We start from the raw sequence: 121,896 nt of genomic DNA, 5'->3' as shown, positions 1-121,896 counted from the left end.
GTCATGATACATTTCCATTAAAACCAAACATGTTGTGACGCTTGTCTCCAGACCTTTGCATTTATTTATTTTTTCTAAATAATGCTACACAGACAATTTTTTGACTTGCGTATTCCCAACAGAACCCATCATGACACAACACAAATTTACAGGTCTTGGCAAAAAGCACAACAGAATGAAATACAGCTACTTTAAGCTCACCACAAAAACCTGATGCAGAGCCCAGATAACCCTTATATAATCAACTTAAGATAATTAGAAGTGAACATAGGAAAGGAGACCCTAATCATAATCTGTTTCCTTTGACAAGTCTGTGGTTTTTGAAATTCTGGAAAGCCACTAAAGTGACATTCTGCTCTGGGATGAATGGCTCTCTGTGTTGCTGTCAGTGGGCTGTCACGGGAGAGCATTTGGAGTCAATTTACAAAGAGCATGGCCAACAGCAACTTCAAAAAGCATGTTAATGTTCATTTATTCTTTAACTCAATTGAACTTCATATTTTGGTGTGTATGGCCAGTTAATTTCCTGGAAAATGTTCTGCAATGAAATTTGCATCTTATTTGGGATGTGAAATCATTCCCAGTAGTATGTTATATGAAGGTGTACGATTTAGCTTCGATAGTATCATCATCTTCTTCGAAAACATTCCCATGTTTATGAATCACTCCTTGTGAAAGGTTGTAAATCAAAGGAATTGAAGGCATGTTTTCACTGTGAGAGTGGAGCTTACTTATCTTTCAACTTCCACAAATAGGCTCTGCTTTTCTTTATCAGTTTCATTTTAATCTTGCCGGTTGATCAGAAAACACCAGTTGGAATTCACCCCTGTTTTCTTGTGACAAGCCAAATGGCGGATTTTACAAACATCCTGCATGGTGATCATTTTCAACCCTCTCGAGGGTTCAGTTAGGAGGGTGTATCTTGAGCTTATCTTGATCCTCTGATTGTGGTTAAGAGTTCCAAGCCACCCTAATTTCTGTCTGAATTAACTGCTGTGAAAAAAATAAATAAAACACCCAATCATCCAAAAAAACTCGTATAAATTCAAACAATCTTTGAAATTGGATTTGATCTGACCCTACAGCCATGAAAATGTCAAATTTGAGAAGTAATTTACTGCAGCCTTGGTGGGCTATTGATACACAGTAAAGATAAAAATTAAAAATACAAAATATGTGCCTGAGGCTCAAACTGAATCCAGTGATGTTTCAATTCTGTACGGCTCATGTTTCCACTCATTGGGAATAACTGAAGAATGTATAAGTCAAAAAAAAAAAAAAACACATTTCACAAGCACAACAAAATCCTTTTTGTTTCACAGAGACATACAGCTGAGCCCGTTTGTAACTAAAGGGAAGGAGAAATTAACGCTTAGGAGCGCGAGTTGTTAATCTATCAGAGCACAGAGAAATAGATTTCAGACATGTTTCTGTCGGACAACGGGAGCCCAGCACACTCGAGAAATTTAAAGAACTTTCCTCGTATTTCCCTGACCTTTAAATCACACCCTCCGACGAACAGGCTGTTGTTGTTGATTTTACCACCTCTCTACATCCTCTCTGCAGACTGCTAGCTTGTCAGGATCCTAATTTCCAGTATCCTAGTTCGGCTGGACGAGTACTGATCTTCACAAATGTTTTTCTGATACAAAAATGACCTGCTGAAATAGAAGGTTATATTGAGCTCTGAGCTCAATATAACCTTCTATGTCAGATGTTGGTTTAAATTTGAAAGGAAAACAGCTTAATGTAATGAGACATCCATAAATGAGCACTGGCCTTGAAGAACCGAGTTGCCGTCTTTCCTGCATTAATTTACAGCAATAACAAGGTCCGCGTTCGGGGGGCAAATTAGAAAAAGAGGTGAGGCGACAGCTGACTGAGGATCTAGATATAAATTTGGGGTGGTTGAGTGATAATGCATAAGGGCAGTGGGTGTAGATTGAGAGAAACTGGGCGAGTAAATCTGTTCCACAGCTTCCCCCAGCGTCAGGTTTATGTGTGTGTGAAGTGTGCAGTGTGTTTCCAGGGGTTTCCATGCTGTCACAAAGACCTCTGTGAGACCAGCTTATTTATCCTGCAGTAAAACTCAAGAGGGAGTATACCCTGCAGTAAAAATGGAGAGGTGGTCAGTGGAATTAGATTTAGGGGTACCTTTGTGTCTCTGTTCTGTGTGTGTCGCCAGGGAAAACCCACTCCGCTGTTTTTGTTCAGCTGTTCGAGTTGAGTTATGCCGTGTCCAAAGTCTGGGGGTTAAACATGTTGCTGCACACAAACAACTGTCTGAACAATTTTAATTGGAGAGGTATTACATGGTTTCAGTTATTGGTTACATAGTGGCTGGTACAGTGACAAGATATTAAGTTAGCATAAGTATGCAGCTGTGCAATTGAGAATTATTACATTTCATATCGCTATTGCATAACCACTTGCTTAACTGTACAAGATGCATTTTCAGAAGTGAATGCAAGATGTGCTTTGCTAGTTTTTTTTTCCCCAAGAGTTGCAACTTTTCATCAGCAGCAAGTAAAAGGATGGTACATTCAGCATGCAGAGGCAAACAGCTCTGCACAGACAGTCATACGGCAACATTACAGTACTGACGTTCTGACATTTCCGCTCCTTATCGACAATATTGCTTTGTTAGGTTGCACAGTTTGATAATGTCCAAGTCATTTAGTCAAACTCCAAGCTCAGAAATCTCTCAATAGGTTGCATGCGGTGTGTTAGCTTGTGCATATGGGTGCTTGTGTGTGTGTGTGTGTGTGTGTGTTTGTATGTGTGTGTGCAGCTAAGAGCCTACAAGCAGTTTACAAAGGCTGAGGTACAAACCAGTAGCTAGAAATGACCTTTGATCTGTTGCTTTGAGATGTGCTTATGCTGCTTTGTACAATTTGTAAACCTTTGTATTTTTTGCATTGTGGCTGGATTTATATCAAAAACAGCCATGGAATACAGATAAATGATGTCCATTAACAAATTACACCTATAAGCCCAGCAAATTGTTTTTCAAATGGCATTAGTTTAGCACACTTTACTTAAAAAGTAAATACTTGGTGTTAATGCCTTGTCCTAATTTTAGCAAAAGAGTGAATTTTCAAATGTATAAATGTATTCAAAAATGTGTTGTTTTTTTTTTCATTACACTTGATATACATAAGGATGTGTAAGTCACAATGATGTGTAGTAAGACTTTCATTGTGATATTGTTTTATATAAAATGAGCCACACAAAGAACGAAAAAAACAACAACTAAAAAACCTGACAGGTGGTGTCTTTACATTCCATCCATGTTACAATCAAACTAATCTAAGAAAAAGGTGAATGCAGATTACCTCTGGCTCCCATCAACCAAAGGTTCATCTCCAACCAAACACACACACAGACTGAAAACTACACATTCAGTCACCGTCGGTTGCTTTTAAGCCAGTTTCTTGCTCCATGTCCCGATCTCTTGTGACAAGTTGCTTGGGGTCAGTGTGGAGCAAGTGGCGTGAGTCCTTCCAAGGCACTTGATTCCTTTTCACTTCCTTAGGTGATTGACAGAAAAACAGAGTGTGCTCTTTTGCTAATAATCTTTTGTTATTCCAGGGTACCAATGCACTTGATGAAATGTCGGTGTAATCAATCAAAAGCTAGGCATTGTCACATTTTAGAACAAATATTGACCTAATCTAATAGACAATTTTATACTAGTGCACTTTTTTGAAGACACCAACCAAATAAACAATGCCATCATAACCACATTTTCCATTCCAACCAATATGATGGATAAATAAAAATACATATTAAATCATATACATTTAAAAAAGATGCTACAGGCGAAAGGCGAATCACTAAATCGGAAATGGCAAACAGGTCATGATAAATTGATATTCAAGAAGTTTAAGTCGGGGTCCTGTGTATCTTTGGAACAGGACTCAAAGCATAGTATCAAAACAGAAAATAAAGAAAATGTTCTCATTAAGCACAGTAAAGAAAAAGTAATATCACTCTGTGCTGTGACATACTGCTCAGGGTCACAATCTGAAGCTCAACGGTTGGGTACGCAAGGTGAGCTGGAGGTGGAAACATTCAAACGGCTTTGTGGTCTCTGGGACTCTCCGGTTGCCATTGGGTGCTGTGGAGCTGTAAAATACCCTGTAAAACCTCCAACCAAACTTTGTAGCAGAAGAGGTACTGTTCCTAAAATGTAACAGAGACCAGAAGTCTCGAGTGAGAAAGCTGCCCTTTTTTTTTTTTTTTTCAATTCAAACTTGAAATTTGAACTTCCAAAACCTCCTGCGGGTACTGACCTTCGTCTGAATCATCCCGTGCCGCTGGAGCCTCATCTCTTTTACGATGCTGCTCACATTAATCTGAAGACAGAGACGCATAATTTGCGGTCACCACTGTAGACTGTGTATAGGTTTGTTAATGGGTAAAGACCGGTCAGCAGTTGTTTATAGGGAAACGATTAAAGACACCCAAACATTCACTCTCTCATTCACATTTACCAATAACTTAGAATCTTCAATTAACCCTCTGCATGTTTTTGAAATCTGGGAGGAGGCTGTAGAGCCCAGAGAGAACCAAGTCAGGCGTGGGGAGGACATGCAAAGCCCTACGGGAGCCGTCCTTTTTGCTGTAAGGCAACTGCGCACCAAAAAATCTGCCTTTCACTTTATATATTGAGGCCTCGCTCCCGATGATTTTACTGCTAAGTGTTTTAATCACTTTATTTAAGAGCATAAAAGAAACAGCTTGTGATTATCTTGGCCCATTAGGTTGAGGATTGCTGTTTTAGTGCCAATCGATCGATATAGGACAGGAAATGAAACAAGTAATGTATTAATTAACTTCTCCAGATACAAATTAAGTAAATAGGTACTTGGGGTCAACAGTTTAGTGTAATGGAGACGGTGGAAAAGAGAAGAAGAAACCTGTTCAAGAAGGGTTGAAACGGGTGGACGAAAACGACAGGGGTAATGTGTGAAAAGGCGTATCAGCCAGAATGACAGTAAAGGTGTACAACATTGCAATGAGGCCAAGGATGCGGTATGATTAAGAGACAATGGCATTAGACCGGAAGTGGAGCTGGAGGTCGCAGAGATGTAGATGTTCACGTTCTCTTTGGGAGTCATGAAGATGAATAGGATCAGGAATGAGTCCATCAGAGGGAAAGCACATGTTAGATTTTTTGGAGATAAAGTCAGACAAGCCAGACTGAGATGGTTTGGACATGTACAGAAGAGGGATAGTGAATATATGGGTAGAAAGATGCTGAGGTTGGAAATGCCAGGCAGGAGGTCTAGAGGAAGACCAAAGAGAAGATTTATGGTTGAAGTTAGCTGGTGTGAGAGAAGTTGATTCAGAGATGAGGGAGGAAGTTGACTGGCTATGATGATCTCTAAAGGGAGCTTCCCCAAATAAAAGAAGAGGAAGATATTGATTAAGTAATCGCACTTACCTCCCCAACCCCCCCCCCCCCCCAAAAAAAATAATTAAAAATTAATGTATGTATGTATATGTTTTTGAGATGGTTATTTGGCAGAGTGGTGACTTCTGAATAACGACTACTGGTACTTTGGATCTTCGGTTATTGCAATTTTTGTAAGTCGCTTTGGATAAAAGTGTCTGCTAAATGACTGTAATATAATGTAATGTAAAAGTAAGGTTAAACAATACTTTTAAAAAAGAAAGAAATTATTTTCAATTAAATTTCCTTTTTCAAGAACAACTTCAAACCTAGTCTCACTATCAGTAAATCAGAGGAGAGAAGACTGCACTCACAGGCAAATCCTTTTCGATGTGTCGGAGGATAATGTCAGTGCAGATGAGAACTCCCGCGCGTCCAATGCCCGCGCTACAGTGCACAGTGACCGGGCCCTCCACGTGCACGCTCCTCAGGAAGTGGATGAAGCGAACGAGCTGCTCAGAGTAGTGTGGGACACCGTGGTCTGGCCAGTGTGTGAACTTCAGGTGCCGGACCAAGTGGGTGTCTCCTGTCTGGAATAAGAGACGGTTCAAAGTTAAAGGAGAACGTTTGAGAACTTTACACAGGCGTTCCTCTGGCGCTTCTCACCTCTGTTTCAACCATACGGATGACCTTTATGTGGAAATATTCCAGGTACTGCTGGTTGTCCAGATGTAGATGATACTTGCCAGTGTCCAAAGGCTCGCCCAGCTTCTCTGGCCAGTACTTGTGACATTTGACCCTTCCCCGTTCTACTTCCTGGGTCATCATGGATATGACATCAGATTTGTTTTCCCAGATCATCTGCCAGAATGCTGGCACTGTTGTAGGCAACGGGCCTTGGCAGGAGATGTAGAAAAATTTTTCACCACCGACTTGCATGCAGATGTAGCTGGCATTGATATAGTCATGGTTCTCTCCGATGGCAACGCGCGTTTTATCATCTATAGGGAAAAGAAGGAAAAGAGGAAAAAAAAAATCAGAGCGTGTGTGGACTGCACATATATTTGGCTGTAAGTAGGCATTAGTTGGTTCATAATTAGGTAAAATTACACCTTTGAGCAGCAGCCTCCCTAAAATCTCTTTGCATCATCCATGTCTTGATCACAAACAACAAACAACAAACCTTGTTGTTTTGCCCAAGGTACACTGGCTAAGTGTACGCTAAATAAAACCAGGTAAACATGTCTGAGGTCTGGAGTATGTCTCAACAAACCAGCCCAGTGGAGAAGTTTGTTGGTGATGAGAGGGGTGATAGACTGAGGGAAACAGGGAGGGTTTTCTGGGTTAGCACGCGGCCTCCTGCTTATGAGTTATAAAAAAAAAAAAAATTCAGACTGGAAATATGGCTGTCTAAATAAAAAGTCTAGAAGCAGTGACTCATATCAGTAAATAACTTGACTTTCTGGACAAACTTCAAGAAACATGCGAGATGCGGTGATGCATGTGTTGAGGAGTTAGTGATATTCCACTCGGGGTCACTGTTCTTTTCATCTTCCCATTTATCTCACCTGACCCTTTAATCGTACGTTAACCCAAGTAGATGTTGGAATATGCTTTGAATTTTCCTTTTTTGGGGAAAAACCCAAAAGCTGTTTGTCATAATAGTCTATGTAGGGAATTCAACAGATGAGAAAGAAACACTGTTTATTTAGGATCATTCTTTGAAAAGCCCCTACATCTATTCTATGTTTTATGGCTGCGGCCACAAACTTGTGATATAAAACCCTGGTGAGAAAAGGTTGATTATGTATATGTTGTGGAAAACAACACTGCGAAAAACTTTTAATATTTAATAGAAGACAAGGATACTGGAAATGTCTAAAACTATGAGCTAAACACATGGAAAATAACAGTCTTCTCTTTGAGATGTGTTCCTTTTTGTTCGTTGGCCTGTTGTCATTACTAGCAATAATCTTTTACATGTTTTTCCACCCTTGCCTCATAGTCTTTCTCTTATCTTTAATGACATGGTTAACAGTCTGTTAATGTGATCTGCCTCAGAAATAACATAGATTCTAAGACACAGTGAATTACTGATACTAATATGGTATCACTTTCTTCAGTATACCAAAGCGCTGACAAAACCTCCCCTATAAATGCCATGTCTGTTATTATCCAGGGTTTATAAGCTACGGCCTACCAATAAACATCTTCTATAGGGGAAAATAAAATGAAATGCAGGGTTTCACCAAATGGTTTGTTGGTAAACAAGATTGTGTGAAGAAAGTTAAAAAATGCTTGTTACAGTCACGGAAACTTACAGGGAAGAATGTCTCTATAACGGTTCTTGTCTCTGTTCTCAGGGGCTTTCCCCACCAAACAGTTGTCAGAGGGCTTCAAATGCTCCAGAGCCTGAAATCAGAATCAGTCTGTGAATTAAATAAAACCTTTTGCAACCTGAAATTATTCCGGTGTAAATAGATTACTTGGGTTTGATAAAAGAAAAAAAAAAACAAAACATGTAGGCACCATAAATTCTTTGACCAGCTCTTGCTGGTCCAGCTGATGCTGTAGAATATGGATAAGTGCTTTGACCCTGGAGCCCGAATACTGGCTGATCTTAGAAGGACTCATGAGAGATAAACTGGCCAGTTCCTCTTCAGACACTATGGGTTGGCCTGGTTGACAAGGAAGAATAGCAAAGAGGAAGGTAAAGGTATACTTGTTGATAAAGTGCATAAACCCACGAGCGTATTTTAATCCTGGTAGCATATAGACCTGTTTGGGGTGAGGTCGATGGTTGACCACCGGCTTCAAATACATCCTCATCTTCGCTGCTCCAGCCATCTGACTTGGATTTCTGGACATCTTTGCAGGACTGGTCCAGAAGTTTAGCCACGGTTAGTTTCCTGGAGGATACAGGAGGTTGGGGTAAGACCAGACCAATGCTACTCTTCGGCAGGGGGGGCTTGAAATCATGCAAGGCTGAGCTTTCCTATCCCTGTGACTTCTCCATCTAAAATACTGTATAGAAATATAGCTTAAAAATATACACACTTCATCAGTCTTTTTGATGAAAGTAGTACTCTACTTCCTGCACAACCTGACTTTGAGTCGCAATAGGATATTTTATTTATTGCTCTCTGCTGCCTCCCTGTGTCAAACAGCGATACTCCAGCCACAAAAGGGGGTACACTGAATTTGAAGTGGAAAATGAAGGCGCACAGGTGAGGACTTTGGAGAGCTTCTACCTGTCAGAAGCTCCATGCAACATGTCTGTGACATTGAGCGATGGGCAGCAAGCTTGATGGGCAGGGGTGCTGTCACAGCTCTCCTGTTCCACAGGCAAGCAACCAAAGGATGTGACATACAGGAGGTTATTAGTGGATGTTAGTAAAGACAAATGGACGGTATTAATTACTAATTCCTTAAAAGTTATATGTACTGCCTACTGCACTTTTGTGTGTTCATACTTGTTTATTTACCTGCTTGATTGTAGCTTCATGGGTTAGGGTGCTCTTGTGTTGTGAAGGTGGAGGTGATGTGGTAATACATGCACCGGGTTCTTTATACGTAGCCTCCGGTATGTCTTCTGAACCATCATTAAAAGGACACAGAATTTCAATTATAAGGGTAATGTCAGCAATGCATGTGTCTAAGAGTCAAAAATTCAGCTTCTGAAGCTTTTTAAAAACACATTTTTTTTATTACTAATAATTAATAATTCTGAAAGTAATGGGAAAGACAGAATTAGAGACCATACCAGGGAGATGTTCAACAGGCTGATTCAAAATTGCATCAGATGAGGAACAGGTTTCCGGGCTGGAAACAGGAGCTGGCTGCTCTGCTAAAACCGCTTCCGTCAGAGTGGACATGTTGGGCGGTGCAGGGGTTTCTGAATAGGTCAGGGGCAGGATATCTCTGCATATGGTGAGCTGCACGGTTCCCTCGGCTTTACGCAGGATATCCACGACCTTACTGTGGCTCAGTCCAGACACAATTACACCGTTCACCTGGGAACATATTAGATCAGGACTTGAACCACAATTTTTTTTTTTTTGATTAAGAACAAATTTTAGATGTATGAAGTTGTTACCTCTAATAGAATGTCTCCAATTTTCAGGCGACCGTCCTGTTCAGCCACACCACCAGAGCAGATTTCCTTCACTCTTAGCATACTGCCATTAGTTCCCCCGACCAGAGCAAAGCCGAGACCTGCTCCTTCTTGTTTGAAAAAATCCACTTGCATGATGCAACTCTAAAAGGGTCACAAGTGAAAAACAAAGGATGCTCTGTAGAAAATTACATTTTCATTCAACTGTACTTCAAGGGCTTTTATTATGCCATGAAAAATTGCATTGGGTTCACAATGCATAAATTAGATGTAAAGAAAAGCCTAAATAAACAAGCAAAATGACATAATCGACTCATCTCACATTATGTTTTACAGAGGACACTTCCGAGGACACACAAGTGAAGAAAAACAATCAACAACGTTGGGCAGGAGCAACAAAACTGAAGGAGTGATTGATATTTGCAACTTACATCTTGTCCTTGAGCGATGGAGAGACATCTGAAGTTTCCAGCAGTTCTACTTTCAATTAGAGCTGAAACAAGGATTGTTTGTAGGAATCAGCATTTCATGTTGGATGCAAAAGCTCTTGAGAAAGTACACATATATCAATGATCTGAATTGAAAGCAGTTCAAGAGGAAACCTATGCAGTTCAGCCCTAGGGCCATAGTGTAAATGTTGTAAATTATCACCAATTTCTCTCCTTGCTATTTTGTATTGCTATGATTTCTGAAACAGAGATCGAGAGAAAAAAAAGAACAACACACACCAACCTCCCACCTCTTCAGCCATTTTAGAAAGTGCTGATTACTACGTCTCTGCTGTGACAGATGAGCAAGAAGAGTCTTTTCGAAACTGTCTCTTTTCACTGTCTGTCCCTGTTGCATTCACTGTCACCAGGCAACTGAGCCACCTGCCCTATAGACATCTGACGAGTCCGTATGGCACTGTATGTGTGTGTGTTTATGTGTGTGACGCCAACGGCAGTGAACTCCAGAACCCCAGTGGAGGCCAGGGGCTTGCAAATTATTAATCCCGCATTGAGAGCCCAGTATGTGTCTCTCATCACTTAGATCACACACAGACACACTCACGCATACACTCTAACACACGCATGGCACACAAAAGACGCATCGAAATGTGTCTTTTAGCACCGAGCTCTCGATTCACACAAACAAAGGGGCGGCAAGCAAGACGGTGTTGATAGGACATGCCATTAAAAGCATATCAACAAATGGAAATGTAAAACTAAATGACAGACTGAATGAAAAAAATATCCCACCATCTTCAGTGGGCAGGTCTCTCTCTGGGCAGATGGGCTCTGGGTCTTCAAAACGAGTAAAGAACTTCCTATCCTTTTTCCAGTCAAACAGGCCTGCGACAGAAGGCTTCGGTCAGAGATGTGCGGCCGTCTATCTCACGAGAACAGAACTGGTTTACATTGAAGAGGCTGACTAAAAACGGTCAAACCTCTAACTACCTCTATTTACAGAATTATTAGCCCAATGGTAAAGATGGAACTTAAATTATCACTGTCCAAGCACAGTACAGCTGGTTTCAAAGCAATCCATTAGTGTTTATAACAACCACGCGGTTCATTTGTCCTTGGTTTAACTCACATGGATGACATCATTCTCATAAATCCTTCAGAAACATAAAGTCCTTACCATTCCATTTAGCCTTGGGAGTCACTGGCTGGTCCTCTCTGTGACAAAGCAAACACCACAATCAATCAAAAACGAATAAAAAAAAAAGAAGCCATGATAATACTCTTCAGTTCTTTCACCTGTCCTTGAGGGAACATACCTGATGATTTTGAGTTTCACTTTACGCGGGGCGATCTCACAGGTTTTGACAGCGTCCTCCAAAGTCATTCCCAAGGTGCACCTACCACAGATGTACAGGATTTTGTCATTGGGTTGGACACTGCCTTCCAAACTGGCCGGGGAACCTGGCACCACATCCAGACAGTAAATACCCTGCCACTTGCTGCCAATGCCACCGGTCAGCTTTATACCTGCAGGGGGAAGACGTGGCAGAAACAAAATAATCAAATTGATTGACAAAACTGCTTCACACATCTGACAAAAGACATCTATACAAATAAATTGTCTCACCAAGCTGTCCTGAAGGTGTCTTGTAGAGAACGATATCAGGCAGGCTGTCACAGGAAGGTGGTGCAACCAAGTTGGTCACTGCCCTTCCCAGGGTCATACTTAGTCTCCTCGGAGATGACCTGAGAATTGTCATGGCGATGTCATCCGCCACACTTGTAACATCATGCCCATTTACCTGATGATTAATCACACACAAGAAACACTTGTGGTCAATTTGTTGGCATTCTCTGTGAGGGGAATGGATGGTGTTTGCGGTTGAGAGTGTATATGCGTGTGTGTGTGTGTGTGTGTGTCTGTGTGTGTGTGTGTGTGTGTGTGTGTGTACCGTAATAAGCCTGTCTCCTGCTCTCAGTCGTCCATCAGCTTTGGCAGGATTGTCAAGTATTTCCTGTATGTAGTAGCAGTTGTCCAGTTTGCTGCGAGTGATGGTGAACCCAAAGCTTCCACTCCTGGACTTACTAAGAACCACAGTTAACTCAAACTCTTTCACCAAACCCTGCAGTGCAGTGAGAAAAAAAATTAAGAATCACGTTTTTCATATATATGTATGTATGTATACATGTAATGCACATAATAAAAATCCATGTTGGTTATCTGCTTTGTCCAAGCAGATAAAAAAACAACTAAAACTGAAAAAACAAATAAAACATATAAAGATGACAATATTTTAAAGTGGATTTCACAACTCGCCACAGTTTTACTGTCAGTTTAGCCGCAAACATTTCTTTAACACGGTATCACATTCAATTTAGCCAGATGTGAGGTTACTTCTCTGGCTGACAGAATACATGTAATTACAGCATTGTAATTAGTGTGATTTTTCTGGTAGAAATAAAAATATGGGCAGTAATGCTCACAAACTTGCCTTTCTCCTACTTTCTTCCTCGTCATCGTCATCTTCTTCATAGTCCTCCTCCTTGTTTTCCCTCTCTTTCTTCTCTGGTTCTTCTATCAGCTGTATTTGGGTCTGTGAAGGCTGGGGTAATGTTGCTGGCGATATGCTGGGAGCGGTGGGACTGCTACAAGGAGGCAGCGAGGAGAGGATCTGCGCAGTTATGGGGGTCACCGGTGGAGCAGAGAGCTGAGGCGTAGGCGTGACTGTCCGGCTTTCCTTAGGGATGGATTTGTATTGAAACGGAATCAGCCCCTGTTGGGTCGGGTGGTGCTTGGCTTTGGAGGGCTGGGTCGTAAGAGGTTGAGACGGGTGCGCCAGGATGCAAGTGGTCAAAGTGTCAGTGGAAAAGCTGAGAGGCAGGGTGGCGGCAACTGAGATTGGAGGGCCGGGGTTTTGCTTGTTGGAGGTTTGAGAGGTGACGCCTGCGAGGTTGGATGCTGGAGTGGGAGAGGTGGAATTGGGAGGAGGTTCCAGGGTGGAGCTGATGGTCAAGTATTCTTCATCTGCCATGATGGTCAAACCATTTCCCGTGAGGCAGTAGGTAACACTTCCGTCTGCTTCTTCTCTGACGGTACTGCAAGCATTCAAATTTTATACTGTTATTGAATATATCGAAAGAAGAACACACAAAAAAAGACTTGAAAAATTATAATCTTGGAATTTGGTAATGACACTCTGTGTCTGTTTATGAAAAAAAAAATTAAATAAAAACAAAATTGAAACAATTGAATGGCTATTATTGTAGTGGCAAGGAATATGGTTAAAATTAGTTTAAATGTGTTTTCACTTGTGACTTCTGGCCCATTACCTGGCATATACCGAGTTTGAAGCCGTCTTTGGACACACATCCAAAAAAACTGCACTGGAACTCTTTGCAACTTTCCCCTCTTCATCCTTGATCTCTTTTACTTCTGCTTGGACTGTTTTCCCAGCACTCAGCTGGGTCTCCAGTTGAGGTGATTGAGAACCACATGGAGGTGAAACGGGGGAAGCCGGTGAGGTGGGTGATGCCGGCGATGCCGGTGATGCCGGTGAGGCAGGTGAGGCCGGCGAGACCAGTGACGGGGGTGAGGTAGGCGAGGTAGGCAAGGGGGGTGACTTTGTCCTCGGTGGAGACGGGGGAGTCTGGCTGACCTGCACTTCCAGGCTTTCAGGAAGCTCTGGAGCTGCAGGAGTATCCGGCCTCTTCCCTACTGTATCAGCAAGATCTTCCTCCACGGTAGATGTCGGCCTTAGGACGGGTAAGTTGATGTCATACTGAAACTTGAGGAGCTGGCTGTAGTCCTCTCCTAGTCGGATGTCCAGAGACCGTGATCGAACTTCACGTATTGGAGCAGGACTCTACGGAGTAAGGAAAGCAGTATGAACATTTTCTGCGTTACTGAACTATTTTCAATCACTTGCATCCGACAACGAAACAGAAACTTTTATGTGCACATTTTGCTCACCAGTGTGTTGTCGTCACTGTCCGACAATACTCCTGGACTGGGCCGGCAGATCAACAAATGAACTTCAGATGGAGCTCCACGCAACAGAAACAAAACCCTCTGATATTGCAAATAAAAATATCGTGAGTTCATTAAATCTCATTGCATTTTCAGCACCGTTATACAAATAGAATTGTGACTTTTTGCTGGCAGATGTGTTAACTGGAGTAACAAAAGACACATCTTCCTTGCTATTTTCATTCACATGAGATGAAGGACAAGACTTTATACAAACTCACTCTATCGGTCGCATTAGGACAACTTTTAGGTTATCTCTGTGCTACATTACTGTTTTTGAGATTAACTTTTTTTTTTTTACGTATTCATATTTGAGGATCCAGAATTTCACTGGTTTAGGGCTTATCCATCATTTGGAAGTCACCTAAACATACCTGGTATGAGAGGTTCTTGACACGTTCTTTATTCACAGCTAAAATTACATCTCCCTCTCGCAGCTGACCACTCTCAAGTGCTGGCTGACCTGGGAAGAGACGCTTGATGCGGACCAAGCTGCCTCGGTCTGGCCCTGAATGCAGCTGGGAAATATAAAAACTGAAGCCAAGCCCAGATAAACTCTTCTTCAGCACCACCTCATGTGTATTTTCTAGAAAAAGAAAAAGAAAGTGATGGACCAGGTGATGGAGGCTTTGAGCATTAAGAGTGTATAGCATAATCTTACATGTTGCATGTGCAACATGAGATGATAATATTGAGGATTTTAATATTATTTTTCACAGACATATCACAAATTACAAGTCTGATAGCAGAGAATCCTTTTGAGCCACATTTTGCTCCAGGTTTTTTGGTTCTTGAAGAAAGAGAGGCTTTACAGAGACAGCCACATGTCCCATTAAAGAAGCTCTGCCAGCGAATAGACAGCTCCAAGGTTTCAGTGCATGTTGTCTCCAGGGAACAAGGCTGCGTCAGGCTGGATGACTCTGACAGCAACCACAATGTAACTGTCAGATGACTCCCAATTACCTCTGGGCCATTCGTGCGTGTATGTGTGTGTGTGTGTATGTATGCGCTTGTGTCCGTCTGATAGTCTCTGTCTTCTTTATTTTTCTTTTGTGAATGCCCGTGCCTGCTCTCTCATCCTGCTTACCATCAGTCACAAAGCTGTAGTCCTTGGCTCGTCCACTCAAGGTTGTTTCCACAGAGATTTCAGTCCTGGGGGGCTGTGTGTGTGATGCACTGTGGACCAAGGGGGGGAAGGGTGAGTCGCTCCTGGTCTCCAAGATTACTGTGGGTTCCCTATCTAACAGCAGGGTCACCACCTATTGAAAGCACAACAAACCCTGTTTAATATTTTAGACCTCAATAACAATAAACATCTCACTTTATATACTGTAAATATCAATTTGTTTCGAGTTCAAAACAATCACTGGCTGATAGAAGGGTCCAAAAGATCCTATAATCTAAGAATTTCAATTGGTAGATTTTAGTTGGGTGTCTGTGGAGGCTCTCAGTCATCCAGATCATGGTGAATTCTTATCAAAATCTTCCTGTTTTGGCAACTGGACTGGAGTTCTGAAAAAGCCTCTCGGCTTTTTCTCCAGAAGTGAAGAAATCCAATTCCAGATGCCAAGACAAGATGATTTCAACAAAAATATCGGTAGGGTATTTCATAATCCAAATGAACAACCAACACTGTATTAATGGGGCGGTGCACCCCTGAAATAAAATAGTGATGGATAAAACATAAAAAAACATGTCTCAATCACTATATCACTTATTTATGTCATTTATTAATGTCATCAAGCTACTGGTGTAAGGCAGTGAAATTTGGTCATCAGCCGTGGGCGCGTGTGTGTATGTGTTTGTATGTGTGTGTCTGTGTGTGTGTGTCAGTGTGCATGTGTGTGTGTGTGGTTTTTCTGTATGTCTACCTCCCCGGTCCGCTTCAGGCACTCAACAGCTTGTTGGTGAGTCACACCCCTCAGGTTGGATCCGTCAACCTCCAACAGTCTGTCACCTGTCATATGCACAAGCGCAAACCTCATCATCATTAGCGATGCCGATAAACAGATGTGTGTGTCTTTGTGCGAGTGTGTGTGTTATCGGTGGCCATGTCAGCAGATCTAAGTTGTTGCTGCTCAATGAAGCATGAATAGCCTTCGCTGTCAAAAAAAAAACAACAAAAAAAAAACAAGCTAATATACACTCCTCCACATCATCTTCTCTATGTTTAGGCACTGTTTTTGTTATCAAGATGAAATTATTAAATATAATTTGTAGCCTTATTGAGCAAATGATGGAGACAAGAGATGCTCGAATACGGTATCTTCTTCGTGCTGTTTGATGATGATAGTGCCACCCCTTTAATTCTTAGAAGAGAATTCTTTGGATTGAACTGAGTGATAAAGTGTGTTTTGTTAACGTATCTGCATCCGGGTCTAAATAAAGAAAGAAATAAAGGGCAGTTTACCAATCTGGATTTGGCCGTTTTGCTCAGCAGCACCGCCAGAGACCAGACTCTTGATGTAGATTCCTCCATAACGCACATTTGTGTTTGTACCTCCCTTTGTAGAATATAAAGATAGTAGAATAAAAAGAAAGAATTAGGAACTGTCTGAGGCCTCCAACAATTTATCCACAAACTAAGAGCTTCTAAGTACAAAAGTAAGTATATGCCTAAAAAACATGAGTTTGGCTTCACTAATTCGATCCATGAAGTTGTAACAATTTGAGTGTGAATATTTCAGCTTTTGTCACAACAAAGAGAGATAAAATAGAATAAATAACAACAAAGCCAAGGGCAACAGACATAAAAGGCTGTGTAAACAATGAGAAAGGAATTCACACACAGCGACACTAAATCCGAGGCAGCCGTTGCTTTTTCTCAGTTCCAAGGCAAACCGCTCCCCGCTTTTCAGACTCAAGATCGAGGGAGACCTCGAACAGGCATCCTGTGTGACAGCAAAGAGGAAAGAAAAAAAAGGAAGGACAAAAACATGATTGTATTATCCAATCAACAATATGCGGCGGTTGAATTCTTCAGTCACGTGTGCTCTCACGCTGACAGCTTTACTTCCACAGAAACAAAGATAGGCTCTCTAACCTGTGCATCATGTATACGCACAACCGGGATATGAAGTCTCTTGCTCTGCTTCGGGGTTGCCATGCTGGAAAGGGTGATGGCCTCTTCCAGTTCCTCCACTGCGGGTCGGAACTCCGTGCCGCTCAAGGTAGTCTGCGACCCGAAGCTCCTCTCCAAAGCCGAGCCAAGGGTGCTTTGACTCAGCGAGCTCTTGCTGTCTTTCAGGGACTCTGAAAATAACAAAAACAATGTGTTTGATAGAAGTAGCGGAGGCACAGTTACATACATGCCTTCATGTATGCATTAGACCGAAAACAAAGACCACGTCTCACGTTTTGGCTGGGACACGATAAGCTCCACTTCATCGGGGCTGCTCTGTAAGATGGCAGCAGCATCTGTGAATGTTACCCCCTCCAGGCTAGTCTTATTTAGAGAGATGAGACGTCCACCTGCAAAAAAAAAAAAAAAGTCAGGCCATTATAAAAATACTTGAGATGACTTTCCCTCTAAAGTTTTATTTATTTGCTCTCAACCGGAAAGTCAACGCGTTAATTATTCATATTCCTCTTCATACCAGGCTTAATTCGTCCATCTTTGTCGGCAGGCCCGTCGGGGACAACCGAAGCAATGAAGATCCCAAGGTCAAGTTTACCTGTATTGTCTTCGCCCACTATCACAAAGCCTGAAAGAGGAGGCGGAGAGAAGCGGACAGACAAAAGCGCCTTTTCAAAGAATCAGATACTCTGCACTCAGCTCATTCATTTTACATCACGTTCATGTCAAAGCGTTCCTTTTGAAGACTCACCAAAGCCAAGTTTGGGATCTTTCTTGAGGACAACACAGATTATCTCTCTCTCCGGGGGAGTCCTTGTTGGGGTGTCAACTGCGAAAAAGATTTTACTCGAGGTTAGGAAGCAGCTAAGGAAATATTAGCTGATTGTATTTTACCCAATTTTGTGATGAAAGATAAACCTAAATTAAACCAAAAATAGGTTGCAGATAATTCATAACGGAAGGACTAAAGGATCAGAGACATAGTATGCATCGTTGCTTTAAGAAGACTCTCTTGAGGTAATGTAACAGGGTTAACGTTTGATATTTGCTCTTTAATTCTCAACCAATATGACATTTACGTGTAGGCCGAGTCTTAATAAAAATATCTAAATAACAAAATGCAAAAGTTGGACATACCTCGTATAGAGGATGAAGCATCAGAATCTTGCTTCTGTAGTGAGACACTGGACATCATTCGAGGCATCGACCCCGGTGTGCTTAAACAGACGCGCACACTTCCATTTCACCATCTCAGTCCAAATGTTTTTTTTTTAATATTAAAGATATTGTCTAGATGAAATACCTCCAGTAAGGCCGCTCTTTCAAATCCATGAGTTCTCCTGATTCGGGAGGCTCCTTGTTCAGCTCTCTGCTCATCTCCCTTCTCATTTCTCTTTGTTGACGGAGCCGCGCCTCCAGCTTAGCCGTCAAGTCCTCGCAGGACTTGGACAGCGAGTCTGGTTGACCGGGCGTTAAACCCACATGGTTCAGCATGCCCTCTGAGCATGACATCCGTTTCAGGTTCAGGTTACGGGCCTGATAGACAGACATGTTCTCATCTGGGGACACACAGAAAAAAAAATTGCACCTAGTCTGTATTATAAGTTCTCTGTTGAATTTAATCGTGCATTTGAATTTGATATAACATGCGTTGTTCCTACCAGGTATCATACTATGATTGAGTTGTCTTGAAGTCATCTCACTGTGGAACTTGTGCTGGGCAGAGCAGAGGTTCAGAAGATATTGTGCTATTTTTGAGCTCTCTGTTATAAAACTGTGCTTTTTTCCGCTTGGCCCACCGCATTCTATGATCATTTTACGTCGCTATAAAATGGAAAGAATTCATCATCTGATCTGGAATTTTAAAAAAGGTATGTGTAGTGTATATATGTTGCAAAATTCTGTACATATTGTTTACCCCTGTAGATATAGAGTCAGTTTCCCTCCAGAGGAAGCGTCTGGTGACGATTCGGAGGTAGTTCTTCATCTCATACACGATGATTCCTTTGGCACAGACTCCTAAAACCAACTCACCCACCACGGGCCTTTTCTCCCTTCCCACACGGTGGAACAAAACCCCGTACTCCGGTAATTGCTGGACAATCTGGACAAAAACAAGTGGGTGTCGATGTTTGTGAAATATATTTTCATGTCAATAAGCAGGTAGATTGTTTATATAGGGATGTACGAAATATTTATACTGTTAACATCAAGACACAGTTTACCGCCCAGTGAAAATTTTGCGATGCAAAAATTATCCATGCAAAATCAATTTTATCTTGCTCAAAAATGTACATATTACTCAGACCAAAGCATGGCCACTTGATTGTTTGTCGTGTAATTCGGAAATACCCTGGATGACGTCATAACTGCAGTTGTCTTTCCTACCTGAGGCTATCAGACTTTTTAATTCCTCTTCCCTCAGCCGCAGGGAATCTTCAATCTTTGTAGTTACAGTTAACAGTTAAGACAATTCATATTTCATTGTATTTCTTATTCTTCCTCCTTTCTACTATTATCTATTACTGTTATGTTTTTTACTTGAAACTCTGGCACAACAATGTCCTTCGGGATAAATAAAGTTGTTCTCATCTCTCATCTCATCTCATAAAACGAGGAAAATGAAGCACACAACAAATTGCTGATATAACAAAAAAAAAACAACATGAACATTAATAAAAAAAGGCGTGATCATTTACCTGCACCTACAAGCCTATTCAGAGGAATGTGTCTAAAATTAAGAACACTTTCTTCTTGAAAATTTCCGATGCCGAATAATGAAATGCCCGTTGAGAAGGGATATTCAGACTTCCGGTACTGTGTCTGATGTTTTTTTTTCTTCAGATGCCAATGACAGAGGTTTATTAAAACTGGCTTTAATAACGTACAATTAAACAATTTGTTTAAGAGGAGAGACATTTCATTTCATAACATAGACAATACATATGAGAAGTTAAAAGCAATGAGAGAACGTATATTTGTAATTGCAGTGAGTGGATGTATCGCTACATCGGTACCTTCAGGTACTCTGTCTCTGCCTCCTCAGGCAGTAACTGAGCGTGACTTGCATGGAGTCTTGGTAACTCTTCTTTCACGTTTGGTAAAGCCAACTTCTCTAGCATCCTTTTTGATACGTAGTGCTCTGGCTGGTAATAATTTTTGCCGTACAACTGCAACACACACAAACAGACAAACGTACCCATTGTCATGCACTGAAAGATGAGCCTAACATACAAATATGTTAAAAGAACATTTTTCTTTTCTTCCCCACAGTACCTCAGGCATGTAATCCCCAAACTCAGCTTGTAGAGCAAGAGCAGCCAGAAATAAGCCTGTCTCCTCATTACAGTAAAGCTTGTCCTCCAAGATATCCTTACGCAATTGTAAGTAGTACTGGTGACGTGTTAGTCTGTGCCTTGAAAGGAAAACAATAAGAGAGGAGGATCAACTTTTCTAGAAAGTAGGCAAAGATGCACTGTTTAATCATTTCATATGCAATACTTACAATATAAAGGACATGTCATCAACAAAAAATTTCACTCGAAGAAACACCAAAAAGGAGGATATCTGCCCTTTTTTCCAACTATCAGGAGCCACTTTAGAGATTTTTGTTTCGTTGTCCAAGAAGAAATATTCATCATCTGCAGAGTAATAAAGAAAAGCTTCTTTTACACCAAATACGAGGCAAAAAACAACAATAAAATGAGAACAGTATGTATACAAAGTTATGTAGTCAAGTATTATATGTACATGCAATCCCTCCGTTCATATGTGATATTCCTATAACATGGATATTTTAGAATTTGATTCCATTTTGAATATACCTAATGTACAAGATAAATTAGTGATAACATAATATGCCCTCATACCATCTAGAAAGGCCAGGCCAAAGTAGAAGTGCTCCACTAAGTTTGCGTGAGCGACCACCATGTCAAAAACATCCCTTGCCCTTGACTTAATGTCACAGCGGACCACGACAAACTGTCCGTTTGGCAGAACCACAGTCACTTCTCTCAGAGAGGAACACGAGCGTCCCTTTTTAGACTGCAGGGGGACACGTGGACAAAGAAAAAATACAGAAAAGCATTAAATACAGCATTAATGAATGCACAAACATTCATACACAGGTGCATGCTCGCACACAATGCAATATACACACAACTATGTAAATGCTTATGGTTCAGTATGCAAGAAACTGTGAGAATGCACCGTCTGATAGGGAGTGATAGAAAGGGGAACAGACATTACCACAATAGATCCTGGAAGTTCAAGAACAATGTGCTGCTCATCTGGCATCCTGATGAACTCAGGTCCCAAAGCCTGGCAAGGAAACATTTCCTTTTTTTACAGCAAGAAATCCCATTGTCTTTTGTGAATTCATTTCTATCTGATGTCATAATGTATTTTAAAGCTTATCTGCACTTGGGGCTAAAAAAAGTATCTATGTTCAAGAAATCAATACCACGCAGCTGCCTAGAATAAAAGTGATTCGCTTCAGATTTTACATTCAAATGCTATTTCAGACTCATGAAAAACATTCAGGAACCTCACATGTGTGTCTGTTTGCACTCCAATGTATTGTTCTTTTCTCACCTTGGCTTTCTTCTGGCTCAGGCTGAGTGAGGACTCACTGAAGGTGATGGAGGGACTTTGAGACCTGCCTGATGTCTTGGGAGAAATTTCATGATGGGGACTCCTACCAAGCCAACTGCAGTTGCTGTCCCTGCGGTGCCCCCTCCTTGGTATTCTGAGCAGCAAGAGTTAAACGAATCGTGTACGCAAACCAAAAGTTAAAACTCTGATGCAATGTGGTGTCCCCTCAAAATAGGTCAGGAAAGTAAGACGGGAAGAAATTAGGCACAGATGAAGTCAGTAATATTAACATGCAAAGAAAACACATTGGCTCAAACTCCCAAAACTCCAAATAAAAATGGTCTGTTTGATGAGCGTGTGTGTATGTGCTAAAATGATACATGCCTATCCAAGGAGGATTGGTACAAAGTTGTAGGGGAACTCCTTGGTCTGTGTTTCCAAGATCTCTGAGGTAAACTCCCTTGAAATCAGATGTAAAAACAAGCAAATGAGTTTTAGAGCTCCAATTAAAATGAATAAATGAATGAATAAACTCAGACAAGACATTAACATAGCAGGGAACATTGCATTTCAATACGCAACATATAATTCAATATTTTTACGGTAGAAACTGAGAGGATTCAGCTACGTACAGAACATACCTGACTTGGAGTCAGAGTCAGTTGAGTATCGTCTTCCTTCGGCTGAAGTCACTTCGCTGAAGTCCGAAAATGGCCCTCTCTTTCCTGTCAACAAGGTACGAGATGAAAGATGACAGTCTGATCCTTGTTAGTCTACGTGCTCCCTTCTGTGATGTTTGGAAAGAAGCGAGGCAAGAGGTTTTAGCCTAGACCATCCACATTCGATATCCGATTATTGGCTCTCACAACGGCCTAATCCTGAACTTGCTTTAGGTTAAGAATTTAATCCTGTTGACCTGGATGCTGCCAGTAACTAAATATGTAGATTGTGACAAATAAATGTACAGTATGTTGCTTACTTTTGCCTGGGAACAGAGCAGAGAAAAAACTTGGCAGAGGGACCGGAGTAATGTGGATGCAGGATTTATTATGGAAATAATACCAATAGTGACAGCTATTTTTGACTTAAGGTGCTGCCTTGTTCTCCCGCATCACTTTGCTACAAGGAAGGATATGAGATAAAATCACCACAAGGATCAAAATCTGCTCTGTTGCACGACAAAAGAATCGAGGATGCCATTTTGATCGCTGTTTGTTTGGTGCTGTGGGTACTACTTGAATTACTACTACTTAAAACTACTTACAGAACACACACTTTTTAAAAATCAAAGCGGCTCGCTCACCATGAAGTCGCTCTCTGATCATCTGACTCCTGCCACTCAGAGGGATGGTGCTCTCTGGCAGACAGCCATGATCCATCTTACAAACAAATAACATTTTTTTAGGACATATCTGATAAACATTTAAGGGTTACATTTGATGCTGACAGAAAGACTGCAGACTGAAAAGAAGACAGTGACGTATCTAGACTCACTGACTCATGGAAGACCTCCTCCACCAGCTGTTTGATGATGTTGGCGGGAGGAGGCAGGATGGAGGCCCGGTGCTGAGATTCACACGCTTCAAGAATGGAGCTGAGGTTTACCCTGCGATGGGAGACGTCCTCACACATGCTGAGGAGAAGGCTGTTAAGATGATCGCTTAACTGGACAGGCTGCCGTGGACAGAGACCATGAAATACAAGTAGGAATATGGTGACTGAATATTTTTCCATATAAAAAGGTAAAATTTTAATCGAATGAACCCACCTGATTTTGAGGTAGGTGAAAATCAACTGACCAGTAGAGAGTCATACCAAGTGAATACACCAGCATCTGCGACAACAGAATCGATTCCAGATAAATGCAAAGACATAGATACAGTAATAAAAGGAAATCATTGAGAAATTGTGGACTATTATGACAGACGTGAGGCATTCGGATGTTAAGTTTAACTTCTTTAAAATGAACACAGCACAATTCATCTCAAAATGATGGCTTACTCATGGTGTACTTTGGTTCGGCTTTGGGATATAAGCTGTTGGGATCAATTCTTGTCACTTTAAAGTTGTATCTATCAGGCACTCAACACAAATTTGATATTTTTAAGTTGTGTATGGGTATTCATTTTTTTTTTTTTTTTTTTTTTTTACATCAATAAAGTATGTTTTGCACTTCTCCCCAGTGTTAAAACAGGGGAGCTGCTGAAGCGTAGCATCCTGGAGAAATGTCTCTGCACTCAGCCACTAGATGGCATGCTTAACTCTTCCAGAGCCTGACACATCCTGATACACGTGAGAAACAAGGGAAGCAGATGCATCCACACAGAGTCTGCAGAATCTTGCATCGGCATCTATGAGTTCTGCTTGAGGATGTTTGAACTGACCCTCTCTATGGCAGGTTTAGTTGAGCTGGCACGGCCCTGCAGCATCTCCGGAGCAGTGAAGGTGGATACCTCATCTGATAGGCCACAGTTCTTAAATGCTAAGGTGCCAGTGGCTGACAGCAGCAAGGAGGTGGGGCTTATGATATTACACATACTGTTGTGGCCTGAAAAAAGGGGGGAAACACATAGAACATCAATGATACTGCTTATTTAGAAATGGTGTAAGCGAGTGGTACAGATGTACAGCGAGATATATCCAGACATTTACATTTACATCACAACAGTAAGGTATCTGCTTTAGGACAGGTAACCAGGAGAGGATACTATTAAAGTGGCTCACCCTTAATGGACACATCCATTAAAGACTCCGCAGTGCCAAGCAACAAGGACCAGACCTCCTCCTCCAGCAGAGGTCCCCTTCGTGCCTCCAACACCTCAGCTAGTGTAACGAACGTGCTGCTCATCCTGCACACATTCCAAGCAGGTACCTAAACATGGAAACACCAACAGTAGTAGTGAAAGATAGCATATACGTTTGTACGCACAGTGCAGTGGTATGAGAACACGTGTTTACTCTGTTCATGGTTGTTCTGTCATTCACCCTTCACTTGATCCTAACAGCCCACTGTGAGGAGATGACTCCTGTCCAAACTTGTCAACGGTATCTTGTCAGCAAAGACAATTATGTTGAATAGTTCTGAGAAACTTTGCTGAGAAAGACCGTCCTTCGTATCAGTCTGACTAGATTATCTCAATCCATTAGTCGCGTTGCCAGTTGCTCTCTGCTCCGCCCAGGTCATAATAGGCTTTCTTCTGACCCAAGGACACTTCTGAGATAGCTGTGGTTCAAGAAGCCTTCTGACTGTGTCATGATCCCATGTATGTTTGTTGTCACAGATTACGAATGAAATCTAAGATGGCAGAAAGAAGATAATAACAATAACAGAGCTCACTTACTTTTAAAAAGGTTTACATCAATTGTAAGTGTAAGTACTAGCATTCAGACTTGCCAATGTTAAAAATCTTAAACCAAGATAAGTACAAGTATGGTGACTAATTTTATTTCTGTCAAAAAGAGGGGGTTTGTCTGCACTAAACTTGGCAAAGTCTTCTTATTGTAACAACTGGACTTTCTTCTCTTGAAGATGTTTCGTCCAAGAGGCTTCTTCTGTTTTGTACTGAACTCAGTCCAGTTGCTACGATAACAAGATTTTGACAAGAACTGACCATGACCTGGATGACTGAGAACCTCCACAGACATACGCACTAAACTAATTTAGCTAAATGCCCTTACTTGGTTGACCGGTGACATTGCACGCCATTGGCAGAGAGACATTAAATAATTATTGCATGAACCTTCGATGGTCCAACAGCTATGCACTATATTTTTGGAAGACCAACGTGTCTCATATGACCCCATGATGTATGGGGGGGGGGGGGGGGGTAGCTATGGGCTGTTATGTAAAACCTTACCCCAAGAAAAGTGCATGATCATGAAAATCGATGAAGCATCTGTTGGATCAAAATGAGTGTATTCCAAGAAAGCAAGAAAGCAGTTTTTTTTTTTTAAGAAAAGACTCATGAGGAAGAATCTTATACATGTGACATCACTGTGGAGGGTAACAGTAAGGACTTGCAATCGGCCATAAGAAAAAACAGAACGCTTGTATTTCTGTTTGTTCATCTACGGTATGAACAGGAGAAAGGGCACTTTGCCAGCTATTTACATCCATCTGGACATGTGCGAATTGCTTTCTGTCTACAGGTGCGAAGCCACAGCATCGTGAGCACGCTCCGGCATACCATTAAATACAGTATCAACATTCATTTGGAAGGAAAAGGAAAAAGAACGATGGCGTTCACGGTAAATAGCATCTCACATCGAAGGGGCAGAGGAAGTCTTAGTCCAGAGAAGCAAGCTTGTTACCTGCCCTCAACACTGCCTGTGAGGAAAGGCATTAACACCAACATCTCCGGACTATCTGTTTGGAGGCCAGCAGCTCAAACAGTGGTTGTACTTAGCGGTTTCAAAGTGTAAATGTAATTGTCTGTGTGTGTCTGTGTGTGTGTGTATGTGTGTAACTTTCCCTCTGGGAAAAAAATATTGATAAGGTGGTCTCTGCTCTTCCAAGCTGGCATGACACTTACTTTGACATTTTCAATAAAGTAGGTAGCATACATGAGATTGGTTTCACAGTGAGATGCCTTATCACTTCCTTGAGCCAGCTTGAGCCAATGTGAGGTTACCCTGACACACACACACACACACACACACACACACACACACACACACACACACACACACACACACACACACACACACACACACACACACACACACACACACACACTTGTCCTTCATGGGTCCATTGACATAACAGGTTCTTTATCCTCCACATCGTGACTTTACAAATAAAAGATACAGACCCATTAGTTTGGGAATGTAAGGACACCATCAACATACTTTTATCAAGGTCCCATATATGCCTAATAAAAGATAGCTATGTGTCCTCCAAAGATAAGATCAGTGGCAACAAATGCCACTGGGGCAGATTTCTCTTCCTTACAGGCCGGGATGATGACAGACAATGGATGCAAAATACCCACGTAAATTCAGCCAAACTATCCTGCGCTGAGGAGGAAGACGATGAAGAAGCGTCGAGAGGTGGACGCATTACCTGGTAACATATGTAACCTGTGTCAGCGGTCTGATTCTTTGTATTATCCTCGGGGCTCCAGAATAATCCCTCCGGTCATCGCATTGCTGCTCTGCTCTGCTTTGCCGTCCTCTCGGTACCAGATGCTCCGCTCTGCCAGGTTACCTTCATCCGATATCTGGACTAGAAATGGTGCCCCATCCTCCTCATCCTCTCTCCGCCAGCGCTGCGTTAAAGGATCTGAAACTTTTTTCTCCCACCCCCCGCCCCCCTTCTTCTTGCTGTAATTGTCGCTATTCTTAGCCTCTGGCTTTAAAAGTCTTAATAGGATCAGACACGCGGTTTGACAGCGACAAGTCAGAGCCTCCAGCAGCGGGCGGAGCGCTGAGATCACCTGCACCGATTTGACTAATCCGTCCGACGCCCGAAGGCGCGGCGGATCGTCTCGCTCCGGTGGGCCGACGCGCTGCGGAGAAGCCCCGGGGAGGACGGAGGAGCGTGGACCGTGGCCTGCTGCCGTCCTGCCGCTTTCTCTCTCTCTCTATCTCTCTATCTCCCCACCACCACCCACCCACGATGGTTTTAACACTGCGGGCGCTCCTGGAACACGGGGTAAGAAACCGTAGTCCCGCGCAGCCGCGGGGGTCGGTTACGGGACGCTCGTTCACGCGGGTCCGCTGCGCGCTGCGCGTCTCCGCGGGACAGGCAGGGGGGGGGGGGGGGGTCTGCGGAGGGACACGAGTGGGTCAAGACACGCAGCCATCCGGGGAAGGGGGGGGGGTCTTCAAGTGGGTTCGCAATCCGGCGCCGGACTAACGTGTTTTACTTCGATTCCGAGCTGCACCGCGTCGCTGCTGCGGGAAAGACATGATGGATGAACTGTGTGTGGTCGCCCCCCCCCTCAAAACTATCCCATAGTTTCCATCTCGGACTGGTTTTTATTTCATTTTATAAGATATATTTTCAACCTTACAATGACAAACATTACAGAAACGATGACTTATCACTGCAGCTGCACCCCCCCAGGAAATAGACACAACCTTCACGACTTTCACTCCGGAAATGATCCGCAATTTCCCAACCTGGTCTATAAAGAAATGATGTGTTCTTTTATTCAACCAAGCGATTTCAATTCCCTAATATAAATTACAACAATTGCCACACAATTCAAAACTATATACTTGCGAACGTGCTATGTTGCTGTTTTTACTCCTCTAAACAATCTGAGTTCTTAAGATAATTTAAGGATAATCTAGTTTTCTAGATAGTAACAGTCCTATATTCAAGTTCTGCTATTTCCTATCAATAGTCACAGGACGGCTTAGAAATATCTCATGCCAGTCAAGATTAATGGCAGAGGTATTAAATGTTGTTGTTTCTGCAACAGCATTAAAGTGCTTGGGAGATAATAAGGAGAGAGAGAGAAAATCATAATAGTCGTCATATGAGGGAAGCTGGACAAGGCCCTTTTCTATATCTACAAATAAAATACAACTCAAACCCTCAGTAGGAGCCACTGCATGGTAACGGGAATTATACATGGAAAATGTTCGTATCTATCTATCTATCTATCTATCTATCTATCTATCTATCTATCTATCTATCTATCTATCTATCTATCTATCTATCTATCTATCTATGTGTCTGCATACATACACACACCCTTTACTCTAGAAAATAGATAAATGAAAGAATAAATGAATAATAAAAATAACACTAGTAATAATAATAACAATAATAATACTAAAGACCTATAGATTGATGGAAGGACAAACAGGCAGATAGAGGGCGAGCGATGGCCTGAGGGTTGGTGGGTGTGTCTGTGGGTGAGTGACGCGCTCCTCGGACACGCATGCCCCGTGCGCACTGCGCGTCGTGGCCTGTCAGTAGCAGCCGGATGGAAACGTAGGCAAAGCGGCCCGGGTGAGGTCATGTATTTTTAAGACGCACAGCGGAATAACGCGCTCTCCACCACCGGCGACTCGAACCCACACGTCCGCCGCCAACGTTCGGCCGCAGATCGCAACCGCGTGGTGGGGGGGGGGATCGATAACCGGATTTGAGGACGGAGGTAAGTGGAGGATTCGCACCTCCGCTCCACGGACGTGCTTATTGTTTAGCCGTGGGGGGAGGGTCGCCGTGTGCACGCCCCCCACCCCCACCCCCCACTGCCCCAGGGGGGGGCGTGCTTGTTTTCGGTACCTTATATTATTGTAGTCCCCCCCCCCCCCCCCCCCCCCCCCACACACACACACACACACACACACACACACACACCTTTCTCTCCCAAAACGTTCCGGTGTCGGTTGGTAACATCGGAAACGACGATGGCGTTGAGACGGGAGGTTGGGGGTGGGGAGGCGGTTTAGCGGCGACAGACTGCGCCCTCACCGTGGTTTTGAACGCGGGCCGTGTCATATCGCGACACGGCTGTCACTATCGCGGCGGTCGTGCCTCGCCGTGCAGCCTCTCGTTCTTCCTTTTCACGCCCCGGTGCTCTCTCAGATCGTGGACCTGCCGTGAACACCCCCACACCCCCGGCACCGGCGTTCTTAACGACGGAGGGGAGGGGGAAGGGGGGGCAAGGTTATCGCTGCCATCCTGTGGAAATAATTCGTAGGTCGATACCGATCGGTCCAATCGGTGAGGGATTTCGCTCTTTTTCTCTCTTGTCGCGCATCTTTTTTTTCCGAGCGGCCCTTGAACGTAGCAGCCGTATTTACCAATCCCTCTTGCTCACTCTTCTGCAGAACAATAACACTGAATGGCATTTGAATACTATTCCAATCCTAATAAAACACATCGGATCATATATGCATTAGTTTTAATCGTCTCCTCGGCGTCTGTGTAATTGTCTGCACCATGTTTTTGGCCTACAAACCGGTGCCTGGTTTCCATGGTTACTCCTATTGCTTTTATTCTGGCAATGAAAATGATTTGTCCTGTGAGCTGGAAGTCATTCGTTGAATGATCAGGCTGAGGCAACTTGTTTGGAGACCCCCCTCCCTCCCCAAGCTAAGTGCTGAGAGGGCACAGCACTCTAGGAATGTGCCTGCTTTTGCAGAATGTAGCAGGCACACAGATTTATTAAAGCTCCTTCCCTTCAAATCCGTCTATAAGGTCCAGACCTCCTGGGTGCCGCCTGATGTGGCTGCTGCATCGCTTGTAAATACTGCAGCTGACACATAACTGCAATATAATATTGTACACTCAATCTAGAAGGAATTTGTTGATGCAGCATGTCGTTGCCGCGAGCATCGATACAAGTGGTTTCACAGCTGGGCTGTTCATATCGATGCATATTGGCAGCCAAAGATGCTGGGTTACTAAAGCTTTTATCCTGCATTTCTCTCTGCGATGTCCTGACCTTAATCATTTAGATGGATTTTCATTATTCCAAAAAATGAGCTGGCAGCAGAGCAATGAATTACTGTATGTTCAGTGAACACCGGCACATCATTCCAGCCATCACAACGATGACATGTTTAATTGTCCTCATGTCTGTACTATAAAAGAAGCGGCACGTCTATTTTAATGTTATGAGTGAAGTGGATGTTATGTACGTCTTTGTGACGGCAGAGGAACAGAAGGAGAGCTGACTCATTTTTTTTCTGGCAGTTCTCTACCCCATATGGACATTGTGTCGGTAGAGAGGAGAAAATGAGGATGGTGGTTTCACTTCTTATATAAGTATGGATAGACAACTGGTTCTGCTTTTTAGATTTTCACCGGTTTTATAATCACATCAAACCTGTTCTGTAACATTGTGCTCATGAATTAGCCTCGCTGTCACAACATGCCATTGGAGATTATAATCATGTTAATACAAAACAACATCAGAGGTATATCAAAATACTTAGATGGCTTTGTTTTCAGTGTTGATATGTATCATGATATCTGCTTGATTATGGAAAACAATCCGGGACACTAATCACATTATTGGAAGAGAATAAGGACCTTAAATTTCAAATAGATACATACATAACAACAGTAACAAATGTTTTGTCCCTAGATTTCTGATTAAGATAATTTATTTTCTTATTTTAGGTTTATTTCCCCCTGTCATTTCTCGATATTTTGGTAAGTAATTTCAGGCAGGATTTTTGTAAACTTTGGTTGTTTTTTTTCTTTTTGGCCAACCCTCAGGTATTTGTTTTTAAAGTCTCTTATCTTATCCATCTGTGGGAATCATGTTTTTTGTCAAAATGTTTACAATTGTAAAGTCTCTTCAATAGATGACCCTAGTTGATGACTCATAATGTTACAACTTAATTCAGCCGATGTTTTTATCCGAAGCAATGCTCATCAAATATCTGAAATATTTGATAGTAATACATACATATTTCATAGCTCTTGGACACTCAACTTCAAGATTAGTACTGGAGCTCCTGTTTTATGCCCAAATCCACAACCATTTACAGAGAAATTGTAGGTTTGCCTATGTAGGGTCACTCTTTCATACGATGCAGACCCTTTTCTGCTCTTCTAACTACGCCGCTGTTATTTCAGCTTCCAGCTGGGTGTATTTCCCGAGATAATTGTTTTGCTTCCTTTAAGAGCTCATTTTAACCATCACTTAATTTTTGAAGTCCAAATCCGCTTCCATTGGGGACGTGGGATTTTCATTTGACTTTCTACTTTTCTCCTGTTCTGCTCTGTAGCTTGTGTTTTCTGTGCCGTAGCATTGGCTCACAAAAAGCCTGAATGCATGTGTGTCATTATGCCCACAGCGATCATTTTTGGATGCACAGAAAGCAGTAATTGAAGATTTTGCGATGAATAAAAACAAGAGAGAACGAGAGTTCTACAGTTTAGATGTTGGAGACTCGACATTCACGGTACTGAAGCGATACCAGAACTTGAGACCCATCGGTTCAGGCGCACAGGGAATCGTCTGGTGAGCATTTCAACCTCATCTGGATTAAGTATTAAACCATTTTAGTATGATATGGATCACTGTTGCCTGAACATTCATGAGAATGACTGATAAATCTTTGCCAATCAACTGTGTGACACTTTATTTATGGATTCTGTTTCATTTAGGGAAGTAATACAGCATATTTGTTTCTCATGCCTTAATACCTTCTTCTGTCATGGTTGTTGACTGAAAATTCGAAACCTGTCAACATTTTATTCTTCAGCTCTGCTTATGACCAAGTACTTGAAAGAAATGTCGCCATCAAGAAGCTCAGCCGACCGTTTCAAAATCAGACCCACGCCAAGAGGGCATACAGAGAGCTGGTGCTTATGAAATACGTCAATCACAAAAATGTATGTATGGAGATCTTTTCAACTACATTGAAATTGATCAGTGGCAGAAACAGTATTTCTAATAAGTATGGTCTAGATGTTCAATTTAAGTGATTCTAATGTATCTTTTGGATTCATGTCTCTTTACACCTGCAGATCATTGGCCTGTTAAATGTATTTACACCACAAAAAACATTTGAAGAGTTCCAGGATGTGTAAGTGACTGAATTTTCTTGATGTTGTAAAGTGTGCTCTGATTTCAAAGCAATTAAACTATTTATAACGGTGTCATTAAATGTTTCTTAAATGCTTGTGCTGTTTCCTCTAAAAGATACTTGGTGATGGAGCTGATGGATGCCAACCTCTGCCAGGTCATTCAGATGGAGCTGGACCACGAGAGACTGTCGTATCTACTCTATCAGATGTTGTGCGGTATCAAACACCTCCACGCTGCCGGCATCATTCACCGGGTGAGCAGTGGATTTTGGGACTTATCGGGTCAAACACCAGGACCAGATACTGACCATCACCATTCTGTTTGAATGTTGAACCTGGTGTTGAATTGTCAGGGCAAGCTGTCAATTAGTGTACCCAATTTTTTGGAAATATTTACATTCCTTTTTTTTTGTCATAAAAACTGCTAATAACCTGTTATTGTGAAGGATTTAGACCTCTGTTATTTGCGAGTGAACCCTGAATGAAATGCATTGATTCTGCAGCTATAATTTATTTGAGTATCAATAAGACCACGGCTAACATTTTAAGATATTATTCAATATCTCACAGACTCAGTTTTAAGCTTTAAGCAAACAATAATTGCTGAACTAGCGTGCATCTATGAACTTGTAAAAAATCTAGATGGGTCAAGATGTATTGCATACTCTGAAAAATATTTACAATTAACAAAATACAATTTCAACGTCTCTCCCCTCAGGATCTCAAGCCCAGCAATATAGTTGTCAAGTCCGATTGTACGTTGAAAATTTTGGATTTTGGCCTGGCTCGGACAGCCGCCACAGGCCTGCTGATGACGCCATATGTGGTCACGCGTTACTACAGAGCACCGGAAGTGATCTTGGGCATGGGCTACCAAGCCAATGGTCAGTGCTTATCAATAAATGTGTCACTAATCCAATGCACTGTCTTTTCTCGGGCTTGACAATAGGGGACAGAAAATGTGATATTGAAAAGCATTGATTTACCAGGTTATACTTATATGTCACCATATTTACATTGGTTTGAAAATTATCGACATAACTATATTAACTGAGTATTTCCAAAAATGAATGTGATTCAATGCCAATATTTCAATATTTTCTGGACATTTTTTGCTTAATTTCTTGTTTAGTTCTTTTTTTTTTTTTTTTTTTTGCAGATTTTTAAGTAATTACCAGCCTTTTCAGGTGATGCCTTGCCAATTTCCTCATTGTGTCTTTTCTCGAGTTTTAAAAACAAACATCAATTTTACTGAGGAAAAAAAATCATAGAACATAGTAGAACAATTGTAGAACATTGTTGGATGAGTAGAATTTTTGAAATAGCACTTACAATTATAATTGGACTTATAAATTACCTGTTAGTAGTCTTACTGTTGGTTTATATATAGATCAAAAACATATACCGGTATGCTCAGTACCTCACTGTTTCTTATCCATGACCTGGAAAATACAGTTTTTCTCAAAGAAGCTGATCCTTTTTGTGTATAATTTTCTATAATTCAGAGCATACTAATCAGTCTGTAAATAACCTACTGCTTTGCATTCCTCTCACCTCTTACTCGCTTTGTTAACCGTGTTCCACTCGACTAGTGGACATCTGGTCTGTGGGCTGCATTCTGGCTGAAATGGTTCGACATAAAATCCTTTTCCCAGGACGGGACTGTATCCTTATGCTCCCCTGTGCTTTTTAAGTTCTTGACTCTTGCTGATTGTTAAGGATTTTTTTGTCAAACCTGCATGATTTGTGCTGTGAAAATCACAAAATATTTAACATGCAAAATGTGGTATTTCATACAAAGGGATCAGTATTGGGGACAGTCTCATAATTCAGTATTTGGAGCTTTCAAGACAGTTACTGGATATAAAACAGGGGTCTGTAATGAATGAGATCCCTTCTCCAGAGTAAGATAAGATAAACTTTATTGATCCCCATAGGGGAAATTCCTTTGTCACAGCAGCGTAACAGTTATAATGTCAAAAAATAAACAAGTAAAATCAATATGAATATAAATATAAATAGAGAGACAGAAGACAGAAATTAGCAAGACAGCCATGAATAAACAACAACAACATCAGGGATAATAATGGACAACATAAAGGAACAGTAAGGGTGAAAAATACACAACCCAAACATTAGACAATATAAATAAAGTGACAATAGCGATGACAGGAATAAAATAAATAAATAAAGATAGGCAGGAATTGTGCGGGTGCTTTCTCTGTATATGGCCTATACAGCATGAGCTCCATTTTCATCTCTACTCTCCACCTCATCACCATTCTGTTTGCATTCTTTTCACTTTTATTTTTGTGTTCTTCTTTCTTTTCTCACCTCTATGTTTGCATGTCCACCTACCCGTCATCTAAACATCCACCTCCAGTGGATGTATGGTCAGTGGGCTGCATAGTGGCTGAGATGATCAGGGGAAGTGTATTGTTCCCTGGCACTGATCGTATCCTTCCCCATCACTGATTGATCACTGTCTCATCATGTCATGCTTCGTATAGAGATCCGGCACTATTCCCACTGTTCCCCAGTGTTCTTCTGCCATCAAGACACATGACTTCCGTCATTGCTCTGCTGTGCCTGTCGGTCACCCAAAATTTTGTGAATTATAGTGGAGTACAATATCATGACAGCTGCTTTCCATCGCCTCATAAAATGCCTCCTCCAATATCAGTCATATGATCGAGACGTGGTATATTCATGTGTGTAGACTTAGAAGAACTGCTTAAGTGTTGGTTAAAGGAGGTTCAATGTCAACTTGCCTCAATGAAGTGTTACAGTGTGTGTGCTGGAGTGAGTATTGTTTTTCGTAGCCTGTCTCCTTAATGTTTACACTTAAGATATTGACCAGTGGAACAAGGTAATTGAGCAGCTCGGTACTCCATCTCAGGATTTTCTAATGAAGCTGAACCAGTCAGTGAGAACGTATGTAGAGAACAGGCCTCGCTATGCTGGATACAGCTTTGAGAAGCTTTTTCCAGACGTGCTCTTCCCCGCTGATTCTGATCACAACAAACTGAAAGGTACCATTTGATTTTTGTCATCTTACAATACACTCAGATCATAAACAGGTCATTTATCAAATACTCTTTGTAGTTGATCCACTAAACAGCAGAGTTTCTCATCTGTTTGTTCTCCTCAGCGAGCCAGGCAAGAGATCTCCTATCCAAGATGTTAGTGATTGATGCTTCAAAACGGATCTCTGTAGATGAGGCCTTGCAGCACCCCTATATCAATGTTTGGTATGACCCAGCTGAAGTGGAAGCGGTATGTTGTTGACAATGGAAATGGAAAGTTGGTGTTGTTCCTTTTTAAAGTGGATGTGTCATTCAAGCCATTCTCTTTCCCTCAGCCCCCACCGAAGATCCCCGATAAGCAGCTTGATGAAAGAGAGCACACAGTGGAGGAGTGGAAAGGTTGAACTTATCTGTCATTTTCAGTCTGATATTGAACAGCTCTGGAGCTCCGCAGTTGATTCATTTATTTAATTTAGGACAGAACAAAACTGATCAAAATGACCATCATCATATTCAGTAATCCCTTTTCCCATAGTAATATATTTTAAATACAATGATATTTCCTTGGACTAAATCAAAATCACATATCCCCATCATTCTTTGGTGGCTATGTTTTTTTTTTTGCAAGTGAAAAATAACAGTTTTTTTATAGGTAATTTCTTGCCTTATTTTTTAAGGAGGCTGCCTTTTTTTCCTCACAGTAATGGTCTATGATTTTAAAACATTGTTAGCCAAGACCTCCCGTCCACTAATTTAGAACTGCAAGTCTTTCAGAGAGCTGCTCACCTGAGCTAATGTACTCTTCTCTTCTATTCTGAAAGAATTAGTTAGATTCAGACAGTATAGGTATGCATTATAAGGCTTGTGAGAAAATGTATTATTGCCTCTTTTATTATACAGGACTGTCTCATAACATTAGAATATTGTGACAAAGTTCTTTATCTTCTGCAATGCAATTAAAAAAACAAAAATGACTTTTTCATTATATTCTAATATTTTGAGATAGGATTTTTGAGTTTTCTTCAGACGTAAGCCATGATCAATAATATTAAAATAATAAAAGGCTTGCAATATTTCAGTTGATTTGTAAGGAATCCAGAATGTATGACATTTTTGTTTTTGTAATTGCATTACAGAAGATAAAGAACTTATCTGCAACTTATCAGCAATCATCTGCAATTAATACATTTAAATTAAAATTCAATGTACCTAATAAATTGGTCTATACTCTATGGTTTTATTTTATTTTTTTATAGAGACCCATATCGGGTCTCCAAAGACCAAGGCTGTGTTTTGGATGTTTAAAGCTTGCAGCGAAGACACCCCGGATTGGGTGGAAATATCACTTTCAGTCGTGCAGTAGGATGAGCTCATCCCAAGCCCTGCTGGGTGATAATGACCCAGCACTCATTTTTAGAAGGGTCACACCAGCGCAGCTCGTCCAAATTAGAAACATGATGCTGTTTGGACTGTGCAGAATGCAATACACTGTTAAGAAACATTGTAACAAATACACGCATCAAAGATTTCTCTGCCCCACTTTTTGTCTATGCATTTGCAGAGCTGATCTATAAGGAGGTGAGTGAATGGGAAGAATGGACAAAAAATGGAGTGATAAGAGGACAGCCGTCACCTCTAGGTGAGTAATCACTCAAACCTGGGTCACAGAACTAGTGCTAATTTTCCATCGGTGAAGCCACTCAAACAAGAAAAAACAAAGCAGAACACTTGGATTGGACAAAAAGTTTGAATCGACATACAGCTTAAATCTAGACTGAAGCTGGTTTCACTTAAGTTTGGTTTAATTTAATTTTCACTGACTTGTTGCAGTGAGATTTAAATTAGTCATAAGTCAGAACTCATACAGTATCAGGGAGATTTTTATTGAGTTACAGGTCAAGATTGACTGTAAGCTTTTTTACATTTGTGGTGCACATCAGGAGAATGAGTCAAAAATGTGATTGTATAGGTACAGTAGGTTGACAACTTGAAAATAAACAGGGGCAGAGCCTTGGTCTCAACAATTCAATTCGAAGTTTGGAAATAAATTGTTCTTAATTGAGGTTCTGCTCAGTCTCTTATCAAGATAGGGAAGTTGCTTGTATACCTTTTGGATGTTTTTATTTTCCTTTCTGTTTTATTCATTTGTCTGATTTTTAGCCTTGTTAAAATGCATTATATAAGAAACAAAACTAGATAATGAATGTGTGACTGTTATTCTGTAGGTTAAAAGCGAAATCAAATGATTAATTTCACATTCTGCATTTCTGGTTTGAACTTTGAAAATGCAATTCACTAAAATCATTTACTAAAAATCTCTACAACTGAAATGTATGAAAAGATGATAGTTTGGCCAACATTTCTTATTGGATTTGTGTGTGTTTTTCTGTTATTCAAATCACTGCAGGTATGTTTGGCAGCCACTCTGCCCCCGAACCAAATTCAAATGATCATACTATTAGCCTATATTTGTGACAGAGCTCTGGTCATGATTGTGTGAATTTAAATGAAACTTATGCGGTGACGTGTGTTTTTCCCAGCACAGGTGCAGCAGTGATCGATAGCCCCCCTCAACCCACGTCCTCCTCTTCTTCAGCAAATGATGTGTCATCCATGTCCACGGAGCCCACTGACACAAGCAGTGACCCCAACATGACCTCTGAAACAGACAGCAGTTTGGACAGTCACACATCCCTAGGTGCTCTGGCCTGCTGCAGATAACGCACACATACAAACACATTACTACTACTACTTCTACTACTACTACTACTACTACTACTACTACTACTACTATTACTTAAAAAAAAAAAATTCTTGTTTAGTGCACCTTCTGTGTGTTGGATTGGAGGGTTAAGGTCAACAGAAGTTCTCATGTTAGTTTGTAGAATTGCGCTTTTAATGTACAGTTTGTTTTTATTGCCCCTATACTACTGTAAATGATTGTGGTTTGAAATTGTATCATTACTGTATTTTTGCTGCAAAGAATCAAGAATATGTTTTGATGTGAATCTGTGATGTATGTGACGAAAGAGAGGGATCTGACTGTATTTTACACGGTAGTTTTCAGCTACTGCTAAGAGTGTTGAATACTATGCTGTTAGCAGTGCAATGTTAATTTTAGTATATTTTTTAAAATTTTCATTTGGCATTTTTGTATTGTTTTTGGGACATTAGAATGGATCTACGTGTTACTCAAATGATAACACATTACATGCAAATGATTTGTTTTGATATTATTCCTCACCATCCTTGTAGAAAATTTCCTTTGGCACATTGAAGATACCTTATTATTATGTCACCTCTGATTGTATGCATTTTGACAAGCTGTATGGCCCGGACTTTGAATTTCTCTTGTACTGCAGCACTGTCATGCTGACTGCATTACAGCTTGTTTTTTTTTAATTCAGCTGTAATTTAGCGGTGACGGTCTATTGGAAGAACAGGGTGAATGTAAGTGAACAGCTTGCTGTAAGCGCTGTAATAAGTCAAAATAGGCCACTTCACTGGCTAGGATGAGTGCTGTGTTTTCGGATGTCACTGAACACTAAGTTTAAATTAGTCATTATATCCATTGGCAGGTTCTTTCAGACATTATTCACTGCTGTCTGATATTTATTTTTTAATTTAAGTGCCCTTACCCACCTTAGTGATTTTCATTCGACTCCTCCGTGGTGCGTTTTCCTGAGTTCTACCTCACACATGAACACAGACTCAAAAACGTTTCTGAAGAGTACTCTCATGACATACATCTTTTGAAAGAAATGCGAAAATTGTATTTTTTTTTTCTGTATTTATTTATTTCAAGCTCTGAGGCTGTTATACGTTATGTACATTTCATTCAGAAGTATTGTTTCTATGCATTTTGTTTCATAATTTATTTCATTTTCTGTGCAATATAATTCAAAGATTAGAGTTGTCAATGATCTGTACATTTTACTGTAGATGTATGGGAGTCAGAATACAAACAACCTGCCATGATAAACTTTGGATGTATTTGATGGCTAAAATTCCCAACCTGTCTCTTTGCCATTACCATATTTGGGCACTGCAGGCCATAAGTACAAGCATCAGCTCCCAGAATGCACTTGGGGATTTATGATGCATGTCTGACACTTGACTTGGCCATGTCTCAACTGATTGTTGTGGCTTCCCTTTTTTTGTAGTTTTCCTCTACATAACATCAAATTAGAAAAGATAGATTAGTCTGCGCATGACTTTTCTTTTAGGGTGTCCGGTATTAGTGCAGGTATCCCCCTAAAAAAGAAAGCCATTCACCACCCTAGGGATGCTGTTGCTGTCCTTTGGTGGGCTGCACAAGCGCCACCAGCAAAAAGGTTTACCATGGTTTGTCAGGCCAATTGCGACAATTGGGAATTGAATTTGCATCAGAAATGGAACCTGTTCACTTTCAACTCCCAACAAATAAAAGAGTTGAATTTTAACGCCTCTGTACTTTTTTATGAGGTTCACATCACTTGCTAACCAAAATATTAAGAGGGTACATCCGGAGAGACATGTATTGTCAAAAAGGCCTGCTATGGTGTAAAAAAAAAAAAACTGGCTCAATGAATAACTACATGATCTGTCTTACAGAACTTTGAGGAATGAGAAATGAGGTGTTTAGTCCAGAGGAGTTGGCACTGGTCAGTGTAGGCACAGCATGTTTGTTATAGAGAAGACATGAAGGCAAGTTAAACTGCACTAGAGGTATTTGGTCTTCAAAGCTTTGGGCCAACTTTTCCTTGAATGATTCACGTGTCTCCTCTGATGGACCAGGTAGTGAAGGCAGGTAGATCTGGTCTATTTGGTCAGTGTTAGATCTCCCAGGGTTTTGAAAAACTCCTCCATTTCCTTCTGGAGGAGAATGTTTCTGTTCTCTGCACTCTGATGTGCCCGTTCTGAGTTCCTGAGTTGGATTTCTAACATGTGATACTTCTTCTTCTCCTGGTCCAACTCCTCCTCTAGTTGATGCACCTGGGACTGGTACTTGCAGCAAGACTCCTCCAACCTTAAAGAAGAAATATTAATGGTATGAATTACACATTGTGATGATTTGAACTGTTTATTTGACCTTTACATATCAATTTTTCTCACCTGTGAATACTGGTTTCAAAGCTTATCCTCTGTCTCTTCAGTTCCTGCTTAAGTTCGCTCACCTGGTTGGTAAGACTGTTGTTTGTTGTAGTGAGTTCTTCCTCATCATTTATTTTGTTGTCCAAAGAAATTGTACTCTTCCTCTCCTCTGTGGTTCTGTCTTGTCCCTGCCCTGATTTTATCGCACTGTCACTCCTCTCTGGCTCTGCCAGGGAAATCTCAAATGTGGTCCATATGGAGGTGTCAGCGGGCAGGCTTAGACTGGAGGGAGCAACGTTGTCATAGGCAGACAGTCTGTGGGCCTGGTGGAAGGCTCTCTGAGAGACGGATGTTTGAGTCGAGTCCTCGTCAGAGTCTCTCTTCGAGTCCTTCAGTGAAAGATTTGTCTCTTTAAGAGAGAGTGTGGAGTCCTTCAGGGACAGAGTGGAGTCTTTCAGTCTCTCACCAGACGAGGTGGTACGTCGGTGAACTCGGAGGGATGACAGGCCATTCATCAGCCAGTTACTCCCGCCGGTCGTGGACACGTCCCCCGCTGATCCGCCTATTTTTCCTCTTGACCCTCCGGATGCCGCGCTGCCTTTGAGGGAGCACCTCCACGTGGGAAGGGCTCTGGACTGTTTACTTGGACTAACAGTAATTTCACTCTCAGCTCCTCCTGCACCTTTGCCTTCTTTTTTACAATCCATTTTCTCATCTGTCTTAGTCTTGCTTTTCCCTTCCATCTGAACACCTTCACCTGTCTTGGTGGTCGTAACCGGGCTCGACGCGGTCATCGTATTTCCCGTTGGAGAGATGGAAGGCTGAACATTTTTTTTACCTGTGCCTTGCTGACCACTGTCTTCATGCGTGAGCCATTCTACTTTGCTCTTTTGTGTAAAAATCTCATTGTGTTGTAGAGGAATTTCCACCTCCGTTCCAGGCGTCTCATTTTGGTAAAGCCTTGAATGTTCACTAATCAGCACATTCATCAGGTGCTGTACCTGGGAGCTTCCTATTGGCGGTGGGAAAAAAAAAACCATAGATATATTATTTGCTTGGAACATTCATGACTTCTTTCATAATCAATAATGTTTCTCATTCAGGGTCACTGTCAGCTGGATACATTTTCAGCTGACACTGGACAGCTTTGTCAGCTAATCACTAGGCTGACCTATGGAGACAGTAACTCCCAGTCTTGCACATAGGCAGTTTCAACTCACAAAAACCTAAAAATACCAAACATTATGAAATACAAGATATACATTACTGCATACTGTTCAATCATACAAATAAAAGTTCACATGATATGACATGTACTGAAACTATTACTGACCCTCTATCATGCTAACTGGGTCCTCCACCCTGGGTCGAAGGATATTGGGTCCAAACACAGTTGCCAGGTTCTGAACACCCATCTTATTATCACTAGAGTGTGACTGGACTTCATCAAGAAACCTGAGGGGCAGAGATCAAAATGTTTGACATCTAAAAATCCTTATCGGTGAATGACTTACCAGTACTTTTGACCTGGCATAAACTCAAATTTTTCTCATTTCTATCACAGAAATTCTGACTCATGCTGAGATGGAGTGAGTCATGGATCATCTTGGCCCGTGTGCTCAGCTGTGATGCGGAAGCCAAGGAGGAAAGCAATTATGCACATGCAATTAATGTGACACTACTTTCCCCTAGTCATGAGGAGGTGGGTGTTACGACTAATTCCTCAGCTATGACAGGGTGACACATCTATATTTGTGATTGAACGGGGGAAAAAAGGAATGCGAGGACAGGATTAGATGGAGACAGTGGATTTGCTGTGTCAAAAGGAAAAAAAAGAAGGAGAATAATGCTTAAAGGCTATAGAGATTGAGGAGAAAGATTGCGCTCATTTACTTGCAGATGTATTTGAGGAGGTTGTAGTTGACCTGAGGAAGGGATTTCACCTGTTTGGCCAGCTCTATGAGACCCTTGAACAACATGGACACATGTTAATTTCAATGACAAATGAGCTTTTAAATCGGCTGTTGGATATTTAATTACCATTTCTTTGTTCTTGGTTAGCAGCTGAGCACAGGAGATAAATTGTGTGTACTTAGAGAAAGGAATTACAGGCTCAGGCAGTTCCCTTATGTACAGCTTTAGCAGTGATGCCACTGTGTGGACATCTGTGGAACTGTGACAGACAGGGAGTTCACGTTATTTATGATGGATTTTCATTTAGCATGCCACTATAAAGGACATGCCAACTCTTGCCACCTCACCTGTCAAACAGTGGCTTCTCACCACAGTCAAATGCATCCTGCAGTTCTCGGACATGATTAGTCTGTCCCGGGGCCCTGAAAAGCCCCTCTTCCTTAAATCCGTGTTCACGTATGAAACATACACATTGTTCAACCAGGAGAGGGATGGGTCGCTGGGAGCCACATTGTCCCTCGTAAAGCATTGACTCATCCAAGTGCTGGCCAAAGATACCTGCAGATACGAAAAACAACAATGACGGTCGCCAAGCAGGGAAATGTTTCCTTATGTGTAGCTAGGCACAGATAACAGTAATATTATTAAAGGATTCAGGGGATTCATTTTTTTTTTTTCTTGTCATTCCATTCTTATGAGAATGGAATGAAATTTGTTTCTTGAGGCCTGGTAGACAGTCAGTAGCAGCAATACAAGATAGAATAAAATAAAGATTGGTATACAATATGCACAATAGATGGGTACTAAAAATCAAACTGTATGAATGAATGACTACAGAAAATATACAAAAATAAGCAGTAGCTTGATAAGGCAATTTGTACATTCAAGTAATTTAATGTAATGTAAAAGATGATTATACCACACTGTCTAAATATCTGGAGATCATAGTACTTTCTCATTGACCAACTTCTACCCACTGTGTCATGCTTTGTGCGTGTTCCTTTTTCATGTGCTCAATTAAGAGTAGAACGCTATATTTAGTTATGTGTGAATGTGTTTGTGTACGTGAAAACAGTAGTCACACCTCCTCCAAGCAGGCCCCTGATAGCTCTACGTATGGCTCGGGCCCAATCCTCCATTTCACTCTGTGAGTTAGCCATCAGCAGGAAAGACTCGTGGCTTATGCCAGTTCGATCCTTGTCTCCAGTTCCTCCTGAAAACATTGCATGCATTGATTGATTTGGTCAATTAGACAACAGTGCACAAACATGAAATAAACAACAGGGTAAACATAATTTTTGTAGATATTTTTTCAGCGGTGGTCTTTTGTGGATCTATGGCATAAAACAGGTTTGTTTGATGACCTTATATGCTCCAGCAACCCTGTCAGGTACAAAGCTGCATCCATGCAGCTTCCTGTCATTTTCCTGGATCGCAGTTTGACACCATCCGGTCTGACATTTGAGCTTGACATTTGAGTGTAGCTTTGATTAAGTGACATTTTGTCCTTTTCTAGGACACTGTACTCACTTGCTATCGAGGCGGTGCAAATTGTCCATTTAAAAAGGGACAAAAAGTAATACATTTATTAAAGATTTCTGCATTTGCCCTGATGTAAACCTATCAAAAAATCCAAGGATACAGTTTTTGAAAAGTAAACCATCTGGGCTAAGCATGCTATTTACAGTGCTATGCAGACTTTGTATCAGAACCTGCATTCATCACTGTTCTGCACGAAGGTGCAAAGTGAGCTGTGCATGAGCGAAATAACCCAGAAAGAGGAGAGGTCCCTGTGGACAGCAGCACTGCACAATGTGTATTCCCCGGCCTCTTTTCAATTACTCACTGCTCACAGCAAAATATTACAAATGCATCTGTTACAGAGCCACAGAATGATCTACTTTGTGAGAAACATATATCAACAATACTTTCATGATCTGGATGTCCTTTATAAAATTTGTATTATAGAGCCCATCATGAAATTATCTGACTATGCTTTGAATGAGGACGATTGCCAAATTTCAGATGTAGGACCATGGCGGCCCATTGGCCCAAAAAAAATCAGTTAGAAAATGAACATAGCTCAAAACTGAATTTTTCTGATAGTTGGCGCAGCGATGCTGGACTGAAATGAATATGCAGGACTGTCTCAGAAAATTAAAACATTGTGATTAAGTTCTTTATCCTCTGTAATGAACTTGACCAAAACAAAAATGTCATACATTCTGGATTCATTACAAATCAACTGAAATATTGCAAGCCTTTTACTATTTTGATATTGCTGGTTATGGCTTATATCTTAAGAAAACTCAAAAATCCTATCTCAAAATATTAGAATATCATGAAAAAGTAATGTTTGTTTTTTTAATTGCATTACAGAAGATAAAGAACTTTATCACAATATTTTAATTTTCTGAGACAGTCCTGTATTTAACTGCTTGCTTCAAACTTTAAATGTTCTGGCAAACATAGATTTACAGATTTGGTTAAGGGCATACAATATATGCAAACCCTCAATACAAACTAAGTACCAAACATGGCCTATTTAGGAAATATGTTCTTTCTTACCTCAAGAATACTATATACTGGAGAGGGGTAAAGGAAATGTGTATTTGAGCCTTGTAACTTCTTTGATCGATACTCAAGGTTAAACAGTTGTTGATGCAGCACTTGTACAACATACTTAACAACTGACTTCTTTACACAACAACATCGTCATTACGCCGACCTACCTGGAACAATTTCAAAAAAATGGCGACCAGGCTCATCCTGACTGGGTGGCAGCTCATTCACCTGACTGCTGTAAAGAGGAATGCAACCCTAACAGAGAAATGGGACGAAGGTGAGAGTTTGACAGATACAGATTCATTACAAATGACATGTACTGTATCTACGTGTTCGCTGACGGAAAGAGGAATCGGTGCGTGTCTCTGGACAGAGATCTGTCAGATGTGATCAAAGTTCTGACGCATGGCACGGGGAGGGATGACTCAGGAAAAAAACCTCTCTTCATCTCTTTACCCAACGTCCACTTCCTGATGCAATTGGGTTTCTGATCCCACAGGCACAGAGAGAAGTAACAGGTCCTCTAAGTGCTTGCAGGGCAACCACAAGATAGCAAGTTACCACATTATCGCACAACAGCATTAGTGGACGGTGCAGTTACATCTTAATGGAAGGGAGTTCTCATGTAAAAGAGCGTATGCTAGAATCAGAGTAATTCAATGGGTTTAAGGACATGCTTTCTTTTTTCCGTGCAACATCTACGCATCAAAGGTCTGCTAACTATACTTGAATGCTGCAAATGAGAGTGGTATATTTTCATATCCCCAATTCGACCTGTGGCTACACAATTTAACTCTGCCCTCTGAAATATTTTAAGGCAACTAGTCATATCAAATATATTTGTATTAATATATGAGGATTGGTGTTAGTTTCCTTTTGGAAACTGAAAGCAACAAAAAGGGGAAGATATCTTGCAGACACAATGCCACCAACCATCATATGACAAGTTCATAAAAGTAAAGACGTGCATTCTTTGTGGCCAAATGGACAGAGATCTAAGCGATACGTTTAAACTGTGAGGAAGAAAAAAACCACACATGTGACAGGTGGTATGATAGCAACAGATGTTGGTCAAAATTGCTGAATAAAAAAGAAAAGCCTGAAGTACAAAGAAACATGGTTTCAATTCATCTACTGAATTCCACTCAAAATTAAAAAAAAGCATCTATTTCTCAGTATCTCTTTTGACATAGTCAACTGAACAATTAATCGGAAAATTGGAGAAGTCATTTTGTCACCTGTGCTTTGGTCTCATCTTGATCTTTGTAGAAATACAGAGCTTCAGTCCTCAGGACAAACCAACGGAGCTGCCAGTTTTTCATGATGCTCCGTTGTCTCTTCAGCCAGCCAGCCTTCAGAGCTTTCTCTTGATCCAGAGGCGAGCTTGGCCTGGAGACCCGGGACAGTTCCCCGAGGACCATGCTCTTGGACCGTGCTGGACGGATGGCGCATCATCGAAGTGAGAAACGAGAGTGAAATCACAGACATCCACATCCACACATATACACACATACACATACAAGGAGAACAAGAAGGAGTCGATTTTAGCATAACAGGGAAACAAAGAAATAGAGTAATAATAAGAGGTGGATGAATGGGGTTTTAAACAGCTCTTTTATCATCAGTAGTAACTGGCAGGCTGATGTTTAAGGTAATAATAATGGTGTATCATCTCCCCTTCTTGACTGCACACAAAGAAATTATTTGCTTTGGATCAGACTGGTCTTTACCTGTTACAGACTGATTACTAATGTGGGTTATGTTCTATTTGCATCTCGGTGAGCAAATCCACTGACAGAGTGATCCTCCGGGATATGTAGAGTAAAAGAGATAGAGTGTGATAAACACCGGGCAAAAGGAAAGGATAAAGAAATCAATAGAATCTCTTTTTATGTTAATTGCATCTCACTTTCTGCTGATGACAGCAAGGAAGGCATGCATCTCAGCTGAAATCTCTCACCATCTTTGCACTCTCTCTGCAGAGCTTTCCATCTATTTTTCTTATTACTCTCTTTCCTGGATGTTCTTCATTTGCAGAGTCATGATTGCTGGGAAGTTGTTTGAGACCATGTGAAGGAGTCATTAAAGAAACCGGACCACTGTTGCCAAAGTACCAGAGCAGAGACAAAAATTGCAGCAGGCACTATCACATCTTAAAAAAGGGCAAGAAACTCAGAGAGGAAGCACCGTATAAAAATATTAATGTATCAGTGTCCAAAAATTATCCTTGGAGGTAATGATCGTTGAAAGGGGATTGCATCATACTGTATGCATATGAATGACACCCATTTGATTCAACTGAAAAAAGAAAAAACATCATAGATGTATTGAGTCTTTCTCTGAAATCAATATGGCAATAGAAAGGTTTAAAGAGCCCAATACTGGTTCATGTCCTGCATTCAGATTACTAAATGCCAAATGGAACATTTACACGATGCACTTAAGTAAATTTTGACTAATTCAGTTAGTTTTATATTTTACAAATGCAGGCGCACTTTCATCATCCATTAATTGCTTCATAAAATATCACTCATATTTACCCCCGCATCTGTCAAGGTGAGGCTAGCTACTAATCTCAGAACAGTTACCTTTCGTAAAACATAATGGTTTATCATGTACCGTGTTTCGAGTTTTTTTCAGTGCTAGTGCAAGTTTATCATATGCAAAGTAGCTGTGAGACTACGTGGGCCTCTCAAATGTATAGCGGTACAGGAAATTACTATACATTTGAATAAAGTACTCAACAAACTTCTATTAAAAAAAACACCATTATAATATGCCAACTCAAAGCTAAATAACTGTATGTATGTAAGTGCTCATAGAGCCTGTGAAAATATGGTACTCCACACCGGTATCATACACCACCATCAACATTTGACCCATCCATTTTAGAAATACAATTCTACATCCATCCATCCATCCATCTATCTTCCCCCGCAAATATGGAGTCAAGTCGTGGGGGCAGCAGCCGGAGCAGTGAGGCCAGGACCTCCCTCTCCCCATCACATGGTCCAGCTCCTCTGGGGGGACCCCAAGGCATTACTCACCCTATCTCTAAGGGAGAGTCCGGCCACCCTGCGGGGGATACTCATTGCGGCCATTTGTAACTGCAATCTCGTTCTTTCGGTCACGACCCACAGCTCGTGACCATAGGTGAGGGTGTGAATGTAGATCAACTGGTAAATTGAGAGCTTCGCCTTTTGGCTCAAATCTCTCTTCCCCACAACAGACCGGTACAGAGTCCGCATTGCTGCAGACACCGCACCGATCCGCCTGTCGATCTTGCACTCCATCCTTCCCTCACTTGTGAACAAGACCCGAGATACTTAAACTCCTCCACTTGGGGCAGGACCTCTTCCCCGACCCGGAGTGGGCATTCCACCCATTTCCGGTTGAGCGCCATGGTCTCAGATTTGGAGGTGGTCATCCTCATCCCAGTTGCTTCACACTTGGCTACGAACTGTTTCAGTGAGAGCTAGAGCTCGTGCTCGTGAAGCCAACAGAACCGCATCATCTGCAAAAGGCAGAGACTCGATCTTGCGGCCACCAAGCCGGATCCCCTTGATGCCCTGGCTGCGCTTAGAAATTCTGTCCATAAAAGTTATGAACAGAATTGGTGACAAAGGGCAGAACTGGTGTCCGACTCTCACTGGAAACGGGTCTGACTTACAACCGGCAATGCAGACCAAGCTCCAACACCAATCATACAGGGACCAAACAGCCCGTATGATGGAGTTTGGTACCCCATACTCCTGGAGCACCACCTACCGGATTGCCTGCGGACATGGTCGAATGCCTTCCCCGGATCCACAAAACATGTGTAGACTGGTTGGGCAAACTCCCATGCCCCCTCGAGGACCCTGCAGAGGGTATAGAGCCGGTCCACTACTCCAAGGCCAGGACGAAAACCACACTGCTCCTCCTGGATCCAAGGTTCAATTACCCGGCAGACGCTCTTCTCCAGCACAGCTGAATAGACCTTCCCAGGGAGGCTGAGGAGAGTGATCCCCCTAGAGTTGGAGCACACCCTCTGATCCCCCTTTTTAAAAAGGGGATTACCACTTTGGTCTGTCCCCGAACTCCACGAAATGTGGCAGAGGTGTGTCAGCCAGGACAGCCCTACAGCTTCCGGAGCCTTGAGGAACCCCAGGTGGACCTCATCCACCCTTGGGGCCCCGCTACTGAAGAGCTTTTTGACTGCTTCAGCAACTTCATCCCCGGAAATGGGCGTATCCACCCCAGAGTTCTCCAGCTCTGCTTCCTCAACGGAAGGTGTTTCAGTGGGGTTGAGGAGGTCTCGGAAGTACTCCTGCCACCGATCTACAACATCTCAAGTTGAGGTCAGCAGCGCCCCGCTCCCACTGTACACAGTGTTGACGGAACACTGCTTCACCCTCCTGAGCAGCCATATGGTGGACCAGAATCTCCTTGATGCCCACTGGAAGTCGTTCTCCCTGGTCTCCCTGAACTCCTCCCGAGTTTTACCCTTTGGCCTGCTGATACCTGTCAGCTGCCTCCAGAGCCCCACAGGCCAGAAAGGCCTGATAGGACTCCTTTGTCAGTTTGACTTCATCCCTCATTGCTAGAGTCCATCAGCGGGTTCAAGGGTTGCCGCCCCGACAGGCGCCGACCGCATTACGGCTTCAGCTCCAGTCTGTCGCTTTGACAATGGAAGCACGGAAGATGGCCCATTCGGGCTCAATGTCCCCCGCCTCCCTCTGGACGTGGTTGCAGTTCTGCCGGAGGTGAGAGTTCAAACCTCTTCTGACAGGGGACTTGGCTAGACGTTCCCAGCACATCTTCATGTTACATTTGGGTCTGCCAGGTCTGACCGGCATCCCCCCCTCCATCGGAACCAGCTCACCATCAGGTGGTGATCAGCTGACAACTCCGACCCTCTCTTTACTCGAGTGTCCAGGACATGCGGCTGCAAGTCCGACAATACGACTACAAGGTCGATCAAAGAACTATGGCCTAAGGTGTGTTGGTGCCATTTTCACATACAGTATGTACACCTTTATGCCTGAGCATGGTGTTTGTTCTGTGACAAACACAGTCTAATAACAAAACGCTGCTCGGGTTCATATTAGGGGGGTGTCCCTCCCTATCACGCCCTTCCCGGTCGCACTGTTGTTGCCCACGTGAGTCCCCAGTAGGAGTGCTCTCTCGGAGCCCCTCCAGGGACCCCAAGAAGGGTAGGTAAACTGAACTGTTGTTGGGTGGATAACCACAAACAACAGTGAGTACCCGTCCCCCAACCTGAAGGCGGAGGGAGGCTAACCTCACGTGCATCGGGTTGAACACCAACATGCAAGCGCAGAGACGGGGGCAATCAGTATGCTTACACCTGCCCAGTGCCTCTTACCGGGGGCATCTCCAGAATGAAAAAAAGAGTCCAGCCCCTCTCGAGAGGCCTGGTTCCAGACCCCACGCTATGCGTTGAGGGAAATCCGACTACATCCAGTCTGAATTCTACAGTTCTGCCCAAAATATTTCCAAGTCCTGACGTCACTTGCCTGCATCAGGATTCAGGTCTGATATCTAAATGTCTGAGAGCAATGTATCTGCACTGCTATTTGAATTTGCCCTGAATGATGGTGTACAAAAGGGTCAGAGAAGAGCAGAGCTGGGAATCTAATCAAAGGAGAATACCATTACAGTAAATGAGAGATGGCAAGTGCACAAACGTGGCAAGCAAACTCAAGTGGCTGCTGTGCTCTCTGAATACACTCATGAAGGAGAAAGAAGAGGCACTCGTCCATCCCGTCATCATTTATGGTCTTTCTTTTACTGCTGACTTATTGCCAAGGGTGGAATGAGGGATTGGCCCTGTCTCAACACACAAATCTAAAAGATCCGAATTCTTTATGCTGTTGTTAACCACATTTTAATTTTCAGGGAAATCTGATACTTAACACCAAGTAGTCCTCTTGAGGTTCTCTTTAGGGAGTGACTAGGATGGATAGGATCAGGAATGAGTCCATCAGAGGGACGTTAGATGTTTTAGAGAGAAGGTCAGAGAAGCCAGACTGAGATGGTTTAGTCATGTACAGAGGAAGGATAGTGAATATATTGCTAGATGAATGCTGAAAGCAGGTGGTCTAGAGGAAGACCAAAGAGAAGATTTATGGGTGTAATGAGAGAGGATATGAAATTAGTTGGTGTGAGAGGGGAGGATGCAGAGAATAGGGTTGGATGAAGAAGGTTGATTCGCTGTAGCAACCCCAGAAGGGAAAAGCTCAGAGGAAAAGAAGAAGTCTGCTTGTAGTTCAAATGACCCTTTAAACAACAATGCAGTGATGCTACCTCAGAAACAGTGAGTGATTTGATTTAGCAAGTTGGTTTGGCACGGGCACAACTCAGCAGGCCACCAGGAACAGTCTGTTGTTTTGCAACAGCCCAGCCATTACTTATATTATGCATAAGATACTCTATCAGCCAAAGGTTGTTTCTGTGATTTACAGCTTCCATATACATTCCACAGTCTCATGAGAGAGGCTCCGAGTCCCAACTTTAGTGGCCACAAGTGGATTTTGCCCCCTTTTAGTCAAATTATGTTTGACAGAATTAAGCCAGCTCAGATGTTGATTTCTTTTCACCTGCTCAGAACCATGCCAACCATTAAAAGAAAAACTGGACAGCCGGGGAAACCCTGAGTAAATGGAGGTTGTCGGGAGCAGTTCCTGTAGCCATGTTAACAAAGCCTTGTATCAAATCTTACGGTACTTTAGCCACTAGCACTTACATCATACTGTAGTAAAGCATGGTAACTCCTAAAAAACATTCCTGCTTAATACTCAATGCTACAGATCACACAGGACAGTTAAGTTCATTGATCAGTTGGATGCAGGATGAAACAGATGTGAAGATATGATACCAATTTGCCGCCGCTTATTACCATTGAGACCAATGACATGACAGCAATAAGATTATAACAGAGGCAGCAGGACACGGGGAGATGCAGAGACAGCGAGGGGAATGATGGATGGATTGCAGGGAGGACAGAGAGGCAAGAACACAGCAAGAGCGAAGAGATGGAGGAGGAATGGAGAGAGTGGGTAGGAGGGACTGTTCTTACCCCGACGTGCCTGTTTTATCTTGGGGCTCAGCATGGTTACCGTTACTGTGCTGATCCCTCTCACAGAGACATGACTGCATCCCTATGGTCACACACTATTCCTCACTAACACACACACACACATATATACACACTCTCTCGCTGGTGCCTCGCCCTGTTACTCCTCATCTTCTTCAAGCATCTCTCTCCCCGCTTGCTGTCTTGCACTCTGGCACTCTCACCGTTTACTCACATACACACTCACACAGACAGACACACACACACACACACTCTCACTAACAAGCCTTCAACCCCACACTTTCCCCTTCCCGTCCTCTTCTCCTTCACTTGGTTTCACAAAACCTTTTCTCTCCCACTAACCCATGTACTGTTGTTCTCACACGTTCAGAGCCCTGCCCACTCTCTCTCTCTCTCTCTCTCTCTCTCTCTCTCTCTCTCTCTCTCTCTCTCTCTCTCCACTACTATCTTTCTCTGCCTTATGCTGCCCGCATCTCAGTATCAATTTCTCACTGTCTATAAATATGTCCGGCTGTGGGTTCTGTGTTGTCGCAACATTTTTTATAACTAGCTCCTCACATTCTTCTCTATCTGTCCACCTAGACCCTCATTATGGTTTAAGTGTTGTTGCAAATGCCTCAGATCCAAACACCTCAATTACTCTAGCCTTATAAAATGATGTGGCAATGTCATTTTCAGACAAAACCATTATGTTAAACTATGTAAGGAGCAGACTTGCGTTAAATATTTCTTAACTCCACAGATTTTATTTAAACCTATGCCACACAATATTTTTGTTTCTAAAAATGTTGTTTTAAGGCGACCAAAACATTGAATGTGTTTTGTCCAAATAATTTTCTGGGGGTAATTTGAATATTCCAACTGAAAACTTTATTGATAACAAGCTGTGAAAATTAAAATACATTTTATTAGTACAGCTTTCCACTCCAAACCCACACTTTTGGTATCATTCGTAAACCAGGGCTACTTTGTCCGTCATACTACACTCAACCTGCACGGAGCCAAGACTTCCCATTACAGATAAGATAAAAAAGTAGAAAAATGTATTTGTTTTATGTTCTATTAATTTTGTAAATGTTCAAATCAGGATCATTCAATTGCCAGATTTTCTTTCTGGGCTAAAAAATAAGTTAAAAAAAAGGATAAAAAGTCTGTAAACAAACATCATGTGTACGTGAGAAGCACATGCACAATTAACATATTACAGTTATGGTACACCTATAGCTTGATATGATTATTGGCATAATTCAAATTGGGACCATTTTAGTCATTTTGTCATTTACTGTTACGTTCAAGATTAAAAAATATATATTAACACGAGTGTCAAATAATAGAGTTACAAGGCATTAACTAAGATATGACAGATATAATTTTATTTTAGTCAGTTTTACAATTTCCTGTGATCAAATTCAGATTCAGATTCAGAAGATTTTGCAGACAGATTGTTTTCATAGTTAGTTAAACCCCATTTGGGAAAAACAGGGTGTAAATTACATGTATGGTTATGGACACTGGTTTTAGTGGTTCTACTAAAACCTTTTGTGTGTTTCCTTTCTTGGTGTGCAGTTATATTCAAATGTATAATCCACTGACACACTAAAAAAATGGAAAAATAAACACTTTTTCCAAATTGTGTTAGTTACAACTATAATGATACCTGTCTCCATTATATACCTTTAATGGGCCAACTGCATTTTCTCTACATTCATATAAAGATCCCTTCAACAGATTTTTGAGTTCAAATTTTCTGGGAAATAGTTTGTAGAGGAAAACATAATCATCAGAATAATGCCATCAAGATATCAACCACTCTTGCTCTCTCCCAACGTATTTTGAGATCAGTGGAACAAAATCACGCCCCAGGTCACACCACAAAAAGTCTGACAGTCATTTAGGGTTTATACTAAGAACGCTGCATGTGACATGGTGAGAAACAAAAAGGGCAATTAATCAGGAGGGTTGTCCTGAAGCATAGTGTAGAATGACTGACTTTTTTACACTTATCGGACATCTAGACACCCCTGATCCTATGGTATTGTTTCCGTGAATAGGACAAAGCAGATATTTCTGCAGTTTAATTTTCCGTATGAGACAAAATTAAGTACAGGTAAAGGTTTGGCTGCCTTATGGTTTCGTAAATAAAGAACTGTAACATTCTGTATCAATCTGTGGTGTATTGTTATTATTGTTAAAGTCGGATAAATCCAAAACAAAAGATTTTTCAAAAGCAAATAAGAGCCAGCACATGAATGTTAAAACATTTGTGCATATTGCAAGGTCCTAGCGACTTCTGTGATCACAGAAAATAAAACGGACTCACAATTTAGTTGATATCATGATCCACCAAACAAAAAGTTATCTTTACCTGCCAATTCCTTTGGCAAGACTCTGGCCTGAGCAGTCCTGAACACTTTCATGACAGTCCGCACATCTGGGACCATCTCTGGAATCATAACACACACACACACACACACACACACACACAAACTTTCACAAAGGTACCACTGACATCTAATCTATTATCTAATTGGTAATTGCTATGGGAAAAACACAAATACCACTCACTTACCTTCAACAAAAGGCTAGTTTAGTTGTCGAATGTTACTCAAGCCTGAGGAATGTGTAAACAAGTTTTGGCAGAAGGAAGTAAAGACACAAAAAAATGCAGGCATTTCTTGCCATTTCAAATCAGATCGGCTGAACCGAGGCCTGTCACACTTTTTCTGCTTCAGGTAACAGAAACAGAATCCTGACAGCAGCTGATCGGTCCTCACTTACACAGGAATAGAACAAATTGCATCCTCTGCTGACGTCCCTTGTCTGTCACTGATTAAGGAAGTAAACTGCCTTGACGGAGAAGTGAAAATTGCTGATATCTGTGTTAGAAGAAAAAAAAAACATTATGTACTTACTTCAGTAGGTTTTACTGTATATTTCCTGTGTCTCCAATAGTGCAGTGATTACATGTAGTGCATGAAAATGAGGGTAGGGCATGTACTCTGAAAATTATACAAATATGAGATATAAAAATAAATAGCCGTAAAGAAGAAGCTTTTTTAGATGACAAATTTTATTTATAAATGTCCTTAAGTGAGGGCATTATTTTCCCATAGAACAATAATATCATGGCACAAATAGGGGGTTTCATCCCAGAAACCTCCAGAACTCAAAACTGTTTCACACCATAGATAGGACACATTAGTACATGAAAATCTTAAGAGACACATGGCAGCCAGTAACCTTGATACAGAAGCATTTAAATATATTCAAAGATGAAAAAGAGTTCTACAGGCATCTGAAGCTACCCATACATATCCATACCGCTTGGTCAAGAACACATGAACCAAATCACAAGTTAAAAACTACTCACATAATCCAGGCATACACGACATGAAAGGATATCAGTAATATCTTATTATGTCTAAAAACAAGGCCCCAGGGGACACATAGGAAATGATTGTATGTAATTGAAGGCATGGAGCTAATGTCACATTGGTGATAATAGAGGAAGTGTTGTGGCACAGATGACTGGAAGCAGATCAGAGAGGTAATGACATTATGAGAGGAACAATTTCCTAAAGCACACAAGCTTTTAATCATCACTAGGCACTCACAAGGCTTGATCATAATACTGTATCTTGAGAGTGCGTTACAACAAGTTGTACTTTTAAAAAAAACAACAACCCGTCAATGACAAGAACATAGCAACGTGGAATATAATGTTGCCAGTGGGATTCCTGCTAAAACTGTTAATTTGGCAGTAAAAAGTGTAAACATAAATGCTTATTTACAAAGGTAAAAGTGCTGCGTGTCTAAAACCAAGTGAAATTCTTTAATCCTAGTCAACTACATTTTAAAAATAACTGTTAAGATCATTTTCAACACCAAACTATAAATTAAAATCTAAACTAGGGTGTAGCAGATAATTAGACATAGTAAAATCTGTTACATGATAGAAGGAGAAGATTGAATGTTAAAAACTAATACTAACAAAATGTAAATTTTTTTTAGATTCTGTAAACCGCCAGGATATACGAGTCTTTGTGGGTGATAACGCAGACAAGGCAATCTTAAATGTCTATTGCAGTTTTGTCCTCTCTGGTTTGCCCTTTGCCCACTCGTCTGCGTCCCTCAAGGAGAAATGACAGGACTGTCATCCAGCGTTGTCTTAGCGACCTCTGCTGTGCAGGGTCCTCACAGTGTCTGAAATATGTTGTTGTTCCCAGAGCGATGGCGTCACATTGCTCAGTCAGGAGCCACAACTCCCACAAGAGTGTCATCACATTCATAATGATCATTACCACAACCCAGAACTCCTTTGCCAACAATGTGAGCCACAGTGACAAGCTGTGACTGCCGGCAGGCACGATGTCATACAAGAAACTTGCTGCCGTACCAACAAACAGAAGATGTGCCATCGCCATGGAGAGGATGAAGAAAAAGAAGAGGCGGTGGTTACCCCGACCGATGCACTGGTTGAGGAAAAGGCAGTGGTGGTCGTAGTCCTTAATACACATATCACAAAGCTTGCAATGCTTCGTGAAGTCCGGCTGAAACATCTGTAGGGAAAACCAAAACAGACCGGCTGACGATACTGACAACTAATCAGGAGTAACATAATTACAAACTGATGATGGGTCTCAAGTTTAAAATTGAAAATACATCTTTTATGCATCAATATGAAAGATGTATTTTCGTCAACACATGCATTGATGTGTTTCTAACAAAGGATAAGATTAATGAAAGATATAAACGCAAATAAAGCAAACAGCATCAATCATTTCCTCATGAACCTTGACTGTTATGGATGTCCTACCTCACAATATGGGCAGAACCTACTGGGGCTCTGGTTGTTCTCTATCAGGTCAGCGATACAAGAGAATCTAGGATCCGCATCTGCTCTGTCAAGAGTCCCGGGGTCGTGAATTAGAATCTTACAGAACAAACCAAGAACAAGAGAGAAATGGACCATCGACACCTGCATCAGGGCACTGGTAGGCCACACACTTTCGCGAGGTTAAGGAGGAGCTTTTCTCATATTCAGCCAAAATCTCAAACAATATTTCCCATTCAGGAATACATTCTGGGTACTCAGGCCAGGAGAGAGGTACTGCACTTTATACAAAAAATACACTGAAGATTTTGAAGGAGTCTTGAAATGTTTGTACAAGAATTACCTCTTTTTACCCCTTGCTCCTTTCAGAAGCTTGAAGTGAACAATTTACACTCTCTGAAGGGCATGGCAATGTTAATGAAAATAAATGCCATCAAATGCATTACGTCTTGATATGTAGTGACAACTCTTGTGGGATTCATTTAGTAAAAATACATGCTCCTAAATGACTGTATCTATTCACTGGTTAGGAACCTTGTTATGAATCCAAACACCAGGCAAAGTGATAATCAGATCCAAACGTCAAACTCCTTCAGTTCAGGGACTATTGAGTGAGTGATGGCCCATCTGAATGAAAATGTATCATGTATAAGAGTGTAAGGCAAAAATATTCTCTATGTGCAACTATTGTTAAGGATATTAGGTGTTATTCTCCCATAAAAGCAAAGGAATGAATGCAGCATGCCAGCGATGAGGGTTCCCAGGTAGATTGGGTTGGGTAACCTGGAAGATAGACAGCTGCTATCTTTACAAAAGATATAAGAAAAGCTTAAAAAAAGACAAGTCACAAATCATGTCACACTTGGCGCAAACCTTTGGTACGTAGTCATACGATGGTACTGTGTGAAGATGCTTCTGGCCAACCAGGGGAACAGCAAACCACAGATTAACCCACCATAGCCTCCAAGCATGGCTGCTATCAGCAGAATGGCAGTTCCACTGAGGCTTGGAAAAAACAGTGTCCAGTAGTACAAAACTGGTGATAAAACACACATGACACAAACCTCAGAGGTGCACTTGGCTCTTAGTGTTCAGTGTACATCATTATCCTTGGCATCATAGTTAAATAAGTCATCAAGACTAGAGATTAATAGTTACCATGTGACTCTCTGGGTTTGTGGTGTAAGGGCTCGTTTATGTATCGACTCAGTAGTTTAGTCAGTTGCTGGTGTCTACAAAGAATAAAATGAATCAATGGATTATTAAGAAATGGATGTTTTCAAAGTATGTGGAAACGCTATTTTTCGAATGCAGTGGTCTGATTATTCAGTAATTTCTTGAAGATGCGAAGAGGAGGCAAATTCACCGGAATGCTTTCCCCTGCTTGCTCAGATCCAGCGGCGTGAAGCCACTGTGATTCTTGTCATGGAGGATCCTGCAGCCTGCTTTCTGCAACAACATCCAGCACACCTCTACACCGCCTCTCTCTGCCGCAACGTGGAGTGCTGTGGCCCCCTGTTGGTCGACTGCATCCCAATGACATCTCTGGAAAAACCAGGAATGTAAATAAGTGGTAAAAGAATTTTGTTACATTTTGAAATACTTCTTAAATAATAACAGAAGATTGGTATATCATGCACTTTGCAGGATAAACTTTCTGGTTTTCCTTTCAGCTAGTCCCTTTCGGGGTCGCCACAGCAAATCAACCTCCTCCATCTTACCCTATTCTTTGTACCCTCTTCTCTCACACCAACTCATTTCATGTCCTCTGTCACTGCATCCATAAATCTTCTCTTTGGTGTTCCTCTAGGCCTCGTGCCTGGCAGTTCCAATTCCAGCTGCTACCACTATATTCACTATCCTTCCTCTATACATGACTAAACCGTCTGTCTGGCTTCTCTGACCTTCTCTCTGAAAAAATCTAATATGTGCTGTCCCTCTGATGGACATTTGATCCTATTCATCCTTGTCACTCCCAAAGAGAACCTAAACATCTCAAACAGTGTATCCAAAGCAACTTACAAGGGAATGACAATCGACCTTCATTTAAAGATCCAGGTAGCAACTACAATTCACTCCATTTTCCTTAACATTTTTAAAGTCAATGCTTTATTTGTAATTGTCGATTTAGGACAAAATGGTAAATGAATTTTCATCACCTCGCGGTTTCAAAGCCTTTTTAACTGGATCACATTCATGCAACACACCCACACACCAATGTTGGCGAAACTGCCTTGCTAGGTGCTAACCAGACCATTGGGAGCAACTGGGAGTTCAGAGTCTGCATGCAGACAAGAAAAGTCCGGAATCAATTGCCAACCATTCGATTTCAAGAACGCCCTCTCTGTCAACTTAACGAAAACCGCCCCATGAGATGACGTGAAAAAGTACATATTTTGTGATGATAATTACCATTTTATAATCATTACAACTACAAATATTGGAGATATGTGTGAATTTTCAGTTTTTGCTCAGTATTACTTGAGTGCCTGTCAGTGAAATTCCCAGATTATGTTGACTTCTTGCTTAAAGAATAATTAAGTTGACTAAAAATAAGGTCTTTTAAGTACTGTGTTTTATCTAATTAATACAAAACTACAGGTGACTCATCTTAAAATCATATTTCTGAATTTCAAAGACTTCTCCTTTCACTACAGCCAAAAAAAAGGATCACATAAATGAACAGAACATTTAAGAAATATTTAATTAATTCCCTGAGTTTTTTAAAAAGACTGCACATATTGGACATAAGACATGTTTCTTAATCAACTACTAAATGCAATACTGACTTGTATAAAACACAAACACATGAGAATACGGGGTATGTCCGATCTTGGATTATATCATTCCCAATTTTTCTTCACATTTTTTTGGGAGCGTACATTAGTTTGACAGGCTGTTCATCTTAAATATCTTTGAAATGTATCACTTTGTAAGTATGAATTTTTAAGGTGCTAATTTCCCTATTGGAAGAATTTTTGTTATATATGATGAAAGTAATGTCATCAGATGATTACAGCTCAAATTGTGGGAGAACCACATACCTGTTCTTTCAGCAGGTATCGGACCACCTCAGTGTTGCCGGTGAATGCAGCCAGGTGAAGTGGTGTTACCTGGTACATGTCTCTGTCGGTGAACCGGAACATTCCAGTCTCCCATAGATAGTGCACTGCAACACTGGGACGAGTAAGACAAGTGATTTTGAGAGGTAAAGTTTGCGATAGAGTGTCAACATTAAAGATAAATACAGTTTGCGATTCGATTTCCCCTCCACTCACATGCTCCCTCCAGTGACAGCATGATGCAGTGATGTTTTTCCCTGCAGGTCCACCAGGCGCAAATCAGCGCCATACTGGATCATTTGGTGAATGATATAAATGTTTCCTTGCCTGAAAAACATAAAAGTTGTAGACTGCTAGTGTATGGCATAAACATCATGGCTGCATTGATATATCTTGTTCATTTGTACATCGGAGACTTGAACTAAATGGTCTCCACATACTGTATATAACACTTTCATCACTTTGCAGTTTCTTCAAAGCCTTGTACATTGGATTACATTCATCCATAAACGCACGCACGCACACACACAAACACACCGATGGTGGCAGAGCTGCCATGCAAAGCGCTAACCAGGCCTTCAGGAGAAACTTGGGCTTCAGTGTCCTGGCCAGGGACACTTCTGCATGCAGACAGGTGGGGGCAGGGAATCAACCAACCACCAACTGACCGACTGCAGGGACGCTCGCTCCATCAACTGAGCCCCCCGTGCTAATAACTACAAACTTTGTCATCCAATTGTATCCAAGAAACTAAACAAAGCCCAGTTGCCCCACTAAGATTTGACAAGGAAAGACAATGATCTTGATGACTGAGAACCTTCACAAACACAATAATTATTAACCTGCAGGCAAAATGAAAGGCTGTCTGTCCAGCATCACATGTCAGGTTTGGGTCAGCTGCATTACTTAGGAAAAGGTCCACCAGGGAACGGTTACCATGGAGAGCTGCATAGTGGAGCGGAGTGAAGCCACCCCAGCCTGAATAAAAGATGACAAAATAACATGAAAGTCAGGTTGGAAAATGACAACCTTCAAATAATCTATGGACTAACAATGCAAGCCTGCCAAGTCTGATCTATGTTGTTCACAGGGTTTGGATTCTCTGACTAAACAGCTTGCTTTGTTGTTGGGTCAGTCCGTTTTGTATTCTGTTTCCCTTTTTGCAAAAGGGCAGAACCACAACGATAAGTAAATACTGTAACAGCTAAATCAAAAGTGCATCTTTAAGAAGTTATACTTTTTTTGTTACCATATTTGAATAAATGAGCTTCATTGGGTGGAGGTTGCATCTGCACAATTGACATTATAAGCCATAATTTCAACTTTGTAGAGATTCCTTATGGTCAGATGAGAACTAATTTTCGAGGCCATACATTCTTAAAATATTTGTGACAACACAAATTTGATGGGTGACCAATTTAGCTCAGCAGACATAAACAGGTACGATGGGAAACACACATCATCAGTGCGTAAACACTGAACGTGAGTCTTGATGTAGTGGGGGGGAATCATTGTGTCTATGCATGATATGAACAATAATAGCAATTCATAATATTCTGAACTTTTTTGAGAAAAATAATAAATTTAATCAAACTTGTCTGGCGAGTATCATTGATTAATTCTATTTTTTTGCCCTGCGTGAGAGATCCCTGACTAGATGATAAAGATAGTGTTTTTTCCACATCATAACTGTTTCTGATTCATTTAGTAAGTCCAGTACCCCAGTACCAGTTGCCAGCTTTGGGTACTGGGCAAGAAAACATCACTGACAGTTTAATACTTAGAACTAGGTTGATCTCGCTATGCCATACACCCCAAAGTAACTGTGCTGGTTTCACACATGAAATGTAGCCAGTAAATATACCAGGTCTTACCTTTTTGTTTGAGGACCGATCCATCATTTTGGATGAAGCGGATGCACTGTTCAACATTTCCCTTCTGTATGCTGTCAAATATGTCTCCGTCACCAAGGGAACCTGCAAGGATCGGCTGCATTTTCACGAGCACACGTTAGCGGCCTGCTTTTATTTCCAACGACGGCGAAACACGAATCGGAAACAAACTCCTGTTCACGGCCGAAATCCAATAAACTCATGATGCAGGTCGAGTAACGGTATCATCTTTCGTTGCAGAGTGGAGGGACTTTCGCATTGTGCTGAAGTGATTGAGGAAGACCAAGCCCTGTCAATGCCATTGGTTATAATTGTGCACGTGATCAATTACGTCACTGACGTCGTACGATTCTGCCCACGGAAATTATTTTATTTTATTTTTTGCCGACGGAAATAAGTTAGCGCCTGAGATTGAACTAGCTGAAATCAGGTCGAGAGATTTTGGAAAGTGTACATGTAAACAGCATAAAACATGTGGAAGCAAATATGTCAAAGGCTTTTCTTTCTAAGAATTCACGTCAAACTGTCAAAAAAAACTTCGGAAGGTCGGTTAGTGAAAACACGGAGTCCTCAAAACATAACCCGGACTTCTTCTTCTCCTTTCGGCGTTTCCCTTCAGGGATCGCCTCAGCGAATCAACCTTTTCCATCTAACCCTATTTTCTCTATCCTCCTCTCTCACACCAACTACCTTCATATCCTCTCTCACTACATCCATATATCTTCTCCTTGGTCTTCCTCGAGCAGCTCCAATTCCAACATCCGTCTACCAAAAGATTCTCTATCACTCCTCTAACCGGATTTGCACTCCAGTATCAGAGCTGTTGTTCGATTCGAGCGTGCTTTTAATTTTCCCGTTGTTTTTTTTTCCCCCAAGTGAATCAGTTGCGTCCTTCCCTTGTTGTAAACGACTAATGTTCCCTGTCACACCGCCCCTTCTGAAATATTTCTGCGCGTATTTTCAACTGGATACCACCAAAAAATGTCAAGTACATCGACCCCCACAAGATGGCAGTGTTCAGCTACTTTTGTCGCAATTCCCCACTCATTGATCGTGCATTTGTGACGACTTCCAAGGAACTGTAAGGAAAACTCATTGAATATAAGCAGTTATAAATACAACTTGGCTTTTCTGGACTTGTGTTTTATACGTTATAGACCAATACTAGCTTCTCTGTGTTTGCTGATAATTGTTTAACAATTCATATCTACAAAAATGTGGAAGGAACACACATGCATGCACACACACGCGGGTGCTTTGTGATTTACTGTTGGACTACCATGTACTACCTCAAAATCTAAACTTAGATTATTCATTAATGAATAATTGAGATTAGTGATGAGACCAGATGACAAGTGAATGTCAGCTATGCTTGGTGAATCATGGTTTTCGCCATGCTTGGCTGACATGAAGCCTATAAAAAGCAAAGTTACTCTTCGCTGAGCAGCTGTTGGACTGCCCCTCTAACCAGTTGAACAACAGTTTTTTTTTCACTTCTGCTTCTCTGAGGAAGTAAGAAGCACATGACTTAAGCCAGCTGATGTGGCGCACTGTGCTTGTTCAAAGTTCAGTCTTCTTGATGCGGATCGGTGAGGGGTGGGATATATGTTTAGCACGCCTGTCATTGCAGGTTTCTACTTGTCTTCTTCCCTGACATGGAAATAAAGGCAGGAGTTTTACTCTCCTGGATTACCCCGAGACCCCTTACATTGGCCTCGTAGAATCTGGAAACTTTCTAATGGCTCTCACCCAAGTCCAGGTAAGTATAAAGATGTGGGTTGTATGGATTAGATCCTTTTTAAAGTTTGTAAATGAGCAACCGATATTGAATGAGCGTCCTTTGTATGTCCCACTGGAAAAGAAATATCTGCGGCTTTTTAACAAGGAAATGTTGGTTGTAATTGCTTTGCCTGCTCAATTATACGCTCAGATACTAAAGTGAACACAAGGAAAATCTCACACAAGAAAATGTCAAAGCGTAGAAATGCTTTCAATCAGGAATGTGGTGTGCCTTTTCTTTTCCTTAACATCTGATTCTATCGTATAGATCTGAAGTCCACCTCAACCACGTGTGTGACTTTAAATCATGCATGTGAATGTGATTAAAATATCCTTGCCATGAAAAAAGAATTGAAGAAAAATTTCTGCAACATGTACATTAGCAGAGTCCCAGACCCAGGTGGCTCTGGAGGGTTTGATCAGTATTGCATTCATTTGTACTTAGTACATTTAAGTTTTCCCTATCCCCTTTCGATTTACGATGTTTCCACTGTAACGCCTCCTACTTATTATTTTGGCATGTCCAAACTGCTTAACAATCACTCATAGTAAGGCCAAAAAAAGAGTACTGTCCTTTGGTTCTCAATTTGTGTTTGGTCAAAGTCCAACACACTCCAAGTAATGACTTGGTGTGAGAAACAAAAAAAACTTGTATCCTTCTGGTGTTACCAAGGGGCCATCAAGTTTGAGTTTTAGAACTTCCGTCTTAAAACATTGTATGCTGGCAAATATCGGCACTCCCACTGTGTATCACTAATTATTACTCATTATTACTGAGCCAAAAAAGGTTACCAGATTATGGATACTTGCTGAATCCAAAATATCAGGTGAACCTGAAACCATTTGACATTTAAAGTTTAGACTTTTTAGAATTACATACAAGGACATTCTGTGCTTATAAGTGTTATAATTTGCCATCAGAAATATTGTGCTGATCGAGGTTGATAACTTGTTAATTAGACTGTCACATGACTGCCAGCTATTTGTTCTTCTGTCTTGTGATTTAGCAGTAGGGACATTTTCATTGAAGATACAGGAGGGATGGTTTCATGAAAATCTCGAGGAAGTCAGAGTGTTGAGGAAAATGTGTCTATGACCTTAATCAAGGTCAGATTTTGAAATAAAAATGATAAGCAGTAGAATTTCTAACATTTCCCTCCCTTTTATTCCCTCCAGCAACAGACTGTTAAAGAAGAGAGGATCAATAAAGAGACTGGAGAGCTTAGTGCTTCAGGGGAGTTATCCGTCTCTGTGGAGTTAAAGAAAGTAGAGGGCTCTTGTGGGGACCTAGCACCCTCACAAACGCTCAGAACACATCTGCAGGAGTTGGGAATTTACCAATGCTCAGAACACAGATCAGACTCTGTTCCTTTAGAACAAAGAGAGGAACGTCTGATTAAAGTGCTGCCTTTGTATATACAGGTATGGAAAACCAGTAGGTCATTGTATTCTAAAGTTACATTTTGCTTCACAGTCAAACCATGTAAGTTATTCATCCTTAAGTGTGCAATATCCTATAAAGGTATGTATAATTTAAAAAGTATTCAGTTATTTATAGTGGGAAAATAGCCATACATTTGGGAAGATATGAAATCAAATTGTCTTTTAAAAGCAAATTGTGATTCTTGTTGATCTTGGACACAGTGGATAAGTAAGTGAAAAAAAAGAAAAACACACCCCTCTTTTTTTCCTGTTGAGTTTTTCTTCCCCCTGCAAATCTATACATTTTGACAGTCAAAATTTGAGGTTTAGATTTTTTTCACCGAAGAATTATGTAACTTGGAGTGAATAAACTAGAGAGTTGTTAATAAAACATGGTAGTGAATATCAGGCTGAGTGATGACTCTTGATACTGTGAACAATTAAAATAACGTGAGGCGGCGGTCATATGTTCAGACTTCAGCTGATCTCATTGCTTAATGAGAGTTTGGGGTCTCTGTAAGTTGAACTTATGCTCAGTTGTCACATGAAACACAAAGTACATGAGCCAGCTTGAGGCTACACTTTGATGAACTGGAAAAAAGGAATTTTATCCAAATTCTTGCATTTTGTCATGGTCATGAAAAAAAAACTCTTTTTGTAATCCATGAATAGTGTGTGAAAATACTATCATTAAGCTATGTTGGTATAGTGCAACTGATTGGGCGTACTGTTGCAGTCTAATTCTCTCTTGTGTAGTATTGTGCGCATGTGTGAGTGTGTAAGCCTTGTGCACAAAGATTTGAGCAGAATGTTGAGGTTGAGTTTTACTTGAGAGCAGCAAATTCATTGACATGACATATTCTCCCATGGAACAGAAAAGAACATGGAAAGAATGATTTCTTGTCATTTTTAATTTGGGACATTAGCCAAGGCAGTAGAGCACTGTAACGCATGCACACACGCATACACATGTATGTGTCAAAATATAGTTTCTTTCCTGTTATTTCATTCATACTTAATGGAAGATAAAATTATAATGAGATGCGCACATTTGAGATTAAAATGTTGAATTCTGTATTATTTACCATTGAAGGCATTTTGCAGACCTTAAGCTATTTCAATTTTGGGCATTCATGGGGTATTTCCTCTATGATGGCAGGTTAGTGAGGAAGGTGGCAGATTGGAAGGACTTGATGAAAAGGCATTTGCTGCTCTCACCACTGACACTGTCATCCTCAACATCCACAACAGACTGGCCGGAAGGCCTGCAGGTAGTAACAACCGCTCATCACAATACACAAATCCTTCAGTTATCACGTTTTGGGACTTTCTGTTCTGTCCCTTTACTTCCCCTTTTGTGGTCGCTGCAGTTTTCTCCAGATCAGTAGTCTTTGCAAATTATAAAAATATCTAAATATTTAGTGCTGTCTGTCACTGGGAGTGTTTTTCATAGATTTTTTTTTTTTTTTGTTGCAGAGGTCTGTTTTTGATTTGTAAAGAGTATGGGACTATGGTTGTCTGTCTTAGCTCAAGGCTTTCTATAGCACTTCTCCCCTCATTATATTAAGATGATGTTGCAGATAAAAATTACATCATTATCAAATGTTTGTGGCAATAGATAAGTAACACTCGTAATTCAGTCTGACTTCTGTGGGTTTGTCCCATAGGATAGGGCTTCAGTGCATGCTGAAATTTTTCTGTCTTCAGATGATGCCCGTGATGCGGTGGTGCGATTCTTCCAAAGGCAGGATGAAGAAACAAACTGTAAGGCCTCGGTGCATACAGGATGGCTGCTGTTAAAGTCTCTGTTGTTTCTGACAGCTGACAGCTCTGTAAGTGAAACTTTCAAATTGCATTTCTTCGTCTTCATTTGTCCCTTTTTCTTTTCATGTTTGACAAGACTAAACCATCGACAGGATGAGGAAAATTACCCTTATTTTTGTGAAGTCCATTACTGATTACAAGATAAACCTCCGCCGATATCTTAAAAGTTGATCAAATTTCCTGAAACTGCAATATCCTTTAGTTTGTCTATAAATGGAGGTTGTTGTTTTCCAAATAATTCATCAAAATTGATTGTGTTTGCAGGATATTTTGTCCAGTGTGAACCCTGGACTTCCTGCTACTCTGGTGAAATGTTTATACCTACTAGTGTGTATTCCAGCCAAGAAGGAAAATTTGACAATGGAAGAAACATTTCAGGAGCCACTAACGCAGGTAAATCAACCTGTCTCTGTTATATCTTGCATATTTCATTTGCACCCTTCTCCCCTCTCCCACATTTTTTCCTCTTCCAGTCTACTTTGAACTCACTTGCGCTTCACTATGCCACTCTTTAGGTCCTCATCCAGCTGTGCAGGCTGCCAGTCAATGTGGAGAGACTGATAGACACTCAGGAGCTGCAGTGTCTCATCATTGGGCTCACGTCACTGTGGGACCAGACCAGTGTCTCCTGGAGGCACCAGGCCTCGCGTGTGCTCAAAGCAGTGTCTGCTGTAGCAACAAGCAACACCGCGCCAAGCTTGATGGGTGATGTTCTGATTCTCATTCTTCTTATTTAAAATGTACTCTTATTGCATCAGTTTCACCAAAGGAGTGAAAAAGTATCAAAACATAAGTCAATAGACTTTCCATAAATTGAATAATTTGTTTTGAGAAAGATAATTGGGCAAAAGGATTTTTTTTCCAGCAAATAAGTTGATTAGACAAAGACATGTGAACTTCCATCTCAGGAGAGAGATAAAACTCCAATATGCTTCATGTGATGCTTCTGCCAGCATTTTGATATATTAATACCACCAGTGTCTCATTCATCTGTTAACAAGATTTATGTCAAACATGCAAACCACTCAAAATTTGTTTAGCTTCGGAAAGACTTCAATTTGACATAACAAGTCCTCAAATGACTTTTCTGTTCACTATGGTAACAAGCTTCCATTGCTGTGTGTCCTCTCTAATTAACAAATGATTTTCTTTCATTTTTCAACCAGCTGTATCACTGTATGCACTGTATCACTGATCATACCCCTTCTTCATCTTCAGGCAAGAACTGTGTGCGCATTTGCATCCAGAACCTGCTGCACATTGACAATGAAGTACCAGGTCCTCTACTGGCTGAGGTGGCTGTGGCTGTGTTTAGCTTCATTAGAGACTCATATCCCCTCAGTCCGGCCCTCTTCTTCGAGTTTGATTCCCACAGTGGGTACCTGGTCCTTGAGAATATTCTGAAACGGTGAGATTTGCATTAAAGAAATGTACTTCTTTCCTTGATCCCTTTTTAAAGACACGTTTTCATACCAAAATTAGACCAAAAAAAAGATACCACTTGCACGGAGCTGCACATATCTAAGGAAACGCGCAGTAATCATGCTATTCTTCTAAAAACAATGCCATTGATTTCTAAGAATATATATTTTTGTGGATTTTTTGTGCAGCAACATACATACCATCCAGTTTGCTGTCTTTAGGATTAGGCAGACATCTCGATGGTCAATATCATAAAAATCGCAAGAACCGTTTTAAAAATAAACCGCTGGATGAATAGCAAGTAGACATGTAATTGAATTAGATGGAATTATATGGTGTAAAAATAATGCGTCGTCAAATGGTACAGTGATTCGTATAAATGTGATTTGTTCAGTCCTTGAGATGCCAGCACAAAGAGTTCCTTATTCCTTTTTGGTCATTTTTAACTCAACCTATTTTGTTCATTATCATTATACCATCAAAGCTGTGAAGACGGTGTGTCCATTGATCAATTCCAGCCTGTGGAGGAACTGTTGGCTTTGATTGCCTCATTCACTCTGCTAGGAAAAACTGAGCTGAAAGTTGCTGTTTGTATCAGCAATCCCCAGCCTCCTGCCTTCAAATTTGACCCGCCACTCAACAAAGGTAGGTTAAGTCTTCTGAAGTTTCCCAAGCTGTTGCTTCTTATGTAAGGATAGACTCCCAAGCTGTCCCCTCAAAATGCAAACGCTCTCTCACTGCTTGCATGGCCCAGCAAATAAAGGTTGGTCTAGGAATAGAGCCACAAGATGACCGGACAGTTCATTCCTCTTTTGCATTTTTGCCTTCCATAATCCATTCACAATGCACACCTGACTTCACACTATTCCCACCTGTGCCTCACTGGGATGTACAACATCTATCAGCTTAACAGGAAGCTGAGGTGATTATGTCTCAGATGATGAAGTGGAGGCTTTCTCTGTAACTCTGTTAGGGTACCCCACATCTATTCACCACTGGCCTACAGCAACCAGCCATCTATCATAGATGCACACACATCTCTATCATGCACTCATAAATAGCGTCCATAATAAACACACCTCTGCCCGCTGTAACACACACACAGACGTGCACACACAGCAGCTCTCCATCACATCAAGGAGTAGATCTCTTTCCAACTGAGGAACCATGGACTGTTTTGCGCTGATCTCATTTGGCTCTGATGCAATCCAGTTCAAGTCGGAAAATGAATCCAATTACTAATTAGGTCATTATTTATTTACAACAAACACAATTTTGTTTTTGTAATCCGAATCTAAGACCCACCTTCAAAATATTTGGCAATGTGACAAACAAACCCTATCAAGGAAGAACGTAGCACATTTATTTTGCATTCATAGACTGTTCGATTTTCAATTTATCTATGGATTTACAACTCAGTTAGTTTTTAGGGCTCAGCCTATAATGATTTTAAAGGTTGTTTGTAACTTACTGGTGTTTATTTATACATAAAAATTGACTGTCAGAGCACAATTTGATGAACTGAACTTGAGTTTAAATATTTTACATATACTTTATTGACCTCAGGCCTACCTTGCTCTGCAGTGTTATAATCAAATGTACGCTCTACCTTGTACAATCACTTAGCAAATAGTGCGAACCTCCTTTGACAAGATAAATGTGTTGAAAAGTTTTTATCAACTTACATATCTTTCCTTTCAGGTCCAGCAGTAAAAAACCTGCCCGCCTTCTATCTACTGCAGTCCTCTCTGCTGCGTTCCCAGGATTCTCTGCTGTGCTGCCAGATCCTTCGGACCCTGCACACTATATGGGAGAGGGACCCAGCTAATTTCCTTCTTCTGGAGTGGACTGTCCAGACGATGGCCCAATTGGCTGCCTGCGTGTGGTGCAAACCAACAGCTGTTCAAGCACTGTTCTTTTCAGTGCTCGAGATGGTACGGCTTCTCATCTAAACAGCTGTGCCATGACATATTTTTCTTTGCTCGTTCAGATTAAATGCTGTTTTTTTTCTTCATAGGTCATTTTCAAGTTAAACTACATTCCCCATGAGACATTGCAGGTAGTACTGAGTGTGCTCAAGCAGAACTGGTTTGGGAACCTGGCAGCCGGGGTGTCTGGCACAGAGTTTGGTGTGGAGGCTCTCAAATGTTTTCACAGGTGAAACATTTTGTAATTCTATTGTCTATCTAAGTAACAATCTTATCAGAGTAAGGCTAAAAGGCTAAAAAACTTAAGCCCAAGGAATATTGCCACACACTGCATGGCACAGATTAGGACTAATTCAAGTGCTTAGCCTAATGGCTAATTAATCCCACCGATAATTGCTTTTTTGAGGTAATAGTTATGGATTAATACCTTTGCACATAAAGCTGATCAACAAATGATGTTGTATAATTGCACAGTACTCTTCTTTTTAAAAATGGTAGGCCCTGAGAGTCAATGTTTCTCATTCACATGGATGTTTCGTGTAGTTTATCCTTTTTAAACAACCAAACATTTATGTAGCCGATACAGTGTTCATAAAATTAACAATACATGAGTGATGAGTGACTGCAAGTATAGTGAGTGAAACAATACTGGAATGTATTATTCAGGAATAAAATTCTGTTCATGTTTTGTCACAAAAGTTACTGTATATGTTGGCATGATGCACCAGCCACCAATCTCTCTCTGCCTTCTAAAATACCAGCCACTTGAAAAAACTTGGTCAGCCACTATTTTAGAGTGGTCAGGCTGAACTTTACACTATACGATAAGTAAAAACATTTTCAATAATAGAGCATATAGTATACCATGTCCGAGACTGGCTGCATCTGTCATATGTCCAAAAAGAGCTGCCCTATCTCCAGCCACTGTTTATTCTTCTTATTTATGCAGGATGACAGAGCGTAGCGGTTTGCTTGCTGAGGTGCTGAGTGACTGGGGACTGCTTGAATTGCTGCTTGGGGAACTTCGCAGAAGAGCCAAGATCCTCAGGAAGTTTGGTGCCATTTCAGCTCCTCAATCTAGTAAGAACAAGCCATTGCTACTGTGCCGTTAAAATTGAGCTATGCAATAATGTAACATAGTTTGTGTTTACTTTTTTCTGTATGATTTTATTTTGAAATTAAAATGAATACATATGGTTGCTCTATGATTTTCAATTTTAGCTCTTGTGCCCATTAGATTCACACCAACTGCAATGTGAGGATGACAAGGAGAAACTGCTCACAACCTGTTTGCTTCAAGTCCTATCGACTCTCACTCTGCGTTCAATCAAAAACACAGGTACAGACATTAGCTCGAAGACATGTGTTTCTGGTTGTAATGATAACCTTTTTTCTTAATTTTTTGATTGTTTCTTTTATGATGCAAAATTAGTATGATATTGAAGGAATTATATCCAGTTTTGAAAAAGTAGCTTAACAGCAGATGTCTCATGTTAATTAGGTCAATTTTTTCTTGAAATTACTTTTCCATTTTTTTTTTTTCAAAAGGGCAATGGCCAAGTCAAATGTATCATTATTGTGTTGTCTAAGGCAATCATCAGTGGCGATATAAAATCAACATAACTCATAACTATTCCAACTGTAATTGTTTGGATGTGTGCTGCAGTTACTGTGCGAGAGCTTGGAATGGTTCCCTACATAAAGATCTTCTTGGATGAAGGCGATTATCGAGGCCCCACTTTGAGTATTTTGGAGCAGCTAGCTGATATTAACCCAGAGGAGTATATGAGGACTGCCATCGGAGCCCTCTGCTCCTCTACACAACAGGAACTTGGTCTGAAATGGGACCTTTTGAAGGTACCATTCACTGAGGCACGCACATACGCACACAAGTACAAGAGCAGGCATACAAAATTCTGATATGAAGTCAGGTGAACTGTTAATGTGGTCCCCACATCAAGTCATAACAATTTTTAATGCGCTTGAAACATGACAAGCTAGTAAATTAATTTTCTTCACACATGGGACACTGATCACATTATGGACAAATGCAGATTGATTTGCTTAAACAGGTTTAGCTGTTAACTCTGCACAGATTTGATTAGGCTGCCAGCATTGTGCTTTGGCACTCTGAAGATTACCACCTCTATCAGATCAGTGAATGGGATAGAGATCTAATTAAGCTTAACCAAGTTACACATCTACTGTATGTGTTCGTTTTTATAGATGGTTGCAAAAAGAGCACTTACCAGGAGATATTATGTGTATTCAATGTGTGTTTGTATGTGTGCATCTGTGCTCTTTTGTGTGTGCATTGAAGTGCCCATTTGTGTGTGTGTGTGTGTGTGTGTGTGTGTGTGTGTGTGTGTGTGTGTGTGTGAATGTTTTCTTAGTGCTAACGTGGTTAAAGCAGGTAGCAATCAGATTGGGTACGACCTGGGTTGGCAAGTGGTGAGAGCCATTGTGATTACTCCAGTTTCACTTAATCACATTTCTCTCTGCGTACTGCCTCACACATTACCTACCTGATGGATTAGCTCCCTAAATTGAATAAAGCTAATGTGATTTTGTTGACCTCCAAAACTATTTACAAGAAATGATTTATGATATATCTATATCTTTCATCTATTTTTCATTACATTGTTTTAATTGAATAGAGAGATCGTTTCAAAAGCATTGAATTTGGCCAAGCTACATGTCTTCAAATATCATGTTTCTCTATCGATAATTGTTTAGTGTTATTTACAAAATTGCATATGATTATGGCCTGCTGTTAACATATGCTCACTGACCCATTGTTTTTCACATGTACTCTCCTCTGTGTGTTAGTCCGTATTGAGGGTGCTGGAGAACCCCAACAGCTGGGATGCTTTCAGACGAGCTGGCGGCTTCACTGGACTGCTCTCTATTGTAACTGATATGGAAGGAGCTTTGTCTGACCCTCCACAGGCAGAAGTGTGGCGGACTCTTGGCCATAAACAACTGTTGGACCTCCTCCTCCTCACACTCCACATCCTGGCCACAGCTGTGCATCTTCACATAGTCAATGCCCACCATTTTCAGATCGGTGGCTTCTATGAAAGACTGACAGAGGCTTTACTCCAGCTGGGATGCTTCCACACTGACAGGCCAGAGAATTTGACATGGGATGAAAAGTGGTTTCCTAGGACTGCCGAAACCAACCAGGCTGGAGGAAAAAGCTTCCATCACTTTGTTGAGTTAGCAGAGGCCTCAGCAGTTACAACCTCTTCGACCAATTTGCCCAAAACTCTTCAGACATGCATAGGGCTGCTTTCTTATCTTGACCATTTTGCCACGGGGACATACTCTCCTCGGGAGTTCCATGTTGGACAGGAACCAGAGAAAGGGTGTGATAGGGACAGAGATAAATTAGATGGATCAGTGGAACCTGAAGAGCTGTCTTTAGGCCAGCAGTCTCTGAAGGACACACAAGAAAGATCAAGAAACACTGCACTCAGTATATCCACAGAGTCTCAATGCAGGTAATAATCTGTTGTCTAGGACTCATTAAAAAAAATCAGTTCACATTCATTGTTGAATCACAGAGATGCTTTAGATGAATGAGGTGATTTATCCCAAATTATTTTCTTTTCTTCACCTCCAGTAGGTTGACCTGTGATCATGTTATTCTACACCCAGGAGCAATTAGAGTCATTATGACTCTCCTCCCATCAGTGTTCAGTCCTGAGGACCCACAGGTATTTATTAAACCAAACCATTCCTGTATGTTCAAGAAAAATCTGTGTTTCAGCTCCTCCCTCTCTCCTTTTCAGCTTTCCTTTGAAATCCAGTTCTCTTTGGCAAATCACATTCAGGCTGCGGTCAAATCTGAGCAAAACCGCCAGAGAATGTGTGAGGGAGGGCTAATCTCCACACTTCTGACTCACTGTGGAAGTATACTACTGGCTCCAAACCACCCTTTACACCTGCCCATTACACGCATCCTAGAGAAGCTCTCCTCCCAGGCCATTAAATATTCAGAACTTAGGTCAGATATACTCTCTCTCTCTCTCTCTCTCTCTCTGAGGTCCTGACTACTTAAAACATTTTTTACCCTTATTAGTATAAAAAGAAGATCATTTATCTGAAATGTAATTGTTACTCATCTTCCTCAGAAAGTTTCTGTGTCAAGAAGACCCCCCTATGTGTCCAGCAAACAAAGCCGCCGTAACATCAAATCTAGAAATGTACCCCCCTGTGCAAGCAAATGGTACATTTTGTTTATATATTTTTCATATATTTCTCTTCTCTTATATTTAAGATATGATCATTTTGTGTGTACACAGCTGTAGGAGCAGTTATTGGACTGAAATGACTGGCAATCTGACCATAAATTCAGTGCCTCTGTATATCTGTGCCGCGTGTGCGTGTTTGTCAAAACAGACATGAAGTCAGTCAAGTGTTAGATTTTGCATTTTGTCATTTCCACTAGGTCCAAGTTCAACAACAGACGACATCTCAGGGTCTCAAACCATGAGAGTAACAAGGAAATTTAGCCTGTTACATTCTACAAATCGGTCAATAGTTCCCATCCATCAAATAATCAGTTTGGTTTCCATGACGTCACCTCGAGCTTTCAGACCTCATCGAATGTCTTCCTCACCTGCCTTTGTAGAGTTTGACATGAGTGAGAGTGGATATGGGTAAGACATTGTGTTGCATTTTTAGTCATTTGGAATTGAGTTGAAAATGCAATTTCAATAATATCTGCAAATGAATCTCTGAAGTGCAGTAAAATCTATAATTAATCACTATTTTATTCCCATGAAATTTTTGTAAATGCTGAAAAAAGTCATCTACTGTTTAAACATTTTCTATGACATTAATAACAAGTGTTAGAAGAAGAAGAAAAAGAAGAAAAATACCACCTACAACAATGACAGTAATGCATATCTACAATTTTCTATTTTTTGCTAACAACATGGTGCAGCTATCTTTTTCTGCCTTCTCTGGCCACTGTGAAAGGTGTGGCAGCCGATTCAGTCTCAACAGGTGGAATAGGAGGAGGTAGGGAATGCACATTGACTTTATGTGCAAATAAATAAGGATAATGTCTGATGATCTTTCTCTCATTCACTAGGCTGTCGGAGTTTTCCACCACCAGCAGGTCTGACCTTTTCCTGCTGGTTCCAGATCAATAGGTTTAGTTCAGCCTGTGATTCCCACCCAATCAGACTCCTGTCAGTTGTTCGTCACATGTCCCGGACAGAACAACAGTATATCTGCCTATCTATCTACTTCTCATCCTATGATGGCTGTCTGGTGATTTCGACAGAGGAGGAGGCATTTACATACTTGGGTAGGTGGGACTGACATTCCAACATTTGCCCTCGGGTTTATTTACACAAGATTTTATCTCACGCGAAAGTAGAAAACAGATCAGCATTTTGGAAGGCCATCTTGTTTTGAAAACTATCGGCTGTTCCTTATCACTATATTGACAGTTTTTGCAAACATTCATCATTAATTCATTCATCAGGTTTTAACACAGTTTGACTGAATAGCTGTCATCTCATTTGTTCAAAGATATGTTGGAGCCAGAGACAGGCACTCCAGCTCCTTTGCCCACATCACTCAGGTTACGTTGTTCCAGCTTGCTGGTTCCAGGTCAGTGGCACCACCTGGCTGTGGTCATGGCCAAAGATGTGAAGAAAAGCTGTCTGGTATCAGCCTACTTTAATGGCAAAGCTGTGGGGATGGGAAAGGTGTGTTCAAAAAACTGAACTGCTGAGAATTCATTTGACTACAGCTTCATGTTTTGTGTAATGGTCATGACTACTTAAAAAAATATGCCTGCATTTTCCGTCAGATGAAATATATACAACCATTCCCTGGCCAGTATGTCTCCATGGACCCTACAGCAGTAATCGATGTTTACGGACTGATAGGTACCCCAGCTCTCTGGAAAGAGCATGCCGCTCTAGTGTGGCGTGTTGGTCCTTCCTACTTATTTGAGGAGACTTTGAGCCCTGAGGCAGTCAATATCATCTACACACAAGGCACCAGCTACATGGGAAACTTTCTGGCTTTACGTAATACAGGTGAGACAGAGACTATTGTGCAAAATGTGCACACAATTTCCAAATATGCCCTTTAGTTTTGACTTGGTCTTGTGTCAGCTTGCCTGACTAATGATGCACCAGAAAAATACATTTTAATGTGCAATTTCTTGGGTTTCAATTATGTCTTTCAGTCAGTCTATGTTATGAAGGAATTTTGCATACACTGTTTGTCATAGCATGTTCAGTATGTTCATGAAGAATATATTCAATTTTTACATTCTGTAATTGCTTTCAGGGTGGTACACATTTGTGTTTGATACTATTGATATTTGATAATTACCATGTTCGACATATTGCATTGATCAGCATCTGAATACATTCAATGGTTAATGGTTTCATTTTAAATTAATTTTTATTCCCTGTATCCTCTCACCTGTGTGTTTCTATCCAGGCCAGTATCAACATCCAGAGTCTCTCCCTCTCAGGCTGGTTGCTGAGGAGAGGATCTCATTTGGCATCAATCCAGCAATTTCTACATTAACAAGTGTTGCACAGATCAGAGAGGATTACAATGAAGACGACTGTAGACTGATTGCCAAAGAGGTACGCAGGACCTTTGTTGAATGTGTTTTTGATATTTAGCATTGCTACAGAAGTTAATGTCCCTGATCACAGCTAGGGATTGCATCTCGGGATCACTCCACCCCAGTGTTCCTTGCACGAAACATCAGCCAGCATCTAAATGGCACAGCTCGCACTATAGGCGCAGCTCTTGTTGGACACCTTGGTAAATAGATATGTACTATTTACATATATATTTTTTCTGTAGACTTTATTTTAATCAGGTTAAATGTATTTGTAATGATTGCACTTTATTTCTAGGTGTACGCACATTTACCCCCTGTAGTGCTGCGAACGGCTTCCTGTATGTTGGTGGGCCTGCAGTGGTTCTCAGTCTAGTTGCAATGGCACCAGATGATAGCTCCTTGTATGCAGCAGTCAAAGTTCTTCTCTCAGTGCTGGAGACAAACTCTGCCATGCAGCAAGAAATGGATCGCATTGGTGGATACAAAGTATGTTGGATCACAAAGGAATTCTCTTGAGATCACTGGCGTTGTGATCTTCTCTAAAGTCAACTTTGCTCTGCCTACAGCTACTTGCTTTCTTGCTGAAGAGGAAGAGTAATTTGATAAGCCATAGAACCTTTCAGTTGATTTTGTATCTTGCAAACTCAATGGACTTGGGCTATGGTTCTGACTGCTTACAGAACATACCTGCTTTTCAAGCTCTGCTGTCAGATTTGGAGGTCAGACTATATATTTAGTTGTCGTAATTCTGACAAGAGACTTTACCTGTACTGTAATTTAATTCATTTCAATATTCTGTGTTTACAGGTTTGGCAGAAAACAGCAGATAATCTGGATATTGCAGTTCTGAACCACTTAACCGAAGTCTTGAAGGCACCGAGGTAACTTTTGCTACAGTTTATCTCCAAGTCGCTGACAACACAGAACATGTTACAGCTTTAACTTAATTTTCATCTTCAGTCACATGATATCAAGTTATGCAACAGTGAGTCCTAGAATAAATAAGGCTCTTGTTCAGGACTGGCAACATGTCTTATCTGCTGTTCTGTCAACATCTGCAGACGCATGACATCAGTATCTAGAAATGTTCACAAGAAAAGAATGTTCACCAAAATTAGTGACAGAGGCCAAAGAGCAGAGCATGACTGAATGAGTGCACAGATTTCTGAGATCAATGTTCTCAGAGGTACAACAGATTGTGATGGATATGTATGCTGTATGCTCTTCCCATGTTTTTAGCAGTGACAGCAGGATTTCAGCAGCCATGCACAGTATGGGCTTGCTACCAAAGTTGCTGTTTGGATTGTCTGATCCAGGTGTGACCTTTCAAAAGGTCAAGGTTATTTCTTGTGTCATCAACAGCCTTCTGAAAGCCCACTTCACGCCTCTTGACATAAGCAGGTAAAGTAAATGTAATCGCAATAGTACCCATGTATTTGTTCACTTAAAAAATGTTTTCAGCTTGAAGACTTATGATACTTAAATTTACAGTTCACAATTTTTTTCTGTGGCCCAAGTGGTCAAATTAATCAATTAATGCATTCTAAACATTTCAGATCAGATTTGCTTTTGTGGCAACTCAGTATTTGAAATATGAACCTCTATTTTGCTAGACTCGGGCTGTTCCTGGTCCACACACTTCCTCCTCTTTGTGACATGAATGAAAGTAATGACGGATATGACAATGGTCTCTCTCAGGAGAAAACAGGTGAAATAAGTTGCATACAAATAACAACATTTACCAGTGTGTGATGCTACTTTTTACTTGAATTAACTCTGATTATGTATTTAAGCTCAAAGTTCTCAACCAGCCAGCGTCATCTGGATCCGCAACCAGCTGCTACTAGTTCTTTCAGAAATCCTCAGCTCAAACCTTCTCAGCAAAGAGTGAGTTGCAACACACAACTTAGCTGAACCAGAACCGAAATCGAAACATAATTTTCCACTATTCTACATATTTATGTGCTTACTGTGATTTTTTTTTTTCTCTACTAGTCAGCAGAAAGAATTATTTGATGCTTTGGGAAGTGACTGGTTCCTGCTCTTCCTGAATCCCCAACTTCACACGTCCACTGTCAAACTGGGACTTGTCCTGCTTGTATTCTTCTTGTCCAGTCCCAGACAGCAAATCAGCTTCAGAGAGGGGGTGGTGCCAGGATCACTCATTGAGCGCATGACAGAGACCTTCACTGCCATGGGTACATGCAGTTGAATAAGTGCTAACAGTAGGACACGACATACATAATTCAGTATATATATTGTCCAGGACGTTTCAAATCCCACATCTAAACTGATTTAACTTGATGAACCAATAAGAATAAATGTATTAGCTGTAAGCCATATCGTTCTTATCACATTTAATATATCAATGTTGTTGAAATAAAAATACCTAGCCTCAATAAGCAATAATTTCAATAAATGATAATCAGTGTCATGATCTTATTAATCAAATATCTTTTGGGAGGGGGGGGACTCAAACTTTTTAACAACATAATATTGTGTCTAGTTAGTTTGATCCTATTTACTTTTCAATGAGAAAATGATCATGGGCTCGGCTTTTTATCCTAATGCAATTTCATTATTTTCCAAACTCTACCTCAGATAATCTTCGAGTCCACTCCTGGTCATTTGAGGTCTCCACCATCGGATCTCCTGGCTTTGTTGTTCTAAAAGGCCTGCTGGTCAAAAATCCCCACCTGTTGCAGGTGTATGAAGCTCTGGCTACACTGTTGCTCGGGGAGAAGGCTCTTGACACTGGACAGGAGGGAAAGGTTACTATTTAGTAATTCTTAAAATGTGTTTTCTAAAACATTGTCATTATTCTGTGTATCATATATGTACTGGGCAATCCACAGGCAACTCTGGATGACTTTCTTCAGTCACTGATTGAAAGCCAAGTACACTCCCCTACTCCTCAGCTCTGTGTTGAAGCTGCAACAATACTTGTGGAGTTGGCCAACATTATCATCACCAAAGTAAAAACATAGTAGCCTTTAAAGATTCTCATTCTTTTCATTTTAGCAGGAACTAAAAAATAACAGACTTGTTTTATGAACAAAGCAGAGGCCTGGCTGTGAGGCATCGTCAGATGTTCGGATCCCGGCAAGCGTGATGCAGTTCTTCTGTCTGCTCCATGACCTCCGCCCTAGAGATCCACTATGGGTATCACCGGAGTTCCTCAGTGCACTTGCTTCTGTTGTTTTCCCCTTGGACATTGCAGAGGTCTGTATGATCCACATCCTGCATTTATAAAATATGAATTCTACCTTCTCTGACCTTCATTGTCTGGTTCTGTTTTTTTCATTCAGGGTATGAATGAGCATTGTGCTGCGAGTGACAGTGAAGATGCATTCAGGAGTCATGCAGGCAGGAAGCCAGTGTCTGACTTCATCCGTATTCTGCTAATGGACAGCCTTCTTAACATCTCTGCCAACAGCAGTGCAAATCCGATCATGTTGCTCTTGGAGGTGAAGTCACACATGAACAAAAGTAGTTGTTTTATCTGTTTAAAGATCGTCCATATATATATATATACATAAATTTAGATATTGACATTTTTGCTTGAAGCCATTGCAACTGGAAAGGCGTGGTTATACTGGCAGTGTGGTTATACTGCAAAACTGGTATTTCTCCAGAAGGTGCCACTCTTTGCTCAGTTATTGAATATGCTTGGTACAGGGATGGCACCGGTTGTAAAATAACTTAACACAAGGAAATATTCTGTTGGAGTTATTTTAGCTTCACACACTGCCTGCTACTGCCTGTACTTCAAAGCATATGAGACAAGGTTTCCCTTTTAGTCCATAAAAATGTAATCATCTGTTTGGGATTTTGATTCTATATGGTTTTTCCCAAACAAAGTTGCATCACTTTTTTCCACTAGCAGGTCATATAAATGCAATATATGTTTCAGTTCTCACCCGATGGTGCATCACTGGAGCAGAAGCAGAGTTTTCAGACTGATCTTATAGAGTTGATCATGGACATTATCCAGATGCTGAGCCATGAGGAAGAAAACGGCACTCATCTCATCTCACAAGGTAAATTGAAAATGTATGGTTATATTTTAGCTAAATGCAACTTTTTCAGTCTGTTTTTAACTGTTTCACTCCTCAGTCTGATGTATTATAAGGAACTCTTGAATGGCTTGCATGGTTTCAAAAATAAAGCATGCATAAGAGAAAATATATTATTATAATAATAATATTAATAGAATAAATAGTAATACTGTCCAATATTCTCAACTGACAGTACTGCCTTTTATTTTATCATTTAGTTTCAGAGAAACAGAGACCTGAAGGACAAATCAGCACGCTGATGAAGAATATTGTATTCTTCAGCAAGACTGTGCTCTTAAAGCTTTACAATGGAACCTTCTTGGGGGAACCAGAGGGTTTGCTGAACTTCCTTTCAGATCAGATTGTGGTGGTGAGCTAAACGTACAGAAACATGCACGTGCATCACATACATTTGTGATGAAACATTTTAAAAATGGCTATGGTGCAGGAAAAGAAACGGGTTTACGTTTGTCATTTGGAAGTATACATCTTTTCAACAGTCAATCCTTCCCTGTGAAGACAAACTGATGAGAGATGGACTGATGTGTGCTTTTAGGCTCTGGAGAGAGGCCAAACACAAAAGGAGAAGACAGTGTCAGCTCTCTACTCGTGCACCAACAGAGTTCTACTTTACTTTCTGTCTCAACCAAGACATTCCCCAGAACAAAAGGAAGTTGTCATGAGGACTTTACACACCATCATGGTCCGCTGGGATGTAATCATGGCAACTTACAATGGGAACATTACCTTCATTACCTGTCTTCTTCATTGCCTTCTACTGCTAAGATCTGGCAGGTAATTGATTTAGGTTATCTGTAAGCTTGAAATCAGTTCGCTGAAGTTTTACTGATTTTTTTTTCACAATTGCTGTTTTTCATAGCTACCCTGAAGGTTTTGGATGTGAAGCACATAAAGTGAAAAACAGGAAATTTTCCTCCTACCTGTTTTATACAAAAAAAGGACATTCCTCTCATCTTGCCAATACAGACGACTTAACAGCAGGTACGAGAACTACAATGTGAGCGGTCATATACATTCATTCCTTCATAGCGATTTTTTTTTTTTCAATTAACTTTTACTGACTGGCCATTCAAACATGAAATTTACTTTTTTCAGATGATAGAGAGCTAATATCCCTAGCAAAGGATTGCTGGTTAAAGGTCATGACAGAGCGGCAGCACTCTCTTGAAGAAACATACAAGATGGAGATGTCAGCACATCACTTAGCGGAGAAGGCACCTGTCAGTATGTCCAACATCAGCCCCCTGTGGGAGGAAACTGCACACAAAGCCTGGTTGCAACACATAGGTCAGCTCCTGTTATGCTAACAAACATGACTTGCAGTTCACAAATGAGAATGAACAGTAATGTGAAGTTTGTCTATAATGTATTGTTTCAGAGCATCAGAAAAAGAAAATGGCCAGCACTTCACCAAAGGCGTTTGATGTGATCAGCAATGCTGTTCGCTCAGCTTTGGGAAAGCTGGGTAAAGACAGAGTTAAATTAGAGGTATAAATATTCCCTCTGTGTGTTTTTGTTTAGATTGATGAGAAGAACATCTAATTTGTAACAGTTGTACTTTCATTGTGGGGTTTTTTTTTTCCCCTTTCCACAATTGTTTGTATCCAAAGACGATGTACCAACAAAAATTATCCCAAAGTCACTGCTGTGTTTGTGCTGCGGGCCGTCCAGCCCAGTGGGGGGTTTGATTATTTCTTTAAATGGATTTGGATTATCACAACTGATTGCCCCTGAGTGGGCATAGTAATTGATATCTCTTGTTGGCTTATCCATGGGAGCACTCACTACAACACACTGTTTGCGGCTGAAGGTTAAAGACACACTTATTGTTGTTTTCCCCCCAAAACACGTGGCTCACATCATTAGTTCCCCCACAAAGCTTAAGACGTTGAGCCATCTGGAGCAGGGAGTGGGGACATATTACTCAGGCACACAGGCATGAAATTACAGCGTCTGTGTCTGTCTCAACCCCTCCGAGTGTGTGTGTTCCTGTTTTTGCACGTCTCTTGCCCACAGAAATTGGGTTGGCAATTATAGTGGTACCAATCTGATGAAAACATTATTCATTTGATGTTATTCTTTATCATATCAATCTGACAGGCTTTCAGAGAGGGTGATGAATTGTTTTTCCATCTGAGAGACAGGCAAGAACAGGAAAGGAGCTATGCATTCTCCCCCTCGGCAGAAACACGTTTAGTCAGTCAGAGCATTAAGCTGCTAAAGTGTTAAAAGTCTTTTGAATCATATGTAATGGTCAGTCGGTTTTTTATCCCCCCAACATAGAAACAAGTGAGGCAATAATTAATTTCTGGATCATCAACTCACGATGAGAGATGCTTATAGGGAGTCTCCTTTAAGTCATTAGATACCCAGTGATATATTTCTACAGAGTGCAGAGTTTAGTCAGTGATATCTACTCTTTATTGGCCAAAAAGGGTTTTAAAGGCACCCACTGAAGGTAATGAATGACAAAGTTGCAACTGATAGACAGACTGTCCTCAGCCAGGGCCAGCCTTCAAAAATGTATTTCATCAGCAAATGCAGTTTCCATAATCATATCTATGTCCTCGTATTATAAAGATAATTAACAGCACTAATGATCACGTTAAGTTCATTACACATTCCCTACCAGCCCAGAATGAAGTTGACATTATGTTGCCTTATCATCAAAGGTGGCGTATTGTTGGGAAGTCATTAAAATGGAAATGAGTGTGATGTTCTGATGTTAATTGCAGAGGGAAGAGATGAGTTACGTATTTAATGCAGCATTTAAAAAGCCAATGAGGTTTCTATCTGCTAAATAGGGTAATTAATGCTATATATTACTTATGTTTGTCTAAATGAAGGAATGAAATTAGATGACGACTTGCTGTTTATCTGTCACAACATAGCTCTGGTTTGCAAACTTCATTATTACTCTCCTTTTTGTCTGTAATATTTCTATAATCCCCCCTCGTAAATACTCCTTTATTTCTGAGTTGGCACAAGTTTTCATTTGGAAAAGAAGTCTATTTTGATAAACTTTCAGTTTCCCCCGAGGAGTTGAAGTTTGTTGGCAACTCTTACACATGGAATTATTCATAAATTATTGAAGGTTTCTAAAACAAAAGTAGGTTTTTCTTTTTTTATGTCTTTTTTTTTAAATCAGTTGCTAGGTTCGTGGTGCTATACTCCAAAACAAAGACATAGCATCTGTAAATAAGACTCAGAAAAAAAAAAAAAGAATTACCGCAAATTCAGACAATTAAATGGCTTTCCTGGGTCAGCTGCTAAGATGGACACATGTTGTTTCACTAGTCTCTCAGCGAACACTGCTGTGATGATGGGCTTAATGAAGCAGTTAACAGTCAGACTATGATCCCTGTGTGTCTGCTGAACATCAGCATCCCGCCGTGTCAACACAGCTCGGATTTTGGTTTTCTTATTTTTTTTTTTCCTATTCACAGTAAAGACACATACCTCATTCGTTGCCCTTGACTGAGGCATGGCTAAGTAGTATTAATATTTATGTTAATTCGATCACACCAACAAATGATTAAATTGATTATATAGGCTTGTTGTGCAACTGTAGCCACAAGCTTATTTTGCCCAGTGAATGCAATTTAGAACTAATGTAATTGTACAAATGGATTGTAAGTCTATGAGGAAACAATAATATAATTGTGAATACACATTCTCAGTGTAAGATGTGAATTGCTTAAACTAAAGCAAGAGTGACTACAATGTCTTTTTTCTTTTGTACCTCTCGCCTTATCACTAGGAGTTTCTGTCCTGCATGGAGTCACATCGACAAAAAGGCCACAGACTGTTTCAGATTATGAGGACAAAGCACTTACAGGTTTGACAGAAATGCCCCTGTAGAGCCCTCCATCCATTGTCCACCGCTTGTTCTACTCAGGGCATAGGGGATGCTGGAGCCTATCCCAGCTGCCATCGGGCAAGGGGTGCTACACTCTGGACTGATCGCAGGGCTACATATAGACAGACAACCATTCACTTGCTCATCTGCATATCTTGGCAATTTTCCCAATTTTGCCCCTGTAGATTTACATTGAAAATAAGTAAATTATTAAGATTGAATGTTTTGTTCTAATTATGTCATCCTCATGTGTTCTGTATCTTGTTGCTGCTTTCCAGTTACAAGCCAGTGAGTGGGAGAGTGTGAACTCCATGTGGCTTCGAGCAGAGGCAGAGCTACTGCGGGAGAGAGCTGTGTTCGGCCCGAGCCCAGGGGTGCTCCTGAGCCGAGACTGGGTGCAGGATTCGGCTGAAGGACCAAACCGAACAAGATTACGCATCCGCAGAAAGACCCTGAGACAATCGAAACGGGTATTGCTGGTCGTCGGTTATTTTTTGTGAATGAAAATCCAAATCTTTATCAAGGCTATGTTGTTGCAACAGATGCTGAGAACTCTCTCTCTAAGGACTGGTCCATCTGAAGAGAGCAAAAGTAGAAAAGAATTGGAACCAGGTAAAGAACACTTCTTATACCGCAATTTTTTTTTTTTTTTTCTGTTAGCCAAGTATTGTTTTTTTGTTGTTTTTTTTTTTTTCTTTTGAAACAGAGATGAAGATTTTGTGTGACGTTGGAGCAGAGGCCAAAGAGGATGGTGAAGAGGGAGGAGAAAATTGTGATCATCTAACTTTCTTCCCTGTTTTAAATGAGACACCTACCGTGGCTGAGGGTCCGCCCTATCACTGTGCTCCGGAACCCTGCTCCCAAACTCTCGAATGCCCAGACATACGGAAAATCCTGCAGAAGCTGCATCCTGAAGAGGAGGTACTATAGCACAAGAGGCTGTCTTGGTATGCCGGGCAAATGCACAATCAAAATTATCTGATGTAGACTAAGGGATTCCAATAGCCCAGTGCTGCTATCAGAATTTCATCTTTCCTCATTAGTGTAATGTTTTAATGTTGAGGCCCAGCTCAGCTCTTCTCATTCAATGAGTTACATACCAAGGCACATGTTGACAGGGACTCTCATTTCTCCGGCAACCAGCCGCGGCTTTTAATGTTTCTGACAGAAGTATTAATAAAAACAGTAGGAGGTGATGCAAGCTGTCTTACATCTGCTTAGTAAGTGTGAGATGTGTGCAATTGTGTCCTGTTGCCTTCCAGTGGTTCAGTGTGTGAGTCCTGCTGAGCATCCTGTCAAATGAACACAGTCATTAGCTCTGAAAAATGTGTGTGTGCGTGCACACACACACACACACACACACACACACACACGGGCTAACACACACACACACACAGTAACACACAAAGGGAGACCCACGCATAATTAGCTTTCTAGCGCCAATAGTGTGATTATGACAGTAATGTGTGTGGGGAGAAATCAATGGTCTGACATTAGGCTTTCAGTCAATATAGTCTTCCTTTTCTCTCCTCCTTCCCATCATCAGCTAAATCACCCTCAGACTGATAACGCATATCTGTCCAGTGCACAGTAAGGAGATAAGGAAACAAGTTTATTGTTATGTATTTAATCTTTGATAACAATAATTTGAACTTTTTAACATTTGGGGTTTTTTCTCCCCCAAATCCAGTCATTATTAGACCCAGTAGTCTGTATGCCAGTTTGTATTAACTAATGGAAACTGCCACTGACTCTGACCATGATGTTGTTCACGGATAAAAAAAAAGTTCCATATAGTTTAGATTTTCTCAGACATTTTCTCATGAAAAGAGATATTATACATCCTTGTGTCAGTTTGGTACATTCAGACAAGAAATTCTGATCACTTAGCAGGTTACCTATTGTGCATGTGACAGTGATTAATTCTCCTAATAATAGCCAAGCAGGACCTCCTCCACCTCCAAGAGTGTGATTGTGTCTGGGGGTTGGGGGTCTGATTTGATTAGTATAAATTGTGGGGGGCCTGTGGGTACGTTAGGGCCCCATATGGTTTTTGGATGCTGAATCCCAGAGGGCCTGAAGTGGGACCAAGTCATTGGAGACAATCAGGTGCGCACACTCACTGTGAAATGAGGGGAGACAATAGAATTAGCCCCACATTATCAGAATGCAGTTAGCATTAGCTACAGCTGGTGCAGAAGAAATGTGTGTTGGCACCGAATGGAGTGAAGGGGCCGGGTCTTCTGCTCCCCATCATTCAGATTCAATAATGAAGTGTTCAACTGTGTCTTTTTAATAATGATTAAAATATGTGATTAAAATGATCAATCAAGTGAAGCCTGAAGTCCTTGCATTGCTGACATGTCACTTCCTGGGAGAGAAATGTGCTGATGTGAAATGGATCTTTGTCAAAGGACTTGATATGTATCGCTTTCTTTCCTTTCAGATCACAGCTAAGATGTGTGTTGTGATGGTGAGTGGCCTCAGTATGACTGAGGGGCTGTTTGTCTTCGGGAAAGACCATTTGCTCTTGTGTGAGGGGTTCACACTCAATCCTGCCGGAGATGTTTGTTGCAGGAAACATCACCCAAGCAGGTATTTTGGCTGTGTATCATTACAGTAAAGCACATCAGTACTTGTCTCAACTATTTTTCTTTGCTATCATATTTTCATTTTTCTCTGCCAGAGTGAGGGATTCCTTTATTGCCAACATGCTTAGTAAAGAACAAGAAGCAGTGAGCTGCAGACTCTGGCTGTATGAGGATATCAAGGAGGCCCGTTTTATGAGTTTCCTTTTAGAGGTCAGTCATTATCAATGCCAATAACCTCTCGAATTAAGATACAGTTTATATCTATATATTTTTTGCTACGTAGGAATGGTCTAGAAAACCATCTAAAACATAACTTTAAAAGTAAAAATTTTCAAAATGGTATCATGCAGAATCATTTAAAATGCCTGTCACTAAAGAATCACTGTCTATCTCTGCCTACTGTTACAATTAGGACAATGCTATTGAGATCTTCATGAAAAATGGACACTCAGCCTTTTTGGTATTCTTGAATAAAGACCATGTCTCTGCATACAAAAGGTAGTGTATTTATAAGGACAAGATGTTTAAATGTTTTGGGGGTTTTATTGTTTTTACCCTTTCCTAAAATCTTCTCTCTCCTCTGGCAGGCTGTGTATGGTAGTTCCATCATTAAAAACAAAAGGCGTTGCTGACATTATCGCTAATGCAAGGTACGGTAATTGTCTTCAAACAGCAAAATCTCAAGAGAGAAAATGCATTTATTTTCTTATTTCAAACACATAAATGTGAAGAATATTTTTATTAAGAATGAAGGTTACCAAATTAGGGAACTAGCAGCTTTCCGATGAGACTGGCTCCTGTTCTTCCTTTCTTACTCTCCAAACATCCTGAATGACTGCAGCCACTGAGTTTGGTTTGAACAGTCCTGGGTATGTCTTTACAGCTTTCTGCTCACACTTTTCTTCCCCATCTTCTCCTTTTATATGTTTTCCTGTCTGATCTTTACATCTTTGAAGGCACGGCATACATAGGCTACTCTCATGGACCAGGTACATATCCTCTGCCGGTGTGGATTCGATCCGACTTTCCCCTTGATCATATGGCAATGGATTCCGTTTTTTGTTCACTTTTGTAAGATTAGGAAGGTTTTTTAGAAAATCTGGAAGGGTGACGAAGAGGTTATCAAACAGACCCAGCTCTTGCAGTCTGTCAAGAGCCACCATCGAGGAAGGTAGATTATCCAACTGGTTCATTCCGAGATTGAGACTGATCAGGCTGGTCAGGAAGCCCAATGAAGAGGGTATGCCTGCAGAAGTTAGGCGGTTGTTTGAAACATTGAGGTGAGTCAGTCCCACCAGGCACCCAATAGATTCGGGTAAACATTCCAGCTTGTTGCTGTGCAAGTCCAGCCATCGTAGTGACAAAAAGGTCCCAATACAATCTGGAAGTTTCTGCAACAAGTTGCGGCTGAGGTCCAATTCATCAATGTCGGTCAATTTGACGAGACACTTTGGGAAGACAGTTAAACCCATATTGCTAAGTGTGAGTCTGCATCGTCCATCTGGTGTCATCCTTATTGCCTTTTTGGCGTCCGTGAGAGTCACCTTTGTCCCTTTACCCTCCTTATGTTTTGGCATGGTGCTGCAAACACAGAAAATTATTGCAGGAGTAAAAAATAGTTTTATATTTCACCTGAAGAGGCTGTATTACAGTAATTTATCTAATCTACACAACTACACATTACTAATACTATGTTGTGTCTATGTTTATGTGTAAGTATGTGTGTGCAAAGCAGATGTGATTTATTCAGACACAAAGGCTTATGTATGGCTTGAGGCAATAGCGTAAAGCATGCTCTCTGAGGATTGAGCAATTGAGTGGTGCGTGTGTGTCTGTGTGTGCACATGTGTTGCTTTGTTATTTTTGAAGTAGTGCGTGTTCACCCAGTTTAGCCCATGGGGGTATTTAAGAGCATGACACTCTAATTAAGGATAATGCTGGGGAACAATAGGAAGGAGGCGACAATGGGTAACGCAGCAAAAACAAATGAGTGTTGATGCTCCCTTACCATTGAACTGTTTAAGGATGTATGTTGTACGTGTGTGTAAACGTGCGACTGTGTGTGTGTGTTTGTGCGTGGGGGGGGTCACATACATGGTTATACTGTACTGTGCTGCCGCGCACAGGCACAATAAGCCTAATCAGGACTTTCATAAATGAAAGTTCCGGGGTGTTGTGGATGTGATCGGGTTATGCCATTCTCTACCGCCGTCTAAGAGAGCAGGCTCTGGTTGTCTATTTGTGTCCATGTTAACACCCCAAGGCCCTCTCTCGCCTCATTCATCATCCTCAGGATGAGAGGGGTTATCCTCTGGTGCTTGTTCCCATTATAACCTCCTATAGAAACTATTGCATGAAATTATTGCCTGCAATTAGATAACATACTGGGCCAAACGCAATGATTGATTTAGTGTAGTTTTACAAAATAATTTGGTCAGGTGTTATTGGACAATTGGAGGGCTTAGAAACTGCATAGTTCTTCAATCCCTTGTTATAATCATTTGTAGTACCTATCCCAATTTCATTTTCTATGATATATTCTTAGTAGTCTTTTATTTTAAACAGGAATGAAGGTATATACTCACCATATTTATTGTTGTTGTTGTTCGTTGCAATTAACAAGGTGATTTTCTTCAGCCTTCGACCCACATCAAGACAATTAATCCATGTGAACTGGACATTTTAGCTGGAGGCCTCACCAGTCTAACTGAAACAATACTGTTGTGTTTTCACAGTGACAAAAGCACAAAGCGGTAAAAGTAGAATTTTAATTAAGATAGGCAAAAGAAAATAGTCTTAAATAAAGCCTGATACCTGTATGCCACAAAACGCAAGTTGACATTGAGAGAAAAATATAGTTTTTTTTTGGCTTATGTATCCCAGCCTTTCCTTGACGGTCTGCTCCAAATGGGAAATGTCAAGGTTCCTTTTGTTTAACAATGTTACTAAGCAACTGGAGTGCTTGGCATCAGGACTTTATTGCCATGTTACTGGCCCACAGAGGAAAAAACAGATTTCAGGAACAGATGAATGCTCACCTAATTTAGATTAAACAAATTTAGATAGGTGTTTCATGGGTAAAATATTTAATTAAATGTTCAGTAAAATTGTAATTTGGAATAAACGTGTTGTTTCATCTTACTCTTGCACATTTGTTGGAATCTTAGCATGTTAATTGAGCAGGTTTTGTGCTTGGCAGTTCGGTGTAAAGAGCCCTTTAAAAGGTCCCATTAATGTGAAGATGTTAAAACTCACAGCTACTTGGAACACACTGATCTACAACATACTGACCTGACAGTTTACAGCAGTAATTTAGTCTTGATATAAATTGCTGCTGTAAAGTGGGATTTAGCGGGTAGTGCTATGGATTATTCTCAAAAGGTAAACCAGCAAGTTTGGAAGAGTCTTGATCACCCTGAAATGTCTTGTAATTGACTCAGCCATTATAAAAGAACACTTGGTAACTGCTGTGCACACTAAAGCAAAACAAACCAAATTTACAGTTTGCATTAATGTATCGTAACAAAAAGAAAACAAATAAACAAGTTAGCAACAACAAAAAAAATACCTGGCTACTGATTCGATTGTTCACAAAATCCCTGAAGGCGTACTTTCTCTCAACCTGTAGCTGATGTGGTCTGCCTAATCATCTTCATGCTATGTATTATATCTCACTACAAATAGCCAATCTTCTTCATTTTGGGCTTCCAGTTGATGTCAGCCCAGCACCCCCTTTGTAACATTCCCATCAGTGCTTCCTTTCACAACATTTCCTATGTTACATCACAGCATCTCCTTCCATAGTACTACAGTCATATACACAACAGACAGCATTCTTCCCCAGTATGAGGTCATCTCTCTCTCTCTCACACACACACACACACACACACACACACACACACACACTCACAAGCACATGCGGCACAGACATACAGACGCACAAAATTTATGGTCAGATAGCCAGTCATTTCAGTCCAATAACTGCTCCTACAGCTGTGTACACACAGCTTGTGTTTCCCAAATTACTCACTCACTTTCATTTGTCCAGGTCAAAACTTTGCTCTGTTGCCTAACAACCAGTGTTGAAATATTTCGCAGCGAGTGAAGAAACCTTCGAGTCAATAGACATTGCTAAGTCAATATCATCCAATGCTAATTTAATGATTTTTTTTTCTTGTGCGTCAGGAGGAGTCCTGTGGTTGAAAAGACAGCGATTGTTCGCTGGCAGGTAATTCAATCATACTCAAAAACTTTTCATCAGTCTTGTTTTATCATTTGTTTGTTGCCGTGGAACTTGAAATGAACAAGTTTACCAATCGGCAATATGAATGATAGTAATGGTAGTTCTCTCTCAGTTTTATTCATTTATATATATCTGTTTGATGTAAGATGTTCATCTCCTGCGTCTTTTTACTCTAGAGAAGGGAGATAAGTAACTTTGAGTACCTGATGCATCTAAATACTCTCGCTGGGAGGACATACAATGACCTAATGCAGTATCCTGTGTTCCCATGGGTATTGGCTGACTATCAGTCAGAGGTAGAGATTTATCACACCAAATTATCTATCAATATAAACTCATATCGATTGGAAATGCAACTTATTGTCTAAATAAATATTGTTTTTCTCCCTCATTTATCTGTCCCGTATAGACACTTGACTTGTCAAATCCCTCAACTTTCCGGGATCTGTCTAAGCCAATGGGAGCCCAGACAGAGAAAAGGAAACAGATGTTCATCCAGAGATATGAAGAAGCTGACAACAACGGGGATGAAGGTACTGTTTCTTATTTTTCATTGCTCTTAATCATTGTTTTTACACCCCTGAGGTAACCGACTGTATGTTACTGTTTAGGAGTACTGTCAACTCAATGCCACTACTGCACTCACTACTCCTCCGCCATCATTGTTGCCTCTTTTCTTGTGAGGATGGAGCCATTTTCCCACACGTTTAAGGCACTGCAGGTGAGGAAATGTTTTTTCTACGACAGACACAGTTTGTACCAAACAAAAGTTAGAAATGAAGAAAAGGTTGTTGCATTGGAAAATGAATCCATGTAAGCATTTATCTTCAGAGCCCACTTGTTTTCTGTTCATCCTTTATGGATTCCAGTAGTTATACCATATTGTAACATAGATGAGTACATTAAAGATATAAAAATTATTCTTGACAATTTCGACATTCATGTCTCATAATGTATAGTGCCACATAAAAAAACTTGAATGTGGCACAGTAAATATCCTGTTCCATAAGCCTCTGCTTTTAAAAGTTGCTGCTGCTAAATGCTGTTCATTGTTTTTTAAATTGTTTTTTAAAGGCAAACAAAATGAGATTTCAAGACATCTATTGATTTCTATAATTTTTGTGCTAAACCTTTGTAATAATGATATTCAAATAGGAGTTATTTCATGGACTCTGGTCTGCACTTCACACCCTTTTTTGGTTGGGAAATAGATTATTGTGAGATTTCAATATATATGCAAATAATGGCAGAAAGCATCTAAAATCGGCTATTGCAAATAGCCACAAATGTTAGAAATTTACAACATAGCACCCAATTGATTATAATGAAAAGACATGCATATTTGATAGCCAGAATAAAGCAATGAAGATGCTAGCCTGTTGAATTACTGTGCCTTTTTGTCTTCTGAAGCACATAACAGGAGTAGAGTAATATTCATAACTGGATTTACATCTCTAACCACGTTTTCTGTATATATGCTATATTCATTCATTGAGGTAATTGATTTACTCTAAATTACATTCTCCCTCATGAGATTTCCATTACAGATTACAGAATTTCACAGAGAGACAAAATGTTTCCTCTCTATAAAGCAATGCGAGAACCTTTTCAGCAGACAACATTATCTACATCCTGATACAAACTTTGGCCTTACGGTTTTTCGACCTTTCTCCCCTCAGGGGGGCTTTGACATCCCCGAGAGGATGTTTCACAGTGTGAAGAAGGAGTGGCAGTCTGCCTCCAGGGACAACATGTGTGATGTCAGAGAGCTGATTCCTGAGTTTTTCTACCTACCAGACTTCCTGCTCAATAGCAACCACATGCAGCTGGGTGAGGCATCAACCTTTTCTTTGTGCGAACTAACTAGTTTATGATTTCATCTCAGATCTAATATTGCAGTTTTGCATTTACATTTTTTTCCTACTTCATCGAAATAGCCAAACAAATTAACTGACGTAATTAAATGTTTTGCTGACAGTGGCAAGCTTAATCCACACTCCTGAAAAAGTTTGAAAAATATATGGCCACTGTGAAGTGCCCAAAATTGTACAGTCCAACAGATGAAATGTTTAAGATCAACCTTCTTTTAATTGTTATTCAACCAAGGTCTTCATTTAAAGCCAAACACTGTGCAGAAGATTTCTTGTATAGGAAATCCTGTTGCATGGTTGTATTATTTGGCACAAAGTACAAAGATTTTTGTTGTTCTGATATGAGTTTATTGCTAATTTCATAGTGCCTGGCACCCATATCTAAATTAAGATCCAAAACTATCCATTAACATATTAAGGTAGTAGAGAACAGATTTTGCTGTCAGTGCTTATTTCATGAATCTTATGTAACATTTCCTTTTTTTTTTATTGCTTTGTGTAAGAAAAAAAACAATACATGACTTGTGCAAGGCACACAGTGTATTTGAATGTGAATATATGAAGTAAATGTCCTCAGTTCCTCACATTTACCAAGCAAATGAAGAAAATACAATTTGTAGCCTTAATTTCAACCAAGGAATTTTGCATTTCATATTTCCATTGAATCTTGGTATGTAAATCCTGCTGTGATGAAACTGCGTGGCCCATATGCTTTCTCTGTAGGCTCGATGGAGGACGGTACCACTCTTGGAGATGTGGAGTTACCTCCATGGGCGAAAGATGACCCTCAGGAGTTCATTAGAATCCAGCGTGAGGTCAGTGACCTTAACCTCACCAAGGCAGCCGGACAGTCTGAGCTTTTACATGAAGAGTGATCCCATAAGACCTAATAAGGTTTTTAATACCCAGTGGTCGATGTATGGTTATGGTGGCTAATGCTTGTTGCAACCAAGAAATCTCATTCTTTGTTTCTCAGACGAGCATTATGTCTCTTTGGGTTTGGTTCAATCAGATTTTTTCGGTGCAGACACTCTTGGACATACGTGGCCATTTGTTTATCAATAGAAATCATGTGTCTGAAGTTTCCATCCAGTAAAGGCAGAGGGCATTTTTTCCTTAACAATGTCAGGATTTATGCTATGCCGAAAGACTGTTAATATGTTTAAACCGATTATCCCCATACAGCCACCCTACTTTTGGGCCATTTCTTTCTACTAGTCTGATCTCTTCATTTTTGACCCTCTTCCTTTTCCATTGCTGGTGCATACTGATGGTTTTCCTACTCTAATATACTGAACCATTCACCATTCCCATAAAAGTAGTAACTTTACAAGTTTTTTTTTTTTCATTCTCTTTACAAATTAAACCAGAACATGTCCTCATTAAGTTTTTTTTTTCCATTTTTCAGTTTTCCCGGATGGTTTTATTGAGATTGGGTGCAAGCATACAGCCAGTCATAATGCCCACTTTTCCTTATTAACTATTCAAGCCTATCTCTGGCTAATTGAACCCGTATTGTTCTTTAATTCTAACATGAACATAAACTCATAACATTGCTGAGCAGCAGCCGACTCCGAAATTGACTTTTGTGTGAAATCAGGCACAACTAGAATAACTTGATTGGCTCTGCTTTCCCATAGATTTTTTTTGCGTTTCTAAACTCTCTTATTAACAGCTTGACTGATGGTTATGGGCTCTCTGTAATATTGCTGTACTTAAAGTATACACATTATTGGTGTAGTAATTTTGTAATATTACTGGTCACAATGGTCTTAGCCTGTGCATCAATCTCCTCAGGCTTTGGAATGTGACTTTGTGAGCTCCCACCTCCACTTGTGGATTGACCTCATTTTCGGCTATCGCCAGCAAGGCCCTGCAGCGGTAGAAAGTTTAAACACTTACCATCCTTACTTTAACGGAAGTCGAGGTCGGCACGATGCTAAAGATCCGCTCATCAGGAGCACCATTCTAGGATATGTCAACAACTTTGGCCAGATGCCCAAACAGGTAAGCCTGAGCAGGTACAAGAATGAGGCCGGTTATTTAAAAAATAATTACCATCCAATATTTTTGCCTTTCTAATATTATGTGTGTTTCAAACAGCTGTTCACTAAACCCCATCCACCTCGAAGTGGCTCAAAAAAAGAAGGCTCATCATCTCATCTATCTCCGTTTTTCTTCAACCTTGAGAAACTCAAAACCAGCGCGGAGCCACTCAAAGGTACAGCTAGACAATAAAAGAAGGTTGTTGGTGGGAAAAACAATGCTTATGTGCTTTTGTGGCAAAGAGAGAGGATGTATTCCTGTGGATTAATAAAAAGTTGAAGTCTTAGCTGTAAAACTAGCAGTCTATCCAAAGCATTATTAAATGTTTAATGAATGAAAAAGAGACTTTTCTTTTATGTAGGACTATGTAATTACAAAACAGTATAACTCAACTAAGTTGCAAAATACATATTTGTTCAACTTTTAGCTCTCGTTGTTTTTTGTTTGTTTTTCATAATGAAGATGTAAATCCGGTGAGTTAGTGACTTTTTAAATTAACTTTTAAATTATTTTAAATTCACTAGTATTATGAGAGCACAGCCAGTTATTTTCAAGAATTCCCAGAGGCCTGCATTTGATTTTCTTTTGCGCTCATTAGGCGAACACAGCCTTCTAAATTCTAGTCTAAAAAGCCACCCCTCGCTGCAAAACCATGATGAAGGTCCCAAAAAAGAGCTTATGGTGATGACTAACATTTTGAATGCCGCTGGTTTCTTTTAAGACCACTGCCTAAAGAACGTTTCCTCCAGAAATTTACAATAGTCCTGTATTTGGAATTGATATTCAGTTCATCATCGCTATCTACCGCCTCCTTCACAATGAAAGCATTGCAGTACCGCTCTTTCACCTTGGTGGTGGTGCTCTGAATCCATCTGTAATTCAACCATGGTTCTGTTCATCAAGTCCAAGAGTCCATCTTCTTTTTAATGTCCTTAAAATGTCCTCGGGTGTTTAATGGCCCAATCATAAAGCATCAGTGGGTGAATCTCATTCACTGATGGCTGCGTTAAATCTTGGTTCCCCTTGCCATGTCTTCATACTGGTAGGATGCAGTTCTAGGAAACAATGGCACTGGAGGATAATTTGTTCTTGCTAACTACATATGTAATTCTTCTCAAATCTTTTACCATTTTTTAATGATTAGTCACAATTATCAGAATTTCAGAGATGTTTTTTACATTTTTGTACAAGGTCTGACTGCTTGGTTTCTCATGCTCCTAGAATTTGAACAAATCTAAATAATTACGTGGTGCTCATCAAAATAGTCACTTAAAATGAAGATATAAAATGAAAGTGAATTATAATAAGTTTTATGATCAACATATGAACGTAAATTAGGATTGCTCATGCTCTTTTTTTATTACACACTATTTGATGTCAATTATATCTCCAACATATGCCCAAGTCTTGAGGGAATTGTTGAAACAGCACAAGGACGCTCATAGATTAATTTACACCATGAAAGTGTAGAAGGAGCTATCTGTTTGTGCTACAATATGGAGATGACTCTTTCGCTGAGCTCTACTTAATAATCTGAATATCCCTACAGGCCCACTGAGGGAGAGGAGATGAATCTGCAAATGCTCAGGGAGAGATTCCTGCATATTACATTTCATATTAAATCTTAGAGTGTCTGATCTGATCAATAAGCAGATAGAGATGAATAGGAGGCGGAATGCTTAGCTTAACACAGGAGCAACTTCTTCCTGCGGATTTTTGAAAAGGGTGGCGACAGGATATAATGATTTCTGTCTGATCCTGGATGAATAGGTCATTTACAGGAACAATTACAGTGACTCCCTCACCGCTTCTATCCCATACACATACACCCAAGTATTACTTGCGCTGTCCAGAATGCAGGTGTTACCCCAGACAGAGCCTCAGCTCAGTGCAACCTGGGAATAACTGTTTTAATTGCCTAGTTTTCTTCCAGTTCATTTGATGAGATTTTTTTTTTCTTTTGCAGAAGTTTACTGAGCTACCAAACTCTTGAATGTGATGCCGGGGCAAGTTTTTAAGTGACACTAAAGACAGAATGGGGTCAATTTAGATAGCTCTTAGCTGGATGTAATATGTGATTTAAACAACAAAGGAAATGCTTTTCTTCCTGACCCCCCCCGCCACTGCAGAGCTGCCAAGAGGTCCAGTAGGCCAAATAATGTGCCTGGAAAAAGATGTGGTGGTGCTTGAGAGAAACCGTCTTGTCTTGTCTCCTCAAATGAGCTGCTACTTCAGCTGGGGGTTTCCTGACAACACCTGTGCCTTTGGAAACTATGCCACAGAGAAGGTATGTTGGTACAACCATTTTGAGATAATGTTTTCACTTTATTTTATCTTCTATGTTACATCTTGTCTGCATACCATATTTAAAAGAACCACAGTTTAGTGAAAAAACACCCCACTTAATAGTAAAATGTGAATAAAATGAAACCAAGGAAATACTAAATATGAAACCTTATAAAAGATGGATAAATGTCAGGCTGCTGTTATATTATTCAAGTTTAAATACTGATTTTACTAAACAGTTGGCTTTTCAGGAAAAGGGCTTGATCACCTCTGTACTCTTCCGGGACACCAGAATATCTGGGGGCATCATATTGGTTGATTTCAGTTCTCTATGTCTTATATAGTGTTGTGAGTGTTCTGCTAAACAAGAAAACAAAAAGCCCCTGCTGTGTTTTTCTGTCCGTCTTTAGACTTTTGCAGTGTGTGAGAGTTTATGCGACTGGGGGGTGACACTGTGTGCCGCAAGTCCGAACCCTACGACCATCATCACTGCAGGGACTAGCAGCGTGGTCTGTGTGTGGAATATAGCAGTCAGCAAGGATAAACTCCTCTACCTGAAACTTAAACAGGTGAGTTTAGCTATAGCCAAGATTTTGCTGAATACGGACAACTCTTATTCACATCGACACTGATTTACATTGACTCAAAAATTAATTTTCTTCCATAGCCGTTATATGGTCACACAGATTCTGTGACAAGCCTGAGTGTGTCTGAGGTCCACAACTTGATAGTGAGTGGCTCCCGTGATCTCACCTGTATTTTGTGGGATCTGGAGGAACTAAGCTACATCACCCAGTTAGTAGGACACACAACTAGCATCACAGCGCTGGATATAAATGATCTCACAGTAAGTCCTGCCATTTTATAATGTTTTGCTCTGCAAATTGAAGCTTGTCTTTGGAGGTTCTCAGTCATCTAGGTCATGGTGAATTCATGCCGAAATCTTCTTGTCCTAGCAACTGGATTTGAATTTGGTTCACCACCAGAACCAGCCCCCAGTACCTTCCACATGAGCCTCAGTTCATATGATACAACAGATTTCACTCCTGAATGTGCTTTACCTTTTCACATTCCAATCCAGGTAATCCCACAAAAATTGCTCCTTTGTCCCCAACAAACGACGCCCCAATTAGCATAACCACTTCGACCAGTTGCCACGACAAGAACCTTTCGACTTTGAAGCAGTTGAAAAAAAGACCATTTCTTTTTCATTGCCATTGGCACATTCACCTATGCGCATGAGGAAGGGAAGATTCTCTGTGTTGACAGCATGAATGTCCTCAATGTGTGTTATATTGCTATGCCATAGGGTGAGATTGCGTCATGCGCGGGACCTCAACTCTACCTGTGGACGATGAATGGTCAGCTGTTGATGTGCACCGATGTATCCTGTGGGCCTCAGGTTGACATCCTGAGTGTCAGCTTCACACATTGGCAGGAGTGGGATGAGAGGAATGTTATTGTCACCGGCTGTGCAGACGGCATCATACGAGTAAGTGCAGTAAAAGAAAACTGATGCGCACACGAGAAAATGTCTTTCCACTTTTGCATCTTCTTCTATGACTGATATGTCACTTAGCGAGGGTTTAAGTTCCACCGTAAAGAAAACAAATGTGGCACTATTACATTGGCATAAGCTATGCAAGTAGCAGCTGAGGTGCCCATCGAAGTGGTAATAACAGAGTAGGGGTTGTGTATGATGAATGTGATTGCTGTTGCTTGGAATTAATATAAACATGATGCCTCTCTGCAATCAAACTGCTAACTCTTAAATTGGGATCCTCTTGGGAATGGTTGCTCATGCTTCATGCCCACAAACAAATGGTATTATTACTTTATTATTTCCATGACTTATGGGGTGTGTGTCCTCACCATTGTGTGTTTGTTATTATGTTAAATTATGTCTGATTTTGCCACTCGTTATGTGTCTCTCACACAGATATGGAGGAAAGAGTACACCAGAACACAATTACCTGGCCCTCTAGAAGAGCCCGTGTCCCCAGGGCAAGACCAAACCGTGCAGACAGAAAGACACGGTAACACTGATGGCAGTGAGATTGGATGCAGATGCATTGTGTTTATAAAGGCAAAGATGATGGGAGTGGATGACAGCACCGCAGCCCTGAAGAGAAAACTGCACACACATAAACACATAAAAAAATATTCTGTTTTGTCTTTCAGAAAAAGGAACCTGCCTCTCTGTCTAATAAGATAAAGCCTTTAATGTGAGATAATTATTTTTAACTGCTCATCTCAGAGCCAGACAGTGTGCTTTGCGGATGAGAGGTAGTAATGCTTACCCCATCCCTCACTAGCATTAAGGCTAGCAGGAATTATGCTGTTATAAAGTTATTAAACATTGAGGCAGTAAACACTGATGAGTAAATCTGCTGACATGTGTGCGTGTATAATTTAAAAAGCAATAATACCCAGATCCAATTTGGCATACATTGGTTACAGCCTCATGTCACCTCATAGGAGTATTATGCTGGGCAAATTACATTGAGACAAGTCTTTACGTAACACTATTCAAGGGAGGGATTGTATAGCCCTTAAGAGCCACAACATTACAACAAACAATATTAGACACACACGCATGCATAGGGCATTAGGTCATGTTTTAACCGAGGGTGTAACCCTCCACAGTGTTTCACTATGAAAGAGATACTGAAATACTGTCCTTTTATATTTACAGTGAGCAACTCGGGTCAGCCCAAGGTGTGTAAGCGACGTCTGGTTTTGTGTCGAGAACTGAACAGAAGTCAGGTTGCGCCACAGAGGCGCAACAAAAATAATCCGGCCATCACAGCACTGGCTATGTCCAGGTACGGTGACTGAAACGGCACAGACGCTAACTTTACATGCTTTTTTATTGGTTGTTTATAAGCAGATTTTAATAGCTTCATTGATATTCTTACTTCCCTGTAGGAGCCATGCTACTCTCCTAGCAGGCGATAGCTGGGGCAGAGTTTTCACATGGACCTGTGAGTGAAAACCTGGAGATTATGAAGACATTGGTTCTTCATTTTCAAACAATCTGCAATCAAGACCCAGATTGCAAACCTGCAGCTCCAGAAGAGTGCCAAGACTGAGGTCCTTGTATTTCCTATTCTTCTCGTGTGCATTTTAAGTACATATTGTGACATTGTTGTGGGATTTCTCAAGTTGAAGTGTAGAAGAGAAGTGATTATTTTGCCTCCTATTTAAATTGTGAGTACTGTTTTATCCTTGTAAATACCAGGTTTCAACAAATAAAACCCTGTAGCTATTGATGCTTATTTTTTTTAGGTTTCAATGGAGATAGTTTCCATCTTGACTTGAATCAGGGCAGGTTTGGAATTTTTACTCACTGATTTAAGGCAACAAACAAAACAAAACTAGCAATGCTGAAAAGGGCAGTGTTAGACACAAGTGAAATGGAAGTGTAAAGTCAATAGCATTTTAATTTATGTTTTACCAGAATAAAATTAAACTTGAATAGTTTAATTCCGATGCTGGACCCGGTCTGTTTTATCATGGATTTCGATGCATTCACAAGCATTTTATGCTGCAGGAGATGTAGAATATTTTTTGTGGTATGAGCAATGAAGGAGGTGTACTGTTTACTATGCTGAGTTTGTTTTTCGCTAATTATCATAGCAAGGCATTTATGATTACATCTCACTTAATGACACTGTCATGTCAGGTGTGTGTTGTGGAGGATGTAAATGTGATTGGGCCACTTTTGCCCATTTTCTATGTACATGTTTGTTTCAGGTTGACAGAGTCACATTAGACCATTGAATTTGATAACCGGCCAAAATTCTTGGGCTGTGGCAAATAAACTCACAGGGGAATCTGATCCACTTTGCCACAGACAATATGAAGCTCAAACCCTTCCTGATGTGATTTTGCAGTAGGAAAATGCAGCACGGATACTGATCTTTATATTAAAAAGTGCCATTTTAATAAGGATAAATTGTTATGATTACGGAGACGGGCTGTCTCTCTGTGTCTGGATGTCTCGCTTCTTCACCACCGCACATACACTCCTCTCTATCATGAAGGAAGGGGTCGCTGTCTTTAACCTTTTTGTGTGTGGCTAATTGTGCTAAGTAGAGTAGCTTAATAGAGTGGAAAATAGTCCTCATAATTTTCCCAGAGAGCGAGCAATGACCTTCTCTAAAGACAACGGCTATCTCCATTCTTTCTACACCACTGGTTTTATGATATGAAATGTCAAACTGTTGGGTTCTTCAGAATAATTAAATCAAATAAATTATTGCACCTAGGCAGAACCATCTTGTAGCCTAACCCAATTATAATGCACTGTAAAGCTAATTATTAACCATGATTACAATTAGTCTAATTTGAATAAATGTAGTCATTAGGGGGTTCATCCTCGTCGGTGAGTCTGAACTATGGGGGATGAGGATCTCTCTCCATCTCTCCCACTCAGTGCGAAGGGTGCGGATGTGCATCATTCTCTTTCTCCACGCACCTCGGCCTTCCCATTTTTCACACTGCGACCTTCATGAAATGGCCAACACCCTTCACCTCTCCCCACGAGAGCATAATGTGTGTTGCCTCCAGAATTTGTTGTTTGCCGTTTATGTTTGCTATCTTGGCCGAATCACTTCGATAGAAATCATGATCGTCCTTTTCCTTTTTCCAGTCTCCTTTTATCATTTCATGGTAGAAAATCTACGTGTTTGTTCACAGATATTCTTATATTTCTCTGCATTGGTCTCCTTGAACCAGAATCTGGTCAGCTTGACTTTGAACATGAAACTCAGAGTTGATGTACAGAGCTTGGTTTTGATAGGATCATTAGAAATAAGCTTATATTAAGAAGATTAGGAATTAAGTATTTATTGTTTTGGATAATTGTCTAAAATAGTTTTTGAGAACAATTTTTTTTTTTTTTTAACATCATGTGATTCATGATAAAATCATGATGATTTGCTAAAAGATAAATATCCTTTTGCATAACCACTCAGTAGCACTTTAGCACATAGCGCTGCTCATCAGAACACTGGGTCTCAGACTGTCATCCCGTTGCTGATGTGTGCAGGTCTGCAACCACTTAATATATGTATAGACCAAGATTTGTTTCCTCCGGTTTGCAGCTTTGTTTCCAAGCGAAGCTGAGAACAGCTGCTGCTTTTATTTACCAAACACATGCGAATGGTTTGAATCTTCTCCGGTGGCTCTCATTTCCCAAAATGTTGAACTAAGAGGACACAGAAGTTATTTGTCACGTGTCACACTGTTATATATCAGAGGATGAGCCAGGAGAAATCTTATTTGTGTTTTCTACATGTGAGTGCTTTTGACAACGATTGTGTTGTCAATCAAGCTCATTGCTCCAGGGGGAAACACCTGAACACAAACAATATTCATAGGAAGCAAACATCATACACTTTGAATGTCAGATCTTGGCATGATTTATTTTTTTTTATTAGTGTTATATTTATATAAATGTTTTAATTTTTTCATTTAATGCTGGGAGTTACAGTGCCTAATGACATGGCAGGGGGGAAAGAAATGGCCTGGACAACAGTTTCCCTCCACACAGTCTCCTGAGTTTACACAGAGTAGTTAACGGTGAGAACATTCTTACCAACATCTGGCTCAAAGGCCAGTAATGCAGACAAACAAAACAATAGAATAATAAGATTAAAAAAAAAGAAAAAGAAAAAAATACTGCTGTGCTGGAATGGAAACATTTCTCGGAGACACAAACAAACAACTGTAGCATAGTTAACTACCATGCATCAAATGCTAAATGCTTTAATGATAGTTCATAAATATAGTTCTTCCAATGTCACTCACTTAAAAACTGGATCTTTAACATAATCCTCACCGGGAGGTGTGTCCAGAGCTGCTGTGGTTACAGCTGTTTCTCCTGAAAAAGGATCTGAGCGTACACGGTGTCCGGACTGGAGGGCGCGGGGTCGGGGCCGGAGGGGGCCGGGGGCTCTAGAGTCGGTCGAACCAGCTCCAGCTCTGCGTACGTGAGACTATCCTCCTGCGATACTTGAGTCTTGAAAGAGAGGGATGTGATTAGTTCGAGTGGGAATTCAGCCCACAGATGAGTCAAAACAGAAAACCAGTTCCATACACATCTTAAAAGAAGAACAAAGAACAAATAGCGCTCATTTCAAAAACATGTTTGTTCCTTCTTCCACCTCCTCCCTCTTATCCATTTTATGCAGGAGTTGAACTGTAGACTTTCTGAGAACAGTCGATGTATTCCCCGATAGATTTATCAATTAACTCTCAACCCCCCAATCAAAGTACATTAGTATTATGCTTAAGTTTGTGTGATACAGATACTTATATCTCAGCAGAACTTCACCACAAAACCACAGCAACAGTCAAAGTAGGAATTCTGATGATCTTTATTTTGAGTACTTTAATGTGTATATACATACTTGACACTTTTATTGCCGAAATAAAAACCGATGAGGCACTTTAAATAATTGTGTTTGAGAAGCAATAAAGATGAATAGAATTATCACGCTCGTAAATGAACGAAGGAAAAGCAATAAACGGCTGTTTAAAAAGAAAAAAATCATGCAATCTGGAGACAAATTCCCTTTAGTTTATACCTAAATAACCAGCGTGTACACTTAAAAAAGCTGGAGTGCTTGACTTACAGTGGCAGTTCTCCTCAGATGAGCTTTTGACCTTCTGGGCTTTTGAGGTCTCTTTGCAGCAACAGGCACTAAAAACCAGAAACGGATAAATGACTCAAAGCGGCCAAGAGGAAAAATTTGCAAATATAGTATATGTTCCGGGGACGAGGCCAAAATTGCTTACTACACAATAAACCTTGTAAAGGTGCCGTTTAGAACCTCAGGGGTGTCACTACGTTCCAGCGTTTGGCTGAAGTTTTACCTTCAGCCAGAAGGATTTTACCCAAATTTAGTGCAAATTTAGGCCTCGGTAGTGTTTTCCGTTCCTTCCTAGGTGCCCCCCTGCTGTGCCGTTTTATCATGGAAATTGAATCATGGTTTTATCATTTTCTGCATTTGTCCTGGTTGGATACCTTTGTTTACTGTTATTTTCTTGAGCCAATAATTCTCTTTCTTAGCATCACGGGGGGTCGGAGCCTCTCTGCTCCCAGGGGGGCTCTAATATGTCCAATGTGTTGGTAATGTACAACACAAGGGCAGATCTTGAAAGTAAACCAGGTTCCCAACGTGCTGCTGCAGTGTTTTCCGTGTGTTGAAGACTGGACGATGCAGATGTCGGTTTATTGCGCTACAACTCAAACTGGCTCGCAGGACATATCATGACTTGACCCTTTACCTTTGGCTGGTATGAGTGGAGGCAGCTCCTCCGGTATTTTAGGCGGTTTCGTTGTGAAATTTTTATCTGTTTTCGGGGAAGAATTGGATGAACTGCCGGAGCTAGTAACAGTCTCTCCTGAGCTGCACGGAGCAGAGAAGTTTAGAATGTACTGATCACATGATAATGAACTTTTAGAATCAATCTTATTGATGAAACATCTCATACCTGCTTTCTGGACACTTGACCAGCAGGTAACTTGCTATGGGACAAAAAAAATGCAAGGTGATTTATTGCAAAACCGCCAAAAAACTGTTCTGTGTGAATGTGGGTTAAGAAAAGGTTCAACCTTTCAATCTGTGCCTCCTGTAAAGGCACTGCCAGCTGAGGACCAGCGTGAATAGAAAGATGGACAGCAAACCGAGTGAGCAGATCAGCACCGTGCACATATTCACATCTACAAAAAAAGGGACAATCTTCAAATGGATGATTTTGCTACAAAAAGCTATCGATTGTAAGTAGTCAAAATTATACCAAATACAATACCTCCCAATAAACGCCATGGTCCCTCACTGCTGTCGTCCTGAAGAGTATGGTGCACTGGAGAAAAGGGATTTTAAAAAGTTAGCAAAAAAGACTTTGAAATGAAAAATACATAAAAAAAAGTGTTCAGGCTTGCTGTTGTGTGAGGGTTCTGACCCAGTACAGCAGACAGCCACAGTGTTTCCAGAAATACCAAACCGCTGTCATGTCGGGTGAGTTTTCTGAGTTGACATGAGCCAAGAATGCAACACACACACACACACACACACACACACACACAAAAACACACAGGCCTGAAGTCAAATGCATTGCGTTTGGAGGTTCCCCTATCACTCTGCAACTCTGCTTTTCTTCTGATAGTTGTATTTTCAGTCTTCGCAGTTTGACGTGTGCAAAAAAAAAAACCTCTTCTCCACCAGCAAAGTAAAGTTTTAAGACGTGTTATCAGGGTAAGTGAAAACCTGACGATACAAGAGTAACTGATTTATGTGGTTAACATTGTCAAAGTATTGAATAAGTGTTACATGCTTTATCTGTCCATACAAGCTGAGCATTGTCAAATAAAACAAGATTTTTTTCCAAGCCGAAAGTTGTTGACTACAGATACCTGTTTGACATTACAAGCGGTGAAGATACAATGCAGAATTGTAAACAGGAATCCTCTGTTCTGAAGCTGAATTGATGTTACAGATGTGTGGTTCTGGTCACCAGACTTTCTTTTTCGACCTCACCCTTCAAGGGTCACCACAGTGACCATCAAACCCTATCCTTCTGCATCCTCTTCTCTCACACCAATTAACTTTATGTCACTATTTCACGTCTTCACCTTTCACATCGGTAAATCTCCTCTGTCTGGTCATTAGATCGGTTAAGAAACAAAAAAAAAGATCAACATGGTAATTAAGGTCTCATGGCCAGAAGATCCAATTTAGAAACTTGGGCAAACATCCTCTCTACTGTGAGCGAATGATTTGAGGAAGACACAGAGTTTTCTGCAAACTGAGGGGTTCCCTTGATTATAGTTAAATTTAGATTTTGCTTTGTTTGCCCTTATAATGTCAGCTCTCGTGTGTCTGGTTCTGTGGTCAATGCATGTCAGAGATGCCTGAGGTTGTGTGGCTTTGTTAGCGGGGCATTGCCCTGAATATAGGGCAGGGCGTAGTCCAATGGCTCCATCAAACTGTTTTTTAACTTTAAAACATTAAAATTTACAGTTTAATCAGGGTCACACGGGGGGAAATATGACAGCCGTTTGGCTCTTCTATCCCCTCTTATTCAGTATTAAATGTGATGTCCATGATATTCAAGTAAATGATTTCAGATTTGTTTGTTGTGGATTTCTGCTGGTCTCTTGGCAAAGCTATATGGCAACCAAATTCTTCATTAAATTTTCTCATGAGGCTTGCACAAAAAGAAAACCCAGAATGCTGATGTCATTTATTTTAGAGTTTAGCATAGCCAGCTCAGCAACACTCTACCTTTTTACTCCTCACGCTCATTCACAGAGTGATATTATTGAGTGTGGTTTGGCTGTGTGAGCTCATTGTTTTTATATGGAAATGCCAAAGGCCTGGGGTCACCCTCAAAAGCACACAGGCAAAACTCAGAATATATGGCCAGGCAGGAGAATCCACATTAAACTTGTCTGTTTGACCCTTAATCTCAACTCCAAAGTTGTTTATCCCTTTCCGTTGTAGTTTTTGTTGTTTATTTTGTCCACTTTATACTTATGCCTTAAAGTTTGTCATTGAAAATAGTGTCTGAGGGAAATTGCAGTGCTCCAACACCAGTACGTTTTTTTCTCCTTTGTGCATGTACAGTAGAAATGTGATCGGTGTAATGCAACATTTATATATACTTGCGACCCTGTATTACTTAGAAAGCAGGAAAACTAAGAGCAACCTCTCAGCCATGTATTTGTTTGTTTTTTTGATGAACAAGCGAAAGTTGCGGGTCTGAAACCTCAATCTGTCTTTCAACCCATTTGCTGTTTTTCTTATATGTAAAAGGCGAAGAGGTATAAAAGATATGCATTGGCGCAGTCACATATGCATTACGCTATGTATCCTGTATACCTGGCTGATGGACCTCTGAAGAGTAAGATGTATATTACAGTTCTTTCTTTTGGATCTTCTCATTTCACTTTTCACCGGATGAAAAACTGAATTCCCAAAACATAGAGATGAATTATAGCTCTACCCTCAAGTTTGAGCTTTTCTCTACTGAGGACCACCAACCTGATGCAGCATGGGATTGCACATCCAGCTGTTTGTGAGGGAGACGGTGCCTTCACATATTTAACAGACACAGGAAATGGAGAGGAGGGCGTCATCTGCGTATCGATTTACCTATTATCTGCGTGGTGCTGGTACCATTGGACGATGCTCTCCATGTGTTTCTGTGCTTGTGGATCTCTTGTACCCTACAAGTGTAGAAGCCCTGGTCCACCCTCGTCACATTCAGAATCCACAACAGGTAAACGTCTTGTTTGTCGAAAAGACGAAACTTTGGCTGGGGGAAACGACGTGTGTAGTTCCCGTATAGCTTGATTTTCTTTATACCAATTTTCACAATCACAAACTGCGAGGGCTCCGGGGCGGAGAGAGTGTTTGGCGCAGGTGTTAAAGTCGTAGTCGCCAGAGGAGAAAAGAACCAGTGAAGGATGAGAATGCTGCTGCTCCTCTTCCTCTGAGACACCAAGCAGGACAATGTCATGTTGTCTTTCTCAGTAACCATGACAACAGGCCCAGGAATCACTGTCACATTCAGGGCATGACAGACCTCTGTTGGCATAAGACACAAAATGTTTAATTTGTACGTACAAAGTGTTCAAGCAAGTATGTTATGCAAGTTGTTGTGTATCTTCATTTTTATACTCCTCCCTGCTTTTTAAATGATGAATCATCAAGGGTTTTTAATGTACCCCGAATGGAAAACATTGATTTTTCATTTCTCACCAACTACACATGATTTTAGACAAAGGTCGTTTAAACACATATCAGCAGTCTCTAACTCTGTCAAATGTAATGTCTATCATTGGTAAAGCAGTCCATCATAACTGGACACAGAAAAAAATATGTCCTAATGCGTGTGCTGCTGTTCTACTTCCCTGTAGGTACTGGCATTTTACTCCAGTGCGAGCAAGGTGAGGTCTGCCTAGCAGAGACATGAAGTCTGGACACAATATGTGTGATTACTGGCAAAAAGAATCTACAGGTGGGAGACATTCTTCATCAATAGGGTTCGCCCATAAACAGGCTAAGAGAAGAAGACAACAATATAACACGGAGCGTATGGGGTCCCGTGTTGAATGACTTGCTGTGGTGTTGTTTTTTTGTCATTTAGTTTAAATATCAACTTAAACTAAATAGCGAGAAAAAAAAATCAAGAAATGAAATATACATTCAAAGCAAACTTTACAACAGACTTTTTCAGCTGTAAGTGTGATTTCAAGTTTCACATTAAAAAAGTTCTAGTCTTTGAGTACATTACCTCTTTCAATGATATATTGTTAGTCATTTAACACTTCCAAAGGTGTTTTTCTTAGATATCAAAGTTGCATACTTTGGGTTAAAATCATCTGGTTTCATGTATGTTGCACAATAGATCATTTCCTTGAATATGCTGTTCCCTTGCTTTGTCATTGCTATTTTTGCAAACAAAGTAAACTTACCTGTAACCAGAAGCTTAGTCAGGACAAGGACCACTATAGAGAAGTACATTTTCCACAGTCAGCGAATCCATAAACCCAGAAAACTGTGCAGCACTTACACAAGCAGAGCCTGACAGCACGACCCACCAGAGCCCTTACCCACCATTAACTCTTCTTTCTGCTCTTTTCTGTGTAATATGAAACAGTAAATGCTCTGTTCCCACTTAGAAACACCCACTTGGTCCCCAGTGCTCTCTCTCTCTTACTCTCTCTCCCTCTCTTTCTCTCCCATTTTCGCTCTTTTCCCCTGTTCTTTTTTTCTTTGTCCAGCAAAACCTAGGAAATGTCATTTCCTGTGTTGCTGTGAGAGGTCTTGGAACAAGCCGAAAATCCCAAATTCGGTCGCTTTGTGGTTCACGTGTGGCTTTCTGACAATGTATATCATTTTGGGAAGCATATACAACAAAGTGCTAAATACACTTTATCATCATCTCAAACATACTAAGGTTGAGCAGTTCTGTTCATTTTGCATCTCCCTATAAAGCTAACTCTCGCTCCATGTGTGTGTTTGTGTGTTTCATCGCAGGACCTCTCCCTGTCTAGTTGCTGGATAGAGTGGCATGGGTTTGTCTCTGGTTGTGGTTGTCAAACTGGCCCAGCGGTACAAAGCCTGCTACTTTATTCGGCTGGTTGAACTGCTGATGCAGGGCTTTGGCCAGCCTTTCCTACTGTAAGCTACATGGAGGTACACACATTTAATGCTCCAAGTTATATATACTGCTCAAAAAACATAAAGGGAACACTTGAACAACACAATGTAACTCCAAGTCAATCACACTTCTGTGAAGTCATAGTGTCCACTCAGGAAGCAACACAGATTCATTTTGACTTGTTTTAAGGACATTACATCCAAGTTGGATCAGCCTGGAGTTTGTTTTTACACTTTAATTTTGAGTGTGATTCTTATCCAGACCTCCATGGGTTGATACAATTGATTTCCATTGATCATTTTTGTGTGATTTTGTTGTCAGCACATTCAACTGTGTAAAGAGCAAAGTATTTCATAAGAATTTTTCATTCATTTAGATCTAGGATGTGTCTTTTAAGTGTTCCTTTTATTTTTTTGAGCAGTGTATGTCATTTATGATTTTCATGAAAGCAAAGATGTAGTTCAAAATCGATCGATCAATTGTAACCGTGTCACACTGTTTTGTTTTGGAAATACATTTTGTGGCATTTGTATCCACAGGCTTTTTTTCATTGACGTTCACCCCAATGTGAGTTTTGACGACCGTTTGACTGAGCATTTTTTTTCCTGAGAAAATTTCCACCTTTTCTTTAAGTGGCCCCTAAGCTAATTTTTTTACCCAAGTTACCAGTTTCTGCATCGGTGGAGGGGTTGCTCTCCTCCGCCCTGTTGTGGTCAAAACAGGTTACTGCTTCTTGGGAGGGATCGGTTAGAGTAGAGGTAACTATGAAACGAGAGGGTGTGCAGGCGTTCTCACCGACAGCAAGGTGCATTAATCTGACTTTGTGAATCAAGGGAAATCAAAGGAAAGACATTTTCACACTGGGTTATTTCTATCATTGGATCCCACAGGTACAGTGGGCAAAGATTTACTCATTTGGACAAGCACTCACACACACAAAGTCAACAAAATGTTAATTTAGCTTTTTGTGTTTATAAATTCTCTCAGGACATGTTCTGAGTGTAATGTATTATCTGGAAAACGCTTTGCAATTATCGTAAGAACTCGGTAAAACACTCCTCATTTTGAGTTATTTAGACCCAGGGAGTTGGGTACTTGTGACAGTAATATAATTTTCTAATTAGCATCTTTTTAGTTGATGAGAAAAATGAAATCAAATTGTAAGCAGCAAGGTGACTGATGGAAAGTAGTCTGGAAAGGCAGTTGTTTTGTTGAATGAAATGTGTTTTTATTGCTTGAATAAATTCTATACCACACTGCTTTGTTTCACAGCAAAACTGAAACATCATCAAATATTCCGAACATAAAATTTGATTACGGTACGAGATTAAACCTTCAAAATTGCTCTATTCACATCACATCTTTTTTTTTTTTTTTTTTTTTAACAAGAAGCAGGGGTTCAGTGCACAAAATATGAGGAAAATCATCTCCATATCTTTAATTGACAGTGAGTTTAAGTTTTCATGCACCACACAGTGTCAAATGCAAGATGTACTCAAAAGGAAGCAACTCCATCGGTGTCCGCGGGAGAAATCTACATAAATTCCAGCTGAACTACTTGCTGCAGGAGGGTGGAGGGTACAGACTGCTAATCACACAAGAAAGAAATCTTCCCATCTCTTGCTGAAAAAGTCAAATGGAATGGTGTACTTCTGTAACAATAAATAGTTTCAGTGTAAATGCCTAAAACCGACAGCTGCAGTTTAACAGTCATTGGGACTTTTTTTTCCAAATAGAAACTGAAAGCTTTTTTTTTTTTACTTAAAAAAAGTCACATGTACAAACAAGATACATCTTTTGAGCCACTAGGCTGCTTTACAATATACATAGTTCTACCAGTCAGACATCTCCATAAAGTCCTCAAGTTCACTCATGGTTATTATGTCACGTGGTTGACACCTTGAGTGACCTGAATTATAATCTGCACATTGCATGCTTTCTGCAAGCTGGCTATTTGTACCACACTCTGGGAATGACTCACTTGAGCCATATCTGTTTTTGTTTGTGTCATTTACTGTATCCATATAAGGAGTCTGCTCTGGACTGTAGCAATGTACTTCAGAGTTCTGTCCATTTTCAGATATTTGATTTGTACGAGCATCGCTATCTCCGAGACACCGCTCCTCCTGGGAAAGACTCACCGGGGCCGTGCTGCCTGTGGATGCCCTTCGGTGTTGCAAAGAGGGTACAACCGCAGGTATCTGTGCATGTGGATAACGATGGTAGCCGTGATAAATCACATAAGGCTTGCTGGCTAGAGAGGCCTGAGAGAGAAGCTGCTGCTTAACCTGCAAATGGGGTTGGAGTTGAGGCTGAGATTGGATTTGCTGAGTCTGGGGTCGGTAGACGTTCTGACCAGACTCATGCACATTCAGCTGAACGTACTTCCCAGTTTCTGGATCAAAGAATGTCTTAAGTTTCATTTGAACAGGTGCGTCCACTACAAAATACTGACCAGAGCCAAAGTCTTGCAACACCTTGCGCTGGGTCAGTGAGTAGGCATGGGGATAGCTTGTCTCTACATGGTACTGTGTCACTGGAGCTGGGTGGTTAGCATAAAAGAGAGTAGGAGAAGAAGGCACATGAGGGACTGTCTTTAGTGCAGCATGTTGGGAAATTGGGCCTGAAGCAGGAGTAGAAACAAGTTGAATGGAATTCGGAGCAGTTGCACAAGGCAGGGACACAAGGGTAGAGGCAACTGGGAGGGGGACGGGGGCAGTGGCAACTGCAAGGGGGATAGGGGCAGTGGCAACAGGGAGAGGGAGCGGGCCAGTGACACAAGGAGAGGCAACTGGGATGGTGACACTATGACCTAGAGGGGAGGCATCCAGGGGTGAGGCAGTGGCAGAGGCAACTTGCGGGGAGACGGGTGCGGTGGCATGAGGAGATGTGACCGGGAGGGAGAGAGGGGTGCCATAATGGGGGGCAAATGAGAGGGGAACAGGGACGTTAGCATGAGCAGAGACAGCCGCGGGAGAGACAGGGGTTGCACGAGAGGATACATCGGAGTGGGATATCGGGCTGGTGGCGTGAGTGGAAGCGAGGGACGACCGGCAAGAGAGCTGCTTTTCTGTTTGGGCAGAAGGCAAGCAAGACCCAGGGGTCGGTGCGTGGGTTAGGGAGACAGGAGGGGCAAAATGAGGGGAAGCCACAGCATGGCGGTTTGAGGACCATACCTCAGTAGAGGAGGAAGAGGGGTTGCCGGAGACTCCTGGCAGCAATTTCTCAGTCTGGCTGTCTGCTGTACCTACGGCCAACTCTTTCCTTACCCTGCGCGTGGTCAGCCTTTGTGCCCTACGCAAGGCTTTCTCACTCTTTGGGGGAACGGCTGGAGGTTTTCCTAAACGGGAAACGTCACTGCTGAAGCTGCAAGCTGACTCTGGCCTTTCGCAGTCATACGGTCCTCGTACGTCCCCCATGTCGGCTGCACTGGTGGCATTGCTGTCCACTCCCTCGGACATGTTGCTGACAACAGAGCGGGAATCGTCATCATCCAGAGCGAAGCTTCTCCTGGTATAGGGGCGGAGGTGCCGCAGAGTAGCCGAGTAGTCTTGGGACGCAGTTCCTGGCTGAAAGATGGAGGATTCTTTGATAGCACCAAGTCTGTGTGAACCCTTAGCTGTGTCAGGATGGATGGGAGTCCCTGCATTGTGTCTCACCATCTCTGGGTCCTCCTCTCCTCTCCCTGACCCTTGCTCCGAGGGCGAACCCACCCTGAAGTCTTCCCCAATGCTCTTATAGAACCTTGGTTTGACTGATTTGGCAAAAGATGGACCTCTGGTGGTGTTATCCTTCACCCTGAACATTGAAGGCTTGGCTCCCAGAGCAGGAGAGGAGGTATTTGAGCGTGGAAGTGATGGAGAAGGGGATGGGGGTGCAGGAGGTCTATGTGACCTCCTGTGAAAATCCGATTCAGTGGACTCGGTCGCATGGATCCTTTTGTGGAAAATTAAAGGAGACTGTGGCTGACTGTCTCTGGGGTTCCTTCTTGACTCTGCTGAATTAATGGCATAGTACTGAAGAGCATCCATCATCTGCGCTGCTCTTTTTTGCTCTTTAGTCTGAGAAGTCATCTCTTCCTCTCTTTCAGAAGTTGGCTTTTCTTCTGCTTGTTTAGCCCTGGTCTGTGGCTCTTTTTGACTTCTCATCTCCTTTCTGAGTCCAGCCTGGTCTTCTTTGACTTCCTCTTCTTCTCTCGTTTTAGCGATTGCCGTTTCTTTTTCTACCCTCCTCTCCGGTTCTCTCTCTCTTCTCATGCATTCTTCATTTGGGTGTCTTTCTCTCTCCTGCTCCTCACTCTTCTGCTCCCGTCTCTTTGGCAGTTGACTCTGTTGATTCCGCCTCTCACCTAATCTTTGAATAACTCTGTCCTCTACAATATGTTTGGCCTGGCTTTGCTCATCATGGAGCTCCGCTTGCTTTTGCTGTTCCTCCCCAGCAACTCTTCCCTCCTCAGTCCGTCTCAGTCTCTTTCTCTCATCAATCTCCTTAATCCTCTTTTCCTCCTCTCTTAGTTTCTCTCTCCTCTCCTCAGCTTTCCTCCTCTGCTCTGCGATATCTTTCATTCTTTGAGCTGCTCTGTTTTCTTCCAACTGTTTTGCTTTTCTTTCCTCCTCAGCTATTCTTTCTGCTTCTTTTTGTTTTTCCCGTCTCTGTTTTATCTCAATGACTTTGGCCTCCCTTTCTCTTGCTCTCCTCTCTGCAGCTTCCCTCTGTTCTTCACTAACAGAAGCTCCGCTCTCCTCCGTTAAATGTTTTATTCTCCTGTCTTCAGCTCTTCTCTCCTCTCTTTTCCAAGTATTGTGTATTTCCTGAAGGGGTTTTCCCCTGTCCTGTGGATTCACTTTGGCTTCTTCCCCGATCTTTATCACCGTGTCTTGATCTTCAGCCCTCTCATCTTTTCTCATGTTCATTTTATTGTCCTTTATATTGGAATTGTGCTCCACGTGGGGTTGTGGTTCAGAGTTGAAGTCCAAGTAGGACCTTCTTTTAACTGAGGATGAATCTCCTGTTTTTTCATCCGGAGCAGAAGCATCGACTAGTCTCAGAGCTTGCTCTGCAGACTCGTCTTTCGCCTTGTTAGTTGAGGGAGGTGATGATGTTGCTTGAATTTGAACTACTTGACTACTTGGCTGGTTTCCCCTTCGATCGACTTGGCTCACTCTGTGGATACCAACTTCCGGGACTTTTTCTCTTGTTTCTTGGTTCTTAATTTGCACCTGTGGTGACCTGTGCCCATCTTTGAGATTTTCCACCTGTTTTGCTCCAGTTTCCGAAGCACATTCATTGTGTTTGACATCCAACAACATCTCCTGTTTCTCTTTCTCCCCTAATTTGAACATCCCTGTTCTTTGATGTTCTTTCTCTGTAATGGGAAACACTATTGGTTTCGGCTCTTTGTTCACCTTGGGGACGACTTCCATCTTACTTGGTAAACTCTTCTCTTTCACAGATTGTTCTTGGGGGTCTGCAGTGAATAGTGGGCGTCTACTGTGACGAGACTTTATCAGTGGGAAGAATCCTTCCTTCTTGTTGGGAGGGAACTCTTGTATTGTGCTTTCCCGATCATCTGTGACAATTACTTTTAGCCTTGCATAGTCTGCAATCGCTGATATCTCTGGAACTGTTGACGGCCTCTCTTTTGGTCTCATCTTAATTTCAGGCTTTTCCGTGACTACATTTTCCCTGGTTGGCTGGGAATGTCTTAGGTTGAGCCTTTCTCTTGTTGCTAAACTGGCTCTGCTTTCTGCGTGGGGCTTTCTGGTGTGAGCACTTTGATCAATCTCCATCTTTTCGTGGTTACCGCTTTGTATCGCTGTTGAACAGTCGACGTGGTCCGATTCCCGTTCGTCTGATGCGTCACTCGTTTGCGCTCGCATGTTCTCACTGTCAGTGCTCACCGAGCAAGATTCCAGTCTTGTACTTGAATTCCGTGCAGAGGGTTTTTCGTCCGTCTTGTATGAATCACTGTTGATTTCAGCTTTCTTTGGAATTTGATGTTTATATTCCTGTCCACTGGAAACCACGTCTGACATGTCGGTGATGTCTGTGCTGTTGTTGGGCAGTAAATTGTTTATTTCTGCCATCCCATGTACTTGAAAGTAATCCTCCTCCATCTTTTGGATGTCTGGCGTTGCTTCGTGTTTTTGTACATTTTCAGTTTTTCCATTTTCAACTTCGCCATGTCCACACATTTTATTGACGCTGTGGTTTTGATCGTGGATTTTCATCGATTCAGCTGATTGCCTCACGCTTGATAGAGAACGCCGCCGTGCCCCGAGTCCCTCTTTGTCTTTCATCTGTTTCTCGCAGTTTGTTTGGTTCGGTAGTTTGGTTTGGATTTCTTTGAGTGATGTGACTTTTTTATCATCAGTAGTGGATAATGTGACGTGTTCAACAAGATCAGAAACATTTGTTTTACAATATTTTCCAGGGATTTTCTGTTTGTCTTTCTCAGTTCCTGCTCCCATAACACTGATTTCAATGTTGTCTATATGACGATCGCTATGTGGCTTGCCCTTTTCTCCAGGATGAGTCTCCTCATTGTGACTTTGTGGGGATGCGTGGCTGCTTTTCTTGACAATAAAATTACAAGGTATACTGGTTTTGTCTGATGGCATGGGAAATGTTGAACCAAGTTTCATTTGGTCCCGTAAGGGTGCACTCTTTTCATCACCATTCAGTTTCCCAGCTGGTTTAATGTCAGTTGTGATATCTTCTTTCCCCGATGACAGATTTTTGTCTCTAACCACTTCTAAATCCTGGTTGCTTTCAGTTTCTGCAATCACCTCATGGGCTGTGTGGGCTTTATTTCTTGTTTGTAACATTTGGGTATTTTTCTCCTCTGTATCAGTCATTTCTTGACATTTTATGGGGATCATCTCTGGTTCACCTTTTGGCATTTTATTCGAGTGGTCAGTCATTTCTCTTGCTACTTTGTGTGGTTTGTTGAGATGTTGAGTTTCTGAATTTTTAAAGGATGCAGCAACTGCGGAATGCACATCTTTACTCGGCAGGTGATCTTGAAGTGGTATTTCTTTAAGGGGTCTTGCATTTATATAAGTATCGTTCTTTGGAATAGTCCTGCTGTCGGCGGCACTGTCGGACATGTTGTTCTTCCTATTTTCTGTCGCTGGTGCTTCTTGAATATTTTTAGAATGATTATTCACACAAGTTTTAGCATGATATTCTTTCAGAGTAGTCGGAGTTTCCATTATAATTTTGTCCATCGCTCTGCCAGCGTCTGTCAGGGATTCGTTTTCTTTGCTGGGTTCTGGAACTGAGTAGACATGACATTTTTCCGGGCAAGCAGTTTTCTGCCCAATTTCTTGGGCAGGAGCTTTTACTTGAATGTTCTGATCATTGTTCATTCCCTCTCTCACTGTGACCATGATGCCCTTGATTTGTAAACTGTCATCGACCACAGATGACAGATGACTCTGACCCAAGTCCGCTTTTAGTGAAGGTAGTGAATCATCATGAATTTGTTCACGTTTCATTGTGGCTTCTGAAGGATTCATTTTCTTTTTGCCGGGTTGGTCAGCGGACACTACGGTTTCGTCCACAATATCCTCTCGTCGGGCCTCCTGCTTTCTCGAGCTATTGCTAAGTGCTTGCTCTTTATTTTTTGTTTCTGATTTAATGTCATTATTGTATTCTTTATGATGCTCTTTCAAGCTTCCAACTAGGGCCAGTTCTGGTACAATGACATTTCTCTTCATTGGTTCTTTATGAACCTGTTTCTGCAGCTGACCTGGTGTGTATCCAGTGGTTGTTATGGAGCTGGGAAGTGAAGCTGACACAACTGGTTCAGCCCCTGATGCTGCCACCTGGTGTTTTGGTGTAATATTATTGAGCAACATATTGCCGTTTATTCTAGACACCTCCTGTGTTTGTGGCCTATGTCTGATGTTGATATTCTGACTACCTGAATGCCTGGTGGGATTTTTGGATGTAAATTCATCAAGCATCGCAAAACCCTTTTCTTTAATAGCGGAAATTTCTTTCTCTGCATGTGCTTTTATCTTTGAAGTCAGAATCTCCTGTTTAGTCAGAATTCTCTCTTTATGGGACAAAGCCCTGGATGGGGTCAAATTGGGGTCTTTACCATAAACTAAACTATGCTCGGATGACTTGGATTTTCTCTCAATGGGTTTGGCATCCTCTGAAGTCCTTCTCTGTGAAACATCAGACGGTTTCTGAGAGTCACATTTTTCCACATGGAAGACATCTTTATCACTATTGATGGTGTCGGTATTTGTTTTTATATTGGCGGTGGTCGAAAAATAATCACCAGAGGACAATTTGAATTCTTTAGACGACTCACTGTAGACATAATGACTTTCTTTCGCCTTAATCGAAACATCTCTGCCGACTTCCTCCTCATTCTTTGTTTTAGATTCTGCAATTCTGATTGTGGGCTGTTCGTGTTTTGAGTGCGTATCAATTGTGCCGGTTCTAGTAATATCATCTATACTTGTTGGATTTTCATAATCAACATAGCCAGGATCTGTTCGATCTCTACTAGACGTTTGTGTTTCCGGAGCTTCTTGATACTTATCATTTTGCTTAACATTTACTTCTAAAATTTTTGCTTTCTTTAAAATGTCATCCTCTTTTGCAACAGCAGTATTTCTCACTTTCTGTTGGTGTTCATCTCTCATTTTGTCCTTAATTTTTGCCAACTCTGCTTTTGCTTTAGCCAATTCTGTTTTAACTTGCTCCACCTTATTCATCTCACTTTTGGCCTTCTGTGATCCTGCTACTTTTGTTGTGGCTTTGGCTGATATTGCGTGTACCTTTTTCGCGTACTCTCCTTTAATAAACTCCATGATGGTTTGTTCTGGTATTCGTACTTCGGCGTTCATCTCTTTAGCTTTTCTTATCTCCGTTCTAAGTTTCTCTGCGTTAACCTGACCTGCTACAGCCGTCTTTTCTCTAACATCCTCAGCGTTTGGCTCGGGCTTGACAATTGCAACTTTTGTCTTCTCCTGGCCTTGTTTAACCACTGGCAACTTCATCTTTTGACCTTCAGCTCGCTCAGCTTGGGTCTGATGTTCTTTCACATTTTCTTTTCGGATTTTTTCTGCTTTCCTCAGTTCGCCTTCTACAAGTTCAGCTCTTATCGGCGTTGCTTTAACTTCCTTGGTTTCAATCCTTTCTTTCTGAGCCAGTTGACTTTTGACTTGATCTTTTTCTACCTGTTCAATTTTTGCTAGAGGTTTTTGTTGTGTGTCTTTCAACCTTTCAGCAGCATATTGGTCCATTTGTCTTTGCTCCGGATTAGTCTCATCTGTTTTAACATTATCTAGTCTGATTTGTTCTGCATTCTTCAGCTCTTTTTCTACCAAGTCAACTGTTGCGTGTTGTGGTTCAACTTGCTGACCTCTAACCCTTTCTCTTTGGGCCAGCTGTGGCTGAACTTGTTCAGTTTTTACTCCGGTTTGATCGGCAACAATCTGCCCACTCTGCCTTTCTCGCGTTTTGTCGGACTCCACTTTCTGCTCTGGCTGTTTTCCTCCGGTCTTCTCCGTCTGTTTTGTGTTCATTTTCTCCCCACTTTGCTGCTCTGCCTTATTATAGTCTTTTTTGCTCTGGTCAGCTATTTTCAACTCTGAATTTGCCAGTTTAACTTTGTCCTGCTGTGTCATTGCTGCCTTGATTTTGTCCAAACCAATCTGCTCTACTGTAGATACCTTAGAGTCTGCTTTTGGCTGATCCATTGGAGCCCTGGGCTGAGCTTTAGATGGCTCTGCTTCAACATGATTTGTTTTAAGTTCAATGGTGTCACGTGAAGGCGTTACCCCTGCAAAGTGTCTGACCTCTTTCTCGTTTTCCATCGGCAGGGCTGACGTTTTGTTAGTGACAAATAATGATGTTTTTTGCAAAGTTGTTTCAATTTGTTGCTCAACTTCTTTTTGCTGTGCGCTCCGCATTTCATGCTCTTTTCGCAACGGTGAGTCCTCTTTCCTCTGATTTGTTTCTGGCTTCAGAAGAGATTTTTCTTTTTTGGTGAACAAATTGAGTTTGCGTCCATATTCTTGGTCTTTGTAACCGCTATTCTGTGATGCGCTGTTATCTTCTATTTCATTTTCATCATTGTTACTATAACATTTCTGATTCACAAATTTCTCTCTGATAGGCCCTACTTGCTTCTTTACATAATATGCTACATCTTTTACATTTTCATTAAAAAGCGGGGCATATTGTGGTATCTCCTTGGTTCCTGTAGCCGTGTTGTGTTGACTTTCTCTCATCCGTTTGTCTCTTGAGGTACCAAATTCATCAACTATCAGAGACGGCTTTTGGTGAGACAGTGCATGACGGTCTTTTTCCACAGCGGGTATGTTTTGTTTCCGACTGAGCTTTTCTGAGTCTCGAGTGTTTCCCTGTCTCCAGCTTTCCTGTGAGGACTCATCACCGTGATCATGTTTGCTCTGCCTCAGTTGCCAATGTTTATCTACCCGAGCGGATTCCCTTCTAACTGCTTCATTAACGTGAAACTGAGTGTTATCCTTACTCATTGAATATTCTCTAGTGTTGTTGTTTGCCACGTTTACCCCTGGCATTTCTGGGGTTCTGTACGGTGGTTTCCGCATGTATCCGCCCCCTCCTATGGTTTCTACATTCTCAGTCACGCTTTGCTCGTATGAAAAGTTTTCGTGGAATTTCTGCCCGTTAGCCAGTTGATTTTCATTGTGATCTTTAGGCATGTAGCCAGTTAACCCTGGATGGTGAACCATACTATCTTGCTCCTGAGCTGTGGAGTATCCCCTTGAGGTGTATTCTGAATTTTGGCCTATATCTGGTATACTAGCTTGCGAATATACTGCAGCAACTGATGGATCCGAGTTATGACATGGATTTCCATAATGTTGTGAGGTTGTATTTGACAGACTGGTTTCCTCCACCAGCGGATCCTGACTATCAGGTCCAAGAGAGTCAGGGTTGTCTATAAAATTGTTTCTCTGTTCTTGAACTGAAAGTTTTGGACTTTTTTCCAGCATCTCAACTCCTTTATACTTGCTTGGGCTATAGGTACTTTTCACTCGTTTCCTGTTGTCCTTTAGATTGAAGAGGAGGCTTGGGGCTCTGGATTTGTAGCTAGACATCCTAACGTCAGGAGTGCCTCCCCTGCTTTCGGCTCGCACAGGCGCGTGCTCTACAAGTTGGGGAGACATTTCCAACTGCTGAACCACTGGTGTGTCTGCTTCTTGATATAGATGGATTTGAGGTGGATTCTGGTGGCTAACATCAGAGGGAGCTGTGATGATGCTACCGTCAACATTTGGCAGCACAGCCTCTGCATTGCATCCAAAGGGAATGACACTGTTACTGTTGCAAAATGTTTCTTGTACGTTGGGCGGCTTCTCTTTTGCGGTATTCTGCTCAGCCATCATTTTGATTTTTTGCTGGAGAGCTTTGACGGAGCTGATGGTTTCCTGGACACGACGGGACATCTCCGTGGTGGGTGATGCGGTTGATGGGCGTTGAGAGGGAAACTTGTCAGTTCCCAGGCTCATTGTCCTCATCCTGTGGGGATAATGTCCTGGCAACTCTGACTCGCAGCGTTTCTCCAAAGCAGAGGCTTTCTGCAACACTCGGGATACTGGAGTGAGTTGTAAAGAGTTTCGGGCGGACATTAGGCTTCTCCGATGTCCAACACCTCTCTCCTGAAATATAGACTGACCTCTTTGTCCCTCTGCTTGGGTATCCAGTGATAGCTCCCTATACATCGGTGTCTCACACCACTGAGTGTACTCTGGACAGTGCATAAAACCTGAGACTTGCCTATGTTGAAAAGGGAACCTGTTGTGGTCCCTCCACACTTTGAAGGGACTAAATTCACTGTGTATAAAGAAGTTAGAGGTGCAGTTGGTTTGTGCCAAAATGCTGTGTTTACTGAGAGAGGACCTCATAAAAGCAGCATCCATGTGAGCCACCGCAGAGACTTCAGAGGAACAGAAGTTACTATCTTGGGCTAACAAAAGACCAGCTGGTGAAAAATGGCCAGTGTTAAAGTTGTGCTGGTGGGATGTAGAGAACTCAGAGAGTTCCCTCTGCATGCTCATCAGAGATGATTTGTCCAAGCTATTCTCATCATTCCAATCTCTTAGTTTACCATCTGTCC

At 41.1% G+C, this 121,896-nt stretch overlaps 8 protein-coding genes and 1 long non-coding RNA gene across 18 annotated transcripts in view; 3 read left to right on the top strand and 6 right to left on the bottom strand.

Annotated features, from left to right (window-relative positions):
* Positions 1-762: 762 nt before the first annotated feature.
* ptpn20 (protein tyrosine phosphatase non-receptor type 20) lies at positions 763-26,864 on the bottom strand. 2 transcript variants are annotated; one of them, XM_086169259.1, is made up of 47 exons: positions 26,720-26,864; positions 24,382-24,529; positions 24,042-24,205; positions 23,426-23,491; positions 23,152-23,331; positions 22,961-23,036; positions 22,299-22,382; positions 22,042-22,117; positions 21,658-21,811; positions 21,313-21,384; positions 20,934-21,108; positions 20,570-20,705; positions 20,341-20,479; positions 20,082-20,234; positions 18,983-19,168; positions 18,726-18,888; positions 18,368-18,623; positions 18,202-18,281; positions 17,816-17,893; positions 17,585-17,692; positions 17,343-17,459; positions 17,032-17,240; positions 16,778-16,879; positions 16,399-16,492; positions 15,860-15,945; positions 15,076-15,247; positions 14,363-14,574; positions 13,932-14,030; positions 13,292-13,824; positions 12,454-13,057; positions 11,914-12,084; positions 11,589-11,763; positions 11,278-11,488; positions 11,139-11,176; positions 10,754-10,846; positions 9,944-10,005; positions 9,495-9,656; positions 9,162-9,411; positions 8,884-8,990; positions 8,650-8,732; positions 8,177-8,307; positions 7,928-8,076; positions 7,720-7,810; positions 6,065-6,399; positions 5,773-5,988; positions 4,296-4,358; positions 2,278-4,185 (listed from the first exon to the last, which is right to left on the bottom strand). In XM_086169259.1, the coding sequence occupies exons 2-47, from the start codon at positions 24,503-24,505 to the stop codon at positions 4,075-4,077; spliced, it is 7,146 nt and encodes a 2,381-aa protein (XP_086025385.1). In that variant the 5' UTR covers positions 24,506-24,529; positions 26,720-26,864; the 3' UTR covers positions 2,278-4,074. The 2 variants fall into 2 exon arrangements, with proteins under 2 accessions (XP_086025377.1, XP_086025385.1); XM_086169251.1 differs by lacking the exons at positions 22,299-22,382; positions 22,961-23,036; positions 23,152-23,331; ... (2 more) ...; positions 24,382-24,529; positions 26,720-26,864 and having other exon boundaries at positions 763-4,185; positions 22,038-22,105.
* A 203-nt stretch (positions 26,865-27,067) lies between these two features.
* mapk8a (mitogen-activated protein kinase 8a) lies at positions 27,068-39,632 on the top strand. Of its 6 annotated transcripts, none has more exons than XM_086169226.1 (12): positions 27,068-27,310; positions 31,429-31,595; positions 31,840-31,969; positions 32,105-32,163; positions 32,280-32,418; positions 32,883-33,048; positions 33,757-33,828; positions 35,014-35,196; positions 35,316-35,440; positions 35,526-35,589; positions 36,752-36,829; positions 37,731-39,632. In XM_086169226.1, the coding sequence occupies exons 1-12, from the start codon at positions 27,275-27,277 to the stop codon at positions 37,745-37,747; spliced, it is 1,236 nt and encodes a 411-aa protein (XP_086025352.1). In that variant the 5' UTR covers positions 27,068-27,274; the 3' UTR covers positions 37,748-39,632. The 6 variants fall into 6 exon arrangements, with proteins under 6 accessions (XP_086025352.1, XP_086025323.1, XP_086025330.1 ...); XM_086169197.1 differs by lacking the exon at positions 33,757-33,828 and adding an exon at positions 34,548-34,619 and having other exon boundaries at positions 27,069-27,310; positions 37,736-39,632; XM_086169204.1 differs by having other exon boundaries at positions 27,069-27,310; positions 37,736-39,632.
* Positions 38,966-54,715, bottom strand: arhgap22a (Rho GTPase activating protein 22a). Of its 2 annotated transcripts, XM_086169182.1 has the most exons (11): positions 54,408-54,715; positions 54,204-54,281; positions 45,981-46,177; positions 44,910-44,997; positions 43,262-43,390; positions 42,525-42,735; positions 42,304-42,436; positions 42,157-42,230; positions 41,597-41,718; positions 40,285-41,275; positions 38,966-40,198 (listed from the first exon to the last, which is right to left on the bottom strand). In XM_086169182.1, the coding sequence occupies exons 2-11, from the start codon at positions 54,277-54,279 to the stop codon at positions 39,991-39,993; spliced, it is 2,229 nt and encodes a 742-aa protein (XP_086025308.1). In that variant the 5' UTR covers positions 54,280-54,281; positions 54,408-54,715; the 3' UTR covers positions 38,966-39,990. The 2 variants fall into 2 exon arrangements, with proteins under 2 accessions (XP_086025308.1, XP_086025314.1); XM_086169188.1 differs by lacking the exons at positions 54,204-54,281; positions 54,408-54,715 and adding an exon at positions 51,821-52,867.
* On the top strand, positions 40,151-46,920 carry LOC147236467 (uncharacterized). The gene is made up of 3 exons (XR_015107839.1): positions 40,151-40,219; positions 46,086-46,201; positions 46,780-46,920. It is a non-coding gene; the product is annotated as an uncharacterized LOC147236467 (long non-coding RNA).
* A 181-nt stretch (positions 54,716-54,896) lies between the features above and the next one.
* On the bottom strand, positions 54,897-62,530 carry LOC147236465 (uncharacterized). The gene is made up of 10 exons (XM_086169169.1): positions 61,609-62,530; positions 60,577-60,712; positions 59,951-60,061; positions 59,717-59,849; positions 58,039-58,217; positions 57,831-57,904; positions 57,546-57,708; positions 57,374-57,455; positions 56,655-56,846; positions 54,897-56,397 (listed from the first exon to the last, which is right to left on the bottom strand). The coding sequence occupies exons 1-10, from the start codon at positions 61,727-61,729 to the stop codon at positions 55,909-55,911; spliced, it is 1,680 nt and encodes a 559-aa protein (XP_086025295.1). The 5' UTR covers positions 61,730-62,530; the 3' UTR covers positions 54,897-55,908.
* A 602-nt stretch (positions 62,531-63,132) lies between these two features.
* Positions 63,133-101,560, top strand: wdfy4 (WDFY family member 4). 2 transcript variants are annotated; one of them, XM_086169159.1, is made up of 64 exons: positions 63,133-63,385; positions 64,582-64,827; positions 65,987-66,098; positions 66,535-66,659; positions 66,916-67,044; positions 67,167-67,356; positions 67,870-68,059; positions 68,558-68,718; positions 69,775-70,007; positions 70,091-70,230; positions 70,951-71,081; positions 71,239-71,340; positions 71,668-71,858; positions 72,831-73,504; positions 73,627-73,720; positions 73,796-74,010; positions 74,138-74,232; positions 74,455-74,665; positions 74,953-75,029; positions 75,103-75,321; positions 75,549-75,727; positions 75,832-76,063; positions 76,476-76,627; positions 76,700-76,811; positions 76,907-77,097; positions 77,178-77,330; positions 77,419-77,492; positions 77,851-78,012; positions 78,225-78,319; positions 78,405-78,498; positions 78,607-78,809; positions 79,213-79,382; positions 79,467-79,586; positions 79,675-79,833; positions 79,920-80,078; positions 80,525-80,651; positions 80,888-81,039; positions 81,226-81,464; positions 81,550-81,671; positions 81,786-81,977; positions 82,069-82,178; positions 84,451-84,528; positions 84,828-85,019; positions 85,092-85,161; positions 85,256-85,470; positions 86,996-87,144; positions 87,236-87,350; positions 87,553-87,638; positions 87,728-87,790; positions 91,326-91,368; positions 91,560-91,679; positions 91,793-91,916; positions 91,995-92,104; positions 93,063-93,213; positions 93,978-94,069; positions 95,052-95,261; positions 95,358-95,475; positions 97,430-97,587; positions 97,997-98,155; positions 98,254-98,433; positions 98,896-99,078; positions 99,526-99,622; positions 100,282-100,411; positions 100,515-101,560. In XM_086169159.1, the coding sequence occupies exons 1-64, from the start codon at positions 63,365-63,367 to the stop codon at positions 100,576-100,578; spliced, it is 9,660 nt and encodes a 3,219-aa protein (XP_086025285.1). In that variant the 5' UTR covers positions 63,133-63,364; the 3' UTR covers positions 100,579-101,560. The 2 variants fall into 2 exon arrangements, with proteins under 2 accessions (XP_086025285.1, XP_086025276.1); XM_086169150.1 differs by having other exon boundaries at positions 79,672-79,833.
* lrrc18a (leucine rich repeat containing 18a) lies at positions 87,911-91,280 on the bottom strand. Its single transcript, XM_086160406.1, has 3 exons — positions 90,709-91,280; positions 89,726-89,858; positions 87,911-88,721 (listed from the first exon to the last, which is right to left on the bottom strand). The coding sequence occupies exon 3, from the start codon at positions 88,715-88,717 to the stop codon at positions 87,911-87,913; it is 807 nt and encodes a 268-aa protein (XP_086016532.1). The 5' UTR covers positions 88,718-88,721; positions 89,726-89,858; positions 90,709-91,280.
* A 1,435-nt stretch (positions 101,561-102,995) lies between the features above and the next one.
* On the bottom strand, positions 102,996-109,247 carry vstm4a (V-set and transmembrane domain containing 4a). Its single transcript, XM_086169138.1, has 8 exons — positions 109,078-109,247; positions 107,753-108,187; positions 105,408-105,461; positions 105,211-105,318; positions 105,090-105,123; positions 104,883-105,004; positions 104,228-104,295; positions 102,996-103,611 (listed from the first exon to the last, which is right to left on the bottom strand). The coding sequence occupies exons 1-8, from the start codon at positions 109,124-109,126 to the stop codon at positions 103,459-103,461; spliced, it is 1,023 nt and encodes a 340-aa protein (XP_086025264.1). The 5' UTR covers positions 109,127-109,247; the 3' UTR covers positions 102,996-103,458.
* A 1,725-nt stretch (positions 109,248-110,972) lies between these two features.
* The window catches only part of c2h10orf71 (chromosome 2 C10orf71 homolog), a 14,149-nt gene continuing 3,225 nt past the window's right edge, over positions 110,973-121,896 (bottom strand). The window contains exons 2-3 of one of the 2 annotated variants that reach the window (XM_086169126.1): positions 112,943-121,896; positions 111,127-112,308 (exon numbers count right to left, since the gene is read on the bottom strand). The exon at positions 112,943-121,896 is cut by the window's right edge and continues 808 nt beyond it. In XM_086169126.1, coding sequence (XP_086025252.1) covers positions 112,300-112,308; positions 112,943-121,896 — 8,963 coding nt within the window. In that variant the 3' untranslated portion in view covers positions 111,127-112,299. The other variant, XM_086169117.1, reaches the window with a different exon arrangement.

The sequence above is a fragment of the Fistularia commersonii genome, chromosome 2 (assembly GCF_037954325.1).
Source record: "Fistularia commersonii isolate RoL2024-O1a breed Wild chromosome 2, RoL_Fcom_v1.0, whole genome shotgun sequence".
Lineage (NCBI taxonomy): Eukaryota > Metazoa > Chordata > Actinopteri > Syngnathiformes > Fistulariidae > Fistularia > Fistularia commersonii.
Note: the sequence above shows the minus strand (reverse complement) of the source record. Positions and strands in the feature narration are given on the sequence as shown.

Coding starts and splice junctions, on each gene's coding strand:
- vstm4a (XM_086169138.1), bottom strand. CDS start 109,126: ATGTACTTCTCTATAGTGGTCCTTGTCCTGACTAAGCTTCTGGTTACA. Junction 105,124..105,210: donor CAGGAGGCACAGATTGAAAG/GTTGAACCTTTT, acceptor TTTGTCCCATAG/CAAGTTACCTGCTGGTCAAG. Junction 105,005..105,089: donor GTCAAGTGTCCAGAAAGCAG/GTATGAGATGTT, acceptor TGCTCCGTGCAG/CTCAGGAGAGACTGTTACTA.
- LOC147236465 (XM_086169169.1), bottom strand. CDS start 61,729: ATGCAGCCGATCCTTGCAGGTTCCCTTGGTGACGGAGACATATTTGAC. Junction 60,713..61,608: donor ATCGGTCCTCAAACAAAAAG/GTAAGACCTGGT, acceptor TCTTTTATTCAG/GCTGGGGTGGCTTCACTCCG. Junction 59,850..59,950: donor GCTGTCACTGGAGGGAGCAT/GTGAGTGGAGGG, acceptor TACTCGTCCCAG/TGTTGCAGTGCACTATCTAT.
- arhgap22a (XM_086169182.1), bottom strand. CDS start 54,279: ATGGTCCCAGATGTGCGGACTGTCATGAAAGTGTTCAGGACTGCTCAG. Junction 46,178..54,203: donor CTTGCCAAAGGAATTGGCAG/GTAAAGATAACT, acceptor CCATCCGTCCAG/CACGGTCCAAGAGCATGGTC. Junction 42,437..42,524: donor GAGAAGCCACTGTTTGACAG/GTGAGGTGGCAA, acceptor TGTCTGTCACAG/TTCCACAGATGTCCACACAG.
- ptpn20 (XM_086169259.1), bottom strand. CDS start 24,505: ATGAGCAGCACGTTCGTTACACTAGCTGAGGTGTTGGAGGCACGAAGG. Junction 23,492..24,041: donor CTAAACCTGCCATAGAGAGG/GTCAGTTCAAAC, acceptor CTGTTGTCGCAG/ATGCTGGTGTATTCACTTGG. Junction 19,169..20,081: donor CAGAGACAGAGTACCTGAAG/GTACCGATGTAG, acceptor GTTTTTGTCCAG/ATTGTCCAGCAATTACCGGA.
- wdfy4 (XM_086169150.1), top strand. CDS start 63,365: ATGGCTCTCACCCAAGTCCAG. Junction 76,812..76,906: donor AGCTCTTGTTGGACACCTTG/GTAAATAGATAT, acceptor CTTTATTTCTAG/GTGTACGCACATTTACCCCC. Junction 99,079..99,525: donor GTGCAGACGGCATCATACGA/GTAAGTGCAGTA, acceptor TCTCTCACACAG/ATATGGAGGAAAGAGTACAC.
- lrrc18a (XM_086160406.1), bottom strand. CDS start 88,717: ATGCCAAAACATAAGGAGGGTAAAGGGACAAAGGTGACTCTCACGGAC.
- mapk8a (XM_086169197.1), top strand. CDS start 27,275: ATGGTTTTAACACTGCGGGCGCTCCTGGAACACGGG. Junction 32,164..32,279: donor TTTGAAGAGTTCCAGGATGT/GTAAGTGACTGA, acceptor TTCCTCTAAAAG/ATACTTGGTGATGGAGCTGA. Junction 33,049..34,547: donor CATGGGCTACCAAGCCAATG/GTCAGTGCTTAT, acceptor ATCCACCTCCAG/TGGATGTATGGTCAGTGGGC.